Source organism: Ostrea edulis, chromosome 10 (genome assembly GCF_947568905.1).
Source record: "Ostrea edulis chromosome 10, xbOstEdul1.1, whole genome shotgun sequence".
Taxonomy (NCBI): Eukaryota; Metazoa; Mollusca; class Bivalvia; order Ostreida; family Ostreidae; genus Ostrea; species Ostrea edulis.
In genome coordinates, this window is record NC_079173.1 from 5,085,250 (window position 1) to 5,212,391 (window position 127,142).

Here is a 127,142-nt window from a genome sequence, read left to right on the forward strand (position 1 = left end):
ATGTATTCTATTATAGAGTTCAAAGTTTAAAAACAATCGAATATATTTCGTAATTGAGATAGACGGCATCAGCGAACCGAATGTATGTTAGCAAAACCACGAAATCTTTTGATGTCCACCAACATTCAGTGACCCCACAATGGAGCAACCCGTGCAGGATTTTTGGCTTGTAGTATATCACTCCAATGTGTTTCAGTGTAGTCATCCCCCCCTCTCTCTCTTTCTCTCTCTCTCTCTCTCTCTCTCTCTCTCTCTCTCTCTCTCTCTCATTTTTTTTTATAAAGAGTTTGCTAATGCAAATCTTTAATCCTTTTCCTACTTTAATAATATTTGTGTTATACATGTTTTCTTAAATCATTTGTACAAATACATGTATAGAATTAAATTCCTGAAAAATTCGTGACAGACGGACCGCCCATCTATTAGATAATGTGAATATTACTCGGATGCTAGAAAATAACCATTACTTAGCCCATTGTAGTAATAATGACAATACATTAAATATATTATTTTCATTTTCCATAATTTAATAATAATAATAAAGCTGAGTATTCTTCTTTACTGTTCTACAACATGTATGTATTTATATACATACACCTGTGGTCAATTACAGCATAATGTCTTAGTCTGTGAAATCGTGCACGTCGTCAGGATAAGCTGGTTCGGCTGTCGACTTGTATTTGCAAGTTGATTCTCGTCACAATCCTCTCTCTCCAAACATCCTCAAGTTTGAACTCCGGGTAAAAATAGCAAACATAGTTTTTGAGTGCAGTCTTCCTTACTTGGTCCAGTTCCTGCTTGTTATGTTTCCCTCCGCCATACGAGTTGTATGTCCAGCGTAGATCTAAATCTAAATAAATCATTGATTTTGCAAAATCTGATGACATCACAGGAGGTTGGAACTCTTCAGTGACGGAAGTATTTCGGCTATGACCGGAGATCGTCGATTTTACCGTTAGGTGTAGATTATGAATACATTTCAGCGAAATATCCTGGGGATTCCCTCCCTCCTCGCAGATGAAGTTGACAACCTTTCTCTGTTTATACTAGTCGCGAATGGTGTTTTAATTCAATATTTGTTTAATGTTCGGAGTTATGGCATAGAATGGACCAGAAATATATCATAAAGGAGTAATTGACCTAACAAGTCACAAGAGGACCGGGGGTTAGTATTCGGGAGTGGGGGGGGGGGGGGGGGGGCTGTTACATGTCCTTAAGCACCTGTGAGAGAAGTATTATAGTATTTCATAATTCGATTAATAGTCCGGCTGATTGGTGCAAATTTTAAGATAAATTGCTCACTTGATGAGGAAAGCATGAAACTTTCTACAAAAGTTCTTTAATGTATAAGCTTCAATATCAGCTATGGACCCACTTTCAGAAATCCAATATGGCCGCCATTTTCAAGATGTCGGAAAAGTGATAAAATTCTTTAAATTTCCTTTGCTCAATAGTTTGATGTGACAAAAAAATCAAAGTTCTTTTTCAATAATCAATGATGTATGGCTGTAAAGAAGTTAAACTTTTCCTGTAATTGCAGATGTAATAATGTTTTGTAAATAATTAATGCTTTTAGCATATTTTTGCCCACGATAGTATCACCCCCCCCCCCTTTTTTGACCAAATAATGATTTCTTAAAAACATCAATTGAAAAAGAAAACGAGTCGTTTTGAAATAGAAGAGAAGAAAATGCTTTAGACATTTTAATAAAGTTTAAATGTTGGGAACAAGGTTTAATCTGTCACATTCTCCACCTGATTTACAAAGGGAAGCACAGGTTAGATTAGTTTTGACACATTGACATCTCCCTCTACATCCATTCTGAGGCTTGCATCCACATTTGATAAGTTCATTGCAGGATCCTGATGCTTCATGTAGCACTATCCAGAATGGAATCCGCATATTTACTTCATTGCTTTTCCATCCCCATGTTCCTGGATCCACTGTTGGAGAGCTAGGTTTAAAGACAATTCTGTCCCAAACTTGGCTAGCCATGTAATAGGCCCGTGTTGTGTGCTGAAGCAGTGCTGCTTCTGTTGGAGGAATATCATCAATCACCCTGCCTTTTCTAGTAAATAGGTATATTATTGCATCATTGACTATTACAAACTCACTTGCTTTATCGTACATGAGTACAAAAAATCGCTGTACTTCCTCCATGCGACCCACAGCAGTTGTTGGTGACAGATTCTTGTCGCTTAAGTTGTCAAAAGTTTCTGTTATTTGTCTATAGTTTGTCCATGTGTCCCATGCTCTCTTACCCTTGTTTACAAATGATGATACCTGATCACAGCCCGTGAATGCATGTAAAAATAAAAGACGATGTGACTTCTGGGGTCCAAGAGCATTGGCAATATTGTGGGCTAACAGGTACCTAAAGCTCTTTCCATCTCCGAAGGCAATCCACAATTCTTTCATCTGTTCATATTTTTTTTAAAAACAAGATATGTCTTAAACCACAACACCAGTATCAACTCTCCGAATCAAGACACACTCGTGTCCTTCAGCAACTGCATCCTTAACATGAAGCTTCATTCGTGTATCTGCCTCTTCCTGTGTGCATGTTTCTAGTTGACTAGTGTATCTCGGCTTTAAGCACATGACAGAACTGCCTTTAGTACTGATGATCTGTTTCTCAGCACAACATACACCTTCGTCTGATACCAGCTCTTGTGATAGATAGGCAAATAATTCCATCTTGTTCTCATCTACTTGAAAAAAAAGCTTCCCAATTTACTGGAGTTCTAGAATCTGGCAATACCCTCCTTTTCATTCCCTCTCCTCATCTAGATCTTTCCGATGTGTTTAAGCTGTCTGTGAAATACTCGTCCCAACTAGATCAACTTTTCTCACACAGCGAAGCCGAATCTGAATATATTGTACGACAATATCTCTGAAGTAATCTTCAAACGTTTTACTCCCCTTTGGTTTCAGCCTGTTAATAAGGGCAGCACCATCTATAACCAAGGCATCAACTTTCGGAGCCTCACTGCTTGATTCTGTAATTTTCTCTAGTTGTACAAGAAGATCTGATTTTAATCTATGGCGTATTTAAGTTACCAAATTGTGATAGGGATGGTGGATAAGCTTGGTTTTCATGTTTGAAAAATTCTACAAGATCGCCATTTCGAACTTGACATGAAACATATAACTGTGAAAAAAGAGAACAGTTTTGTTTCAATTTGCAATTTGTTGTTTCTCTTTGGATTTTGTTCTAGGTTGCTGACGACTAAACAAAAAGAGCTTGTTTTGTTTTATTGGTTCGTAAATATACTTTGAGTTACTCTCTAATCGTTCTCTTACAAACTGGTGAAATTGTTGTCTTCCAACAACATCTTCTACCTTTCTAACTGTTTCTGCAACCTTTTTGTCAACAATATCTCGTGTGTCCAAGATCAGTAAATCCTCGCTGTGTTCCAAAAAAAGGGATTTCCCATATCTCCTACAACTGAACAGAAAGCTTTGACATGTTTTGCAAATGTGTTTTGTTGACTCTTGGTCTGTTCATGGTGCCTTACATCTGGTCCTTTGCTTTGATCTTATTATACCCCCCGCAACAAGTTGTGGGGGGTATACTGGAATCGGGTTGTCCGTCTGTCTGTCCGTCCGTCTGTAGACGCAATCGTTTCCGGGCTCTAAAGCATTATCCTTTCCACCTACCGTCACTATATCATATATATGGATTACCCATGGGATGAAGATGTTCCCTATCGATTTTGGGGTCAAAAGGTCAAAGGTCAAGCGCACTGGACATCGAAGTAGTAATATGGTTTCCGGGCTCTAAAGCGTTATCCTTTCCACCTACCATCACCATATCATACATATGAACTGCCCATGGGATGAAGATGTTCCCTATCGATTTTGGGGTCAAAAGGTCAACGGTCAAACGCACTGGACATTGAAGTAGCAATATGGTTCGGTTTGTCATGCCATTTGTTTTTTACACTCAGAAAAGAGGTAGTTTATACCTTTTACCAACACCCTTTGGGAGATTGGGGTAAGCGGGGGTATTCTTAGTGAGCATTGCTCACAGTACCTCTTGTTGTTCCTGAGCAGATTCGAATCATTTATTACTCTGGCTATTTCTGGACCTGATACCATCCACTGTTACAGCTGAGCCATATTCTCTGTAAGGCCGATTGCTCCACTATCTCCTTTCACTAACTTATTGTTCTGCTCATGTGCTTAATCTAATGCTATCGATGAAAATCTATCGCGAGATTTCTTCAGAACAAAATTCCCATTCTGAAACTTCTTGTACACTTCTGGCGCATTATCCTTTAGCATAACCATGTCCCGTAAGTGAATAGGTAACTATCTAGCATAGTTTGGATGATCAAGCACAAAGAACCAAGGAATAAGAAGTGAAAATGAGTCTTTATACAGTGGGAAATTGCCGTCTACCAAAGATCTGATGAAAACTAATATTGCAGTTTCAAACTTCAACGTTAAAGACCAATAGTTGAAAAGGGGACTTTCAATTTCTCTTTGTTCACACCATTCTTTGAATATTAGCTGATCATTTTCAGGGTCCTGTTCTGTTATGTATCTATCATAAGACCGTTTCATCAAAATATACAAAGAGCACGCAGTCACCTCATGTGCGTGACTTGTCCGTTTCACGTGGGATTCGTTGAGGAATGAATTGGCGGTACCTGAACTTGCTATATCAGCTTGACATAGTGTACTGGTCCAGCCACTGTTGTCTAACCAATCACAAATTGTTCTAAATGCTGTAATTTTAATGTGAAGACCACCAGATAAGATGACAACATGTTTCTCTGATTTTCATATGCATTTGTATCCTAAAATTCATCACCTCTTCAAGAAATTATCAAAATAAATTATTAAAACACATAAAAACTTACATACACTATGTAAACATCACATCGTCTGCTTCATGTTCATATCAAATATTCCAGGTACGATAGCTCGCGTGTGTCATTGTTACATGTAAAATGCAGAATGGTCTTAATTAATTTCTGAATTAACTGCTCAATTGAATTTTATCAATTTTTGATATATTAAGTAAATTAATTAATTTATATCAAAATGTTTAATCTATCATGATTTCCCATGAACTCATTTGAAAACATGCATAAATGTAATACTAATTAGCAGTTTAGCATCAGTTAGAGAAATGGCAGCCATACTGAACTATTATCAATTATAATCATTAAGGCTTTCACTTTCATCACAATAGATCAATTGTGTAATATTTTGAACTCCTCTCCTCAAACGTAGGGTTGTTTTAAACAAACACGCAAACATATATTCTATATGGCGGCCATTTTGAATATGGCGACCATATTGAAATATTACAAATTTTAAACATTAAGGCTTCTAAAGCAACCACAATAAATCAATTGTGTAAAATTCTGAACTCCTGGTATCAAAAATAGTGATTCTATCAAAGAAAGATGAAAAAGATATACCATATGGCGGCCATTTTGAAAACGGCGGCCATATTGAATTTTGAGAGTGGGTCCATAGCTATTATTGCTTAGTACACCTAAAAATACTACCATTCCAAATTTGGTGCTTTCCTCATCAAGTGAGCAATTTTTTCACTAATCAGCCGGACTATAACCAATACTATGGCTTGTAATGATGCTGTATGGATAAAGGATTACTCCGTTTACCTGATCAGGATATAGGGCTCATGGCGGGTGTGACCGGTCGACAGGGGATGCTTACTACTCCTAGACACCAGATCACACCTCTGGTGTGTCCAGGGGTCCGTGTTTGCCCAACTATCTATTTTGTATTGCTTGTAGGAGTTATGAGATTGATCACTGTTGGTTATCTTCACCTTTCATGGATATATAAGCTATGATAGTACTATTAACATATCAAAACAAAATGTTCAATAATTTGTTGCAATTGCCAAGTACAGGGAAGAATTAATATTGGAAGTTTGGAACACTTTTCTAAACAATTATAAATGCATGTTATATATGCAAGGTGAAGATAACGAACAGTGATCAATCTAATAACTCCTACAAGCAATACAAAATAGATATTTGGGCAAACACGGACCCCTGGACACACCAGAGGTGGGATCAGGTGCCTAGGAGGAGTAAGCATCCCCTGTTGACCGGTCACACCCGCCGTGAGCCCCATATCCTGATCAGGTAAACGGAGTTATCCGCAGTCTAAATCAGTGTGCCAAGAACGGCTTAACAATCGGTATGAAACACGTCAGACAGTATTTGACCCAATGCGAGGTTGTATTGACGAACTAGATCGTTATAACGACCATATAATTTGCGAAATGAAATGCTGACTTCAATCGAGACTGTTGAAATCCCTGTACCATCAACTTGTTTGTCAGTAGCTTACCTCGATTTAAAAACTATATATACTAGTATTCAAGATGGGGATTTACTTATGAAATATTTTTCATGAAGTTGAAAAAATGGAACTGTTTTATAGTAATTCATATTGTTGTTCGACTTAGTTCGATCCTTATTGTCAAAAAGATTTATAATGTAATGGGACTGTTAAATCAATAAAATGACCACATTTTGCAGTGGTATACATACATGTAAATATACATAAACTGTTTGCTGGAATAAATTACAAACTCGTCTTGATATCTGAAAAATGCACCTCTTTATCAAATGACATCTAAGACGAAGAATATTTGGTTTTTCCTTAACATAATGTTACGACACAATACCACTCGGAGAAACTAACCCAAAATAATTTTCATTCCTCTGATAAAATGTTAGAAATATGTCTCATCATTTCATATCGATCAGATGTAATTGTATTTCTCGACAATCTCAAGAATGTTCTCAAATAATTCGAAAACAATTCTAAATCATTTGATAAAGTCTCACATCGAGGGCTCTTAGATATGCAATGTGTATTGTACCACAGCGCGATAATGCTTTGCACGATTTCGTGGATGATGATACTCTTGAATAGCTCTATTCAATACCTTTCCAACGGTATTTACAAGAGTCCTCAGCTACACATAGTTTTAAACTTATAGTTTAACTTATAGTCATTTCAATAGAGTTACTGTTCAATAGACCACTGTTGTAAAATGGTTGGGAAACAGGTTGAGAATATTGAAGAAATTAGAGCTTGTATAAAAGTTCGCACAAAACTCAATCATTCGCTAATGCAGATTTTCACTGAATTGGGGAAAGTTTATGAGTCTTATAAGGTATCTTATGAGACAGTTCGTAGGTGGAGAAAGAAAGTTCTGACTGGCACAGAGGCCGTCAAATATGCAGCAAGTCAGGGAAATAATTGAAAGTGATGGCAGATACACGATTCGTGATATTGCCAAAGCTGTTGGTATATCTCTATCGTGGGTGCATTTCATTTTGAAAGTACGAAAGATTTCTGCCAGATGGATACCACATATATTGACAGGTGACCAAAAAACGGGTACGAGTACAAACCGCTAACCAATTGCTCAAAATGTTTCCCAAATTCAATCAAAGACAATTTGCAAACATTATTACTGGTGACGAAGCATGGGTTCAATATTTCGAACCAGTAAAAAAAAATGGAAACAAAATATAGCTAACTAAACACGCTAGAAGGCCTGTGGTTGCTAAAAGAACCCTATATAAGCACAAAGAAGGTTCTTTATTGCATATTCCTCTCGTGTGATGGTATAGCCGTACGAATTCCGGTGCCGAAGTGTTACAGGTCGATCTCAGGTACAGTTTAGCACAACAACGTTATTAAAACACTGTGAAAATGTTATGAGATTAATCACTGTTCGTTATCTTTACCTTTTATGAAAACATTTTCTAAAACGTTATTACAACGTAATTTGTATGTTTTTTAAAACATTATCATAACATTTGTTAAAAACGTTTTACCGTAACGTTTTAAAAACGTTTTGAAAACATTTTATAAAACGTTATTACAACGTAAATTTTTACGGTTATTTAAAATGTTATCATAACATTAATTAGAAACGTGTTTCTGCTTTAAAACATTTTCAAAACGGTTTTACAACATTTAAAAAAAATTTTTTTACAAGCATTTGAATAATCATTCAATTCTATAACAATGTAATAACTCAACATTCAAAGGTTTTAATGAATGAACTTTTAATGGATGTTACTTGTCAAAATTAACAGTGTCAGAAATCATTCTGAATCCGTTGGCAAATCGCGATCTTCAGCTGCAGGCAACCGGTTTAGTCTCTATCCTTTCTTCTGAAAAAGAAGGTTCATATTACTGTCTTTATTTTATTTGTTATAAAGTATGAAACATCCATCATATACATGCCGATTCTGCAGTGAGATACGGATGACGTCACGATTAGTATTGTATCAGTTTTACTTCTATGTACGAACTCTCTCTGACAACAAAATCCATACATAGCCCTCCAAGGGTGTCAACACTAACAGTCACAGTATACATCAGATGACTTTTGATGGCAGATATGTCTTTCTGCAGAATATCCATCTTCGATATAACTGAAATTAAAAAAAAGTTCTATTTCAATGAATTTACCTATAAAAATGAAATATCAAAATTGGATGTAATTAAATTGCTTTCCTGTAATATTGTGATAATTTCCTCTATCTTATTCAAGCTCCTATTTTAACAACATAGATTTAAAAATATGAAGAGAGAGAGAGAGAGAGAGAGAGAGAGAGAGAGAGAGAGAGATTAATTATAAGTTAATGTGCATACCTTGATGGAGCAGCTCAAGAACGTTTCCTTCCGATCTGTTACATGTAGTTGCAAATGCCCCGGTATCCGTAATGGCTGAAAACAGAAATTCAGTTTCTAGATAAGTAACTAGTCATTATTACAATAGATTACAGTTGCAAAATGTATTCTTTTAAAGATTACCATACCAGGTATTGGGCGAGGATTTGATGAACTTGCGGCTGATGATGATGACGGTGTAGAGGTGACTCTTTCTAGTGATTTCCCGGTGTTGAGTGACCGAGGAGATCTGCGTACTGTTGTAGACAGTAACCGTCTCTTTAATGAGACTGAGACCAGAATTTGGTTCCTGTCAGCTGGTGGGGGTGGTGATGGAGACAGGAGTGACTTTGATCGAGGAGATCTGCGTACTGGTGTAGACAGTAACCGTCTCTTTACTGAGACTGAGACCAGTGGATTTTGTGCATTGAAGTCGTTTTCACGAGAATGTTCAGATTGTATAGAATTTAAATGTATAAGTGTGTCGGAATCTGATAGTTTCTCCTGTGTTTGTAATTGTAATTTTCTACGCTTTTGAGATAACCATTTCCTGTTGTATAGACGTCTTTTCATTTGTTTTTTATCAGGATCCATGACTGCTATCTAAAGTAAAATGAAAATTCTTTTGTTTTTCTAATCCACAATAAACCCAATAAGCTTGAAATTAGACATTCAATTTTGTGTATGTTACTCTCTTTCCCCTACCTCAACTGTTTAGCTACCTTGGCTATCAAGTCAATAAATATTTTACCCGTGTTATATGTTCCTCAATTTGAAAGACATATAATAGTTATTGTATATTCATTTCGGTGTATATTAATTTATTTGGACGAAGGGCGGAGACTCGTGCGATTTATTTGGACGATGGGCGGTGACGAGTACGAAGCACGAGTCTCCGCCCTTCGTCCAAATAAATCAAGATACACCGAAATAAATATTCAATAAATCACTTTATCATGACCAATTAGAAATATAATATCTGTCATGTGACCAGTGGTTATTGCATGATTTTCTTAATTACCCCTATGAAAAGTAAAGTTTTTGTCAGGTGACCGCTTGGGTATTTTCCTCTTCCCGCCATGCATGCTCATCGCGCACTTCTCGCTCGATAGAGGGTGAGAGCGGATGTGCAGTATGTGTCTGATCAGAGCACCTCAACAATGATCATTGGCGATTTTCACGATTTGGGTGTACAGTTTTTATTCACTGATGACCATGAGGATTTTCTCACAAGCATGTGATAATCACAGATTTCGTGAAATTACACTGGGAGATGATAAAATGGATATCGACAAGGCTGCGAGCCTAGATCTAGTGAATTCTAATTTGAACTTCACCATGTGTTGAAAGGCATACTATAAAACCTGGCCTGGCCTCATTGGCCTGGCCTGGCCTCAAAATTGGCCTGGCCACAATTTTGGCCTCTAATTATGCTCCATCTCAGATTTTGGACTGGCCTCAAAAGTTGGCTTGGCCTCAAATTTGGCCTCTAAAAATTTTGTTGGCCTCAACCAAAAAAAAATTTTTAATTGAAAATTTTGATTGATATCTTATTGGTTTTAGTTTTTCAAAGTCAAAGCAGATAGATGATATATTTCTGTTGTTTTGTAAATGTGCAATTTAAAATAATCATGAACTACCACCAATCTGATTGATTTTATTGAAAATCTATTGATCAGTTTATTGAATCAATCATTTTCTTTTTCCTTAATTTATATCTGTATATACTAGTACACACTAAAACAGATTGCACAACTAATAAAACAATTGACATATTGATTTTTTTTTCTTCAGAATTATGATTGATTTCATTGGTTTTAGTTTTTTAGAGTTGTAGAAATAAAATGATTATGTACATTAGAATAAACATGAACTACTACCAATCTGATTGATTTTATTGATTATTTATTGATTAGCTATAGTTTATTGACAAAATTATTTGCTTTCCCCTTCCTAACTTATGTACTAGTACATAAAAACGTATACTGATGAAATGATTGATTTATTAATATTTTTTGTATTCAACAGAATTCAATTTGATATCAATTTACAAATTATAAAAGTTACAACTGTGTTGTCATTATAATGAATTCGATTTTAAGATCAGCGCACATTCAGAACATAGCATGTGGTCTTAATGTTTTCAATGTGCAGATACCACGCATTTAGTGTTACTTGTTTAATTTCCGATGCATGATAAATGACATTTTAAAAAAAAATCAAAATAAACACAGTGAAGTGTTTCCTACCATAATGATAATAGCCGATGAACTAAGGATTTTAGATTTGTATTTTAGTGTTCATTTATCTATACTTTACTTAGAATGAACAATGTAGATTAAAACGGATATGATGTATTATAAATATTTCTTTCTTGATTTCTTAATTACGTTTCAATATTCATAGAAAAAGTGACAAGTTCCCATGCTATGAAGGCCTGCCCTGTCAGGATAAAGGGAATATCTATCACCATATTAAAGGATGGTGATGAAAACTTTTGCTGAAGTTGGAAATTCCATTATACAGAAACAATGGAGCAGTCCAACATTTGCAAATAGGGTGTATTTGATACAACAGAAATATTTTAATTAGTAACTCATCTTATGATTGTGCCTAAACTAAATAAGGTATACAAAACTGTCTTGTCTAAATTTTCAAAATTGTGATGTACCTCTACCTAACCACTGCAGCAGCTATATCTAAACAATTATCAGATACATGTAATACTCATGCCATTGTCTTAATTATAAAGAAGAAAAAAAGGTTTATGCATCTACAAATTCATAAAGTGCAGCTTTAATTTTGTGCTTTACTTCTTAACGTTTTTAGACTAGTCATTAAAATCATCTTTCATTCTGATCATTATTGAAAATAAACGTTCTGTGCAGAGCTGTGTGACATTTCAAACCGTATATCATAGATTAACTTCAACCTTTACTTTCCGTCAAGACCCGTGCTGTAGAATAATAATTTGTAAATAATCTGATATCCCATTACAGTACTAGTGATACATGTTTATTTCAAATAGTTTAAACAGATATGAACATCCTTAATTTATCAAAGTTGTAGTTTCAATCTGGATGATTTATAGTAGTATTTTTATACCTAGATATCAAACTTATTGTTCTTATCAATGAGAGTGATTAAGGCGGTACACTACATTGCAGTGTGTGAGGTGTGATGATTCATCATTAAACTAGTGTGAATTTGTTTTTTAAATTCATTATCAATAAGTGAGGTGGATCATTAGTAAAATGAGTTTTCAATGTGCATATTTACAAAACACAAACATATCATTTATGTTCAACAATTTTGAAAAAAATCAAAAACCAATAATAAAAGAATGAAATCAATCATAATTCTGAAAAAAATCAATAAGCCAATCATTTCATTAGTTCCGTATGCTTTTTTGGTGTGTACTAGTACATATGTTAGGAAGGGGAAAAATTATTTAATCAAGAAACTGATCAATAGATATTCAATAAAATCAATCAGATTGGTGGTAGTTCATGATTGTTTTAATATGCACATTCACAAAATAACACAAACATATCATTCATGTTCAACAATTTTGAAAAAACAAAACCAATAATAAGTCAATGAAATCAATCATAATTCTGAAACAAAATCACTATGCCAATCTTCCATCAGTTGTGTATATGTTTGTTTGTTTGTTTGGTTTTTTTTTTTTTGGTGTATAGTAGTACATACAGATATGAAGGGAAAAGAAAATGATTTGATCAATAAACTAATCAATAGATATTCGATAAAATCAATCAGATTGATGGTAGTTCATGATTATTTTAAAATGCACCTTTACAAAACAACAGAAACATATCATTTATGTGCTATGACTTTGAAAAACTAAAACCAATAATAAATCAATAAATTCAATCGAAATTTTGAATTTTTTTGGTTGAGGCCAAAAATTATTTTAGAGGCCAAATTTGAGGCCAGGCCAACTTTTGAGGCCAGGCCAAAATTTGGGATGGAGCATAATTAGGCGCCAAAATTGGGGACAGGCCAATTTTCAGGCCAGGCCAATGGGGCGAGGCCAGGTTTTATAGTATGCCTGCTAGGTGCCTGTATTATTTGGTTGTTGCTCTGCTGTTTTCAATTGTTTTGTACATTTATAATAAATACTGCTAATACATTTATTATTTTGTACATGTATCTAGCGGTCTTTTCAGTTAACTATTATAAATATACCTTTGTGATTTAAAGCTTGGGAAACTTATATGCATCGGAGGCGATAATGTTCAAAAATGTGTTCGAAGATTACTGCCCTTTTTGATGGCGACAACCTTGGTGCTCAATGGAGTGGGAAAGGAACAAACAGAGGGCTGTCAAATCTAGAATTAAGAGACATAATAAGTAAGTTATAGAGCATTGAACATCTTTCTCTCAGCTTGTCTCCATCTACTGTTTATTGTATACATGATCATGTTTTTTGATAAAGATACTAAGGTTTATAGATCGATATGCACCTGTAATATACGTTATTGTCTTTAAAAGACCTAATCATATGATCCATATGTTGGATTCTATACCAGAATTTGCTTTGTTTTCAATACCAAATTATTTGTGTTTTCAATCAGAGGCTGTCAGGAAAAAAAAAAATCTGTAGTGGTGTAACTAACAATGAAATCGCCAAAGACCGAGATGAGGGAGGCGACAAAGGGAGGAAAAAGAACGAGCGGAAAAGGCAAGAGAGTGACAGTGAGGAAGTGAGCCAGGATTAAAAACTTTTAAATCATTATTTTTCAGAAATGTCTACCATCATCTATTTCAAACCTATGTTGTAACTTTTGACAATTTAATTCATATAAAAAATCATTTTACAGCGAATCATTTGTAATGTTTTCTTTCTAAATGTATGCATTAATAATGAATGCAGGTCAAAATGTGCATTGTACTTTTTAAAAACAATCATGGGAAAAGTCAATATATTAAAGTATAATTTACAAATCTTATTTTCAACAAGTATTCCAATTTGGTTTGATAAATGTAAATTATTAGTATAGCCAACAATATTGACAAACAAAAACGAAGCTTTAGATCAATAACCGCCAATATCCAACCCACCCTTTCAAACAATGAAAGGCCAACATTGGGCCAACCTATAACCAACCAGTCTATTCGTCGGCTGTTAGTTGGCTTACAATATTATCTACGTTGGCCCAACAATAATGCCATCATTTCAACAAGAGGCCAACATTGGGCCAACCAAAACAACCAACTACCAATATTGGCTGTAAGTTGGCTTACAATTATACCTACATTGGCCCAACAGTATGCCAACAATTTAGACCAACGTTGGGCCGATGAGCAAAATCACCGTGGGCCAACATAGGACTACCAACAGTGGCCAAACGTTGTAAAAAACAAAAATTGGGCCAACATTGGCCCGACGTTGTCTTCCTATCTGGGTTGTGTATAGGTTTTAGGTTAAAAATTGCTATTTCAGTGCAGAGGGGTTTTAAGGAGCTATCTGGGCCATATCAGGCAGTACTCTCAGCGTTTCAGAAGGTGCTCGGCGTGGGAATCAGAACACGTGAGGCCGCGCTGTACATGGTGTTCCACGTGGTGGATTCGGCAATTATTTTGTAGGTCTAGTGTTCGCATTAGTTTGAAGTCGGCGTTACCCAGTATCGTTGTCCAGTGAGAGACATGTGAGTCCGGGACTGGAAGCGGAGGGGCTGTTAGCGCGGTGTCGTGTATGGAGGCCTGGTGGTGCCAAGTGTGACGTGGCGTTAAATTGAATTGTGCTGAGTAGGCAAACTTTCATATTGAGTTTCAGTAAATTAACATTTTATCAAAAAGGAATTTGAGAAATTTTGTATTTACAAAACGTAATTTACTACTATTTATTCTTTTCTGTAGTTAGCGGAATTGCTACTATTAGAATTATTTTGTAATACATTTATTACCAGTTACATTTTCAGCCTGGAATGACATAATTGTTGTATTGACTATTGAATTGTCTTGACAGTTATACGTTATATTGATTGTCAATATTGCCAGGTTTATTATACCAATTTATATTTTCTTTCTCGGTAAGAGAGTATGGGTGTGTGTATGTAAAAGTGTGGTTTCTTTGTTTTTTTCAAACATCTTTATATTTCTTATCTTATTGTTAAATAAATTTTCTTTTCATTTATTCTACGATTTATCATTTTCTCTATTGCCTACACAAAATTTAAAAGAACTTCATTACAGTCTCACTCGAGAATTTTTCACTCATATGAAGACGCCTCCAAGACCGGTAAAGGGCTTCAAATTTAGGCCTATGCTCGGCGCTTACGACCATTGAGCAATGAGGGGTTTTTTTAGCGTGCCACACCTACTGTGACACGGGTCATCCGTTTTTAAGGTCATCTCCGAGGACCCGTGACATTCACATCTGATGCCGAGCGTTTGGCGATGGAACTGTCACTACCTGTTTTTAACGACTTTGGTGTTGCGGCCGGAATTCGAACCCCGGGCCTTCCGCATGCGGGTCGAACGCTCTAAACTCTCGGCCTTTGAAATGAATATCTAAATTTTATAACAGCAATTAAATATACATCCGTATTTTCAAGCTAGTAACGAAATACTTAGCTACTAGGCTGTAGAGACCCTCTGGGACTAACAGTCCACCAGCAGAGGCCTCGACCCAGGGGTCATAATGTAAAACTGATACGGTACCAATTTGAATGCACCAGATGCGCATTTCTACAAATAATGTTTCTTCAGTGATGCTCAACCGACATGTTTGAAATCCGAAATAACAATGAAGTTTTAGAGCTATTATAGCCAAAAACAGCGTGCCAAAAAAAGGGGAGTCAAATTCGTCTAAGGATAAGAGCTATGCATGAAGGAGATAATCCTTAATTTTGATTGATTGATTGATTGTATCTTGCTTAACGTCTCACTCGAGAATTTTTCACTCATATGGAGACGTCACCAAGATCGGTGAAGGGCTTCAAATTTAGGCCTATGCTCGGCGCTTACGGCCATTGAGCAGTGAGGGTTTTTTAGCGTGCTACACCTACTGGGAGGTTGACAAAACACGGACAGTCATGGACGCACGGAAACAGATAAAAATAGTACAAATCACGGATTCATTTTGCACGGATGATAAAATTTTCCGTGCATTTTTTAAATATAGAATATGCTATTGATTTGTGACTTCGAACATCCATTGGATTTTTTTTTTTGTTGGTGCAAGTAGGTAGGAGATATGCAGGTAGACTCTACCAGTCACAGACTTTTTCCGTGCATTGTGACGTCACTGTAATTGTTATAAACATTAGAAATTTACACTACATTACAGACAGAAGACTATAATTCTTTCATAATACAAGAATAATATTTTATTTCAATTGTTATTTCTTATAATTCTTCAATAAGAACAATTTACAGAATTTCCGTGACGTTGGTATCTGTGACTAAAAAATCATCCGTGACTTTAAAATCGTCCGTGAATCCGTGAGTAAAAAATTGTCCGTGACTTTTTGTTTTCGTTTCTGCAATTTCCGTGATTTTATGTGTTTACGATAAATAATAATGATAAATGTATTTCTAGTTTTCAATTTTATTGATCCGTAAATTTTGTTAAAAACGGAATGTCAATTTCATATCTTTATCTGTAAAATTTTATGACAGTGCAATGTCGATTTCGTCCGCTGCTCAAATGAGCATTTTTAAATTCACGGAAATTGTTATCATCCGTGCAAAATGAATCCGTGATTTGTATTATTTATCAAATCACGGACAGATTTTTTTTTTCAGTCACGGATACCATACTTTACGGAAATTCTGTAAATTGGAGAATGTATATGAAATATAACGATAAAATACTTGTAATATGAGAGAAATATAGTCTTCCATCTGTAAATTTCACATGTTTGTAATGTGATGAAGGAACCACAGAAATATTGCATACAAATCACGGACAGATTTTTCTTTCCAGTCACGGATACCAAAGTTTACGGAAATTCTGTAAATTGAAGAATTTATATGAAATAATGATAAAATACTTGTATTATGAGAAAATATAGTTTTTATATGTTTATTATAATCTAATGAAGGAATCACGGAAATATTGCATACAACACGGACAAATGTTTGTGACGAAACAATTACGGTGACGTCACAATGCACTGAAAATTTCTGTGACTGATAGATTCTAACTACATAATTATTCCCTGGGGTGTACACAAAACAATTCAAAGTATATTCGAAGTCACAAATCAATTGATTCTATAATTTAAAAAATGCACGGACAATTTCATTACCCGTGCAAAATGAATCCGTGATTTGTACTATTTTTTCTACTTCCGTGCATCCGTGCGTCCGTGACTTGTCCGTGTTTTGTAAATGGCGCACCTACTGTGACACGGGTCATCCGTTGTTAAGGTCATCTCCGAGGACCCGTGACATTCACATCTGATGCCGAGCGTTTGGCGATGGAACTGTCACTACCTGTTTTTAACGACTTAGGTGTGTCGCGGCAGGGATTCGAACCCAGGGCCTTCCGCATGCGGGTCGAACGTTCTAACCTCTCGGCCTTTGAAATGAATTTCTAAATTTTATAACAGCAATTAAATATACATCCGTATTTTCAAGCTAGTAATGAAGTACTTAGCTACTAGGCTGTAGAGACCCTCGGGGACTAACAGTCCACCAGCAGAGGCCTCGACCCAGGGGTCATAATGTAAAACAGATACGGTACCAATTTGGATGCACCAGATACGCATTTCGACAAATAATGTTTCTTCAGTGATGCTCAACCGAAATGTTTGAAATCCGAAATAACAATGAAGTTTTAGAGCTATTATAGCCAAAAACAGCGTGCCATGAAAAGTGGAGTCAAATTCGTTTAAGGATAAGAGCTATGCATGAAGGAGATAATCCTTAATTTTGATTGATTGATTGATTGATTGTATCTTGCCTAACGTCTCTGTGATGAAGTTAATTTTCATTTTAGTTAGTTTTTGTGGTGTTGTCTGTAAATAGTTGTTTATGCTTGTAAGGTGTTTCCGTAGTGTGAGTGTTGGTCGATAAGGCTATTTTTAGTATACCGGTTTCGTCAGTCAGAGTAGCGGCTGTTTGTCAAGCGTGCGGCCACGTTTTCATGCTGTCCAGCAGGGGTCTTTTCTTGGCGAATTCCAGAAGTTAGTCTGGATAATGGGTAGCCAGAGAGACAAACATTTTACTGTGTGGGCATTGGTTTTCCCCAGCCGTTAAGCTATGTTTTGTGTGAATTATTTGCGAGGTTTAAGGTTAATTTTCTCGTGTATTGTATTTTCAATTTTGTTGTTAACCAAGTCCCTTTGTGTATAGGTTTTAGGTTAACAATTGCTATTTCAGTGCAGAGGGGTTTTAAGGAGCTATCTGGGCCATATCAGGCAGTACTTTCAGCGTTTCAGAAGGTGCTCGGCGTGGGAATCGGAACACGCGAGGCCGCGCTGTACATGGTGTTCCACGTGGTGGATTCGGCAATTATTTTGTGGGCCTATTGTTCGCATTAGTTTGAAGTCGGCGTTACCCAGTATCGTTGTCCAGTGAGAGACCTGTGAGTCCGGGACTGGAAGCGGAGGGGCTGTTAGCGTTGTGTTGTGTATAGAGGCCTGGTGGTGCCAAGTGTGACGTGGCGTTAAATTGAATTGTGCTGAGTAGCCAAACTTTTATATTGAGTTTCAGTAAATTAACATTTTATCAAAAAGGAATTTGAGAAATTTTGTATTTACAAAACGTAATTTACTACTGTTTAACTTTTTCTGTAGTTAGCGGAATTTGCTACTATTTGAACCATTTTGTAGTACATTTATTACCAGTTACATTTTCAGCCTGGAATGACATAATTGTTGTATTGACTATTGAATTGTCTTGACAGTTATACGTTATATTGATTGTCAATATTGCCAGGTTTATTATACCAATTTATATTTTCTTTCTCGGTAAGAGAGTATGGGTGTGTGTATGTAAAAGTGTGGTTTCTTTGTTTTTTTTCAAACATCTTTATATTTCTTATCTTATTGTTAAATAAATTTTCTTTTTATTTATCCTACGATTTATCATTTTCTCTATTGCCTACACAAAATTTAAAAGAACTTCATTACAGTCTCACTCGTGAATTTTTCACTCATATGGAGACCCCACCAAGACTGGTGAAGGGCTTCAGATTTAGGCCTATGCTCGGCGTTTACGACCATTGAGCAGTGAGGTGTTTTTTTAGCGTGCCACACCTACTGTAACACGGGTCATCCGTTTTTAAGGTCATCTCCGAGAATCCGTGACATTCACATCTGATGCCAAGCATTTGGCGATGGAACTGTCACTACCAGTTTTTAACGACTTTGGTGTGTCGCGGCCGGAATTCGAACCCCGGGCCTTCCTCATGCGGGTCGAACGCTCTAACCTCTCGGCCTTTGAAATGAATTTCTAAATTCCCTGCACTAATTCAACAAATCCTAAAATATTAAGGAAATAAAACTCAAGCACATAATATAGGATTAGCTCGCACGAGCGAGTACAACAGAGTTTATTCATAAACGTGTACATAGACATCTGGAGGTTCATTATTCCACTCAACTCATTCTACAACAGGAAAAAGTATATAAAAACGCAAATATGTATTTACTATTTAGTACCAAAAACGGAGGTCCGCTGAATGAACCCCCCCCCCCCTCCTCCCCTCCCCCCTCCCATGAATATTGGTAATCGTTTTTTAACTTTAAATATGATTCTAATTATACAAAAGGCCGAATTCAAAATAAAAAAGGATATAATCAAAGAAGTTATAATTATAAATTGTTTGCAGATTCCATTTTTTTAATGAAAGGAAATCTTTACGTCTGACGTATAGAAAGTGTATACAGGCTGACATGCCGCACAGGTATTTAATTCTCAGGACTAGACGGAAGGTCGAAAGAACAGGGAGGCCATGTTGGATTTTAAGGGGAGACTAAATTATTATTATAGTAATGACCGCTGTGTTTTATATCATACTATAATTCTATTTCATTAATTGTTGTAATCTGTCAAAATCTTGAAATGAAATTCCGTTGTTATTTAATTAACAGTAAACTTCTCGTGTGATCCCGGCATCAAAAATGCATCCCCGGCGCAGTGTTCAGGAAGTCCTACTGTGTGACCGCTGTGAAACTGTCCCCCTACAGAGTCACTGTGAACTTTGCAATATAAATCTCTTTGTTAACTGTGCAGGAAAGCATGTCTCAGACTCATCTAAAAGACACAATGTCGTGCCCTTTTTACACAGAAATTCCACTCCTAACTACCCAAAATGTCCAGACCACGACGATAAACACTGTGAAAAATGCAACATTCCTGTCTGTATTACCTACGTCACTTCAGGTAAACACAAAGGTCACGCTATATCAGATATTCTGGAAAAACTTGGCTCTAAAACACAAAGTTTACATTTGCACCACCATTCGCTACATCATTGGCAATCTGCACATTTTCTATATATATACATGCAGCTCTCATACCTTCTATGGCATGGACGGCTGTGCAGTGGTCTTTAAACTGTGTAGTGCTCTTTGAATTTAGACCTTGTCCCGAGTCTCTGTTGAATGGCACAGGTAATCAGCGACGTCTTTCTGTACCCGATTGGGAAGACCCTGAACAAAAGTCTCAAGGGATTTTCTTGCATCGCTTATCGTGATGATGGACGTCATTTGGAGACGATGTTGGGCATCTGCAAGTCCCTGTGCCACTCTGACAAACCCTTCCCCGTCATACTGCAATAAAAAATTGGGGCTTGTTGTGCCGGTACGCTGCACAATTTCGTCCCTGACAACTTTAATGTAATTCTTGACAAAACTTACTATGTCGGCATCAAAAATTATCCTCGCGACGAACTTCATGGAGGTTTTATGTTTGTGAATGGGGATCACAAACCACTTACCCTTTTCCGTGATGATTGTGCATTCTGGTAATTGAAGAACGTTTAAATAGCTCTCAATCTCCCAGTTTTGGATCACGCTTTGCCTTTGTCCATGACGAAGGCAGACCTCGGCTGCTATGTAGCGATTGAAGACTGCTACGATCTCGCGGTTGACTTTAATCTTCTTCGACTTCAGTTCCCTCATCTTCGTCTTTGCATACTTACCAATGGCGTCCACTACCGCATGCAGTCGTTCTGGTGTCGGAGGAGGGGCTGCCATCACAACCTTCTTTCTGTATGATTCATGGGCGTCTTTCTGCAGAACTCCCATGTTCTTAAAAAATCGGAGAAGGTGATCCAATCTTACATATTCCCCGTGGTCCTCCGTAATCATGTCAGTATTGTTAAGAAAATGTTCAAGGAATTCACAAAAAGATTTGTAATAATTGACGGTTGTCTGAGCATCAACTTTGTTCTCCCTTAAATAATCGTAAAATTCGCCTACCCCCGACCTTGTCATCATTTTCCTGTTAAAATCGATACTCTTTCCTCCCATTTGCCACATTATCCTTTGCACATTTTTCAGATGTTTGTCTCTGTTCGCCTTGACCATTTTCTTATACTTACCAAGTGCCTCGTCGAACTCTCTCCATATAGGCAACTCCGCGTATGCTGCCGGAACATCGTAAAATCCAAGTTTTTGGAGAACGCTCTTTATACCTGTGGTGAAGCGGATATCTCTACCAGCTTTTCTGCCATATCCCTCGGAATCAGGAGATCTGGGGATGGCTGCTTTCATTTCAAAATGTCGGAAGTGGCAGAGTGCTCCGCTTCATTGCTGTGATCCTCCTCATCTGACGAAAATAGGCAATGCTGTGTTGCCTCTCTAATGGGCCTGACTGCAGGCCTGAGGATAGCCTTTTGGGCTTGGCAGCCTCTCATTCGTTACCTGGAACGATATCATTCTCACACCTATTTACTGCAGCCTCCTCCTCTTTTTCCTCCGTGTCAGTGTTCGCTGCAGGCCTGTTGTTAATCTCGATGTCCTCTTCTTCCTCCATGCCAGTGTTCTCTGCAGTCCTGCGGTTAGTCTGGTTGTCCTCTTGTTCCTCCATGTCAGTTTTCTGCTGGTCCTCTAAACTGACTCGTCTTAGTAGGTCTATACCAGCTGCAAGAAAGTAGAATGTAACTTATATTTGGCTCTCGCTATAATTTCAATGTACATACAAAATTATCATATTAGCACATTCTTACAACATTTGTTTCAGATTTAGAGCTAATGATACCCTATGAAAGGGTTTTCCTTTTTATCATTTATTACGTCCTAGAACTAAACATACTTTGTTGGCATACATCAATTGTCGTGTAACATACTACAATAAACATACCCTCCATGTCGGTCGTCTCAATTTCCTGTGTGTCCATTTCCTCCTCCGTGTCGCGGTGACATACATTCCCGGTGGGTTGAAATGAGAATTTCTTGACTAACCTCCCTGTCACATTCATTGTGGAAGGCTTCACTTCTGGAGCTCTCATTTACGCTTCTCTTGGTACGGCAGAATGACCGAAGTAGGAGAGAATCCCCATAACCTCTTCTTTGCTATAGATCCTATTCTCGAAGTGCCTTGGGATAAAGAAGAGTCTGGTTCCAAACTCTTCATGTGCCTTAATAATTTTATCCAGTGAATCTTTAACGAAGTTGTTCCTTTCTGTGCTATCCTGGGGTCCAGCCTTACAACTCAACATGTGTCTTTTCACCGCATTCTTTCTACTGTTAACATACCTGGAATAAGAGACGAACGTTAATAGAGCTATATGCATTAACACAAACATGTGTCCTTTTTTATGTATTTAATTATTCCTAAGGGTTGTTTTAAATTGTTTCATATGTTATTAGGATAATCATATCATTACATTAGGCGCTATATATTAATAAATCTTTTAATTACAATTACAAGCACAATACAATATCTATACTTCAAATAGCTCGTCGTCAATACTTACTTAAAACAACAGGTGCATGTAAACCACATGCCTCCTCTCCTATCCTTGGTTTCCAGAAGTCTGCACATTTGTCCTGGACACTGGTTCCGGTTTCTTAATTTTCCTCGGAGTCGGGGCCGTTCTTGATGGTTTGGCTGCCGGTTTGTCCGTTTCCTTGTCCGTCCTAAGATTCCGTTTGAGTGGTGAGGATGCATGAACTTCCACAGCAACCCTTCTGGACATCCCAGTGGTAGACTTTTCCATCTCGGAAACACGACATGAAATGAAATTCGTTACATGTCCTATCCTGTCGGCGCTGAGATCATCTATCCTCTGAAGGATCTTGTACTTACCTACCAAGTAAGCTGCCAGTTCGTCGTTATCTTCATCCGGAATATTAAATCCCTGAAATTCGTCCGGAATGTCAAGATTGACAATGGCGCCAACCCTTGGCAACGTCGGCTTTGTCTGCATATTGTCTTTGAATTCACTTACCTCCGCAGAATTCTCCATGCAATACCTCATCCATTTGTTTGATGATCTTCCGTTTGTAGACGCCATACTAATTGTACTTTCAATATTTACTCAAAATATTTTTTTTTTTTTTTTTTACAAATAAACTTTTAAATTGATGTCGAAAATACCACTAATTACCTTGAATCAGAAATTTCAAAGCAAATACGAATAATTAAAATACCAGCGCTTATGAAAAAATCTTATATCAACTTATTATAAAATACTACACAGTTGTCAATTTAGATTAACTTAATAAACTGAATAACAGATGTATCAGTATTAATGTCCCAAAGAGAGAAGTATAATAACCAATTCAATAAATTCAAAATATCCCAAAGCTGTCAATGTATCTCTGGTAAAGAATTCCGCTTGAAGGTTAATCTCAGTAAAGTTGCAATAGCAGGCTGGGGACGTGGACCCTGCTTCTATCAGCCCACCTAGAATCTAAAAAAACAAACAATTAATGTGTTCTTGTAAAGCTACAAACAAATAAACATTAAACAAACTACACAGCAAAGGGCTATAATAATGACATAAACTAATGACATCAATATATATTGAAAACCTATATACTTACGACTGCAGCCAATCTAGAGTCCCCGTCTTCTGAAAGGCGGACCCCATAATCAAACAATACCTCTGTTACAGGCGGTATGTCTGTCCGGGCTACCAGGAGAAGATGGGGTTTCCCGTTCAGGACACGGATCTGCGTTTACAGGTTCGGTGATCTTGCGGAATGGTTGATTAGCCTGCCAAAGGTAGTTCTCTTCTGTGGGTGGCATGGGCAGGGAAGCTTGGCAGCATCAACGCACATTCGTTTGTCGCTGTGGCGGTAAAAATAAAAATAATTTCCTGCGGGGTCATCTTCCTTGTATGATTTCAACCGCATTTCCCCCTCCTTATGGCTAATGATTTCCCGGTGGTAATCACAATTTGTCCCTTAAATATTTTGCGAGACCCTGTAGACAAACACTTCCCATTAACCTCATCCTGAGTTATCACCACATTAGGCCACTCCTGTGACTTGATTCATGCTGCCAATTCTTCATCCGTAATGCAGGCATTTCGAGCTCCCTCCTCATTGATGAGGGCATCCAAATGACGCCACAAAAGCTCTTTCGGTAGTTTCTTTCCCCTAGAAACTAGAGATGGCACTTGTATGTCCTTATCTGATAGACTAAGAACGCTCTCTGGTGCTTTACCCTTATTGCGCTTAATCTTCCTCATGATGTACTGGGCTGATTGCTTGTGGATTGCTTTATCTCGGTCGTACCTAATGGACCTGGTAACTTTCTCTCTATGTTCCTTTTTTATTCCAAAATTCAGTAATTCCTTTGCAGCAGGAATTTTGGCGTTAGGTAAAGAACCATACTTTTCTACTAAGGCACTCTTAACCCTTGTCTTACCTGTTGATCGCGGTGACTTCGGCGTTGTAGGCATTGTTCTGTATTTTCCTCGTTTCTTTGGTGTACCCACCGTCTCCTCTGGCGCCAACTGTGCAGCTTCATTCCTATCATCATTAACCGCATCATTCTCAGCATCATCCGTGACATCATTCTCAACAGCATTTGCAACACCATTCACTACATCATTGGCAATCTGCACATTTTCCATATATGCAGTTCTCATACCTTCTATGGCATGGACGGCTGTGTAGTGGTCTTTGAATATATAAACCTTGTCCCGAGTCTGTTATTATAGCCAAAAACAGCGTGCCAAAAAAAGTGGAGTCAAACTCGTTTAAGGATAAGAGCTATCCATGAAGGAGATAATCCTTAATTTTGATTGATTTATTGTATCTTGCCTAACGTCACTGTGATGAAGTTAATTTTCATTTTAGTTAGTTTTGTGGTGTTGTCTGTAAATAGTTGTTTATGCTTGTAAGGTGTTTCCGTAGTGTGAGTGTTGATCGATAAGGCTATTTTTAGTATACCGGTTTCGTCAGTCAGAGTAGCGGCTGTTTGTCAAGCGTGCGGCCACGTTTTCATGCTGTCTAACAGGGGTCTTTTCTTGGCGAATTCCAGAAGTTAGTCTGGGTAATGGGTAGCCAGAGAGACAAACCCCCCTTCGTCAAAAGACTTTATTAAATAACGCATTTTGAGGGTGGACCCCTCCTTCCTTTGAAAACCAAAATTAATGGTAGCTAGAACCCCCCCCCCCCCCTATTTCAAAACTTCCTGGGTCCGCCCCTGCACTAATTCAACAAATCCTAAAATATTAAGGAAATAAAACTCAAGCACATAATATAGGATAAGGTCGCACGAGCGAGTACAACAGAGTTTATTCACACACGTGTACATAGACATCTGGAGGTTTATTATTCCACTCAACTCATTCTACAACAGGAAAAAATATATAAAACCGCAAATATGTATTTACTATTTAGTACCAAAAACGGAGGTCCGCTGAATGACCCCCCCCCCCTCCCATGAATATTGGTAATCGTTTTTTAACTTTAAATATGGTTCTATTTATACAAAAGGCCGAATTCAATATAAAAAAGGATATAATCAAAGAAGTTATAATTATACATTGTTTGCAGATTCCATTTTTTTTTAATGAAAGGAAATCTTTACGTCTGACGTAAATGTTAGCAACACTACCCAACATAAACTAGGTCAGACCAAAGTTTAAAACTATATACACTCTGTATTTACTCAAGCGATAACACGTAGAAAGTGTATACAGGCTGACACGCCGCACAGGTATTTAATTCTCAGGACTAGACGGAAGGTCGAAAGAACAGGGAGGCCATGTTGGATTTTAAGGGGAGACTAAATTATTATTATAGTAATGACCGCTGTGTTTTATATCATACTATAATTCTATTTCATTAATTGTTGTAATCTGTCAAAATCTTGAAATGAAATTCCGTTGTTATTTAATTAACAGTAAACTTCTCGTGTGATCCCGGCATCAAAAATGCATCCCCGGCGCAGTGTTCAGGAAGTCCTACTGTGTGACCGCTGTGAAACTGTCCCCCTACAGAGTCACTGTGAACTTTGCAATATAAATCTCTTTGTTAACTGTGCAGGAAAGCATGTCTCAGACTCGTCTAAAAGACACAATGTCGTGCCCTTTTTACACAGAAAGTCCACTCCTAACTACCCAAAATGTCCAGACCACGCCGATGAACACTGTGAAATTTACTGTGAAAAATGCAACATTCCTGTCTGTATTACCTGCGTCACTTCAGGTAAACACAAAGGTCACGATATATCAGATATTCTGGAAAAACTTGGCTCTAAAACACAAAGTTTACATTTGCACCACCAATCGCTACATCATTGGCAATCGGCACATTTTCCATATATGCAGTTCTCATATCTCTCATACCTTCTATGGCATGGACGGCTGTGTAGTGATCTTTGAACTGTGTAGTGGTCTTTGAATTTATAGACCTTGTCCCAAGTCTCTGTTGAATGGCACAGGTAATCAGCGACGTCTTTCTGTACCTGATTGGGAAGACCCTGAAACAAAAGTCTCAAGGGATTTTCTTGCATCGCTTATCGTGATGATGGACGTCATTTGGAGACGATGTTGGGCATCTGCAAGTCCCTGTGCCACTCTGACAAACCCTTCCCCGTCATACTGCAATTAGGGCTTGTTGTGCCGGTACGCTGCACAATTTCGTCCCTGACAATTTTAATGTAATTCTTGACAAAACTTACTATGTCGGCATCAAAAATTATCCTCGCGACGAACTTCATGGAGGTTTTATGTTTGTGAATGGGGATCACAAACCACTTACCCTTTTCCGTGATGATTGTGCATTCTGGTAATTGAAGAACGTTTAAATAGCTCTCAATCTCCCAGTTTTGGATCACGCTTTGCCTTTGTCCATGACGAAGGCAGACTTCGGCTGCTATGTAGCAATTGAAGACTGCTACGATGTCGCGGTTGACTTTAATCTTCTTCGACTTCAGTTCCCTCATCTTCGTCTTTGCATACTTACCAATGGCGTCCACTACCGCATGCAATCGTTCTGGTGTCGGAGGAGGGGCTACAATCACAACCTTCTTTCTGTATGATTCATGGGCGTCTTTCTGCAGAACTCCCATGTTCTTGCAAAACCGGAGAAGGTGATCCAATCTTACATATTCCCTGTGGTCCTCCGCAATCATGTCAGTATTGTTAAGAAAATGTTCAAGGAATTCGCAAAAAGATTTGTAATAATTGACGGTTGTCTGAGCATCAACTTTGTTCTCCCTTAAATAATCGTAAAATTCACCTACCCCCGACCTTGTCATCATTTTCCTGTTAAAATCGATACTCTTTCCTCCCATTTGCCACATTATCCTTTCCACATTTTTCAGATGTTTGTCTCTGTTCGCCTTGACCATTTTCTTATACTTACCAAGTGCCTCGTCGAACTCTCTCCATATAAGCAACTCCGCGTATGCTGCCGGAACATCGTAAAATCCAAGTATTTGGAGAACGCTCTTTATACCTGTGGTGAAGCGGATATCTCTGCCAGCCTTTCTGCCATATCCCTCGGAATCAGGAGATCTGGGGATGGCTGCTTTCCTTGGAGAATATTTCAAAATGTCGGAAGTGGCAGAGTGCTCCGCTTCATTGTTGTGATCCTCCTCATCTGACGAAAATAGGCAACACTGTGTTGCCTCTCTAATGGGCCTGACTGCAGGCCTGAGGATAGCCTTTTGGGCTTGGCAGCCTCTCATTCGTTACCTGGAACGATATCATTCTCACGCCTATTTACTACAGCCTCCTCCTCTTTTTCCTCCGTGTCAGTGTTCGCTGCAGGCCTGTTGTTAGTCTCGATGTCCTCTTCTTCCTCCATGCCAGTGTTCTCTGCAGTCCCGCGGTTAGTCTGGTTGTCCTCTTGTTCCTCCATGTCAGTTTTCTGCTGGTCCTCTAAACTGACTCGTCTTAGTAGGTCTATACCAGCTGTAAGAAAGTAGAATGTAACTTACTTATATTTGGCTCTCGCTATAATTTCAATGTACATACAAAATTATCATATTAGCACATTCTTACAACATTTGTTTCAGATTTAGAGCTAATGATACCCTATGAAAGGGTTTTCCTTTTTATCATTTATTACGTCCTAGAACTAAACATACTTTGTTGGCATACATCAATTGTCGTGTAACATACTACAATAAACATACCCTCCATGTCGGTCGTCTCAATTTCCTGTGTGTCCATTTCCTCCTCCGTGTCGCGGTGACACATTCCCGGTGGGTTGAAATGAGAATTTCTTGACTAACCTTCCTGTCACATTCATTGTGGAAGGCTTCACTTCTGGAGCTCTCATTTACGTTTCTCTTGGTACGGCAGAATGACCGAAGTAGGAGAGAATCCCTATAACCTCTTTTTTGCTATAGATCCTATTCTCGAAGTGCCTTGGGATAAAGAAGAGTCTGGTTCCAAACTCTTCATGCGCCTTAATAATTTTTTCCAGTGAATCTTTAACGAAGTTGTTCCTTTCTGTGCTATCCTGGGGTCCAACCTTACAACTCAACATGTGTCTTTTCACTGCATCCTTTCTACTGTTAACATACCTGGAATAAGAGACGAACGTTAATAGAGCTATATGCATTAACACAAACATGTGTCCTTTTTATGTATTTAATTATTCCTAAGGGTTGTTTTAAATTGTTTCATATGTTATTAGGATAATCATATCATTACATTAGACGCTATATATTAATAAATCTTTTAATTACAATTACAAGCACAATACAATATATATACTTCGAATAGCTCGTCGTCAATACTTACTTAAAACAACAGGTGCATGTAAACCACATGCCTCCTCTCCTATCCTTGGTTTCCAGAAGTCTGCACATTTGTCCTGGACACTGGTTCCGGTTTCTTAATTTTCCTCGGAGTGGGGGCCGTTCTTGATGGTTTGGCTGCCGGTTTGTCCGTTTCCTTGTCCGTCCTAAGATTCCGTTTGAGTGGTGAGGATGTATGAACTTCCACAGCAACCCTTCTGGACATCCCAGTGGTAGACTTCTCCATCTCGGAAACACGACATGAAATGAAATTCGTTACATGTCCTATCCTGTCGGCGCTGAGATCATCTATCCTCTGAAGGATCTTGTACTTACCTACCAAGTAAGCTGCCAGTTCGTCGTTATCTTCATCCGGAATATTAAATCCCTGAAATTCGTCCGGAATGTCAAGATTGACAATGGCGCCAACCCTTGGCAACGTCGGCTTTGTCTGCATATTGTCTTTGAATTCACTTACCTCCGCAGAATTCTCCATGCAATACCTCATCCATTTGTTTGATGATCTTCCGCTTGTAGACGCCATACTAATTGTGCTTTCAATATTTACTCAAAATATTTTTTTTTACAAATAAAGACCGAGTTTTTCGACCGGTCGGTTTACCTCAGGTAAGTTTAGTTGGGGGCGGAGCTAATTTTAAGCAGGTGTTAAGCCCCGAGGGAAGAATGGTAGCTTGTGTATAGCTTCCAGAATACACGGGATGTTACCTGTGTTACCTGTACGTTTTCGTAAGATAAATCATAAGTTCAATTATTTTTCTTGTGCATGTTATTCAAAATATTGTTAAAAAAATTAATGAATCAAACATGTTAAAGCACCTTAAATTTATTTTGTAATTGAGGACGTTAGCCATTGAAAAATTAGGCAGAAAATTCTTAATTATAATGATATAGTTTACTGCCTAATTTTTCAATGTTTCCAGCTCCAGCCACGGGGAGGCCTCCTCAAAGTAGAGCCATATTTTTTTTGGGGGGGGGGGGGTCTTTTTAACATGCTTACACATTTATACAAGATCGTGGATAAATCTTCTCCAGATCCTTTCCCGGTAAGCATATGTCCTTGGACCCAAGGTTCTCTTTGTTCGTCCTGAAGTGGCCTGATACACTGACGTGGATTGTCGGTCCACATTTTCATTCCAGTGACAAATCGCCAGTGATGTCCGCATCTTGTAGGACTCGTCACCGAAATGAATCCTTTTGTCCAAGAAAATGTTGAGCACATTGTTGAAAGATTCAACATAAAATGTGTCCATTGCATACACAAAGTCCTCGGGAGACTTATAGACCACAGTCTTCCTTATAGCCGTCTTCAAAAGATCCTCAGCCCTAGGGTCTCGGATCAACAACTTGCTGGGCTCATAATTGGGATCTTGTCGACACCTGCTTTCATCGGAACAATTCTCATGTATGTTTTTATAATGTTCCACTACATTGTCCAATTTCTCCCTAAGAATACGAGGATCGTTATGACAATTTCTGATGGAGTACTGTACATGCACACGGACGGAATGTACCTTGTCCGATATTTCCTCATGCCACGTCTGCCTGTGTTGCCTTTTTTATCCCTTTCCGACAATATTGATGGCCCTCTCCACAGATTTTGCTGCATGCCAGGTATCATTCTGATTCAGAGTGTCCGGTCTTTCCTCCCTTATATATTTATTTACAGACGCATTCCTGTCGTGTGCATGAACGTGCACTCTGACGGGTCCGCCTATTGAAGGAATGTCACTGTCAAAGTATTCATATAAACGCCTTGTTCCGAGAAGTTCATGTCTCTGGGTGCACAGGTCATCTGTCTTAGTTACATGCTCTTCTCTTATGACTTTGTGCGAGGAACTTCCAATGCACACCACGTTGGTATCCTTGGCATTGCGGCGACATCCATGCCTAGCGTCGGTAAGGATGCTAATGGCGCCATCTTCTTCTTCCGACAATGTTATCTCTTCTCGGAGTGCGTTGTCACAGGAAATATTTGTTTCGGCGCCCACAGCTTCAGCATATTGTGAAAACAAGTTCCTCTCATCCTGCAGCTGCTGTGGATAGATTCTCATGCCATTCTGGAGTCGTTCGATCTGATTAGGCAGGATGCCGGTGCTGATAGTAGCATGCATCCAGCGTGCGTTTACGAGAAATGTTCCATTAGGTAAGTATGGAGAACTGGTCCATGAAATATTATGTCCATATGTACACTGTAAACTATAAAGTGCCACAGTTCCAACCATGAGAGCCCTATCATGGCGACATGCTAGTCTCTCTCTGCACTGTTCGCCATGGCGATACACAGAGTCCAATAGTTTTACCACGGAACTTCCAGTAGCTATGAAATAAGTCGGATCGTTGTCGTCATCGGAACTATCAGGAGCTGATGTCGCACGTGTAGACTCGCATCCTTCACTACGAATAAGCGCATCCAGAGCTCTGTTTATGACATCCGAATTATTCACGCGTTCTTTTCTTTCTCTGTAAATGTCCTTCACAATCTTGATCTTCTCATGGATGCTGGTATTCACTGTATCATCACCAGGTAGTTCCAGTTTGAATGAACTAGCTCGCTTACGGGCACTCCCTGGTGTTCTCGGTGTCTTTGGAGTAGATGATAAATCCATGATTGAAATAAAATTCTCTATAAAATATACTAAATGTAACGCCTTTCCTCTACGAAATCTTTAGAACAAATGGTCAATACAGCAGAGGTATACTGCAAAACCGGGGTTTTGTATATTGTTTTTATAGCAATCAAGAATTGGGATCTACGATTGTGCACTTGCTTTTATATCAATCAAGTGCAGGGGTGTGTGTATGGGTGTCGGGGGTATCTGTATGTGCAAGTCCAATGTGACACACTTTGTGAGACTCTATATGGGTACTTTACAAATTTATAAATCATATCTCATGTAGCAATATATAGTTGTTTTGACTGAATAAACTGAATTGAATTGTTTGTGGAGAGAGAGAGAGAGAGAGAGAGAGAGAGAGAGAGAGAGAGAGAGAGATGTCTATGCAAGGTTTTTTTTACATACGAAAGTATATTCATTTGTTTCCTATGTAAATAGTATATATTAAAAGGGTATAAGTAGTAGTAGACTTTCGAGTAGGGACGTTAGCCATTATCATTTATATAGCATTTGAATAATAGTCGGTCAATGCTATATAAAAGACAATGTATCCAGCTCTAGCCACGTGGAGGCCTCCCTTATGTAGAGCCACTTTTTTGTGGGGTTTTTGTTGTTGTTTTTTGTGGGGTTTTTTGTATTTTCTAATTTTTTTTAATGAAATAAAGTAAACTATCTACAGCTAGTATGTTCTTTACTGCCACAAATGTCCCACGTAAGGCTGTCTTTCAAGGTTTGGATACCATGCTCGGACTTTACGAATAACACAGTCAGGCATGATGTCTCTCTTGTATCCGTGCGTCTGCCAAACATACAGATTCCTACGAGAATCCCTTCGTACTGCTGCGGATTTTCTGGCGATATAACGATCATCGTCCCACACCCCACGATGACTCAACATAGTCCAGAATTTCTTATAAAGTTTTTTTCTGTTAGAGTTATTTTTTCTGGACGGCACACCGGGATTTTCTGGCCACCAAAGTTGTCTGTGCGACTCGTCCATAACGCACGGCCTACACCAACAGTCGGGACATTCAGCTCTTCCGGCATTTCCCTCAATAGCTGGTCCATGCGAAGAGGGTACTTCCTCAGATATAACTTCTTCTTCCTCGGCATCCCAATCCCAACCATTGTATGCAAAAAGGGCCCTTACAGCGGATAATTTCTCTTCTGATAGAATTGCAGTTACTTTTGTTGCCATGTTTCGTCGTAAAATGACGCTGATAAAATTTCAACTGAATATAAACAGAATTTTAATGACGTATTTACTCATAATTAAAATTTTGATAATAATATATAAACACGACATTTCCAATGAGAGTCGGTACAGTCTCTTGAGCATAAAATCCATGTCCATGTAATTATGTTCTAACCATCCATAATTATTTATCGCACCTCTTCCTAAACACAACCCATCATAATTTATTATAATTGTTGTAATTATATGTAAGATTTTCTACTCAATACATTATATTTTGTGACTATAGATGTAATACAAAGCCATAATTTTCTTATCAAAACTTTCTCTATCGAGCTGGCATACTACGCGGTAAACATCAAAACATTTCACGGACGCCTCGATCGAGAGACGAGGTGGACAATGTATACACACGGATTAGTAACTAAATGTCCATCAATTTCTAGCATCCAATCTGAAGCTAAATTTCTCCTGATTGACAGGGGTTTACAGACCAGGTAAAATTGAAGGCGGTGCTTATTTCCTCGGTCTTTAAATTGATGCCGAAAATACCACTAATTACCTTATATCAGACATTTCAAAGCAAATACGAATAATTAAAATACCAGCGCTTATGAAAAAATCTTATATCAACTTATTATAAAATACCACACAGTTGTCAATATAGATTAACTTAATAAACAAAATCACAGATGTATCAGTATTAATGTCCCAAAGAGAGAAGTATAATAACCAATTCAATAAATTCAAAATATCCCAAAGCTGTCAATGTATCTCTGGTAAAGAATTCCGCTTGAAGGTTAATCTCAGTAAAGTTGCAATAGCAGGCTGGGGACGTGGACCCTGTTTCTATCAGCCCACTTAGAATCTAAAAAAAAAAACATATGTGTTCTTGTAAAGCTACAAACAAATAAACATTAAACAAACTACACAGCAAAGGGCTATAATAATGACATAAACTAATGACATCAATATATATTGAAAACCTATATACTTACGACTGCAGCCAATCTAGTTTCTCCCCGTCTTCTGAAAGGCGGACCCAATAATCAAACAATAGCTCTGTTACAGGCGGTATGTCTGTCCGGGCTACCAGGAGAAGATGGGGTTTCCCGTTCAGGACACGGATCTGCGTTTACAGGTTCGGTGATCTTGCGGAATGGTTGATTAGCCTGCCAAAGGTAGTTCTCTTCTGTGAGTGGCATGGGCAGGGAAGCTTGGCAGCATCAACGCACATTCGTTTGTCGCTGTGGCGGTAAAAATAAAAATAATTTCCTGCGGGGTCGTCTTCCCTGTATGATTTCAACCGCATTTCCCCCTCCTTATAGCTAATGATTTCCCCGTGGTAATCACAATTTGTCCCTTAAATATTTTGCGAGACCCTGTAGACAAACACTTCCCATTAACCTCATCCTGAGTTATCACCACATTAGGCCACTCCTGTGACTTGATTCATGCTACCAATTCTTCATCCGTAATGCAAGCATTTCGAGCTCCCTCCTCATTGATGTGGGCATCCAAATGACGCCGCAAAAGCTCTTTCGGTAGTTTCTTTCCCCTAGAAACTAGAGATGGCACTTGTATGTCCTTATCTGATAGACTAAGAACGCTCTCTGGTGCTTTACCCTTATTGCGCTTAATCTTCCTCATGATGTACTGGGCTGATTGCTTGTGGATTGCGTTATCTCGGTCGTACCTAAAGGACCTGGTAACTTTCTGTCTATGTTCGTTTTTTATTCCAAAATTCAGTAATTCCTTTGCAGTAGGAAGTTTGGCGTCAGGTAAAGAACCATACTTTTCAACTAAGGCACTCTTAACCCTTGTCTTACCTGCTGATCGCGGTGACTTCGGCGTTGTAGGCATTGTTCTGTACTTTCCTCGTTTCTTTGGTGTACTCACCGTCTCCTCTGGCGCCAACTGTGCAGCTTCATTCCTATCATCATTAACCGCATCATTCTCAGCATCATCCGTGACATCATTCTCAACAGCATTTGCAACACCATTCGCTACATCATTGGCAATCTGCACATTTTCCATATATGCAGTTCTCATATCTCTCATACCTTCTCTGACATGGATAGCTGTGTAGTGGTCTTTGAATTTATAAACCTTGTCCCGAGTCTCTGTTATTATAGCCAAAAACAGCGTGCCAAAAAAAGTGGAGTCAAATTCGTTTAAGGATAAGAGCTATGCATGAAGGAGATAATCCTTAATTTTGATTGATTGATTGTATCTTGCCTAACGTCTCTGTGATGCAGTTAATTTTCATTTTAGTTAGTTTTTGTGGTGTTGTCTCTAAATAATTGTTTATGCTTGTAAGGTGTTTCCGTAGTGTGAGTGTTGATCGATAAGGCTATTTTTAGTATACCGGTTTCGTCAGTCAGAGTAGCGGCTGTTTGTCAAGCGTGCGACCACGTTTTCATGCTGTCCAACAGGGGTCTTTTCTTTGCGAATTCCAGAAGTTAGTCTGGGTAATGGGTAGCCAGAGAGACAAACCCCCCTTCGTCAAAAGACTTTATTAAATAACGCATTTTGAGGGTGGACCCCTCCTTCCTTTGAAAACCAAAATTAATGGTAGCTAGAATCCCCCCCCCCTCTATTTCAAAACTTCCTGGGTCCGCCCCTGCACTAATTCAACAAATCCTAAAATATTAAGGAAATAAAACTCAAGCACATAATATAGGATAAGCTCGCACGAGCGAGTACAACAGAGTTTATTCATACACGTGTACATAGACATCTGGAGGTTTATTATTCCACTCAACTCATTCTACAACATGAAAAAGTATATAAAAACGCAAATATATATTTACTATTTAGTACCAAAAACGGAGGTCCGCTGAATGAAATTCCCCCCCCCCCCCCCCCCATGAATATTGGTAATCGTTGTTTTTTTTTTTACTTTAAATATGATTCTATTTATACAAAAGGCCGAATTCAATATAAAAAAGGATATAATCAAAGAAGTTATAATTATACATTCTTTGCAGATTCCATTTTTTTTTAATGAAAGGAAATCTTTACGTCTGACGTAAATGTTAGCAAAACTACCCAACATAAACTAGGTCAGACCAAAGTTTAAAACTATATACACTCTGTATTTACTCAAGCGATAACACGTAGAAAGTGTATACAGGCTGACACGCCGCACAGGTATTTAATTCTCAGGACTAGACGGAAGGTCGAAAGAACAGGGAGGCCATGTTGGATTTTAAGGGGAGACTAAATTATTATTATAGTAATGACCGCTGTGTTTTATATCATACTATAATTCTATTTCATTAATTGTTTTAACCTGTCAAAATCTTTAAATGACATCCCGATTTTATTTAATTAACAGTAAACTTCTCGTGTGATCCCGGCATCAAAAATGCATCCCCGGCGCAGTGCTCAGGAAGTCCTACTGTGTGACCGCTGTGAAACTGTCCCCCTACAGAGTCACTGTGAACTTTGCAATATAAATCTCTTTGTTAACTGTGCAGGAAAGCATGTCTCAGACTCGTCTAAAAGACACAATGTCGTGCCCTTTTTACACAGAAAGTCCACTCCTAACTACCCAAAATGTCCAGACCACGCCGATAAACACTGTGAAATTTACTGTGAAAAATGCAACATTCCTGTCTGTATTACCTGCGTCACTTCAGGTAAACACAAAGGTCACGATATATCAGATATTCTGGAAAAAATTGGCTCTAAAACACAAAGTTTACATTTGCACCACCATTCGCTACATCATTGGCAATCTGCGCATTTTCCATACATGCAGTTCTCATATCTCTCATACCTTCTATGGCATGGACGGCTGTGTAGTGGTCTTTGAACTGTGTAGTGGTCTTTGAATTTATAGACCTTGTCCCGAGTCTCTATTGAATGGCACAGGTAATCAGCGACGTCTTTCTGTACCTGATTGGGAAGACCCTGAAACAAAAGTCTCACGGGATTTTCTTGCATCGCTTATCGTGATGATGGACGTCATTTGGAGACAATGTTGGGCATCTGCAAGTCTCTGTGCCACTCTGACAAACCCTTCCCCGTCATACTGCAATAAAAAATTAGGGCTTGTTGTGCCGATAAGCTGCACAATTTCGTCCCTGACAACTTTAATGTAATTCTTGACAAAACTTACTATGTCGGCATCAAAAATTATCCTCGCGACGAACTTCATGGAGGTTTTATGTTTGTGAATGGGGATCACAAACCACTTACCCTTTTCCGTGATGATTGTGCATTCTGGTAATTGAAGAACGTTTAAATAGCTCTCAATCTCCCAGTTTTGGATCACTCTTTGCCTTTGTCCATGACGAAGGCAGACTTCGGCTGCTATATAGCGATTGAAGACTGCTACGATGTCGCGGTTGACTTTAATCTTCTTCGACTTCAGTTCCCTCATCTTCGTCTTTGCATACTTACCAATGGCGTCCACTACCACATGCAGTCGTTCTGGTGTCGGAGGAGGGGCTGCCATCACAACCTTCTTTCTGTATGATTCATGGGCGTCTTTCTGCAGAACTCCCATGTTCTTGCAAAACCGGAGAAGGTGATCCAATCTTACATATTCCCTGTGGTCCTCCGTAATCATGTCAGTATTGTTAAGAAAATGTTCAAGGAATTCGCAAAAAGATTTGTAATAATTGACGGTTGTCTGAGCATCAACTTTGTTCTCCCTTAAATAATCGTAAAATTCGCCTACCCCCGACCTTGTCATCATTTTCCTGTTAAAATCGATACTCTTTCCTCCCATTTGCCACATTATCCTTTCCACATTTTTCAGATGTTTGTCTCTGTTCGCCTTGACCATTTTCTTATACTTACCAAGTGCCTCGTCGAACTCTCTCCATATAGGCAACTCCGCGTATGCTGCCGGAACATCGTAAAATCCAAGTATTTGGAGAACGCTCTTTATACCTGTGGTGAAGCGGATATCTCTGCCAGTCTTTCTGCCATATCCCTCGGAATCAGGAGATCTGGGGATGGCTGCTTTCCTTGGAGAATATTTCAAAATGTCGGAAGTGGCAGAGTGCTCCGCTTCATTGTTGTGATCCTCCTCATCTGACGAAAATAGGCAACGCTGTGTTGCCTCTCTAATGGGCCTGACTGCAGGCCTGAGGATAGCCTTTTGGGCTTGGCAGCCTCTCTTTCGTTACCTGGAACGATATCATTATCATGCCTATTTCCTACAGCCTCCTCCTCTTTTTCCTCCGTGTCAGTGTTCGCTGCAGGCCTGTTGTTAGTCTCGATGTCCTCTTCTTCCTCCATGCCAGTGTTCTCTGCAGTCCTGCGGTTAGTCTGGTTGTCCTTTTGTTCCTCCATGTCAGTTTTCTGCTGGTCCTCTTAACTAACTCTTCTTAGTAGGTCTATACCAGCTGCAAGAAAGTAGAATGTAACTTACTTATATTTGGCTTTCGCTATAATTTCAATGTACATACAAAATTATCATATTAGCACATTCTTACAACATTTGTTTCAGATTTAGAGCTAATGATACCCTATGAAAGGGTTTTCCTTTTTATCATTTATTACGTCCTAGAACTAAACATACTTTGTTGGCATACATCAATTGTCGTGTAACATACTACAATAAACATACCCTCCATGTCGGTCGTCTCAATTTCCTGTGTGTCCATTTCCTCCTCCGTGTCGCGGTGACATACATTCCCGGTGGGTTGAAATGAGAATTTCTTGACTAACCTCCCTGTCACATTCATTGTGGAAGGCTTCACTTCTGGAGCTCTCATTTACGCTTCTCTTGGTACGGCAGAATGACCGAAGTAGGAGAGAATCCCCATAACCTCTTCTTTGCTATAGATCCTATTCTCGAAGTGCCTTGGGATAAAGAAGAGTCTGGTTCCAAACTCTTCATGCGCCTTAATAATTTTATCCAGTGAATCTTTAACGAAGTTGTTCCTTTCTGTGCTATCCTGGGGTCCAGCCTTACAACTCAACATGTGTCTTTTCACCGCATCCTTTCTACTGTTAACATACCTGAAATAAGAGACGAATGTTAATAGAGCTATATGCATTAACACAAACATGTGTCCTTTTTATGTATTTAATTATTCTTAAGGGTTGTTTTAAATTGTTTCATATGTTATTAGGATAATCATATCATTACATTAGGCGCTATATATTAATAAATCTTTTAATTACAATTACAAGCACAATACAATATCTATACTTCAAATAGCTCGTCGTCAATACTTACTTAAAACAACAGGTGCTTGTAAACCACATGCCTCCTCTCCTATCCTTGGTTTCCAGAAGTCTGCACATTTGTCCTGGACACTGGTTCCGGTTTCTTAATTTTCCTCGGAGTGGGGGCCGTTCTTGATGGTTTGGCTGCCGGTTTGTCCGTTTCCTTGTCCGTCCTAAGATTCCGTTTGAGTGGTGAGGATGCATGAACTTCCACAGCAACCCTTCTGGACATCCCAGTGGTAGACTTCTCCATCTCGGAAACACGACCTGAAATGAAATTCGTTACACGTCCTATCCTGTCGGCGCTGAGATCATCTATCCTCTGAAGGATCTTGTACTTACCTACCAAGTAAGCTGCCAGTTCGTCGTTATCTTCATCCGGAATATTAAATCCCTGAAATTCGTCCGGAATGTCAAGATTGACAATGGCGCCAACCCTTGGCAACGTCGGCTTTGTGTGCATATTGTCTTTGAATTCACTTACCTCCGCAGAATTCTCCATGCAATACCTCATCCATTTGTTTGATGATCTTCCGCTTGTAGACGCCATACTAATTGTACTTTCAATATTTACTCAAAATATTTTTTTTACAAATAAACTTTTAAATTGATGCCGAAAATACCACTAATTACCTTAAATCAGAAATTTCAAATCAAATACGAATAATTAAAATACCAGCGCTTATGAAAAAATCTTATATCAACTTATTATAAAATACCACACAGTTGTCAATTTAGATTAACTTAATAAACTGAATAACAGATGTATCAGTATTAATGTCCCAAAGAGAGAAGTATAATAACCAATTCAATAAATTCAAAATATCCCAAAGCTGTCAATGTATCTCTGGTAAAGAATTCCGCTTGAAGGTTAATCTCAGTAAAGTTGCAATAGCAGGCTGGGGACGTGGACCCTGCTTCTATCAGCCCACCTAGAATCTAAAAAAAAAAAAAACAATGTGTTCTTGTAAAGCTACAAACAAATAAACATTAAACAAACTACACAGCAAAGGGCTATAATAATAACATAAACTAATGACATCAATATATATTAAAAACCTATATACTTACGACTGCAGCCAATCTAGTTTCTTCCCGTCTTCTGAAAGACGGACCCCATAATCAAACAATAGCTCTGTTATAGGCGGTATGTCTGTCCGGGCTACCAGGAGAAGATGGGATTTCCCGTTCAGGACACGGATCTGCGTTTACAGGTTCGGTGATCTTGCGGAATGGTTGATTAGCCTGCCAAAGGTAGTTCTCTTCTGTGGGTGGCATGGGCAGGGAAGCTTGGCAGCATCAACGCACATTCGTTTGTCGCTGTGGCGGTAAAAATAAAAATAATTTCCTGAGGGGTCATCTTTCCTGTATGATTTCAACCGCATTTCCCCCTCCTTATGGCTAATGATTTCCCCGTGGTAATCACAAACAATTTGTCCCTTAAATATTTTGCGAGACCCTGTAGACAAACACTTCCCATTCACTTCATCCTGAATTATCACCACATTAGGCCACTCCTGTGACTTGATTCATGCTGCCAATTCTTCATACGTCATGCAAGCATTTCGATCTCCATCCTCATTGAAGAGGGCATCCAAATGACGCCGCAAAAGCTCTTTCAATAGTTTCTTTCCCCTAGAAACTAGAGATGGCACTTGTATGTCCTTATGTGATAGACTAAGAACGCTCTCTGGTGCTTTACCCTTTTTGCGCTTAATCTTCCTCATGATGTACTGGGCTGATTGCTTGTGGATTGCGTTATCTCGGTCGTACCTTAAGGACCTGGCAACTTTCTCTCTATGTTCCTTTTTTATTCCAAAATTCAGTAATTCCTTTGCAGTAGGAATTTTGGCGTCAGGTAAAGAACCATACTTTTCTACTAAGGCACTCTTAACCCTTGTCTTACCTGCTGTTGGCGGTGACTTCGGCGTTGTAGGCATTGTTCTGTATTTTTCTCGTTTCTTTGGTGTACCCACCGTCTCCTCTGGCGCCAACTGTGCAGCTTCATTCCTATCATCATTAACCGCATCATTCTCAGCATCATCCATGACATCATTCTCAACAGCATTTGCACCACCATTCGCTACATCATTGGCAATCTGCACATTTTCCATACATGCAGTTTTCATAACTCTCATACCTTCTATGGCATGGACGACTGTGTAGTGGTCTTTGAACTGTGTAGTGGTCTTTGATTTTATAGACCTTGTCCCGAGTCTCTATTGAATGGCACAGGTAATCAGCGACGTCTTTCTGTACCTGATTGGGAAGACCCTGAAACAAAAGTCTCACGGGATTTTCTTGCATCGCTTATCGTGATGATGGACGTCATTTGGAGACAATGTTGGGCATCTGCAAGTCTCTGTGCCACTCTGACAAACCCTTCCCCGTCATACTGCAATAAAAAATTAGGGCTTGTTGTGCCGATAAGCTGCACAATTTCGTCCCTGACAACTTTAATGTAATTCTTGACAAAACTTACTATGTCGGCATCAAAAATTATCCTCGCGACGAACTTCATGGAGGTTTTATGTTTGTGAATGGGGATCACAAACCACTTACCCTTTTCCGTGATGATTGTGCATTCTGGTAATTGAAGAACGTTTAAATAGCTCTCAATCTCCCAGTTTTGGATCACGCTTTGCCTTTGTCCATGACGAAGGCAGACTTCGGCTGCTATGTAGCGATTGAAGACTGCTACGATGTCGCGGTTGACTTTAATCTTCTTCGACTTCAGTTCCCTCATCTTCGTCTTTGCATACTTACCAATGGCGTCCACTACCACATGCAGTCGTTCTGGTATCGGAGGAGGGGCTGCCATCACAACCTTCTTTCTGTATGATTCATGGGCGTCTTTCTGCAGAACTCCCATGTTCTTGCAAAACCGGAGAAGGTGATCCAATCTTACATATTCCCCGTGGTCCTCCGTAATCATGTCAGTATTGTTAAGAAAATGTTCAAGGAATTCGCAAAAAGATTTGTAATAATTGACGGTTGTCTGAGCATCAACTTTGTTCTCCCTTAAATAATCGTAAAATTCGCCTACCCCCGACCTTGTCATCATTTTCCTGTTAAAATCGATACTCTTTCCTCCCATTTGCCACATTATCCTTTCCACATTTTTCAGATGTTTGTCTCTGTTCGCCTTGACCATTTTCTTATACTTACCAAGTGCCTCGTCGAACTCTCTCCATATAGGCAACTCCGCGTATGCTGCCGGAACATCGTAAAATCCAAGTATTTGGAGAACGCTCTTTATACCTGTGGTGAAGCGGATATCTCTGCCAGTCTTTCTGCCATATCCCTCGGAATCAGGAGATCTGGGGATGGCTGCTTTCCTTGGAGAATATTTCAAAATGTCGGAAGTGGCAGAGTGCTCCGCTTCATTGTTGTGATCCTCCTCATCTGACGAAAATAGGCAACGCTGTGTTGCCTCTCTAATGGGCCTGACTGCAGGCCTGAGGATAGCCTTTTGGGCTTGGCAGCCTCTCTTTCGTTACCTGGAACGATTTCATTATCACGCCTATTTCCTACAGCCTCCTCCTCTTTTTCCTCCGTGTCAGTGTTCGCTGCAGGCCTGTTGTTAGTCTCGATGTCCTCTTCTTCCTCCATGCCAGTGTTCTCTGCAGTCCCGCGGTTAGTCTGGTTGTCCTCTTGTTCCTCCATGTCAGTTTTCTGCTGGTCCTCTAAACTGACTCGTCTTAGTAGGTCTATACCAGCTGTAAGAAAGTAGAATGTAACTTACTTATATTTGGCTCTCGCTATAATTTCAATGTACATACAAAATTATCATATTAGCACATTCTTACAACATTTGTTTCAGATTTAGAGCTAATGATACCCTATGAAAGGGTTTTCCTTTTTATCATTTATTACGTCCTAGAACTAAACATACTTTGTTGGCATACATCAATTGTCGTGTAACATACTACAATAAACATACCCTCCATGTCGGTCGTCTCAATTTCCTGTGTGTCCATTTCCTCCTCCGTGTCGCGGTGACATACATTCCCGGTGGGTTGAAATGAGAATTTCTTGACTAACCTCCCTGTCACATTCATTGTGGAAGGCTTCACTTCTGGAGCTCTCATTTACGCTTCTCTTGGTACGGCAGAATGACCGAAGTAGGAGAGAATCCCCATAACCTCTTCTTTGCTATAGATCCTATTCTCGAAGTGCCTTGGGATAAAGAAGAGCCTGGTTCCAAACTCTTCATACGCCTTAATAATTTTATCCAGTGAATCTTTAACGAAGTTGTTCCTTTCTGTGCTATCCTGGGGTCCAGCCATACAACTCAACATGTGTCTTTTCACCGCATCCTTTCTACTGTTAACATACCTGGAATAAGAGACGAACGTTAATAGAGCTATATGCATTAACACAAACATGTGTCCTTTTTATGTATTTAATTATTCCTAAGAGTTGTTTTAAATTGTTTCATATGTTATTAGGATAATCATATCATTACATTAGGCGCTATATATTAATAAATCTTTTAATTACAATTACAAGCACAATACAATATCTATACTTCAAATAGCTCGTCGTCAATACTTACTTAAAACAACATGTGCATGTAAACCACATGCCTCCTCTCCTATCCTTGGTTTCCAGAAGTCTGCACATTTGTCCTGGACACTGGTTCCGGTTTCTTAATTTTCCTCGGAGTGGGGGCCGTTCTTGATGGTTTGGCTGCCGGTTTGTTCGTTTCCTTGTCCGTCCTAAGATTCCGTTTGAGTGGTGAGGATGCATGAACTTCCACAGCAACCCTTCTGGACATCCCAGTGGTAGACTTCTCCATCTCGGAAACACGACCTGAAATGAAATTCGTAACATGTCCTATCCTGTCGGCGCTGAGATCATCTATCCTCTGAAGGATCTTGTACTTACCTACCAAGTAAGCTGCCAGTTCGTCGTTATCTTCATCCGGAATATTAAATCCTTGAAATTCTTTCGGAATGTCAAGGTTGACAATGGCGCCAACCCTTGGCAACGTTGGCTTTGTCTGCATAATTGTCTATGAATTCACTTACCTCCGCAGAATTCTCCATGCAATACCTCATCCATTTGTTTGATGATCTTCCGCTTGTAGACGCCATACTAATTGTACTATCAATATTTACTCAAAATATTTTTTTTAAAAATAAACTTTTAAATTGATGCCGAAAATACCACTAATTACCTTAAATCAGAACTTTCAAAGCAAATACGAATAATTAAAATACCAGCGCTTATGGAAAAAAATCTTATATTAAGTACTTAGCTACTGGGCTGTAGAGACCCTCGGGGACTAAAAGTCCACTAGCAGAGGCCTCGACCCAGGGGTCATAATGTAAAACTGATACGGTACCAATTTGGATGCACCAGATGCGCATTTCGACAAATGTCTCTTCAGTGATGCTCAACCGATATGTTTGAAATCCAAAATAACAATGAATTTTTCAGTTATATGGTGGCGCCGAGTTTTATTGGTGGAAGAGAGAACCCAGATACAATGTACCTGGGAAGAGACCACCGACCTTCCGAAAGTAAAATGGGAACCTTTCTCACTTACCGGCACGAGTTGGATTCGAACCCGGGCCGACAGAAGTGAGAGGCCGTGTGATTTTGAGCGCGATGCTCTAACCACTCGCCCACGGAGACGAATATTGCTGATATTTATTTAAAAGGATGTCAACCATTATGACGATGTAGTATACCTCTTTAATGTGTCCTGGAACTCTACTGCTGAAATAATCTAAGATTCTTCTTACTCTTACCCCAGCTTATATATTTTGTGACATGTGTATGGGATTAGGTTTGTATTGATACATCACTTGTCTTTTTCCATTTTTGAAGATATTTATGAACTCTAATATTTTAAATTCTTCAATTATTCCTTGGAAATTGTTTACAAGACTTGGAATTTTAAAGACTTGGCTAATTTGATGCTATGCATCCAATCTAGATCTTGTTGTGAACTGTCAACTTGCATGTGAATTTGAACAACTTCATGTGTAACATAATTACTAGTGTAAAGAAAATTGTCAACATATGATACATGTAATTATTTATTATACATGGATTTTTTTGTTGCACACATAAATTAATTTCAATATTCATCTCATGTCTTGATGAAGGTCTCATTTTTAATGCTAAAAAGCAAGTATTTTTCCTCATCTTTACTTTAAATTTACCATGGAATGAAAACAGATCTAAGCAGGTATGCTTTGTTCACAATTTTTGCTTTAGAATTGTTAAGTAAACCTTATATTTTGGCATCTACTTATTTAAATGAGGTAAGCTTTGACCAAATTGAAAGTCACAAAGAGTCCAATCATACCTTATGCACTTAAGTTTTTTTCTCTACCTCGTTTGTATGAAACGTTTTCCCCTATTTCAAGAAAATGTCACTATCATTTCCCAATTGAAAAGGCCTAAGCCCTTGATATCAAGACATAAAAAAACCTGTGTGTGGATGGGAAATGTAAGAAAATACAAATATCTTTCAAGTTTGTTATTGCACAGATGGTAAAAAATCATTGAAATAGAATTCGATCATATTTGTCAAGTTTGACTGCCACAACTCATCTCGAAGAATTCGAATCACTGCCATATCCACTGGTGTCCACACCACGAAATCGCAGCAAGTAGTGCCTGTAAGGTAAAGCTAACCTTGAACTTGATGCCAATAGTCATGGCGCTCCTTCAGGTTCAGGGTTCCCTCAGAATTGCACTCTGAAAAAAATGAAAAACTGACATCTAGCATTCCTTCATGATTATTATTTTAGACCATTATACATCCTAGCAAAATGAGAACTTACACATGATGAAACTTACTACACCAAAGGAATTTGAAATCAATGAAAAGTGGTGGATATGTACAACAATATTTTGAAATTGAAAACTATTAAATTTACATGTACTTCATTTGGTCAAAAACGCAGTTTTAGTAAAAAGTAATATGGAGAAAAATTTAAAACCCCTGGTGGACTCGAAAACCTGTGACCTACAGTTCAACAGTCGACATGCTAACTTGAATTGTTACTCGGGTTGGCAATTTATTCTTTAAAAAATGAACTAATATTTATGTTTAAAGACATCTGCCTGAGAATGTAGTACCTCCTTTTAAGGAAACATTGCCATTCAAATCTAATCCATTACTTACCCAAATAAAAAGCTTTCAAGTTGGCACAGGCATCCTTATTGGTCATCCCTTTAGCAGAAAAGGGGCATTTCACTTCAATGATATCTGGTGATATACATCCAGCTACTTTTCCTTGAAGATGGACCTTCTGGAGTTTAGGATATCCTTGGACAAATCCATCGGGAGAGGCACCAAGAACTCCAGATTCATGAAGCCATATGCCTATAAATACAATTAATGATCATTAAATAAATTTGACCAAATTGTACATACATGTACTAAAGCAGAGTTTCAGCTTGGTATACAATAGCTTTCATATTGATATTGACTTTCATTACAAAATAAGAAAATTTAAGTTAATTAAATTAATTAATTTAATATGAAACTTAAGCAAGAGTATTCTTTTCTTCTAAAAATCGACATCTATAATTGCATGTAAATGGTATCATAACTCGCACAAATATATTAAGATACCTGTTTGCACGACTGTGACGTTCCCTGCTTTGTAATATTCTGCTATTGCAACACTCTCGTGGTTTACACTCCACTGGATGGAGGCTCTCTTCTCCAAGTTGTAGGCACTTAGAAGCCTTTTCTTCAGCGAATTAGTCAACCTGATGGAAAAAAAGGGGATGAGGTTATTAACTGTACTATCAATTGGACAATAAATATATATCTAACACCAAGTGTATTTAATGCAATGTTTATATACGATAATACGATAATACATTTGAGGGATTTCCAGGAAGACAATATAGACTAATAGTTTTTTTACTAAAATAATTTGAAATTTCAAAGTACTTAAGCAAAGTAAATTCTGTATGTAAAGTTTACCTGTTGCGCTTTGTAGCTGCTACGATTTGACGAAAATTAGAGGCAGTAAATCTAAGTTTCCGTACTGCCGCCCATTTTCTGTTTGGCCAGTGGTCGGAAATGTATGAATAACCTTGTCAGGTGATACCGCAAGCTGCTGTCTCAGCCATGGAAGAGGCTCCTTTGCTTCGAGGTACTCCTGACATCGGATAAGGTCCTCAACTGTTGGCACAGGTTGTGCTTCAACCTCAGGTTCCTTGGAGAGAATCCAGTGCATAGCTTTAAAGAAAAAACACCTAAAATTAAATACATCTTTAGATACATGAGATATATTATTAAAGACAGGGCAATACTGAATAGCACAATATTGTGCAACATACTTTACTTCCACAGTGCATATTATATTGTTAACCCTAGTACCAGTATACTAAATGCATTAATCTTACTCTCTTGGTGTAAATCAATTAAACAAGTGGAAACAATAAACTTGCATCTAAAAGTACCTGTACTCGGAAATTGACCGAGCTCTCAAATTAGATCAAAATATTCAATGCCATTAGTTTCAAATGAAACAAAGATGAATATTTAGACCTATAACTTAATAAGTTTCATTAGTACAATCTTCACAAAAATCATTTTTGAGCACTGGCCATTTGGGCCTCTGTATCTGGACTAGACAAAAGAGAAATTCAGACACACAGTTTTGAAAAGAGCTTTAAAGAGAAGAGTTCAAGTGTACATTAATACACTTGTAGCTTTAGTCAATATTAGTTCAAATGTGATAAAAACACTATCTTATTAATTCTGATTACAATCATTACTCCAAATCAATATATATGTGAATTATAATTTGATGAAAAGCACAGGTCTGACAGTCTTTGCATGAGTAATAATTTTACAAGACCAACCTCAATTTCACTTGACTTTGATTTCGGACTAGTGGCTAATTTCGTAGACTGTAATAGGATATATATATATATATATATATATATATATATATATATTATTTTTCACAGGAACTTTTTAATTAACAAGATTAGTATTGTCGAAAATATTTTAGAAAGTATTATTTGGATGAAAATAGTCACGGGTAATCCGGATAATGAGTTATACATGTATCTAGCAATCTGTTACTTGCCCCCAGAAAATAGCGTATTTTATGATAAGACTGATGTTGATATTTTTCAGCTACTAGAAGACTATTTGCAAGTACAAAAATGATGGCACTGTATATATAACTGGGGATTTCAATGCTAGAACTGGAGAAAAGGATGACTTTATTCAGGGTGGTAAAGTAAATCATGTTATTTCTAGAAATGCCACTTTATTGAATTATGACAGTGAACCAGAATTATGTGTTAGAAAGAATATGGATAAAGTAGTAAATACCTTTGGTAGAAAACTCTTAGAACTTTGTAAAACAACTGGATTAAGGATATTAAATGGTAGAATTAATGACGATACTTTGGGAAATGTTACTTTTTATAATTCAAAAGGATGTAGTTTGATAAATTATGTTCTAAATGAATGTAAGAGTTTTCATACTATAAGTGATTTTTCTTCAGGTAACTTTTCTATTTTCTCTGACCATTCACCTGTATCGTTTAAAATAAAGGTGTACTGGGAGTCGCCCGTGCATGAAGATGGAAACCCTACAGGTAGAACACATTGTAAATCCGTTAAAGAGCCAATTTTAAGTTGACACCCCCAAATTGTAAGCTGTCTGTCAATCAAACATTTAACAATAGATCTCAGGAGGAGTGACATATGCAGACACTGTGGTCTGGGGCTACCCCAGAGAGGTAACAGCCAGTATCTACAGGTATTCTTTAGCTCTTGAGGAAGCCAAGTATACCTGAGTTTTGATAGCAATGATCTGTCCACAACTGCTATTTTCTTGTAATTCAATTGTTTTTAAAAAGGTCCCTGAACAATGCAATTTCAATATAAGTTTAATTTTTCCCATCTATATACCTGTACGAAATCAAACAATAATTTGCACAATAATTTATAAAACTTGTAACCTATTGAAATAATTTATGTCATCAATTTATGATACCTCTATATTTATTTCGGATTTCAAACATGTCGGTTGAGCATCACTGAAGAGACATTATTTGTCGAAATGCGCATCTGGTGCATTCAAATTGGTACCGTATCAGTTTTACATTATGGTCCCTGGGTCGAGGCCTCTGCTGGTGAACTGTTAGTCCCCGAGGGTCTCTACAGCCCAGTAGCTAAGTACTTCGTTACTAGCTTGAAAATACGGATGTATATTTAATAGGGTCGGAAAGTCTCGGCACGTGACCTGCGAGAAAGCGCGATAAAATTCACTTCCGGACAATAACCCATTATGGCTTTATCAATAACATACTGAGCAAATTACGTAAACGGTCAAAGTAAACTTACAAAAATGTGAAAAATAACGAGTTCACTGGTGCGCGTATTGCCACTATGTGGCGTGGAACTTGTATCACTAATGGCCGGTTGCGTATCTGTAGTTCACATAAGCATAGTTCTACCTGTCTGTACACTGGGTGCGTCGTCCATTGCGACATTGCTCCTCCCCCTGTAGAGCTGCCCATCAACATATAGCCGATCCCTAACCATCTTAGTCCTGCGTCCTGATTGTTTAAATTGCTTCTGAATGGGGTACAAATCGCGTCGTCTTTCTTTTATCTCAGAAGGATATTGTTCATGCACTCCATACAGTTTTCCTTTCAGTTTGTAAGCACTTTTCTTTACGTTTACCAAATCTCCATGATATAGGAACCGTGTCACTATCGGACGGTCTTTCCCACTTGTAAATCGTCCAAAACGGTGAACATTCCCAAAACTCTATATCATTCTCTATTCCTAATTCGTAATAAATAAAGTCCCGCAATTTTCTCTCTGTGTTCTCATTATTTGACTCCCCACCTAGTCCAGTCAATACCAAGTTATTATTTTTTTTATAGATCTGCATTTTAAATCCAACACTGACTCTTTTAAACTGGTAATGTACTAATGTACTATATAACATTATTTTCTTTAATAATAATTGACATATGAATATGATTTTGTAATTACTGTGCTATAGAAGTGTCCTATCAAGGGGCCCCTGGCACTCTAGACGATGATTAAAATGGGGTACTTGATAATAAAAGAAAGAAAATCAGGCTTAGATCTATATAATTTTGAATGCTTTTCAAATTATTCCAAAACAATATTGTGATTTTCTTTAATTTTCATGTAAAACTTCATTCTTCTCAGTTTTCTAGAACAAAGAAAAAATATCTAAATTATTTAAACTTTTATATTGGTTTTGTAGGATGATTGTATCAAATTTAAATATCACATAACGTTATCTCTAAATGAAAATTTAGGGTCTAAATTATGGAAAGCCAAAGGGTTCAATATTCTATCTTTGTAATTATGTATTTGTTGTTCCTAAATGCGCCATCGGTTCAATGTAAATAAAAAAAATGTTAATTGTTATCTTGACATTTGTAGTGCATAACGGTATATTCGTCATTTGAATTGCGTAAGATGTAAATGGAATATATGTTTGTGTAGATGCGTAACAAGTGAATGCATTATTTATTTAATGTAAATTTGAAATTGAATCTTCGTCATCCGTAGTTGAGCATTTGCACATTGTAGTTTGTTAAGCCTATGCGAGTTGTGGTAAATGTGTTTTGGTAATCCGTCCGATGTTAGTTCGACATTCGCATTTGCTCAATTCAACATTTGTAAATTGTTATACCATTATGACGACAGAGGGCGCGCGCTACATAGTATCTTTTGGGAAACACACTATAATGTCTATAGAATCATATAGGAGGACTAGTTAACACTCGGGTGTCTAGCACACTCAACATTAACCGGTTGGCGCTAAAAGTCGTTGAAAATGTGCTGCTGAAGTAGTTTGATCAGAGACTTGATGTAGAACATTGTTGTAAGTATCAATATAGATGACTGGACTGATTTTTTCCATGAGTTTACTTTAAACAAACAGTGTATGCCATTTAGTAACCATATACCACCAGGGACGTTACATTTATTTGTGCGAGACCAAAAACTCTTGTACATATTTGCTTTGATTGGGATTGATTTTTGTTTTTGCGCCCCCTCCCCATCATTTTTGCATTGTTATCACTGAAATTCGTAATTCACAATATTAAATAGTTAATATGTACATTGGGTACAAATTCTAAAACACGCAAAAACTATTCTGGTTTTATAGGCGTCGGAAAGGGGGGGGGGGCTAAACCAACAAAAAATTTTCTACGTCGTTTGGGGGGTATTATGTCTATCTTTGCAAAAAAAAGTGGAGGGGGGGGCTAAGTCCCTCCCTAGTCCCCCCCCCCCCCGGTTCCGACGCCTATGGGTTTTATATTTGTAAACAAAGTGAATCAGTTATCATTTACCAATTGTTTTCATTAAATGACAGCCAACCTTGAATGTAACATATTTAAAGTTTTTATATAATAGACCAGTCGGGCTATTTTTCCATAATTTTTACTAGGCCAGGCCATAAAACCAGTAGCCTGAGCCATGGCCTAGATTTGAATTTTACATTATTTCCACAAGCACTTGTTTCGTATCTGATCACCCCCTTCTTTTTCTCTCCACAAGATAGCTAACTCAATTTCAGACACTCCAATTTCAAAACTCCTAATTTTGTTAAAAATGTATCATTAATCAACATTACCGGGGGTATTTTGATATAGTTTAATTTGAGATACTTTTCTCTTGTCAAAAAAATTGTTCCAGTTGTCCTCTGTCAAGCCTCTTTATTGTAAACCACTCATTTTATCTGTATTTTGGTATAGTTTAATTTGAGATACTTTTCTCTTGTCAAAAATAACTGTTCCAGTTGTCCTCTGTCAAGCCTCTTTATTGTAAACCACTCATTTTATCTGTTTAAAGCAGAGAAAGAAACATTATCTTTTTATTTGATAGTCTAGCTGTTAGAGGTTATTTATAAACCTTGTTGGCCACATATAGAGTCCTTGTACATATATGTTAATATACGCTTCCTAGACTCTAAATATTTAGAGGATGTAGAAGAATTCTTGTACTTAATTTTTTACTCAAAGCAAACACGAGAATAGAGAGGAAACAACTGAAAATCCCATGATACAGTTAATTACACTAAAAAAGAGTAACAATTCCATTTTTAGTGCAACAATTGCCCTGTTAGGGAATTGTGTCCAACCTTTTAAACAGTCGTATTGATGAACCATCGGGATATTTTTTCATGATTGATTATCAGTATAATCGGACACACTATAATTGATTAATAATCGATTAATTTCAAGTATTAAATTTGTTTATTATTGAATGAAGAATGAATTGGTAAAAAATTTGGGGTGATTTCTGAAATGCATTGTTGATGTATTTTTTATCATTGGATTCATTTATCAAATTAATACTTATGAATTAGTTACATTCACAGAAAATAAATCAAGAAAGCATGAAAATAATTTACTTTAAGTTATATTTTGATTAATCGATTATCAAAAATTTTAATAGATTATCTATACATTGTAATCGGGGGCCATTTCCATTAGATAATCGAATTTTTCTATTAATCGGTACATCGTCGGAAGAAACTCTACTTATGATAAACAGAAGGAATGAAACTCATAGTAAAAATATGGTATGAACTTGCATATCAAAATATCTTCCTTGCACAAAATAAAATAATTTACCTCGGACTTCGAAAGGCCGGGAAAATAATAGCTCCGAGGGAATGTCACATAAACTGGTCCTCTAATATGATTCTATAGTCTGTTTCCCAAAAGATTCGATGTAGCGCGCGCCCTCTGTCGTCATAATGGTTGTAATGGGTGTGTATTTTATTAACGTGCTTTTTGCCGTCACCGGTGTCACTATCTCTGTGTCACGCGCGGTACCGGTGACGTTGCTAAGTAAACAACAGCAACTTTGTAGGTAGGTTTAATTTTAAAGTGAGTTGTTACATCGTAGAGCTAGGGGTAGGACGTGTTATTGATAACTGTATATTTTAATGTTAACTTAGAGAATAAATCGTTTATATTTATACCCAAATCACGGAGACTGCTTGGTTTATCTTTTATTATCCTAAATTGACATTCGGGACAAAAGGAAATATATTTTCCTAATTTACAGGGACTGATGTTCTCATGAGAAGGATTTGAAATCCTCGTGCTACATGTACATCCATTCCCGTTACAATGGTAAAACAACGAACAAATGTTGAAATGCAGTAAACGAATGAACAAATTCGAATGTCGAACTATCATCGGACGGATTACCAAAATAATTTACTGTAACTCGCAACTGCAATGTGCAAATGCTCAAATACGGATGACGAAGATCTAATTTCAAATTTACATTGAATAAATAATGCATTCACTTGTTACGCATCTACACAGACATTACATTCCTTTACATCTTACGCCATTCAAATAACGGATATACCGTTATGTACTACAAATGTCAAGATAACGATTAACATTTTTCTATTTTACATTGAACCAATGGCGCATTTAGGAACAACAAATACATAATTACAAAGATAGAATATTGAACTCTTTAGTTCTCCATACTAAATATCGTTGCTTAGTATTATAGTTTAATACCGGTAAAATTGCTATAGCTGCAGAACACACTTTTAACGAAAGTGTAATACTCCACAACGTCCACAGGCCTCATCACTGTTTTCATTTTCTTATTAATACAATGAATACATGTATGATGTATGATAATGTGACATATCAACAGAGGTAGATTCATTTCATGCACAGTCAACAGTTGATATTGTTAATCTCTTTTCAGTAGTCTATTTTATAGAAATCACAGGATACTCGGAAAACGGAACAGAAATGAAAAAAATAAAAAGCAAAATCAAAACGCGGAACGAAACAGAACCAAAAAAAAACGGATCGGGAAATTCAAAATATATAAATCATATAGTTTTCTTAACGAAATATAACATAGCAGGTAGATTTTGTCTTTATACATGCATTAATGAATATCAATACACATTAATTTATATCAATGGAAATATGATGTTATTCAATTATTTTACACAATGTAAAAAACTTTCCTGTGCCACAACACTAATGATATACATGCATAGTGAATATATTCAGTGCATTCTATATAATTCTAAACTTTTCAAACAAATACATATGGGCAGAGAATGGAAAAAATAAGTTATCAAATAACGATCACATTTTCACGAGAGAGAGAGAGAGCGAGAGAGAGAGAGAGGGCGAGAGAGAGAGAGAGAGAGAGAGAGAGAGAGAGAGAGAGAGAGAGAGAGAGAGAGAGCAAAAACAACAGCTGAAGAACAGAAAAAGAGGTTACAATTGTAACTTTATCTTTTCAATGTTGTTTTCAGGGGGATGAAAACCTCTTATTAATTGGATAGGCTTGTAAGATTATTTCTAAAGGTGAATACCAGAGAAGAAACAATAAGATTTGAAAAGTTATTTCTTTTTCGGTATTTTATTTTTTTATTTTCAATTTTATTTATATTTGTGAAACAACATACTTTCACAATCGATGGGAGAGAATGTGTCAGAAAATGGCAACTCCGGGAAAAGGGGTAGTATATACAAGCACTTGCAAGTTATTACGATTTTAAAATACGTACATGCACACACCATGTAAGTATATATGTATAACTTACAAGTATGAAGTATATGAAACTGTGGAACATAAGGATGACTTCCCGTTTTCAATGAAATTTCGTTTGCCCTTGTTCATAATACAATAAGCTTTTTGATTTTACAAAATGCCAATCACCCTCGTAATATCAACTATGCATACAGCATTTTACGTTCCGTTTCATTTTCCATTCCACATTTAAGCAACACCCGATGATTGATTACAACTTCCAAACCACGCGATCTCTTCCAACCCACGCGGATTTTATATACTACACTACGCGTTTCAAAACGTGTCACAAAACATTTGCTTGCTATTGCAGCACAATAATATTCTAAGTACTTTAAAAATATATATGATACTGCGTCGGTAATTTGACAGAAGCGCAATTGCATGTGAAGGACATTTTCAATCCAGAGTTAATGTTCTTTACACTATTTGTTCTGAATACTTTATAAATTTGCCGATAGGGGACGTTGATTGGAAGACTTTTGAGTACCCGCCTAATAATCGCTGGCGCATGCGCGCCCCAAGCGATTAAAACTTAGTGACTTTGTCATGTGCTTGTGTACACTGGGTCCGAAGTAAGAGGGACAACTCTAATGTGTGTGCAACTGACGACGCTAGTTCGTATATCGACGCGAACAAAGCCGCCATTTAAAGAATATTTTTGACCTAAAACTGTACATTCGAAGCCCCATGGAGTTATGACAGACACTGGGGTTTTCCTTTTCCCAATACAGAAAAGGGGTCCAAAAAGTAGGCGAGCTTGGCTGACTTTACTGTGTCGGAAAGCTCACGATCGTACGACCGGGACAACAGTCAATTGTCAAGGTTACACAATAGATGAGTTTATTTTCTTGCACTTTCTGTTGAAATATTTGTGTTTCAATACAAGGAATAAATAATCATTTTGCAATGTGTAAACAAGATGTGCTCATGTTATATCCCATCTTCCTCGTTCATTGGCTGGTATTAGATCTATATCGAGAAAACGATCCGTTGAACATTTTCTCGTGTTTAACTTTAATATTTTCAGAAGAGCATAATATACTTTTTGAACAACAACCAAAAATATTCTCACAATTTAGTTCGTGTGCACGACCGATTCGTAACCTGTAAAACAGCTGTATAGGTATCCCGAGGTTTACTTCACACCTATGACACTAACAGGTAAACTATTGTGTCTCCATCTGTCTGTCAGTAACACCTTAAGAAGGTACTCAACATTGTCATAATGGCTGATTTCCTTTTAAAACATGGATGAAAATATAAATGTCAGCAATATTTGTCTATTTATTTCAAATATCATTGCTTAGGTGAGTAGCTCAGTTAGTTCAGCACGCCGACTGCAGAACTGCAGATCACTGGTTCAAGTCCAGTAGTTTTGGTTTTTTTTAAATTCAGATTGCTTTGTACTAAATATCCATTTGCTGACTAAATAAAGTTTTAAAAGTTTTTTATTTCAAGATATCGTTGTACATATCTGCCACTTTTCATTTATATCAAATGTCTCCTGGTGTAGCATTCCTCCTTAATCGTCTGACGAAATATCCTTTCTATCGTGTTCTGAATTAGTCGGAAATATACATATACTTTGATTGACTAATCTGGGAACTTTTATTCGTACACTTTATCAATGTATTAAGCTAGCGATGACGTAATAATACGTGTCTCTGATATGAAAAGCTGTAGCTTTATCTCCAATGATAGTTTCTTCTGATGGAAAAAAAATCAGCGGCATTTGATGGATTCTTCCATTTCTGGATTTTGAACAAAGGTTGAAGTCTATTCAGGTAAGATATGACCAGAAGATATAAAATCCAACCATAGATACTCTGAAAGTACTAGATCCGGAATTGCTAGGGGTTGTCGTTTTTTTTCTGTCAAAGATTTCATCTTCTGACACAGGTGGGATACCTTCATCTAGTGTATTGCCTCGGCAGCCGTAGCTGTGTTTCACGACATTGGGATCTTTCACTGGCGGGCAACTGTTCTTTAAGTTCCGAAAGCACTTGTTGTTTCCTGCAGACATCAGTCTAATATCTGTGTCAGTATTGCACGTAATATTATTATTAGTGAATGTCTGAAGAAGTGAATCAAAACCACAGAGTGTTGAATTTATTGTATTCCCACGGATCACGAGGGATGAAATCGACTTCTGATTCACAATGGGCTGTTGTTCCATCAACTGAATGTAAGAGTTTGTCAATAGTAGTTCTTTAACATCTTTAAGCTCAGCAAAGGAAGCATACCTCATAGTCCCCACCCTCATTCCATCCATTATAAACCGTCCGACTCCCTGGACTCCATGAAAAGCTAACTTTGAAATTTCTTTGATATCAACATTGATGAATTCAATATTCTGAATATATTTCAAGTCAGAAAACGCATTGTGAACAATTGTGTCAACGCGGGAATCCTGTATCAATATTTGACTCATGTTAGAAACAGACGACAATGAACAGGTGTGAATATATCTAATAGATGACGTTGTAATTTTAAAGGTTTTCAAGTCAGGAGAATTTTTGACAAGGTCTTGTAGTAGTCTTTTCCGCAAATTCCCAATATCCGATGATGAAACTTGAAGTTCTACCATGGAGGAAGGAAAACTCTTGGGGTCTATATAGGTTTGATTGTAGCAGATGATTACATCACTTCCGGTGCATTTTGTCGGAAGAAACCCATTAGTACTTTGGATGAAATAAATCAATCCGGATAACAATATTATTCGAAAATGTCCGTACTCCTACAAAACAGTACAGATTATACAGGTGAAAAGAAACACCAATTTATCAAAACAATGACACACTGTTGCTTGTAATAGTTTGTAACAGCGGCCGAATTTCATTTCATGTTTTTTAAACTTAAATTATAGAAAATCTAATCTACCTACCATTATTGTCCATAAGATAGGCTTCGTTTGGACATGCCTCTTCAACCTGTTGAGCCTTAAAACTCCATATAGTATGAAACAGACGTGTTATGAATCATGTGATGGGCTGAGTAACACAGTACTTCCGATTCACAAAGGTTTAAGTGCTAGTTTCCGTGTTTTTCTATTTTCAACACAAAAGTCTTGACTTAGGTACGCTTTTCAAGCTTCACCATCCCTTCACCGCTTACAAACTAAACATGTTGGTATTACACTTACATGTACCTAATACACGTATATATATATATATATATATATATATATATATATATATATGAATGATATTTTATTAAAATGACCTTTGATCCTATCCAACATTACTTTGCGTCATTGTTTGTTACAGAGGAGAAGGCGTTCTAAGTTTTAAGAACTTGTGCCCAATTCTTTTCTTGTAAACATCATAACAATGAAACATTTTCAGAGCAACTCTTGATAGCGGTAGCAAATTACAACAAATTGTTATGACATCTATTGGATCGGGGTCGTTATACTAAATAAAATGAACATTTCCACGTATTTGTTCTGTTATTGTGTATATGTGTTTAAATGATGGGCTGGGAAGTGGTTACTTACTAAAATTGTGTACATGTGGTTGGTTGTTTTTCTTTATTTCTTTTTTTAACTTTTAAAATAAAATTACAAAGTTTTCAAAGATGCCGTCGTTTGAAAATATATCAATAGTTACAGTGAACTATCAGGGGCTGGCAACAATGTAAGGATGTTATCACAACAGAAACGCTATTCTGTCATATCTCTCCACGCTATATATTCTATATTTTGAATCTCAGTGGGGTTACAAGGGCGTCTTTAATTCACATTTATATATGTCGAATTAAATGGGGTGTGTGTATTTCGTTCAATAACAACTTCGAGTTTGAAATTCATGGTGGTGCTGTAATTTAAATTGTACTTGCACTAGATATGACAGTTGAATAGAAGTAGATAACATTTATTGTCCGAATACTGATAACCCTCAATTTCATGAAAATGTAAGAAATGCTTCTTTTTTAAGAATTTGACAATTATTTAACATGGCGATTTCAGTCTTACATTAAACCCTCACAGGATACTTATAAAACATACTGTGGTAGTTATAGTGGTAATGAAGGACCAACAAATCCTGGATTATTTTATAGATTTAAATCCATATAAAGAATCTAAACATGGCTTAAAATCCTCTGAAACAAAGTCTCTTTGATTATATTTCTTATTTATGACAGTTTGGCATAAAGCCAGGATGTAGATCTGACCATTATAGTTTTGTACGTTAATTAAAATTTAATCCCGTAAGAGAGGGCGTGGGCTTTGGAAATTTTAAAATAAGTAATAATTACATGATGACAAAAGATGATGTATACAAAATTTCGTAGAGTTATTGCACAAAACGATATTCTGTATACATCAACGAGATGTCAATCATGTAGTTAATGTATCCCTTGACCTTGTCACTGACCCCTCCCCATATGGATGGGGGGGGGGTCATCCACTAATTAAAAAAATTCAATTTGCAACACGTGATTTACTCAACGCTATGGGAATTGTGAATTCATTTTATTTATGAAAGGTGAAGATAACGAACAGTGATCAATCTCATAACTCCCATAAGCAATACAAAATAGAGAGTTGGGCAATCACGGACTCCTGAATATACCAGAAGTGGGATCAGGTGCCTAGGAGTAGTAAGCATCCCCTGTCGACCGGTCCCACCCGCCGTGATCCCTGTATCTTGATCAGGTAAACGGAGTTATCCGTAGTCGAAATCAGTGTGCCAAGAACGGTCTAACAATCTGTATGAAATAAGTCGGACAGCATTTGACTCAATGATAGGATGTATTGGCAAACTAGATTCTTATAACGACCATATAATTTGCGAAATGCTGACTTTAAACGATGTTTAAACGAAACCCCTACATCATCAACTTGTTTGTCAGTAGCCTGGCTTGATTTGAAAACTGATCATACGCAGAACAAGATCTTGCGTATCGAATCAGTTGAGATATATAAACACCATATGCAAGTGATAATGGAATATTGCTACATAAACATGGGAAGTTGATAATGGAGAAGCTGAAATTATCCCGTTTATCATAAAATTGAGTATTTAGTTTGCCGTTAATATCTATTTTCAATAAAATACCTAAGTATGAAGCAGAAGTGGACGACTCTGTGGTGTCTTTTATTTCGTATGAATATTTGCGTTTTCCAATTTTGTTAAAGAAGTAACTGTCTATGATGTAAAAAAAAAATCGTCTTTAATTTATCACGAGGAATGGTCGTGTAGTGTTGAAGTCATACGTTTTGATGTTGATTTGAGAAAAGGTTTGCGATTTCAAGTTTACTAAAAGTTCGTTCGAATTTTCTTAGAATCCATATTTGATTTAGAATCCATATTTGATTTACACCACTTCTGGCATATGTAGTCTCACAGTACGTTTGAAGTTTCTCCTTCACATCTGTTTATATTTTCGTGAGGAGCAAAAATAAATGTGTTGCAGTTTTGAAAGTATATGAGATTATGAGATGATATAAATACCTTAAGCCTCTTCTCATTGCATTGACAGCCGCGGTGGTCTAAATGTAGAGCGTTCGCCCCGAATGCGGAAGATCTGGGTTCGAATCCCGGCCGCGACAGAATCTTTTAAAACAAGTAGTGACAGTTTCATCGCCAAACCCTCGGCATCATGTGTGAATGTCACAGGTTCTCGGAGATGATCTTAAAAACGGATGCCCCGTATCACAGTAGGCGTGGCACGTTAAAGAACCCTCATTACTAAATGGCCATAAGCGCCTAGCATAGGCCTAAATTTGACGCCCTTTAATGGTCTTAGGGACGTCTCTATATGAGTGAAAAATTCTCAACCATATTGCATTGACATATTGAATGAAAATTAAAGTTAGTTCTTATATACTAGTATTTCACAAGTGGGGTAGCTTATATGTAAATGAAGTGCATCCATACGCAATGATTAGCCTATTTGAAAGTTTACATGTTTGATATATTAACCATAAACCTTCAGTTTCAGTTAGTAAGAATGTTAAGGAGGTGCACCATAAACCTTCAGTTAGTAAGAATGTTAAGGTGCACCATAAACCTTCAGTTAGTAAGAATGTTAAGGAGGTGCACCATAAACCTTCAGCTTCAGTTAGTAAGAATGTTAAGGAGGTACATACCTTCAGTTTCAGTTAGTAAGAATGTTAAGGAGGTGCACCATAAACCTTCAGCTTCAGTTAGTAAGAATGTTAAGGAGGTACACTACATCATCATAATGGCAGACTTCCTTTTAAAACGTGGATGAAAATATTGATATCAGTAGCTCAGTAGGTTAGCACGTCAACTCCTGAACTGTAGATCGTGGGTTCGAGTCCAGCAGGGGTTTCTAAGTATTTTCAGATTCATTTTGACTAAATCATATTTTTCTGGTGTAACATTTCTCCTTAATGGAGAATCGAAGTGAATGTAAATATTGTGTAATGTCTTTAATTTTGGATTTATAAATAACTCTGGATTAGATTTCTGGCATTTAATAATATATATATAATATGTTAAATTAAATTCAAATAAAGTCATTACAATAAGATTAATCCAACGGATGATGAAAACTCACAAGACAAATTTCACAATCGATTTTGATAGGTGACAGTACTGATTTGAACAGCGTTGGTTCGATTTATCCATGATACAATGATTACATTGGTTCAATTTATCCATGATACAATGATTACATTGGTTCGATTTATCCATGATACAATGATGACATTGGTTCGATTTATCCATGAGACAATGATGAACACGTTGAAAAGAGCAGTGACAGGGTCTAAAATCTAGTGGGAAAGTTTGAAATCGATTTAAGAGTCTTTAACATTGCAGAGAAACGTATACATTAAATATCCATTGTTTCACATTTAGACATCCATCATCTGGCACTTAAAAACCTTTACAATATGTGTTCACTGATTAGAGAATAACTTCTCCAATGACTGTTGTAAAACATGTCATATAATATCACCGGGTTGTTTCACTCTTTCACACGCTGTACTGTAGATTTAGTAAGAATACAAGCACTTTGTGATGGAAAGTATCCATTCGTCGTCCTAAAGTCATCTCGATACGGGCGGACTGAGACATTTCAAAAACGGTTTCTATAAATTAAAATTTCCATTGCTTCATGTATTGTCCTGCAAAGTATGGTGATGAATATTGCCATTTGTTGAGGTTTCTTTTAGTTCCATTTCCTCCGTTCCATCTGTAGGCACAATCAACGACTTGTAACACTGGTCTCCATTTTTGGTACCGTCATACTCGGACCTTATAGAGAGAGTTTGGTTTGTGGTCTGGTTGAGTCGTTTAGAGGTTGAAAACCTGTTTTGACTATGTCTTATGCTTCTCCTTATGTTAGAAATAACCTGCAAATCAAATTTTAAATTCTTGAACGAGTCAAGTGGACCACGTCATTCACCTAAATCACATTTAGAGGGGTGGTTTAAAAGCTAAAGTATGCATGCAACTACAGTAAAGAAAGTCCAATCATTCTGGAACATTATCACGTGTAGGTAATAACTCTTCGTCAACGTCATGAGATGAAATAGTAATTAGGGACCTAGAATACCCCCCCCCCCCCCCCGAAAGCAATTTGCTTACCAACAAATCGGATGACCAAAACTACAATGTTGAAGTTTCGAAAAAAGTAACGAAAAAAGTCACTCTTCTTTTGGGACCTTCAGTAAAATATTTGGTTACTCTTATTACATATAAGTACTAATATGTATTCGGTAAGGGCAGCCAAAGATATATTATTGGTATACAAGGAAATATGCATTAAATTTTAGTTTCATACAATTTTAGTCTTTTAAATCACTACGATGATTTTCGCCCCACCCTGGAACCAAAACCCCTACCCTTGGAATCATGACAATTCTGGTAAAGGACTATCTGAATTTGAAATTATTTGGAAGGGTAGTTATCAAGAAGTTGTAAATATTCAATTGTTAACACTGACAAGTTTGGCTACACCGGACCCCTAATTGGATCACGAAATCTACTAATTTGGTAAAAGACTACCTGTTCCTTCTCCCTATCCATTTAGTTTCAATTTAATATCACTAGTATTAAAGAAGATACAATTGAAGTGGTTTACACAGTCAAAAACACTATATACCAAGTTTGATCCTGAATTTTACAATTTTAATAGAATTTCACTCTCTTTTATCATGGACTACCTGTATTTACACCGGATCATTGACCTAGTACCTACCTCTCCATTTAGGAAGCAAAACACCATCGCAACGAAGAAACCCTGAAAATTAAATCAAAATTTAGGTGACCGACTAGTCTTACTATTTGAGAACCGACACTATGAGACTCGTACACAATGTATGTAACGATCAACTTATATTCAACAGCTGTAAATAAAACAACAGGCCCATGGGCCACATCGCTCACCTGGGCCCATATCTGAAGACTTTCCATATATATTTGCATGTAAAACCTTAGTCCCTATTATGGCCCAAACTACCCTTTGCAAACTTGAATCTACACTATGTCAGAAAGCTTTCATGTAAATGTCAACTTCTTTGGCCCAATGGTTCTTGAGAAGAAGATTTTTAAAGCTTTTTCCTATATTTGTATGTAAAACTTTGAACCCCCCCCCACTTGTGGCCCCATCCTACCCCCCGGGGGCTATGATTTGAACAAACTTGAATCTGCACTATGTCAGAAAGTTTTCTTGTAAATATCAGCTTTTCTGACTCAGTGGTAATTAAGAAAAAGATTTTAACTATATATTTGTATGTAAAACTTTGATCCCCCTTGTGGCCCCATCCTACCCCCGGGGCCCATGATTTGAACAAACTTGAATCTGCATTATGTCAGAAAGTTTTCATGTAAAAATCAGCTTTTCTGGCTCAGTGGTTCTTGAGAAGATTTTTCCTATATATTTGTATGTAAAACTTTGACCCCCTATTGTGGCCCCATCCAACCCCCGGAGCCCATGATTTGAACAAACTTGAATCTGCATTATGTCAGGAAGCTTTCATGTAAATCTCAGCTTTTCTGGCTTAGTGGTTCTTGAGAAGAAGATTTTTAAAGTTTTTCCCTATATATTTGTATGTAAAACTTTGACCCCCTATTGTGGCCCCATCCAACCCCCGGAGCCCATGATTTGAACAAACTTGAATCTGCATTATGTCAGGAAGCTTTCATGTAAATCTCAGCTTTTCTGGCTTAGTGGTTCTTGAGAAGAAGATTTTTAAAGATTTTTCATATATATTTGTATGTAAAACTTTGATCCCCTATTGTGGCCCTATCCAACCCCCAGGGCCCATGATTTGAACAAACTTGAATCTGCATTATGTCAGAAAGTTTTCATGTAAAAATTAGCTTTTCTGGCTCAGTGGTTCTTGAGAAGATTTTTCCTATATATTTGTATGTAAAACTTTGATCCCCTATTGTGGCTCCATCCAACCCCCGGAGCCCATGATTTGAACAAACTTGAATCTGCATTATGTCAGGATGCTTTCATGTAAATCTCAGCTTTTCTGGCTCAGTGGTTCTTGAGAAGAAGATTTTTAAAGTTTTTCCCTATATATTTGTATGTAAAACTTTGATCCCCCCTTGTGGCCCCATCCTAACCCCGGGGGTCATGATTTGAACAAACTTGAATCTGCACTATGTCAGAAAGTTTTCATGTAAAAATCAGCTTTTCTGGCTCAGTGGTTCTTGAGAAAAAGGTTTTTAAAGATTTTTCCTATATATTTGTATGTGAAACTTTGATCCCCCCCTTGTGGCCCTATCCTACCCCTGGGGGTCATGATTTGAACAAACTTGAATCTGCACTATGTCAGAAAGTTTTCATGTAAAAATCAGCTTTTCTGGCTCAGTGGTTCTTGAGAAGAAGATTTTTAAAGATTTTTCATATATATTTGTATGTAAAACTTTGATCCCCTATTGTGGCCCTATCCAACCCCCAGGGCCCATGATTTGAACAAACTTGAATCTGCATTATGTCAGAAAGTTTTCATGTAAAAATTAGCTTTTCTGGCTCAGTGGTTCTTGAGAAGAAGATTTTTCCTATATATTTGTATGTAAAACTTTGATCCCCTATTGTGGCTCCATCCAACCCCCGGAGCCCATGATTTGAACAAACTTGAATCTGCATTATGTCAGGATGCTTTCATGTAAATCTCAGCTTTTCTGGCTCAGTGGTTCTTGAGAAGAAGATTTTTAAAGTTTTTCCCTATATATTTGTATGTAAAACTTTGATCCCCCCTTGTGGCCCCATCCTAACCCCGGGGGTCATGATTTGAACAAACTTGAATCTGCACTATGTCAGAAAGTTTTCATGTAAAAATCAGCTTTTCTGGCTCAGTGGTTCTTGAGAAAAAGGTTTTTAAAGATTTTTCCAATATATTTGTATGTGAAACTTTGATCCCCCCTTGTGGCCCTATCCTACCCCTGGGGGTCATGATTTGAACAAACTTGAATCTGCACTATGTCAGAAAGTTTTCATGTAAAAATCAGCTTTTCTGGCTCAGTGGTTCTTGAGAAGAAGATTTTTAAAGATTTTTCATATATATTTGTATGTAAAACTTTGATCCCCCCTTGTGGCCCCATCCAACCCCAGGGGCCCGTGATTTGAACAAACTTGAATCTGCATTATGTCAGGAAGCTTTCATGTAAATCTCAGCTTTTCTGGTTTAGTGGTTCTTGAGAAGAAGATTTTTAAAGTTTTTCCCTATATATTTGTATGTAAAACTTTGATCCCCCCTTGTGGTCCCATCCTACCACCAGAGGCCATGATTTGAACAAACGTGAATCTGCAATATGTCAGGAAGCTTTCAGGTAAAGTTCAGCTCTTCTGGCCCAGTGGTTATTGAGAAGAAAATTTTTAAATGACCCCACCCTATTTTTGCATTTTTGTGATTATCTCCCCTGTGAAAGGGACATGGCCCTTCATTTCAACAAACTTGAAAGCCCTTCACCCAAGGATGCTTTTGGCCAAGTTTGGTTGAAATTGGCCCAGTGGTTCTGGAGAAGAAGTCGAAAATGTGAAAAGTTTACAGACAGACAGACAGACGGACGCCGGACAAAATGTGATCAGAATAGCTCACCTGAACCGAAGATTCAAGTGAGCTAAAAAGTAAAGATAACGAACATTGATAATCTAATACAAAATGAAGAATAGGTCAAACACGGACCCCTGGATATATCAGAGGTGGGATCAGACAAACACGGACCCCTGGATATATCAGAGGTGGGATCAGACAAACACGGACCCCTGGATATATCAGAGATGAGATCAGACAAACACGGACCCCTGGATATATCAGAGATGGGAGTAGGTGTCTAGAGTGGTAAACATCCCATGTTCACCGGTCACACATAATCCACAGGAGCGAAATTGCGGAGTGTGTTAGTTAAGAAATGAAAGGCGAAGATAACGAACAGTGATCAATCTCATAACTCCTACAAGGTGAAGGTAACGAACAGTGATCAATCTCATAACTCCTATAAAGGTGAAGATAACGAACATTGACCAATCTCATAACTCCTATAAAGGTGAAGGTAACGAACAGTGATCAATCTCATAACTCCTACAAGCAATACAAAGTAGATAGTTGGGCAAACACGGACCCCTGGACACACCAGAGGTGGGATCAGGTGCTTAAGAGGAGTAAGCATCCCCTGTCGACAGGTCACACCCGCCGCGAGCCCTATATCCTGATTAGGTAAACGGAGTTATCCGCAGTCAAAATAAGTGTGCCAAGAACGGCTTAACAATCGGTATGAAACACGCCAGACAGCATTTGACCCAATGATTGAATACTCACCTGAGTATGACTGATTATAACGGATTCTCACCTGAGTATGACTGATTATAACGGATTCTCACCTGAGTATGACTGATTATAACAGACACTCTCTCGTACTCCAGACCGCCCTCCTTACTGATGGGTATCCGGTATATTGTAAAAAAGAGATGTATCCCAAACAACGGAATCAGGATGAACATCGCCTTAACGGCTCTCCTACAAAAGTCAACAAATCAGGATGAACATCGCCTTAACGGCTCTCCTAAAAAAGTCAACAAATCAAAAACATTTAATATCTAATCATAGAAACGATTTCTACTGTCCGAAGTAATATCAGAAGTGCACGATCGCCATAGAAATGTCTGATTGCAAATGGTTGAGCTTCCTCTGGTTTTTCTGCTCGCCCAGTGTTTACGTTTTTCTAATGGTCTTGTGAAAATATTCTAAATTCAATTGCTTCAATTTCTGACTGCTGGCTGAATCGTTTCACTCTTTTTCTCCGAAGTAACTGGTTACCTGATATATCCCGATAATTAACACTGGGACAGTGTTAATTATCGAGATATATCAGGTAACCATCAGGGGCGGATCAAGAAATATTTGAAGGGAGTTTCTACATTAAGTTTGGTTTCCAAAGGTAGATCTACTCTCAAAATGCGTTATCTTTTTATTTTACCTTTTTATAGCAAACTTTTCTGACGAAAGGGGGGGGTCCAAACCCTCTGAACCCCTCCTCTGGATCCGCCACTGACTTGTATGGCATATGAACCACATATATTAATGCCAATACGTTATTAGTTTCCTTTTACCTGAAATTCCCAGGTTCGTTTGGATGAGTTTGTACTTGGGTCAATAGAATCCGTAAAATGTTGCACAGAAAGACGAGATTTAACTGAAAGAGAAGATAACATAGTGAAAGACAGGCTTTTCTCTCCTATCAGAGTTATCTTTCTTTGTATGTTTTAAATCTGTCTATGGAATACATTTGTCTCGAGATGAAGATTAGTTTTTTTTAACTTATTATTCATGTTTTATCAAAACTCAACTGGTGTTTATCCTGTTGATAAAAGATGATCAATTATTTCACGTATTATATATACTGACTGACTGCTTAAATACGCAACACGCTTTTTTTGTTGATATTTTTATAATATTTATCGGGAACACTCACATAGCACCGCTTTTTAAACCCCATTATCTATCACATCTGCGTTCATTATTCAAACGATGTGAGCAGTATTGCACGAAATTTTCTGGGTAATATTCGAAACTAATGAAAAAGTAAAAAAGAGTTTTGTCGCGATAACACAATTCTGATGGTGATTGCAAATGTAAATGTCAAGATAAAAAAAATCTACGCCGCGTTTTTAAAAACAAGATGCCCAATCAAGCCGTCGCTTTGCTGTAAGCAGACGTTCGTCAGTGTGAGCAGACGTTAGTCAGTGTGAGCAGACGTTCGTCAGTGTGAGCAGACGTTAGTCAGTGTGAGCAGACGTTCGTCAGTGGGAAGTAACACGACGTGGTACAATAAGCCAGTTATTTCAATGATATCGTTAGAAAGGAGTAATGAATGATCGCTCAAGATCTGGTCCACCATTTGTGACAACGCCACGTCAACAAGCAACGTCACTTGGGGAATGGGTTTACACACAGTTGGTTTCATGGAAATGTGTCACTGATCTAACGAAAATTATCCAAATCTGAGGAATTTTGAAGATTGTTTATAGGAATTTGATATATATTTGTACATATTAAAATATCCTAATCTTTTTTAATAATCGGGATTGGATAATCCAGATTAACAAAACTCTGCGTGTACTTACGAACAAGAACAGTATGTTAGGTGCGTCAAATATCCATTCCAAATTCTCATAGCTGTTAGCCCAGCAGCTGCAAAACAGTAATGTTTCATTTTGTCACTAGGAGTAAAGACAAAACTACATATATACAAGTACCACAGATCTTTCCAAGCCAAGGTGCGGGTTCACCTCTTGACTAGAAAGAACAGTAAGCACCAGATCTAGAACATCGTCATCTGTTAATGGACGGACTCACCTTTCGTCGCTTAGGACTCCTCTGAGAATCCCGTACACGGATGAGGAGACGAGAGGGACAGCCCAGCCAAACGCGTACATGACCTTGAGTGATCGTGGTGGGGAGAAAGCATTGGACATCAGGCGGTGGAGATAAAACCCCTCACAGAACATCCAAGTGTACGTACAGCACTTAAAATAGATCTTCAGGAACGACAAAAGCTTACACCCCACCTAAAACAGTTTGGTACAAGTTAGGTCAACCCCACTGAAAGATTTACAGATCAGCATTATACACAAAAGTTGAAGACAAAGAGTAGAAGTCGTATTCTGTACTCACGCCATTTTTCAGCAATGTCGTTTCGAACACCGTCGTACTTTTGACTTTGTCGTACGTCACTAACATATCCCATAAGATGTCCATCACCTCTTTAAACACGAAGGACAGAAACAAGTTTACATGAAGCCGTATTCGATGTTGTTTTCTGAGTGACCTGCAATAAGTTTGAAATGAGAATGACATTGGTTTCAGAAAATGAATTATCATTAATTCGTTATATGGGACTTAGTCAATAGCAAACGACAGACTGACGGATAATAGTCTAACTTTGTAAGCCACTCTGTCCTTCGACATTAACAATCCGTAAGGTGAAATTACTAGGTACACATTTGCGGGGGGGGGGGGGGTGTCAAGGGATTTTTAAAGGCGGTTCTACCATTAAGTTTGGGTTTCAAAGGGGGTTCCATCCTCAAAATGCATTTTTACCTTTTTAAAGGAAAATATTCTGACGAAAGTGAAGCTTGTGTTCCAACCCTCGGACCCCCCCCCCCCCCCCCCCCTTCTGGATCCTCTACTACATATACTTCATTGTACTGCCTACATCTTACCTTTGGTGCTGAGTATTATTCAATGTAGACCCACACCGCTTAAATCAATACTGCAGTAAACCTTAACTAGGACTGTCCTAATGGGACTAATACCCCCGCGGGGCATATAAGATGACGGGAAATATTTAATGCAAGCACGTTGAACTTCATTGTTGAACTTCTTTCCACTTCTTCAATTCCTGATTGACTTATGGACGTAAAACGGTATTAGAAATAAACTCTGGACAAATTGTGTCTATTACTACAAGTACAACCAAACCAGAAAATGTCCGTAACTTCCATAACTGTTAAAATATTTCAATGAAAATAGAAGATGCACAACTACATTATATATATAAGATGAGAATAAAGTTTGAATCAAATCTGTTCAACGGTATTAGAATTAAACTCTGGACAAAGTGTGCAACCCCCAAAATGAAAAGAAAATGTGCGTAACTTCTATAACTGTTAAAATATTTCAATGAAAATAGGAGATGCACAACTACATAATATATAGAAAATGTGCATAAAGTTTGAATGAAATATGTCCAGCGGTATTAGAAATAAACTTCGGACAAATTGCGTCTACGGACAAACGGACGGACAGACGGACAAAGTGATTCCAGTATACCCCCCCAAACTTCGTTTGCGGGGGGTATAAAAATTGTGAATTTGATATATACTGTATGTAATCAAATTTAGACATTAAACAGTGAAAGTAACCAGGAGCGGATCTAACTGTGAACATGACCAATAACAATTATAAACGTTAAGCATGAAAATAAGCAAGAACAAATCTAGGGCTGTTTATAGAGTTTGGGAGGTAGTAAAATTATTCTTTTTAAATAACAACATCTACAACTCACCTGAATTTAAGGAAGATAAACACCGCTGGGAGAAGCACCACCAGACTAGCTATACTGCACCCAAGGCCAATGAAAATGGTGGTCTCTAGTTCCTAGTAATGATTGAAAAAATGCATAATTTGTATTTTCTGAGATTTTGCTGTATTGTTTCAAAATATTGACATGAATTTCTTTGTGTCTTCCGCTATATGTCAATTTACAAACTGAATTTTGATTTATACAGCAGTAACGTTACAGATGTCACTGTGTTTTAAAAATATCAAATCTGATTATTCACAAGTTTGATACCATTTTGAATTGTTGCTTGCACGGAATTCTAAAACATTGTAAACCTGTGATCTGCCGATGACTGTTGTTGTTTAATGAAAGTAAAGCAAGAACAACGAGAACAGCATACAAAGTATACCAGGCATGCGCAAACCAAACGGAGACCATCTTGTATACACATGTACACTGTCAAACTTGTATATTCGTTCTTGAGTATGGGAAATACTTCATTCTCAAAATTAAAAAAGGTGCTTGAAAAGAATAAATTAAGTATGAGTTCTATCATAGACTTCATCCAGGGATATAAGGTCTTCGTGGCAGTTACTGTACAGCAACACACCGGGCGCCGACTCGTTTATCACGATGATGGTTTGGTAATTGGGATATAAAATTTTGAAAGCAGATAAGTAAAACAAAATAATGCTTAACAAGGCAGAAGTATACATTTAGTCATTAAAATCAAATAATGACGTGAATACTCGAAGAAAAAACATCCTAGCGAATTTTGAACAGGAAGTTTAACCAAAAACTCGTCGGTACTTCTATAAGTTTTATGTTGTATTATACTATTTATAGCTAATATTACACTATATATAGCTTGTATTTCAAACAAATCTCATTTGCTTTTCCTGATATTTTCATACACAGTTGTTCATTGAAGAGATCCCCAATCCATTACGATGTATGAATAAAGAAAATATCGAAAAAACACAAACATGCGATAAGATATTTCCTATAGTCAATGTAGATATTCTTGTTAGGGAAGGGACAGGGGGTTCTTCAAGTTGTATTGTAATCCTCTTCTCCAAATTCAATTCTATTAAATGCAGGGTTAGAACCTAACTATTGTACACACTGAGATTATAAAGGATCCACGCTGTCAGACTTACAAACGCCAGTTTTTAGGGTTTTTTTGTTTTTTAGATGCGTCCGAGTTATTTCCTTTAGAGAAAAGGCGCGAAACCATTTGTTTACATGCAAGAGTGGGGCAATATTCATCACTGCATAAGTGAATGGGCTTAGTAAGTTTCCCATACGTAGTTTCATCAACCGAATTCGATTGATACACAAACTAAGTAAGTGATGATAAGTATTCAGAGAGTAATTAAATACATGGAATTCTTATTCAATCACTTCATTCCATTGCTCGTACGTGCCATATCTAGGATATTACTTGCAAATATGACACTGGTTTTATGCTTTCACTTCAGTAAAACATTTCTTTCGATAGTAATTTAAGCTTCTTACATACACATAATCAAACAGAAGCTGCTTTTAATACATTTTATCTTCTTCCTCACAGATTATAGGTCCGCTGTCGCACTTAGACAATCAAAGTGTCACTAAATGCACCTCCTACACAGAAGAATTCTTATCTTGAAACTGGTGCACAACATATTGTGTGATTTTGATGTTGGCATTGTTTGACGGATTCTTTAAATTTTGGCGGAGTGATATTCTATTCACTCATGATTTCTACGACCAGAAATCTTAAAGCGTCTATTTTTTGAAATTTTCGCCATCTTCAAAAATACCCACATTTCCAACGCATCAAAACTGCCTGATACTCGGTAATCAAAACTAGAGTTGTGGTCTATTTTACTCTCGGGGAAGTTCACGTTTTTACCCCTTTTACTCCGCTCGTCGATAGTCGGCACTTACTTCTTTCTTCAGACACGGATTGTAGTCTGTGCGTGGTACCCACCGCCCATCCACCTTACAGGTTCGAACTGCCTGCCCTAGAGCATACAAATAAAACGAAAAATATTCACTTCAAACCTTGACAATGTAAACAACCTCCAAATATTTACCCATTCATCAAACATGAACACACATCTAAAACGTGAGTTACAAGTTTGTAATGTAATCATAAATGAGCAAATTATGCATAGAAAAGAGGAATCGTGATGCATGCTTATCCCTCCACATGTCTACATTGTATTCTTCTGTTGCATATAAATGTATGTGTCTAGTTTTATTTTTATTCTATTCATTTGATTTTATGAATATCATTAAGCTTAATAAAAAAAAACATTCTTTGACGATCAGAAAAATTTCAAAAAAAAGATGAATCCCTTTCAAAATTCAGTCCGAATTATTCAGACGAATCTGTATGTTCTTTCGCTTTAAAATATTGAATCATGCAGTCATATTTTTCGACTTTAGCATTTAATATTAACAGAGACATATATACCATATTGGTTCACGTATCTATTATGAAACACAACCAGAAGCTTTAACCGGGTAGGCATTAATTCAGTACTTATTGTATTTTTATTGGCCCAAATAAATTATTCATATATTAATCAATTCTGGCCTATCCAGTTGAAATGTTTTTGATCCCAATTCGAAAAGGATTTAGGATGTACTCGTACTATATTATGTGGCGCAAGGATTCTGATAAATTGTCAATATTCATACCCTTATACACGCTTTTGAATTTTGTAACTCGTGCTTCAAATAATACAGACAAGGGTCTGATTCAAATTTAGTAAATTCGTAAATTTGTTCGATGTATGATTTCAGAATACCAATTATTGAATTGGATTAATTGGATTAATTACCCCGGATTTGCATCCAACGTTTGTTTGAAAAAGTGGATAATCAACTCCCACGTTTCTACGTTTCATCTGAAATGTCAATAAACCTTTTGCTACCCTTTAGCAAACAATGCTCTGCATCTGAACAATGATATTATTTGCTAGAGTTCATAATGTGTTTGTTGTGTGCAGCCAGTGGTTTTATACTGGTTTTCTCGTTTATCTTTTGTCTGTTCTTTTTGCCGGGGCTTTGCTGAAAGTAAAGTCGTGACTGTAGGCACGCAAATCATCAGCCTTACTATCACAAGGAAACAACAGAAAATAAACAAAACAAAAACAAAAAAAAACAGACTCTAAGTAGAAGCTTACGATGTACAAAATAGTCACACAGAGACACAATACTTTATCAAATATACATGTACATATGAAATTAGGGTTTTTGATTGGGAATAGAATGAGGGTGGAGATACGGATAAATTTCTGGATTTTTATTCATATTATAAGGACAAGAGTAATCATCTTGCGCACATACACTACTGTATGCGTATGAATATATAATCAAGCTACCGAATTCGAATGGTTTGCAGCTATTGAATTGAAAATTTAAAAATGAACCTATATGAATGGGTTACAGATCACGTTTGAGTCTCCTTTAAGTAATGCCACAACGCGGCGCCCTTTTGTGATACTTGATGTCATAATGATGCATTGTACAGGTACCTAGTTAATTTTGTATTTTAAGCCCACTTTCCAAAATTCTTCACAATTCAACATAATGATTTTAGTGAAATATTTGGATTTTTCAGTCCACAGTAGTTTCAAATGACTCAAAATGTTGAAGCCCTCAAGAAAGGGGTACAATGATGGCCATGCAAGTCCTATTAAATGGTCGGAATGTTCACGTTTTCAAGCAAACCAATCTCTGCAAGACTTGCCGTACTCAACAAGATCATAATACGTGTGTCATGCAAAAGCTACTTCTGAATACATCTTGATATTTGCAGTAGCATGTATGTAATCAACTTTTTAATTTTCTTATGTGTACCAAATTTGTATGTACATAAATGGACCAGCATTAACATTTTGTCATATACTCCACATGTAATGAACTTTTTTACAGTTATGAATTCCAATTGATGTCACATGTACTTATATGAAACACTAAATTATGTGAGACCGAGCGACAGGGGATGCTTACTCCTCCTAGGCACCTGATCTTACACCTGGTGTGTCCAGGGGGCCGTGTTTAACCAACTATCTATTTTGTATTTCCTATAGAAGTTATGAGACTTGTTCGCTATCTTCACCTTTCATTTAGAATACATCTTTATTATTACTTGTAATTGCAGTTTTACTTTTTATTGAATATTTGAAAAAAAGTAAATAATAGTTACATGTATCCATCTTTCCCGGAATGTTGTAAAAATTGAAAATACAAACATTATGTTTAATACTGCGATATATCAAATGTTTGTTATCTTTTACCAAATAATATTGGGATATAGTTAAATTAGTAACGCTACAAATAGCTCGGATTTGGTAAGACTAATGGTCAAAATGGCGTGTATTATATTTTCATCATACTGTTATTATCCACTCCCCCCCCCCCCCCCCCCCCCCCCCCCCCCCAACAAATTCCAATTAATGGAGAAAACACTATATGGAAACCTATTAGGAAACACTAAAAAAATTCTAAACTGTGTATCAGATGTCATAGGTGAAAGAATTAGCAAAGCATTTCTATTTTTTGAACATTCTGATGTTATAAGAGTTATCTCCCTTTGCCCCTTTTTACGATAGATATTTTCTTTCGTAGATTTGTAATAAAGTGAAATAAATCCACCTAGAAATTTTAAATTTTCTTTATCTAGAGTACTCCAAGATGGCGTTGCCAATGACAACCAAATAAGGCATTGCACAAGTACACCATGTCGATTACCAGATTTTGACAAAACTCTCAGAGAAGTCTTAGAATACATTGAAGTGAATAATTATGTCAAAAGAAAGTGGAACTAAAAACCTAACATGGCTAACTATGTTTTCTCATAGACATGCACTTTAATAACTTACCGCTCAATGTCTATTTTTACGTACTTGAAAGTAATTATATATTTTTTGAAAATACAGAAAAATATAAATAATAAAATGTCTTTCTTTGCTTTGTTAATGGGAGATGAGGGTCGCAAATACTGAAGAAAAAATGTGCATCACCCGCGTTTCATTTTTTTTTTTTTTTTGCAAAGCCTGAGACCTTCATGTCTCTTTTCTCTAAATTTTGCAGCCTTTCACCGGCAATGTTGACGTCTCCATATGAGTGAAATATTCTCGAGAGGGACGTTTAACAATATACAATCAATCAATCATATCTCTTTTAAGAAACCAAAGAAAGCATTTTATCATTTAAATGAAACAGTTTAAAAATACAATTCTCCTCAAAGTCTTTACTTACGTGATGGGGTAAAAAATGGCATAAACAGCGGACAGGACCCGTAACTCTGTGTTCCTTGTGCTGCGTCATTCCAGCACAACCATCCATCCCAAATCCTTCCACAAGAAGAATTAGTTCCCTTGTTTTCTGAAAGTTGTCTGTGGCAGCACTGTTCTGCCGCTTCACAACACGAAGTCCATCGATGACATTCATCCTGGGTCAACAGGGAACACACGGACGCCTTGATGGACGCATTTCTAAAGTCCATGGACTCAAAACGTGTCCTTCTACCATCATGGAATACATCCACCACAGGGTGGCGACCAGTGGAATTAACGAATGGACGGAATTTTAGATAGAAGACAAAATTAAAACACCATGCACACGAGTGTTGTTTGTAATGGTCCGTGCTTTCATGGTATCCAATGTGAGATCTGCATAGCTTTCCTCTCCAAATGTCTGAATCAGCCAAGGTGTCAGAGATAATCTGTAATTAAACGGCGTGTTTATCAAACTCATTAATCTAAATAACTAAGGCATCTGTAAATAGCTTTACAGGTATTGTATTGTTTATTGGCTTGAAGCCTTACGGCTCATCAGCATACTACATATTCGATTACAGAGTATAAACAAAAAGGCTTTATACAATATGAATAGTGGAGTGAATATTAGAGGATAGACATATATGAAGAATTATCACGTCGACTGGCACAGAAATAAATACCTATATGTACTAACAAGTTTGAGACACAAATGTCACATGATATACTATATATATAAACATGCGCGAGGAATTTATTATGTGCAATATCGCGGGAAGCATCATACGCGAATTAAAAATTACCCGCAAAAATACATGCAAAGAGAGCACCCGCGAATTTCTGTTCTCGCGATTTGACGTTTACGAGTCATTTAGCGATAACAAGTACTCGCGTAAAATCTAGAGCATTCTATGGCGTATAGAGTACTATCACATGCACTTAAGGTATCACACCGGTAATTATTTTCACTATGTATTACTATAGAGGAAAAAATTCATTAAAAATCAGTTTACAGAATTGATGCCGAATAACGCAGTCAGAAACGTTCTATGTTACCTATCTCGTCTGCCAACACCAGAAAAACACCACCCTACGCGGCATTTTCGAAAATAAATTACCCGCAAACAAGACTACCCTCAAACCCACGTGTTTTTCACATCTGTGTAAACAGCCGGAGTACACCTCAGGAAGTAGCCTCAGCTACCAACAGCAAATAGTTCCTTTGTATACACTTGGTTATTTCTACAAATTACACAAAATTTCCTAATCAGGGGTGCAAAAATTAAGAGAAAAGAAGAAGAGGAAATGAGAAAAATCGCGCAAGGAAAAAAATATTTCTTTAAATATATGGAACTACAATTGACCAACTTCATTTTGATTGGACAATTACCGGTGTGATACCTTAAAAGTCACTGACCATAACACGTGACCTTGACACACTTTTTTCTCCAGGCATATAACGCCTCCTAAAGCAAGCATGAAAGATCAAATGGTACACTTCACTGTCGATTGCAATCACGTCAACAAACACTCATGTGACATATTCTCTTCAACTCTGGTGTTAGACGATTGAAGAAATTAACGTTGTATGTCATGAATGACCTACGATGTTCACGAAATGATCTACCAGTCTCATCTCGCTACAGAACAAGTATTTCCAGTGTAAACCGGAATTGAGCATCTATTTCTGTAACATTTCAATGAACGACCTGATAATAACGTCGATTCAATCAAACAAACGGTTTACCGCGGTTTGTGATGGGACGATTTCATTTACAGAAACTGCTCTGTCAGATAACGTGTTCCCGTGGCTATATTGGATGAAAAGTACACCACTCTACGTATACCAGAGAAATAATTCTATCGGCTTTCATCTGAGCCACATACAAGCATTAGTCATGGTACCATTGATTAAGAGAAATAAAAAGTTTTTGAGAGCACATATAAAGGCTAATCGGAACAGACTGTTTGGTCACGGTAATCCCATGTATCAACAGTTACGACGGACGTCCAATAACTAACTGTCTATTTCAATAACTAACTGTCTATTCCAATAACTAACTATCTATTTCAATAACTAACTGTCTATTTCAATAACTAACTGTCTATTTCAAAAACCTTACCCTAAACCTGTTCCATATGGACAGGACAAAACAATAGCATGTTCCGTGTTTTCTTCTCCATCATACAGTTCTCGTTTTCAAGTCTTTATACATATAGGTTTTTTGGGGGTTTTTTTTGTTACAGACAAAAGTTTCTACATGAGAAGAAACAACAATATCTTGCTGTGGCTTTTAATTCAACTCAAATTTAGATGTATCAATGACAATTTATCTATCAACAATAATAATTCTCATTCATATGTCGAATCGGTATATCCCTCTGAACTCGAAATAAAAGATACCGCAGTCTTCCACATCTGCATCATATTTAGATATTTTATTGAACATAGATGTCACTCAATTGATACGATCCGCGAGAGCTTATTCGGCGTATGGTCGCTTTTTAAATCGGAGCAGGCTACTGATAAACAAGTTGATATTACAGTGGTTTCAACAGACTCGTTTAAAGTCAGCATGTTGGGAATTATGTGGTTATAATGATCTAGTTTGCCACGACACTGAGAACAACGACAACAGACGCCGACGAAATCTTGATCAGACAAGCCCACTAGAGCATTTGGCTCAGGTGAGCTAAAACCGATCGTGTAGACGTACAGAGAGACGGACGAACAATGTGACTACAACAGAGCTCCTACATTTTCAATGAGGGGCCCTAATAATAGATGTAAGAGTAATCAATGCAAAAAAAGTTGAGTTTCATAGATTATTAAAACTGCACTGTGTACTTTATACAATCCTCTTGAATTAATAGTGCTCCATCTGGAAAACACGCAAACAACTTTCATAAAATCGAAATCCCATTGCAATGTGCCACCTGGGTGAATTAATGAAAACGTTTGAGTATGACAGCACTGATTGGAGTCATGTGTAAACTGCCTATGAATAACTCTAGTTCACGCTCTTCTTTAATTATAGAGTTTCAGAACTGCAACGAACAGATGTGCACGAGGCAACTATTTTAATACTGCAATAAATGTACAATCGAATCCGTCAGAAATGCTTGCAATCAGGCTCCATGTTCTTGCAATAAATGTCTTTTCTGCAAACTACCACGGCGATCGCATGTGTTGAAAACATGTCAAAGCTGTCTGGAAACAATTTCTTCATCAAAATTGTTTCGTCCTGAACGATGTATGTGGTGTGTAGGTTCGAGTACCAGAAACCCGGCAGACACCGGTGAAGAAATTGTTCTGTGTGGTTTTTCGTAGTCCCGCATTGTACATCACATCGAACACCATATGTAAAGAATATATAATACCAGTTGCATATTCTAAACTGTTAATTTTGTATACGGAATTAATATTCATCATTTGGAAAGGAAGCATTTTTGAAATATCTTTTAAAAAATTTCACATACAGGTAATAATTAAAGATTTGAAACGTTTGAGGTAAAGTGCAGTTGAGAACGTTATATACATAATGTGAATGAAAATTCAAAATTGATACATATATATCACATATTAGATTCATTTCAATGTAAAAGTAAATACAATTGTATTTTACTTATAGAGAAATCTATAGTAGCACTATATAATATTTATGGACTTGATTTTTTTTGCCCTTTACATTTAAATAAATTTAATAAAAAAAGACTCGCTCCCGATTGGCCATCATTAAAGGACTTTTAACATGATAAATATCGTACATCATCTATTATCTTAGTTTTCATATTTGAGCCTATTTTTATCTATTACGGTTTATTAATTAATAAATCGGCGAAAATGACAAAAATATTCAGAATTTTAAACCAAGATAACTTGGAATTTTAAAAATCAGCGCGTGCGCATTACGAAGAAAGAAAAGCGGATCTCGAATGTATGCAAGGTGAAGATAACGAATAGTGATCAATCTCATAACTCCTACAAGCAATACAAAATAGATAGTTGGGCAAACACGGACCCCTGGACACACCAGAGGTGGGATCAGGTGCCTAGGAGGAGTAAGCATCCCCTGTTGACCGGTCACACCCGCCGTGAGCCCCATATCCTGATCGGGTAAACAGAGTTATCCGCAGTCAAAATCAGTGTGCCAAGAACGACTTAACAATCGGTATGAAACACGTCAGACAGCATTTGACCCAATGCGAGGTTGTATTGACGAACTAGATCGTATGTGATCTTTAAATTAATTATCAGGCCTATTTTATTTCACATGGGTGGGGGTAAGTCTGTTTTTAATTTACGTGGACAGACATAGGTCTATTTTTAATTCACATTGGGAGGGGGACCTCAGATCTATAAATGCGATCCATACTGTATCTTCACGGTAAATCCATAAGAGTTCGAAATTTTATTAATAAGGTCAATAAAAGTCACTCAATTAACCAAACCATGCGTTACGTGTAGCAATTACAACTCTCCATGTAATTAAAAACAGTACACGTAATTTCTGATGTTTACTTCCATACTCACTGCAGTTATCTTATATCGACGTGTGCAAACACGGATTAATGTCTAGTATGAAAGGCGAAGATAAGGAACAGTGATCAATGAAAGGTGAAGATAAGGAACAGTGATCAATCTCATAACTCCTATAAGCAATACAAAATAGATAATTGGGCAAACACGGACCCCTGGACACACCAGAGGTGGGATCAGGTGCCTAGGAGGAGTAAGCATCCCCTGTCGACCGGTCACTCCCGCCATGAGCCCTATGTTTCGATCAGGTAAACGGAGTAATCCGTAGTCAAATTCAGTGTGCTAGAAACGACTTAACAACCGGTATGAAACAGTTCAGACAGATTTTAATCCAATGATAGGTTTTATTGGCAAACTACATCATTATAACGACCATAGAATTTGCGAAGTGCTGACTTTAAACGAGACAGTTGAAACCCCTGTAACATCGACTTGTTTGTCAGTAGCCTGCGTCGATTTTAAAAGTGATCATACGCAGAACAAACTCTTGTGTATCGAATCAGTTGAGAGATATAAACACCATAATTATGCAGGTGATAATGGAATATTGCTACGTAAGTATGGGAAGTCAACTATAGAGAAGCTGAAATCATCCCGCTTGTCATAAAGTTAGCCGTTAATACCTCATAAATATCAAGTGTGCATGTTGTCAGATATTATCATGAATACAGGGATGCTTACTCCTCCTAGGCACCTGATCCCACCTCTGGTGTGTCCAGGGGTCCGTGTTTGCCCAACTATCTATTTTGTATTGCTTGTAGGAGTTATGAGATTGATCACTGTTCGTTATCTTCACCTTGCATGTACATGTTACTTTCAATTGGATCATTATCAGGTGTGTATTTCATGATAGATAATCGCAAAATTATAAAGCAAGAGAAAGGGATAGAATTATTAAAACGTACTCACAACAAAGAGAAAAGAATTCAATTAAATCCCCTTTTTAACATAGAGAAGTTCTTAGACTTCCTTAAATATTAAGACACCTGTGATTTATAATGATATAACGTGTATACATTGTAAGGATTTAAATAGAACATGCATATTCGATCATTCTAGTCTCAAAATATATATCTATAAAGCATTAGAGAATTTCATCACGAAGTAAACTGCAACTTCAAATTTCAATTGTTCTCCAAATACATGTAGTATCATTTACTAATTCTGTACATGGATAGCGTCTCTTGCATCAAATATAAATTGATTGGTGTATTTGGACATGCCAATGGGGAATAAACATCCTGCTGTAGTATATCTCTGGCATAAAAACCATATTTCATCTCTTCGGAATCCCTCTGGCATACCCTCTCTGATTTTTCATAGTTGATAAGCATATTGTGTCGCCACAATTGAATGTCAACATACTACATTTACATGCACTGAATTTTTTTCTCTTATATTTCTTTTGAAGATGACATTGTTTTCATCACAGTCCCGTGGGGATCCGGGTTAGAATAGGTCTTCAGTACCTCATACTTGTCGTAAGAGGCGACTAAATGGGACTGTCCTTCGGACGAGACCGCAAACACCGAGGCCCCGTGTCACAGCAGGTGTGGCACGATAAAGATCCCTCCCTACTCAAAGGCCGTAAGCGCCAAGCATAGGCTTAAATTTTGCAGTCCTTCACCGGCAATGGTGACGTCTCCATATGAGTGAAATATTCTCGAGAGGGACGTTAAACAATATTCAATCATTCAATCATCATAGATAATAGTTCGATCCGGGTTTTTTTAGTTACCACTGTCCGCGTAATCATTACCAAATATGGAGCGTCGTCAAGGTTAAAGGTCACATTGGCTGGAAACGGAATGGTCAACGATATGATATTTCAGTACTTAAATCTAGTTTATATATATATTTTTAAAATACATACAAATGTAAATATAAGAAATAAAACGTGTTTCTTAGTTGTTTCATTGGGTGATGGAGGTAGCAAGCATTGCAGAAAATAATTTCACAACCCGCGTTTGTTGTTTTACCGGGTGATGAAGGTACACTGTAGCTAGCTAAGCTGGTTACGAAATTTTTTCTCCAATGCTAGCTACATGTGCCTTCATCACCCGATAAAACAACAAAGAAAATATTATATTGCTTAAATGTCCATAATCAATGTCCGGAATTCAGTTTCAAACGGAAACATTTTTAGAATAAAGATGCATTCGGTTTATCAAACAACATCTATTATAAGATCGAATAATGCCGTGCTTTCTGATTGGCTACCCACAACCAACAACAACATTGGAAATATAAAACCTTATATTCACCTGTACGTGCCTTCGAGGTTAATATTCCAACATCGCGGGCTAAAAATAATTGGGAATTTCAAATTTTGAGACGATGAATCTTCAAGTTTTGATCAGTCAAATAAAACTCGCTTCTCTACCTACGTTCAATCGACAATCTTGCATCATAATGTGTAAAAAGAAAGGAAAAAGAAAAGAAAAAGTACACCACGAACTGGATCCGGAGTGACAAGTATTGACCTGTAGTGACATCAATATAGTATCATTCGGTATAAGTCCTACGGGTTTTAGAAGCCGGTTTCAATGTTTGGGTTTATTCAGACATTGTCTCGACCAATACGATGCTTTACAGTAGCTGAAGCTCTAAAATGTCAATGATTGAATATTATTGCATGGACTAGGGGGTATTTGGACATTTATTCGCAAATTAAAAAATCATGTCTTCCTTGAGCGTTGCCCGATACTCTTGGGTGTTTGCATCAACATCGTGCAATAAATGTATTGCATTCGATGGATATTCATTTACACTAATACAAGATGAAATTATCACGAGGTCTTGTTTTCAGTTGGGGGTTGGAGGGTTGGGTTGGGTTATTTTCTAGAAGTAAAATGCCCTTTCCGTTGTACAGTGTTGTGCTTAATCTGTGTCATCTTCATTATCAATAGCTACTGAGATACAGAAAAGGTTTCTCTTGTTTCAAGGCTGTAATCTCATCGTTAAAGACTTTTGATTTTTACGTTAGTCCCAGGCACACATACATTTTATAACTGTCTGAAGAGGCATTAAAGCCGAAAGCGCTAACAGTGAAATGTTATTCGAGTTTTGTGTTTCTAGACTTTTATTATTGGATGTATTTACTGTATCAAATACTGAATTCTTTTTTACAAACTACATATTTATACAAATCTTTCATCGAAGCTATTTGTCTAAGTCAGCATCGTGGATACAAATCCTGACACCAGCTAGATATAAATTACAGAAGCGATAACAAGAGTCCCATTACACGAAACGTTCAGATAACCTTTCTAAAACCACACTCCAACCTTAGACACGCATGCGTGTACATGTGTACACGCATTCTCTCACCAGAGGGCGCGCTACGCAAGCTTCACTTTCACGTGTTGTGGAGTGTAGCGTAACGCCCTCTGGTGAGAGATTGGTGTACACGTGCTAAGATGGGTATTTTCTACGTTTTCGACGTATAGTTACAGGTATTCGTAACCAGAGATCAAAGTTCATTAAAAACAACCACTCCAAGAAATGCTAATAAAAGAAATCACTGCTCTCTTTAGCAAAACTCTATCAAATCGCATTACAAATGCAGTAGACCTTTGGGAGATTTGAGGGATCAGTTAATAGCTTAATGACAGATTTACCACAAGAAACAGAAGGGGACAGGAAAATCCCAAAGGATCTTGATATTAATTAAAAGAAAACGCTGTCGCTTCGATGTCCATAACTACTGGAAATGCGTCTCGCATTCATTAGTCAGCTGTACACATTCGTGTATGGATTGCTCTTTAACCATTGTTTAGCTTTTAGTCCGCTCGACCATTTAGATGAGTTAAACACAAGCTGATTTTTATGTCCGACGACGCTTCCACACCTTGTTCGACAGTGTCTAGCAAAGTCCAAAAGCTCTGACAGGCCTAGGTAGCGGATCAACTGATGCAACTAGTGATATATGCAATGGAATTTACCCGGATGTTGGTTTCATTTTACTTGTAGTCGTACGCGCACGTGCAGAATTGTATCTTGTAATGCCCCCTCCCCCCACCCCCACAGATATTTATGAATACTGTTTCATTTTTTGCTTCAGTAGATTGCAGAAACCAAACATGCTTCAGAAATGTGCTTAATTTATCTTAATAAAATGCAATGGCAACACCGTATCTACGTCACATGATGGTGGCAATATTACTTGCTGGACTGGCTATATCCTGTGCACGTCTGCAATTCTGATTTGCACGTAGCGGATTTCAAGCAAAGCAATAATCAAAATAGACAGATATATAAATATTCGCAGCTGTAGCATATCCAAACCAAAATAACTTATTTTTATCAATTCATTTATTTAATTGATGTCTAGAAACTCATGATGAGTTGCTTCTATATTTCATACACTGCCATTCGGGGGAGTACTTATTGTAAAATCGTAAATTCAAAATATTTATTTGATAACGACTAAAAAGAAACGTATTGATTACAGTAATGAAGACTTATATTAATATATTTTCAAAACGCTTTTATGAATATTATCGATAAGAAATTATTCTAATGAAACAATTAAAACTGATTTCTCATTTCCCCATGGATGCGCACTTTCTAACACGACCATGAATAGATCGCCCTGTGACCGATAATAATAATTAAGACGAGTCAACAATAAAAGCGAATCAAGCAATATAAATGATTGCTTACATTTCTCACTCATACGGAGACGTCGCCGTTGCCGGTGAAGGGCTGCAATATTTGGGCCTATGCTCGACATTTACGGTTTTTGAGAGCAGGGATGGATTTTTATCGTGCCACACCTGCTGTGACACGGGGCCTCGGTTTTTGCCACGTTGTGATCTCATCTAAAGGACTGTACCATTTAGTCGCCTTTTACAACAGGCAAGAGGTTCTGAGAACCCAACCTAACCCGGATCCCCACGGATTCAATAAAATGCAGACATACTAAAATTTCACATACAATAGAGCATAAAGGATGAAGAAATAAGAGGGGGGGTGATCTAGTGCTGTCTATATCATTATTATCCACTGCATCATATACAGATTTGCCTGGGGGTGTCCTTTCGCCCGTTATTTTTCTTCCTCTCCTATTTCTTTATTATTGATGACATCCATAGTTATGGCGCTTGACTTCCGTTCTACCTAGCGGCTGTTTTACCACACTGCACGATGACTTGACATTGTCCGAAACTTCCTATAAAATAGTTTCCTACATTTGCTGTTCCGTGATGATGCAGGTTTACGGTTCTGGGGTAACCACAATTGCCGTTAATCTTATGACCTATGACCTTTGCAGGACTGGCAGATTCTGAAGCATTCCGGGCATCCGACTGGCCGGGAACTGCTGGAAAACGGTCCGCGACTTACTGATATAACTGTCGGATCGGGAATATCAGGGGCTTCTTTCTCTCTTTGTTCTTCGCAGTTTGTATTCCATTCCAGTGGCGGATCCAGGATTTCCGGGAAAAGGGGCACAAGTGAAGTCAAGTATCTTAAGATCAGGGTTTTAATCATTCATATATGCCAGTAATGTATTGTGAGCCGAAATAGTGGGACCTGGGCCCCCTCTAAATCCACCACTGCAATTCCATCCGTTATAAGCAAAGCACGGATAGCCATTCATTTTCCCCTCAGAAACACTACCTGTTTCAGGCCGTCGTTGTTCGTGGAGGATAACGGCAGTGATCATCTTAATTTCCCCTCACTAATCATGTTCTAATTATAAACTAATTATTTCAATGATAACTAGAAATGTTTGAAAAATAACACCGTATTTTATCGTTATTCAATCCAGCTAATCGTACTAATAGTTCGTTATCGTTACATGAGAGAAGCAGATCGCAAGTAAACACTGTCAACACTCAAACCGTATTGTCGTTATCCCGTGTGGATCCGGGTTAGAATAGGTCCTCAGTACCCCTTGCTTGGCGTAAGAGGCGACTAAATGGCGCTGTCTTTCGGAAGAGACCGCAAAAACCAAGGCCCAGTTTCATAGTATATGTGGCACGATAAAGATCTCTCCTTGCTCAAAGGCGATAAGCGCAGAGCATATGCCTACATGTAACTTTTGCAGCCTCCACCGGCAATGGTGACGTCTCCATATGAATGAAATATTCTCGAGCTGGACTTTAAACAATATACAACCAACTAAACGTACTGTTACCAAAACACCCATTCCACAGACTGACGATATAATCTCGCCTTTAGTTGTCGATCAAATCGAGCTCTATTGTATTAATGTTGATTTGACAGGTGGCACGGCATTGGTCCCGGCACAGGTGGAGATTGTTTTGAGGGTGTTAACTTGAAATTGGGTCTTGAACTGATCAAGGAATTCTGGTCGTTGTCTGATAATGGCTTAAGTAAACTAATGGATTATTCTGTCATGAAGTGTGCGTGCAAAGTGAAGGAAAACTGGACCAGCACGCAGACTAGTATACTAGTTTGTAATCTAGTAAATTAACATGTAAAACTGGTAAACGAGGTTTTATGTTAGAAATAACATGTTAGACACGGCTATAATGGTGTGGATGGAACTCAGAATCTAGTGAAGGTTTAGTCTATCGTCAGAAGGTTTGTTGATACCTTGAGGGTCAAATGACTTCAGTTTGAGCAGCCAATATTTCTTTTGCTTTCTCTCGGTATCTGACCATTGGAGGTCATGATCAATCACTATTGACAAGTCCCCCATTGGTGATTACCGTCATTAAAATATGTAGCCACTGGCAAATCTTTCTTGGTTTTAATGGAGAACCGGGGGGGGGGGGGGTGTCTTTCGGATATGACCTTAAAACGGAGGTCCCGTGTTGCGGCAGGCGTTGACAGAATAAAGACCCCTCACTGCTACAGCCCTCAAACAGCCCTGAGGGCTTCAGCATAGGTCTGACATTGTGGTACTTCACCTACAGCTGGTAACGTCTCAATATAAGTGAAAAATTATCGACTGGACGCAAAATAATTAATTAATCAACCAATCAGGTTTTTGAAGGATGTCTTATGCACATACAGAATGCGCAGCTGTTTTCTCAGAAAACTCCTCAACACTTCTGAGAACGCATCACCCCAAGTGTCAGTTATGTTGGGATGAAAATGCGAGTGATATATACGGTAAAAAAAAAGTGGGACCGAAGTGTCTCAAAAAATTTTGCCGAAGTGTCCAACTTTTTGGGCCGAAACGTCTGTGTCGAAAGTACATGTCTCTCAGAGCCAAGAGACAACAGAAGTCATTTGACCCTCAAGGTATGAACAAACCTACCGATTTTACCAGGTTGACTATGAGTTGATTCTGAGTTCTATCTACCCGTTTGATCATGTCCATAGCACTACAGTCATGTTTTCCATTTTATTTCTAACTTTAAACATGTTTACTAGTTTTACATGCCAAATTCCTAACTGTAAAACACATGGGGTTTTTTTTTACTCCTAAGATAATATCCAAAAATACGGCATATATAGCATCAAAAGTTTCGTACATCATTCCTTTGAAATTCCTTTTTAAGCAATCTGTGATCATTTTTTCTTACATCAGCAGAACTTTGCAAAACGTTAAAACACACAACCTTGCCTCATTAATGCTTAGCAAATTCTTTTCAAATACTGTGGACCCTTCTCGGTCCTTTATTTAAAGGGCTGTCACCTAACACTTGGCATCGTTGAATAGGGTTTGTCATTATCTACAAATTTTGTTCGATATGTCTTATTATATTATCTATGTATAAAAAGATATTGAAGAAAATATTTTAAAATGCGGTAATTTTCAGGCTCTATACCTATGTCTGACGATTTTGCATGAAAAAAAATTGAATGCACTTCCACACATCTATGAACACATCTACAATCGCAGAAAATTTCAACTTGATATCTTGGATAGTTTGCGAGGGTACCCGGGGTCAGACTGACCTTGTTGATATCGGGAAAATATTAATATGATAAACAAGATAATAAAAATTGGGAAAATATCTATTGAGTTCAAGTTCACGAAAACGGTCAACACATATCCAAGAATCCCGTGGGGATCCGGGTTAGAATAGTTCCTCAGCACCCCTTGCTTGTCGTAAGAGGCGACTAAATGGGGTGGTTCTTCGGATGAGACAGCAAAAACTGAGGTCCCGTGTCACAGCAACAGCAAGTGTGGCACGATAAAGATCCCTCCCTGCTCAAAGGCCATAAGCGCCGAGCATAGGTCTAAATTTTGCCCTTCATCTGCAATGGTGATATCTCCATATGAGTGAAATATTCTCGAGAGCGACGTTAAACAATATTCAATCAATCAATCAAATATTCCTTGCTTCAAAAAATGAACCCCATGAGATAAAAAGAATATTCTATAAAATCAGCTCTCGGACTCTATCAAATTAAAAAATACACACACATGAAAACACTAATGTGTTGGTATACAATATCCCAGCATGAAAATATGCAGTATATGATAAATAGAATATCACATGCCAAAATCCATAGCATACGGAACCACTTGGACTGATATGACATACATGTATTTTAGCATGTATACTCTCTCTCTCTCTCTCTCTCTCTCTCTCTCTCTCTCTCTCTCTCTCTCTCTCTTACAAAAGTGTGGGATGGCAGGGTTGATCTAGCAAAAATCAAATTCTACTGCCCCCAGAAGTCCTTGTTTTTCCTAATATTCTACAGGATAAGAAGACTCTCGTTATTCCTACCATACTAAAAGATTGATAGACTCCAATTCATTTAAGTTCACTAATGGCAAACAGCTATTTAATAGTCTTCATAATTATTTTTACTTGAACTCGAAGGATAGAAATTTCAGACAACTAAAGGTAACTAGGAGGATCAAATGAAGACTTTATGACAAACCGTGTCCTTATCACAATGATTTCGTTTGCCGTTAAAATCCTATAAACACAACGGTCTCTCTGCTGCAAAACACAGCATTAACGACCCTAGCCCTATAATAGTTTTATCATTACGGACCTCGTCCATCTCATCACTTTTGTAGCAGTATCTCAGATGAAGGGATTTGAGGAAATATTTACAGTTTGATCACATCATAAAGGAAATTCCGGACCATCTAGATTTGCATTTACTATCTGAAGTCACAAACGTATCATCGTCTGCTTCATCGTCTGCTTAATCTGAAGTGACTCACTCGCTTCAGGTCGGCCTTTCTGGGATCACACTTATACCACGCTGTGATAAGGGTGGTTTATCACCGTGTGTGTTCTTGGAAAGTATGCTTGATATATATAAAAGATATATTTATATACCACACGAATTTCATCGAAAGGACATCCCTCTCTAACACAGAGTCCTTGAAATCTACTTCATTTCAAGATTTTTGTCCGTCCGAATAATGAAATGTACTGAGGACTTTATCAGCCCGAGTTCATTTTAACCAGTGAATTCCTTCGGACTGACCTCTGCTGACAGTGAAGGTGCAACTCTACACACTACACATGCTCAATTCCATGCATATAAAATGGCTGCTTATCAACCGAAAAACAATATATTTTTCTTGATTCTGGTGTTATCTATTCATATGAATTTATGTTACCGGGAAGAAGTAAAAAAAAAATATCTCTTCTATGATTTTTTTGCAATTTAAATATTTTGGTATACGCCTGGTTAGACTGTTCTGAGTTTCATTCAAACAGGAGCAAGAAATGATTTAAAATCAGCCATGCTGTTTACCAGGCGTATTTCACAATAAGTGTTAGTACTTTAGTTCAAAGAGCAAATTCCGAGCGAACGTGTAAATGTTCAAATAACAAGTGGAACAGTTTCTGTCTTCTACTGCGATAATTTACTGTGTCTCTCCTGTAAAACGTAACATAGTAGCCGAAGGAACTCCTAACTTTTAACTGTTGGAAACGATTTAAAGAAAACCCCTATAGGATAGACGGACACTCTAAACGCGTATCCCAGCATGCAATGTTTATTTCATCTGTTTACTTGATAGTAAAAGACAATGATTAAATTTTAGTGAAAAGGTTTTATGGTTTTCATAGTGATTTGTTTCCTTGTCTTCTTTGTATATTATACAGCAAAGATTTAAGTGCTTATCTACGAGAGCAACTGTTGTAATCCTCATATTGTTCACCGAATAACTACAGTGTACTCAAAATATAAACCTAGGCGTAACGATCCAGAATTATATATATATATATATATATATATATATATCATATTGTTCACCGAATAACTACTCAAAATATAAACCTAGGTTTAACGATCCAGAATATATATATATATGTATATTCTTGTACATTGTATATTTAAATAAAACTACGATATATGAAATTAAACTCTGAACTTTCATAGAAAATATTGTAAAGTAAAATCTTCATCAAAATGATACTAGTACTCCTGCACTGTTGTTTACAGATTTATTTTTCATCAGAATTTTATGATTAGTTTGAATTTTAGATTTGAAAAATAACAGTATGCCCTTTTTCTTAAGCAAAAGTTCCATTAGATATTTGATGTTTTGAATGATTTTAATTATTCATACGTAGCGCTATCGCATGGGAGTATTAAATAAAACATTGCTTCCCAAAATCAAAGTCTGTTTAAATCATTTAAAACCGGTTGCTGTTTTGTTATCGGTTTGATGATCATGGTGTTTAAACAATAGGAGGTGGATGATTTTTTTGGCCTGTGGTGCTTTACAAATAACACATTCTAGCAGCAAATTGATTCTTACTTCAAAACTTTTAGACTCAAACTTAATATACTTTGTATTTGTATCCTGGATGTAAATTCAGAAGAAAATCATTTAATTCCACATAAGTTGGAGGACGGAAGTATGTATAAACTTGACAGTATAAAACGGGATGGATGTTTTTAAAACTGATTGCGAAAGAAATTTGTAAATCTTGATGGATGGTTGGTTTTTGTTTGTTTTTTACGTCTCATCGAGAATTTTTCACTCATTGAGAAATCACCAGCAGTAGGTGGACTACCACAGATTTAGATTTATGCTTAGTGCTTACGGCGGTAGCAGTGACGGTTCTTTAAATTGTCAACGTCTGCCGCAACACGGGACCTCCGTTTTTTTAAGGTCATATTCCAAAGACAATCTAGGCCGACCTTTTTCAGTACGTCGTAAGTTTGACGCTACCTTGACACGAGTGGGAGTATCTCGGTGGCAGAGCCTGAGAATTCATCGGATACCGAACTGACAAAATATTTTATTATTCTTTAACAGATTGTCTTTGGAAATTTGTTAAAGCGACATATATATTTTTCACTCATGTGACACATTTCTATCTATCTGGGTTCGTCGTCATACGACGTCTGTCGTGTGTTAACAATTAAACATTTTGAACTTCATGATTTGGTATGAAGCATCTTAAAGACAAGGGAACACCCAGGGGCGCGTTTTACAAAAGAACTTACGACTTACGACCAACATTACATACTGGAATTTTCCAGTGTATTGTAAGGTCATTCACTCCAAATGCAAAATATATTATTTTTTTAAAAATTTAAAATAAGCCTGAGAAAAGTTTTACTTTGCCGTAAGTTGTATTGTAAAACGGGCCCCAAGACTCCTGCACTTCTGGGGCTTTAGGGGCATTGTCAAATATTTACCAGTTTTCAAACATCTCTACAACTATACACATGTAAGAAAAATTAATTTCATAGTCATGTAGAACTGGAAGGCTTCTACTAAAATTGTAAATTTCAAAATCTCTGAGGTAGGAGATCTGACTCTAGGGCTGGATCAAATTTGGCATATATTGTTTATATGTAAAACATTTACAAAAGATCTTCTTTTAATACTGTTGATACTAAATTGAATTTACATGAATGTTTAGAGGGAGAATGTAGCCCTTTACTCAAAATTGTAAATTTCATGTTCCCAAGGATAGGGGTTTTGGTACCATGGTGATCATAGTGCTTTATCATTTAAAATACTTCTTTTTTTAATTTTCCTGATACTATAAATACATAAAAATTCAAATGTATGTAAGGGAAAGCAGAAAGGGATGTACCAAAATTGTGAATTTTGCGACACCAGGGTTCTAACTCTAGGGTCCAAATTAATCATGTAGTCTTTTCGTGGTGACATCTGTGTTTTAATAACGCACCTTGTTTTATACTGCCGCTGGAGAATAAGACAGTTATCATTTCGTAGTCCTTGGGATTAGTGAGATATCTAACTAAAACTCTGGTAACCGACAAGGTCTGTAGGCCGCTTATGACAAAGTGAAGAGAGCGAAAAGTGGGCAAATCTCATAATTTCTTTAGAGAATACAAAATTAAGAGTATGGCGAACACGGACCCCCGGACACACTAGAGGTGGGATCAGATGCCTAAGAGGAGTGAGTATCCCATGTCGACCGGTCACACCCGCCATGATCCATATATCTTGATGAGCAAGCAAACGGAGTTATCCGTAGCCAAAATTAGTAAACAGAGAACAGTGTAAAAATTGATATGAAACATGTCAGACAGCATTCGGCCTAACGACAGGTTGTATTTTGTAAACTAGATCGTTATAGCGACCATAGAATTTGCGAAATGTTGACTGAAACGAGACTTGAAACCCCTGTAACATCTTACACTGTATTTGTAGCCTGCCTCGATTTAAATAATGATCACCCTCATTCATGTGCGAAAAGTTTAAAATATATATTTTAAAATATATATATAAAATATGATATATTTCTGCAAGCATATCACAAACTTTTTCAACAATGAAAATTAAATTGAACGTTTTATATATATAATCGCAGAAAAGTTTTAAAATATATATATATATAACCTCAGTTCATTGGAATATTTTCATCGTGAAGCAATTACATGTATCATTTGATATACTAACAATAACATGAAGCACCAAGGATAAGTTTGAGCTGAAATACCAGTGTGACGTTTGTGAACAATATTATTGTTATCAGGGTCATCAGTCATAAATATAAGAAACTTTACCTACCAGTGGTGTCAGTACTAGGACAACAATCCAATCCATGGTGAGGAATGCTATTGCGGAGAGAGCAGCCGTCCGCCAGAGCTCTAGGATCGATGTCTACGCCTTTAAGGAAATAGAAACACATATAAACAAACTAGATACGAATCCAATCTAGTGATGAAAGGCAGAGGAAATATTCTGTGATTTTCATCCGCGTCAGTTGTCATCGGTTTCATTTTGGGGTTACGACGTTGAACGAAGATGGCGACACAAATATAAGTGCTTAGCGTTTATCACCGAGATAAAATTTTGATGATGAATTTCCTCAACATGAAAATAGAACACATTTCATTTAGAGAAAGTGCATTACAAGTCCTGGGAAATCCTGCTGTTTTACACGAGATTTGCCAGCAAGATTAAACTATGCCTAGTGACCTATAAACAAGACCTGCTTGTAATCTTTGATAAAAATTCAAAAGATTTAATAGAAAAATATTCGCTAAATTCTACCAATTTCTCAACACAAAAATATAGACTGCTATCAGTCATAACGCAATCAGTAAAAAAAAAAAAAACTAAGTGTGCTTAATATTTGATAAGACTTTTACAACTGAGGGAAATTTATCAATCAGAGAAAGTGCGCTTCATATGCGGTCGGGAACATTTTTGTCAGTTTTAACACATAACAAATTAATATTGGAGGAGATAGCTTACCTCGTTATCAGTCTGTCTGTCTGTCTGTATAGCTAAGGATGATCCGACATTGACTCTTTGTTTTATCGTGTCATTCTGCACAAATGTCAAGTCACGAGAAACACAACGATTTTATTTACCAAACAGTTTGCAAGTCGCCAAATCTGACACAAAATTCATATTCGTCTTATCAGGTCCTGAACTGTCATTTCTAGGAGATTGATTGACGCCACAAAGTTGCCAATCATAACCAAATTTCTTATTAAAAATCAAGTGTGGGTATATAGCCATGATATTTAATTTAACAGCACAGTTTTATCACAAGCACGTAGACAAGTAAAAACACACTACTGTACTATTGCCAGTCAATGTGTATATTGAAAATTACAATTTCCCTCCACAACACAATCTGGCAATATACAGCAATAGTTTTATACTATGATTTGCCATCGCTGCACCATTCAGTTATGAAATATAAAAAATAACTTGAAAGTATGAATTTGTAAAATAGCATTGTTTATTTTTCACAGAAATACACCAAAAATGACATTTCAATGGCTGGTAATATATCCGAGTTAATACTGAAAACCCCCCGTGGGAGCAGTGTAGGTTACTAAAGGCGTTACCCGTTACCTCAACACCATTGACCGCTGCACAGAAATTTTCTTTGCAAATCAGTAGAATTCTAACTGATTCAAACTCTGAGAAATCTTTGAGGGGACCAGATCAAGTCTTTACATATCACTCTGTCCTCTCACTGTTTGCTTCCATGCAATCCCCATAAAATACAGTAGTATGATCGAAATATCGCCCAATCGTCACAGTTTTGAAAACAATCACCAATCGTCTTGTTTCACTTTGAACTCCATTAAATTCATTAGATAACTAGTCCAAGCACTTTGTAATCCCAGTGCGTGTAATTACGGTCACGCCTCTTTAGGAAATAATTACACGACAATGTAAGGTTCTCACTAGACCACTATATCTACCGTCCATTAACTTACGCAGCCTTACAAGTGGCCTGTGAGTGTGATCGTTTACACAGGGGATGTGCACCAAGTTCAACGCAGGCTACTTAGATATAGGTCATTGTAGTGGAGAAAATGAAGCTAAATATCCAAATTCCCATCAATGACTGGTAAGGGAATGAGAAATTTGAAGAGAAGCTTGTTGTCGTGTCAAACTAGTAACAAAAACCTGACTTTTAGCGTGTTAGTACTAATCAGGTTTTTTTTTAAATAGTTTCATTCGGGTTGAACGGATTTACGTACGGAGGGAACTATGTTTGACCATGTCTGTAAACAAAATTTTCTCATTGTATTTCCAAAGAAGAAAACCCCATCAATCGAATGTCGATCCAAACATATTTTATTATCACTTTCAAGGACCCTGCATAAAATCCAAATGTGAAAGAGAATGTAAACGGTGACAGTTTGAATGTTTTTGGAAGGACTTGACCACGAAATAGTTTATAAGAACACACAAGACGCCATATCTATGTTTAAAAGAGAAAAATCTCGTGGACTTATTGGTTACTGAATGGTTTATTGAATTTTAACGATGTCACCTCCCTATTGTAAACAATATTTTTAATAGAATTCAGACATCCAGTACATTTTCTCATATGTGGGTCAAATCCGTAATAATTCCTGTATTAAAGAAAGTCGATAGGTTAGATCCAAATGGTTATAGGGGCATCAGCCGAATGAGTTATTTTTGCAACAACAAAAAATAAAAAAAAATAAAAAAATTCAATTTCGAATAATAAACATAGAATGGGCTAATGTAAATGACATCATTATAGTTATAGAGTGGGCTAATGTAAATGACATCATTATAGAATGGGCTAATGTAAATGACATCATTATAGAATGGGCTAATGTAAATGACATCATTATAGAATGGGCTAATGTAAATGCCATCATTATAGAATGGGCTAATGTAAATGACATCATTATAGTTATAGAATGGGCTAATGTAAATGACATTATAGAATGGGCTAATGTAAATGACATCATTATAGAATGGGCTAATGTAAATGACATCATTATAGAATGGGCTAATGTAAATGACATCATTATAGAATGGGCTAATGTAAATGACATTATTATAGTTATAGAATGGGTTAATGTAAATGACATCATTATAGTTGGGTTTCAATCAAAGGTAGACACTGCCAAAGGATTTGGGGGGGGGGGGGTTATCGACAATTGTGAGAATATTCTTACGAAAGAAAATAGATTATATTGCTGCATTATAGATTTAAAAAAAAAAACATTAAAAAATTTTCCACGGTAGAACGTTTTAAGCTGATAGGAAAAAATTAGTATATGTGATGTTAAAGGAAAAATACAATGTACAAATGTACGAGAATATGAAATCCTGTGTCAACTCATCAAGAACGTGATCAGGTTTTTTTTTTTGAAAATTATCTTGGTCTCGTACAAGGCGAAGTTGTGTCCCCTATCATTTTTCTTTGTATGTGAATGGTTTTGAAATGAAGTTCATTAAAAATGGTGGTGTTCGTCTACAACTTCAGGAATTGAATCTATTTTCTCTTTATATTGGTGTATGTAATTACATGGTCTGTTCTTTCTAAATCTGTTCAAGAACATCGACAAATGTTAAATACGCTATATGACCATGCCTCAAATCAATGCTGAGAAAAACAAGCCTCAAATGAACACTTGTTTTTAGAAACAGAGGGAAAGTGCATGATAATGACATAACGAGCAAACAGAAGGCGAAGATTCATTTATATACCTCGATGTTTTATTGAATTACAACGGAAATTCTAATGCAACACAAAAACAATTAGCCAGTCAAGGTAGAAAAGCAATGTTTTGTCTTCAGATCTAAGGCTAGTCGATTGAAACTATGTTCTCACTTTTTGACACTTGTGCCAGTCGCATACTGATTTACGTTTGTGAAGTTCGTGGAAATCACAATGCATGTGATATCAAAAAGATACATTTAGAAATTAAGAAAAATATTTTGTATGTCAGGAAAATACACTAAAACGTCCATGGGTTTTTTTTAAACAGGCAGACTGCCTCTGAGGATTGCGCGACAATTCCGGATTTTGGAATTCTAGTTTAGATTAATAAAAAGTAGGAATTGTATTTTGATATCATGTTACGAAAAACAAAAATGTTTCAGAAACATGTATGCCCTCTGTAGTGCAAACTTGAAACGGATTTTACACGTTCATCATTTAATTGATAGTAGTGCCAAAACGATTCAAGATATTGAGCGGACAATATCTTCCTATGTCCATAGTGGATTGACCCTTCGCCATTTGACCTCAAAATCAATAGGGGTCAATTACTCCTTAGGATGTATCAGTGTACCATGTTTAGTGTCAAGCAAATGATTCCCAAACTATAGAGACAATATATTACTATGTCCAGTTTGACTCTTGGCCTTTGAACATGTTAATCTAAAATCAAATGGGTTCATTTAATCTTCACTATGTTCCAATGCACCAAGTTTTATCTCTGTCAACGAAAGGGTTCTCAAGATATTGAGTGGACAATATCTTCCTATGTCGCGAATGGATTGACCCTTGACCATGTGACCTCAAAATCAATAAGGGTCATCTACTATCTACTCCTTAAGATGTACCAGTGTATCAAGTTTGATGTCTATTAAGTAAAGGGTTCTGGTTCTTAAAATATAGAGGTGACAATATATTACTATGTCCAGTTTGACCCTTGACAGTGTAAACCCAAAATCAATAGGGTTCGTCTACTTCTGACAATGTACCAGTGTACCAAATTTGATATCCGTCAAGGAAAGGGTTTTAAAGATATTGAGTGGACAATATCTTTCCATGTCTAGTGTGGATTGAGCCATGACCTTTGATCGTGTGACCTCAAAATCAATAGGGTCCATGTACCTTACGATGTTCATGTATAGTGTTCCAGGTTCTGGTACTTTTGTACAGAATCTCCTTGCAGATATCAATGATTCATCTAGATGTACATGTATATGAAACTAATAACATTATTGACCACTTTACATTGCAATAATCTTGGTTAAAACCTATTCCTTACAAATTAGCAAGATAAGACCGTCATCACATAATGCAGCTATAGAAAGTGATCGCCATAACAATATTAAACGCGAAAACCGAATATGCGAACTGCGTAGATCCGGAATTGAAGGCGAATGTTTTACAAACAGATTTTTAAGATTATTTTGTACATTCTTCATTATGAAATATTGATTGTAATTCTGCTCATTGTACCAAAAACGTCTGCCCAATGCATTACTGTTAACGTGTTTATAAATATTATTCTATGCAATAAGATGCAAGTCTTACGCAATAATGTAAACTGAATTATGTTGCTATTAGTCAGAACTTTTATATTGTTTCATGCCGGATGAACTGATAAACATAGACTTTTAATAAGAATGATGTAATTTGTTTCAAGATTCAGAAGAAAAATAAAATATTTTTACTCGGTTCCGGAAATGCATTTCCTCCACGCGGAAACAATGTGGAATTCTACAGACAATAGGGGGATGTACATAGAGTTCATGTCTTAAAATCGTGCGAGGATATACATGCACATTCCTGGAGTTTTTTATAGCAAAAATACTGTTCCATTAATCTATCACATTACAATATTCAATGTAATAAGCGATGAGTTTAATGTATTTTTTGTTTCATTTGAGATCGAACGACGGACAAATTCCACGCACAGAGAACTATGGGAAGGGGGAAAGCATACTGCAACCTGCATCAACATGTGCGTAAAACCCAAGTTAGACGATTATCTTATTTCTCCAAGTTATCACGCAAAATCTGAAGCATTTTCACCATCACGTTTGGCATTTCCGCCATTAGACCTCAAATAAATCTCAAAGCATGTCTTCTGAATACATAAGAAACAAATTAAGTTATATCCAAAAAATATATATGTTTGTTTGCATTATCTTGTAACTGTCGTGTTGGCTTTTTCTTCTATTCTGAAAAAAAAATCTTGTAAAATAAAATACCACATTTCTGGTGCTTACATTTCCGTTCACATTCCAGTTTTGAAGAGTACCATTTGGTCACATGATCACTTGTACGACCTGAAGGTAAACAAGTGGTAGTGTAAGCAACGCCAAACAAGATCCACGTGTTCTCCGACTCCCAGCGCACGAGGCATTTAATCACTTAAACAGTATACATTGATTACACAAAAAACCAGAATAAACGAAATTATGTCACTTGCAAGGCAACTTCAAGGATAATTAATTTATATAATTAATTAAAAAAAAAAAGATGCAAGTTGAAATTCGTAATAATTTGCTTCACGTTGTTTAGAACGTTTTTTGTACAAACAGAAATTATTTAACCTGTATGCCTTTTGGTGGTTATTAAGAAACATAATAAAGAATAATCTCTAAGGCTGATGCCTGAAGACAACTTTGAACTTAATGAAGAAACGAAGCCAGTGTTCACGTTTTGTATCGAGAAAGATGAACCGAAATAAAAGCTTGTAATATTAATGGGCACTTCCGGTGCTTTATCCTGTATTTGAATTGTTTTTATGTATACTTTTTTTATCCACAAAAAAGCAATTTAGACACATACACACATTACATAAAGCTCAGAGAAATTCACAATTACATGGATATCCACTTCCGCCCCTGCCCAGGGTTCTCCCAGCAGCGTGCGACCAGCGCTCTGGACCGTGCGACCATCTAGGCAAGTCAATATGACACTGGTGGTTACACCTCAAATTTTCAACGCAACCCACGTCTTTATCAAGAGACATATATTACATAAACATATATCACAAACTACGGGGAAAAACCCCACCACAAATATTAATAATCTACATGTTAACAAAGATGATACGCTTATAGGCTAAATATCTCCAGCCATAAAAGTGTAATGGAATGCGTAACATTGGAATATTTACCCTACTAACTAAGGTATATAATATTACATGAATACCCACTTCCGCCTTTACCCAGGGTTGAACTCACGACCTGCGAAACCAAATCTGCTAGAGCTCCCAAATCTGCTAGAGCGCAGCGTGTGACCTGCGCGTTAAATAGACCGCTCGAACAACTAGGCAAGTCTAAAGACGTGTAATTCTCGCCACGCTGTCACACTCATTGAGAATGGACATTTAACGTAAACATGCGAGGGTGATACAGAATACCTACTGCAGTTGAAATATTTTATAAAGCACAGGAGAGAGAGAGAGAGAGAGAGAGAGAGAGAGAGAGAGAGAGAGAGAGAGATGCTCCTTATTATAGAATGGAAGCTTTCCTACGTTTTTCGTGGATTTATTTTTTGTTTTTAAGTTCTCATTACCAATCACTGAGGTTTTTCTTTTGAATATATATAAAAGACTGTGGGTGCGATTTCCATGTTTAATCGACATTCCACAGCTCAATTACTCATCGGGATATGTTTATTGAGCGGAATAATAAACATTAGTATTCATTAAGGAGGAATAACGCACCAGAGAAATTTGGAGTGGATGAAAAGGGGAGGTTACATACATGTACAACAATATTTTGAAATTGAAAACTTTCAAATTTTTTTCATATAATCTAAACAAAAAATGCAGTTTTGGTAGGTAATCAGAGAGCAGGAGACGCGTTAACGGACTGAGTTACCCAGCTGAATTGATTGATTGATTGTATATTGTTTAAATGTCCCCCTCTAGAATATTTCACTCATATGGAGACATCGCCATTGCCGGTGAAGGGCTGCAAAATTTAAGCCTATGCTCGGCGCTTGCAGTCTCTAAGCAGGGAGGGATCTTTTTTGTGGCACACGTGCTGTGATACGGGACCTCGGTTTTTGCGGTCTCATCCGAAGGACCGCCCCATTTAGTCGCCTCTTACCGACAAGCAAGGGGTACTGAGGACCTATTCTAACCCGGATCCCAAAGGAATACCCAGCTGAAAAGGAATATACAAATGTTACCGTAGCTGCAGAACTGTAGCTCTCTGAATATTGTATAACTTTTATACCTTCATTCCTGTTTTAAAAAGTAGTCAGCCATTATGACGATGTACTATACCTCCTTAAAATGAATACTATACACACATAAATGTCAGATTACATGTTCGGGTTTTAGACTGGGGTGTAAAATGTAACAGTTGATCCGAGTATGACGGGCGTGATCCCAGCACAAAGATTATTTATGTAAGAGCACTTAAGAATGAAATGTATGAACTATCATGACTATTGTTGTTTAGGTTTGAATATCAGATGTCTCCGGTTAAAATTGCAGGTTCACCTCAAAAGATCTTAAACTTACAAGTGCTATATCGAGGAAGTTTCAGAAAAAACATTTGTTTAAAAAAAGTACGTATTTCACCCAAGTTTGTCCGTGAAAAAGATGCGCCAAAGGGAGATAACACCGTTATTAAACATGTATGGATGAAGTTTAAAAACTAAAACATTATTTATTCCCTAATTAGATTGTTGCATGTGACCTTGAAAATTCTATTAATTTTACACTACATTTTATTATTGAAACACAGTTAAGCATGGGAGTTCCGGTTGCACCTGGGCGAACTAGGGACCTAAAAGAGACCAAGAACCCCTTTTCCCACGCCCCTCTAAATTGAAATCCTAAATCCGCTCATGCTTATAAGGCAATATGTATTGAAGAAGCTAAATTCATTTATGAAATGTTGGAGTACCATCATGATATGCAAATGAAGCAAACATGAATATTATTAGATTTTGAGTTCCATTAAATTGCAGAAAACAAAACGCTTCAAAAAGTGCTTGATGTGCCATATAGTGTATATACGGTTCATGTGCCATCATAAACAGAAAGCAATTACACGGCGTACCCGGATCTAAGTCACGTGATGCTGACGATATTATTTTCTGGACTGGCTACACTGTGTAAAACTTTGCACATGGCGGATTTTAAACAAAGTAATAATTTGGAAACCGGCAATGAGTAGCCTCAATATTTTACACATGCCATTCCGGGATTTGTAAATTCATATCATTTGTTTAACAATGCATAAAAATGAAACGTATTGAAGACAGTAATCAAAATGTAATAGGGTTATATCTCTCTGTCAATTAATTTTTCGTGAAATAGAGAGATCGTGTGTGTGTTTGAAGTAACAGGTGCAAGGCGCTTGTCGCCTAGCCTTTCCTCAGGAGTGTCGTGTGAGTTAGTTAGAGAGGAGAGTGAATTTCAGGGGGGGGGGGGGGGTTGAGTTAATTATTTTGAATGTTTTTTTGTTTCTGATGAATGATTTGAGAGATGAAAGTACATGTAAGAGTTGACAAATTTATGTATTTTGCTTGAGAAAAGGTCTTGTGTGAGTGGATTAAATTAGGAGGTACCTCGTGAGAAAGGAAAGAAGGTGAAAGCATGTGATTTTTGGATTGTGAATTTCATATACTTGTGAACTTATATATATACTTGTATATAATTGATTTGTAAATAGTACTACAGGCTTATTGACGTTATGAAACCAGTGCCGTCACAGTGAGGATCATTGTGACAAAAACTTATATTTTTATACTTTTTTTTACAATATTTGATTCAGAACTTTTAAACATGTTATTGGTTAGAAATTATTTAACCAAAACAATCGATGATAATTCCCATTTCCCCAAGCGCATTTTCTAACGCAACTGTTCCTACGGCCAATCCTAATACAGATTTGAAAAATCATTCCGAAAAACACCAAATTTCAGGATGTGACAAACAAACCAGATGAAGAGGGACTTCCGCTAGAATCACAGATCGTCAGCCAGTCCTGATACAATGTACCCGTGCCCAAAGGTTTGGGTAAAGTCAGTCCATCGCAGTTTCGTCAGTTGGAATCATCCCTGGTCGTGGGGGTAAGGCATGGATTGGGAGCGAGTCTTTCCACAATATGTGTGCACTGAAAGTGGGCGTTGTCAAAAACACTTTGGCATATAGCATCCCAATTATTTTACAAAAGTACCCCTTGCTTGTCGTAAGAGGCGACTAAATGAGCGGTCCTTCGGATGAGATCGCAAAAACCGAGGCCCTGTGTTACAACATAAAGAACTCTCCCTGCTCAAAGGCGGTAAGCGTCGAACATAGGCCTAAATTTAGCAGCCCTTCACGTGCAATGGTGACGTTTCCATATGAGTGAAATATTCTCAAGTGGGACTTTAAACAGTCAATAAATCTAACATGACTACGTCAACAAACGAAAACATTTGAAGCTGTGAGTCTTCGAGTAGCATAGGGCTGTACTGAATCTTTGATGGTAAGTTTGCACACGAGTAGTAAAATATGTAATGAACTTCATTAATGCAAGAAAACCTCGACCGTGCGTAGATTTTTCTGCGCCGTAAATCGCAAGTTTATATAAGGGGTGGGTCTGTAGCTCTCTGGTCTGTCCGAATATTTCCCAGAGAGCTACAGATTTTCAGCTACTACCGTAAATAATAGTTTACGGCTTTTAATTTGATTTGATAACAACAGAGAACCTGCCTAAATCCCTGGTATTATGGGAATATATAGGTAATGGGAAACATGGGGTTTATACAAATTTTCCCATGATTCCATTCTTTTACCATTATAGTTCACATATTACCGAAACCTTATATATGTACTTTGTAATATTGAAAAAAAAAAAATAGATTTTGATAATTCAAAGTTTTCAAACAACTTTCCATACCAGTGAACGATTAGCAAAAACTTGAATTTTTCGCTGATAATAAACTTGGCATTTACACACTATAAATTATGTAGTTCATACAATTTCACAGATGAAAACTGTAATTTATGTTTCGTAATCTATAATTTGTTTACAACTGATAAACTTATATAAACATGTATACTCTCATGTTTCACTATTTCTGTGAAATTGGCGTGACATATTGGTGTCTGAAATATGAGTTCTATGATCTGAACCTCTTTTATCATAATACAAGAATTCCTGCAACATTTTGTCTGACATATCGACATATGCACGCAATCGCTACTTAAAGATTTATTTGGAATTTCTGTATTTTTAGAAGTACATCTACATAAATCAGGCTCGAAAAAAAAGGGTGCGTGAACTCATTCTACTGGGCTTAATACTTATAATTGTTATTCATCCCGTGTTGCCGAAATTGGCCGAAAGTATAGATTGTATTAAGGATGAATCATGAATTAATCCACTGCTGAGACGGCACACAGGGAATGCAGTGCTCAAAATGACGACCTAAATGATAATGTAGTCAGCTTTCATAAGTAGATCAATCAGTACACGAAAGAAGACGCTAAACTCGTGGTGATATGATTGTGAAACTAGATATATAAAAATATCCAAACTGCATGGTTTGTATTCAAATGCATTTAGTAAATTCAATATCTGTATACCATTTAAAATGAAGTAGATATTCAGTCGATCTGGTACATTTTTCTGCATCTTTTAATTAATATTTGAAATTGTTTTCGGTTCAAACTTTTTGAATCACATGATGCTACTTTTAAATTTTTAAACCTCGATAATCACATTTGTAAGATATATGTTGCCCTGTGTAATATTGTGATGTGGCTGCAGAACTGTAGCTCTCTGGAAAAAAAATTATGATGGACCACCTCTGATCCGTCACAATATCGGACCTCTGATCCGTCACAATATCGGACCTCTGCTCCGTCATAATATCGGACCTCTGATCCGCCACGGAGCTCTGATCCGTCACATTATCGGACCTCTGTTCCGTCACAATATCGGACCTCTGATCCGTCACAATATCGGACCTCTGCTCCGTCACAATATCGGACCTCTGCTCCGTCACAATATCGGACCTCTGATCCGTCACAATATCGGACCTCTGATCCGTCACAATATCGGACCTCTGCTCCGCCACAATATCGGACCTCTGATCCGCTACAATATCGGACCTCTGATCCGCCACAATATCGGACCTCTGATCCGCCACAATATTGGACCTCTGATCCGTCACAATATCGGACCTCTGATCCGCCACGGAGCTCTGATCCGTCACAATATCGGACCTCTGATCCGTCACAATATCGGACCTCTGATCCGCCACCATATCGGACCTCTGATCCGTCACAATATCGGACCTCTGATCCGCTACAATATCGGACCTCTGATCCGCCACAATATTGGACCTCTGATCCGCCACAATATCGGACCTCTGATCCGTCACAATATCGGACCTCTGTTCCGTCACAATATCGGACCACTGATCCGCCACAATATCGGACCTCTGATCCGTCACAATATCGGACCTCTGCTCCGTCACAATATTGGACTTCTGATCCTTCACAATATTGGACCTCTGATCCGTCACAATATCGGACCTCTGTTCCGTCACAATATCGGACCTCTGATCCGTCACAATGTCGGACCTCTGATCCGCCACAATATCGGATCTCTGTTTCGTTACAGTATGTTTTCAGAGAGCTACACTTTTGCAGCTAATCGTGATGCAGCCTAATGTCCCACAGTGACATCGCTTTGAAGCATACTGCGCGATTAGTCCGAAATATCTGAAGTTTTCCTGGCTTTTTTATGATTTTGATATTTACCGTGCCAGGAAAACTTAAGATATTTCGGACTAACTGTGCGATATATTTCTGTCAGGATGTTACATGGAGACATGATTTTTATTCTAGGGAAATATCTACATGTATCTAAACAGTCACGTGATCGAATAATCCAATCTGATTAGTTCTTTCATCAATCATAATAAATGCTTGAGTCGTGTTGTAAAATAGTCCTGCTTGGATGATATTTTATAGCATTACATTCGTCCTATGGTGGTATAGTGATAGATCAACATGTGTACGTCTCTTCGTTAAAGACAACACCCGATGTTAACGTTCCCTGAATCCCTATCATTCACTCTAAATCGGATATTAGCTCACTAGGATTCTGATAATAATAACCTAATACAGTCCCACAGAAGTCTTAATCCTAATCACCATCTAATACAGTCCCACATAAGTCTTAATCCTAATTATCATCTAATACAGTCCCACAGAAGTCTTAATCCTAATCACCATCTAATACAGTCCCACAGAAGTCTTAATCCTAATCACCATCTAATACAGTCCCACAGAAGTCTTAATGCTAATCATTATCTAATACAGTCCCACAGAAGTCTTAATCCTAAACATCATCTAATACAGTCCCACAGAAGTCTTAATCCTAATCACCATCTAATACAGTCCCACAGAAGTCTTAATCCTAATCACCATCTAATACAGTCCCACATAAGTCTTAATCCTAATCATCATTTAATACAGTCCCAGATAAGTCTTAATCCTAAACATCATCTAATACAGTCCCACGGAAGTCTTAATCCTAATCACCATCTAATACAGTCCCACAGAAGTCTTAATGCTAATCACTATCTAATACAGTCCCACAGAAGTCTTATTCATGAACATCTAAACGTCTAGAAGATAATTCTTAATCAAAATCATTTTGACAACTTCCGTCACTGTTAATGAATTGTCATATCGTTTGGCGAGTGATCTTTCATCAATCGTTACTTGTAATCACAAAATATATACATGAATAAGAATTAACAAACGAACTATACATACAGGCTGGATAACCATAAACAGTGATTAATCACAGTTATATAGAAGTTAATGTCAAGTATATACCCATAGACGGGACTCCCTAAAGACCGAGAAAAGGGATCGGACACGCAGTAGAGACTAATGATAAATCTTATATCTCCCTCATACATAGCTCTTATCCTTAGACGAATCGGTACTGTATAAGTTTTACATCCATGAAACAGCGGAAGCAAGTTACACGGAAGTAAATGAACTTGCCGTTAAATCTTAAATTTAAATATAGCCTTAATTATAAGTTAACTGTCACTTGAACTTAAATAACGTATGTGCAATCTGATTTGAATAAGATCTTTGATCCGCCCCGTCATTGTTATGTCACTACAAGCTTTGTGTAGCGACATAACAATAACGGAGCGGATCAAAGATCTTATTTATAACAATAACGGAACGGATCAAAGATCTTATTTATAACAATAACGGAACGGATCAAAGATCTTATTTTAATCAGATTAAACTTATGGGTAACTAGGCCCAGATCGCCAAAGTCTTTGAATGATTTCGAAAAGCTCAATGATACAAGATGTTTTTCCAAGGATATTTTCCAGATTATTATTTTTTTAATGACTTCTTCCTATCAATTTCTGCATTGATGTCAGTAGGCATCACTGGTTATTCTTAAATAAAACTATTTAAAAAAAACCAAAAACATAGCTATAGCTCAAGGTTGAAAGATACATTAAGTTACTGCGAATATTTCATATCGTAAAATGCAGCAAGGTGTATAGTTGTGTAAGTAATGTTTTTAATTCCTCATTTTCAAAGAAGGGGAGATAACTCACATATTAAGAAAGTTCAAGGCCACTGAGATGGATGTACGGTTTCCATACACAATAACCCACATCATATATGTACAAAACATTTGGGCTAAATAGATTGATTTTGTAGTTTGGCTTAATTGCTTTGTTTTTTACATTATGGGGGTTTTGGTGGGATCTCACCAGTCTATACATTCTGGGGATTTCGGTGGTACCTCGCAAAATCTATATATACTAGAGATTTTGGTGGGATATGACCAGTGTTTACATTCTAGGGTTTCAGTGGTACCTCGCCAGTGTTTACATTCTAGGGTTTCAGTGGTACCTCGCCAGTGTTTAAATTCTAGGGTTTCAGTGGTACCTCGCCAGTGTTTACATTCTAGGGTTTCAGTGGTACCTCGCCAGTGTTTACATTATAGGGTTTCAGTGGTACCTTGCCAGTGTTTACATTCTAGGGTTTCAGTGGTACCTTGCCAGTGTTTACAGTCTAGGGTTTTCAGTGGTACCTCGCCAGTGTTTACAGTCTAGGCTAGGTTTCAGTGGTACCTCGCCAGTGTTTACATTCTAGAGTTTCAGTGGGATATCGCCAGTGTTTACATTATAGGGTTTCAGTGGTACCTCGCCAGTGTTTACATTCTAGGGTTTCAGTGGTACCTCGCCAGTGTTTACATTCTAGGGTTTCAGTGGTACCTCGCCAGTGCTTACATTCTAGGGTTTCAATGGTACCTCGCCAGTGTTTACATTCTGGGGTTTCAGTGGGATATCGCCAGTGTTTACATTCTAGGGTTTCAGTGGTACCTCGCCAGTGTTTATATTCTGGGGTTTTCAGTGGTACCTCGCCAGTGTTTACATTCTGGGGGTTTCAGTGGTACCTCGCCAGTCAAGAATCGCTTGTTGCAGCATTATTAATGTGCAACACTTTAGACGTGACCCTTCTATTAATTGATTTCAATGCTTATTCAGGATTGACACTGCTAAATATGTCATTTTCTCATGGTGTGGTTATTCGCATCCTGTCTATAGAATAATGTGTACAGAATGTGTGCTTTGTCAAGAACACCTAGCAGTACGTGAGAGGATGTTCAATGTATTTACGCTTGTCAGGAAAACTCTGTTGGATTTTAATATCACCTGTATGCATATTTATCTAAATTATTGTATATTTTATTGTTCCTTACATTCAAACACCTTGAAATCCAGGGGCTTCTAACGAGGTGTATCAACATAGGAACACTGCACTATCATTTATAAACCCTTCGCTTGAGATTTAATCGACCTCGCGACTTTTGAGACGCTTGTCGTAAACTAAAAATTATTTACATAACTGCTATTGTGTACCAATGTCATAAAACGCTTGAAATTTTCCACGAATCTGTGTAATTATTTACTTACCTGAATTCAAATGAATTAAATCCCAAGTTTTATTTTCTTTCACAAAAGGAAAGGTTGAATAAACATCCCGCGGTCTGTGAATCTACCAGACGCGTAGAACCCAGAGTTCACAGAAGCACCGGCTGTATCTGTACCAGCTAATTAGATTTTCTGTCATTAAACCTCGTTAAAACTTATCCCGGCGTCAACATACCGAACACACCAATGTCCCGTCCCTCCCCCTGTTATCTAATCAACCCCGACTTTGATTTCTCTGCCCGGGTCATTCTGATGTCAAATGCAGCATATAAGATACGTGCTGTAAGGTGATACACGCGCATTGTACTAGTATCAAATCGCGCGATTACACGGTGTGTCATCTAATACAATGAATGGTTTGGTTTAGAAACACGCTCGTGTATCCCATCTTGAATTAAATTGTTTTGCATAATTCAAACAGATGCGTTTTATCGCGTGTCCCCTGAGACCACGGTTGTCGAATTCTATTGAATAAAACCAAAAGGTACAATCACTAATTATGAATGATCTCAATCTTTTTTCCCATGACAAATTAACTTTCAATATCAATTCCTCATTCGCAATATGCATAATACGTTGACGCATATAGAAAGTTTATACCACATTTTTTTTTTTTTTTTTTTTTTGGATTTTTTTTTTTGTTTTGGTATGCCTGTTGTTGCGTTTTGTGACGCGATATTATATGCCGATTTGACAGGTACGGTAAGTTGATACAGAAAACCTCATTTTTTTATCAAGATATATAAGTGGCTGAAATTCGTAAATAAGTATAGTAGAAGAAAGTGTATTCTTCGTTCACAATAAGTAAGAATGTTTTACGAGACCACTGCTGTAAGAAATAATCTACAAGACTACAGCTGTATAAAATAAGAAATAACCTGTAAAGCTGTGTCCCTTTTCACACAAAAAAAATTCACTCGTATATTTCTAAATAAACAAATACACACAGGAGAGAAAGTGACACTCTCATTCAGATTAAAGCTGCACTCCTTCGAGTATAAGACATACAATTTTTTTTATCTTAGGCGTAAGATTTTTTTGTGAAAATGGCTACTGATGCTGTTCGAAATACGAATGTGTTTACTGAGGAAAATATTTCTCCCAAATAAAGGAGCTTTTATACGAATCAATGGACATTACTGCATGTACCCACAATGTGAACTGTTAATACAACTGCATGTACCCACAATGTAAACTGTTAATACAAATACATGTACCCACAATGTAAACTATTAATACAACTACATGTACCCACAATGTAAACTATTAATACAACTGCATGTACCCACACTGTAAACTGTTAAAACAGCTGCATGTACCCACAATGTAAATATTAAAATAACATGTACCCACATTGTAAACTGTCATTCTAAACTGTATTCTTGCAATGATTCATTTAAAAGTTTATGGAGGTCTAAGACTGCCTTTGAAAAAAAAAAAGGATTATCTGATGATAAAACAGAACAATTCTCACTGAACCAAATATCTCTGTTGTAATGAGAAATATTAATTAGATTTTTAATCATCTTTCGAAACAGATTAATTCAGAAGTCACCTGATGAAACGCTAAATCAAATTAACGTCTTAAACTTACCTCAAGGTATTATAGCCCGTGAGGGTTTTCAGTCGATGGAAAGACGTTGTAAATTAATTCGCGGTGTTTCCCAACTGATAAGCAGTGTACAATTGATCGGGTTGGGGACTATGATATGTTTGAATAGAGTCGTGTTTATGAGACCTCGGTATTAGCATGTAAGACATATCTAAATCCTCCATAATAAAGACCTTACTTCCACTCCGATCATCATGCCAATCACATTTTTGACGCCTTCATATAAAATGAATCTTTTGTGGGTGTCAGGGTTTGTTTTTTTTTAAATAATATAACTTAGCGTAAGTATATTTAGTGTGTCTAATACTATAACACTAATGATATATAATTTATATATATACACTATGTATTCATATCGAACACGTTTTAACCTTAGTACCCTGTTGTACTGTACAACTTTCAAACATTTACAAGGCTAGTACACCACAGGTGTTTTCAAATTAAAAACAATGAGATTACAGCTTCATAGAAAATCTATAGAGAGTCTTAAGACACAATTTGATCTTCAGGAGCCCCCAGGAGAAGTCTAGGCGTATAATGACATTAAACCTGCAGCCTATCATACTGACGTCAGTACAGGGGGGGATTAAAGGGGGCCCCTTCTGACTTCAGTACAGGGGGAGGAATTAAAGGGGGCCCCTTCTTGGTGACCAAAATCAATTACTTCTTACTTGATTTCATTATGTATAAAGTTTACCTAGAATAACCCATAAAAATAACATAAAAGCCCCAACACCCTGGAGCTTTCGGGGGCTCCAACTAAGACTTGGATCCACTGGCACCTGAAGGCGATCCACTGGCACCTGAAGGCGACCCCCGGACTATTGAGCCCTGTGTGTCTGTCAGTACACGTACAAACATAATCACGATGCGCTGAATTCTTTCTGCTTTTCAGTCGACTCGGGAGAAAAATGCTAAACTCCATCAAAGTTATTGATATTTCTTTCAAATGATATTTTTAATTCCAACGTGATAATTTATTCCAGCATTGATTTCCTGAGCTAAAGCTAATTTGTGCACATCTATGTACCGAAATAAAAAAACTTGATGATTTTTTTTAAATCAAATTATTTTATTTATTTTTTGTGCTTTTGAGTTTCCCTCCCAATATAAAATAAAATGTTTTTCCTACCTACTTACCAATCATTACATCAAAATCAAAAATGGCAAATGACAAAGGAAAACGTATAACGCATGTATCCTAATTTAGGCCTTATACAAAACCCCCTGTATCTTCTACTGTATTAGAGGGAGTATTGATTAGCGAGACAGAGTTGAATACGGTTAAATGCAGGCTGACCATTTAGTCCACGTCAGACTGGCAGAATGAGAGGGAAATTGAAATTACACGGCTGATAGTTTGACTGGTAATGATTATAGTTTGTTCTAAGATGTGTTTCTTTGAACTTATTTTAATGGTTAGGAGGGACAACATGGCTAATGCTTCTTGTTAGGTCGCTGGCTTTTTCTAGACAAGATGTTGGACTACCGTAATTCACAAATTGCACGTGCAAATCAAATTACAATTATATTGTCTTTGAAACATGATATATTGGCACAGAGTTATCATGAGGAACTATTATTAGAAGCAAATTGAATCTACAGACACAAACCTAGAATATTTTTTAAAAGATGAAGATAACGAATACATGTAGTTATGAATTTCATTCAGCCCATAAAGAATACCAAATCGAGAACAGGACAAATATGGACCCTATGTAAACACCTGAAGTGAGAGCCGGTGTCTAGGAGGAGTAAACATTCCCTGCTGACCGGTCACATCCACCACAAGCCCTCTATCTTGATTAGGTAAACGGAGTAACCCGTAGTCAAATTCAGTATGTAAAGAACATCCTATCAATTAGTAAGAAACACATCAGACAACCATGAACCTAATGACAGGTTGGGTTTGTTTTTTGTTTGTTTTTTTAGCAATTTAGACCAATATAATGCCCATAGAATTTGCGAAGTACTGACTTTATACGAGACTGTTGAAGCTCCTGTAACACCAACTTATTTGTCAGTAGACTGCTTTGGGTTAAAAATTGATAATATGCAGAACATGCTCTTGAGTAGGGAGGTACATAATCACCATATGCAGATGATTATGGAATATTGCTTCATAAATATGAAAAGTTGACGATGCATGACGTCGTCCCGTTTGCCATAAAGCTGAGTTGTTCTTTTGTCGTTAACATTTGTGTTCAGTAAAACATCCAAATATGAAGCAAATGTGGAAGACTGATTTTTTTTTTTCAATTTCAAGTCCATTTGGATATATAGAATCGACAAATGAATGATAGTGAATATATAAAATGTTTTCGATGTATCTAAATGCCGAACTGAATGCCACAGCAAGAAAGTTGTTCTTCTTTTGAATAAAATCTGCCTCATAAGAATACAGAAACAGATAAGCTAATAAAGAAGCACAATTTGTGCTCATGAGAATCCCAACACGCTGATGGAAGACCTGATCTCCGAAGACTACATAGATATTGTCAAAGAGGAAACTCAATAGTTTTAATATCAATTTCTAGAGTGTGGGTAGAATCAGAATGGTGTTAAACAAAGTTATCATCATAAGATGTGAATATTCCCGAGTTCTATTTTCACTGAAGAAGCAGCTGTCTATGATATGAAATGCATAGTCTTTAATTTATCGTGAGGAATGGTGGTATAACTTGAAAGTGTTGAAAAGTCGAACGTTTTGATACTGTTGATTTTTTCAAATTTAGTTTTTTGGAAAATTTTGAGAATCCAATTTTGACTTCACCACTTTTCGCATATGTTGAGGACAATACGTCTGAAGTTTTTCCTTCGCAACAATTATAATTTCATGAAGGAGTAGAGAAATGGGCTTGGTAGAACATTAACTGGATCCTGCAGTGTATCTTTGCTTGTAAGGGTTTTTGTGACGTTTTGGAACAAAAAATCTGATTAAAAAATGAAACTTGATGTTTAAAGCAATACAAGCTGTAACTGACGGTATTTTTCAACTATCCAACTATGCACCGAATAACACCTATCGGTATAACTAATATCCCCAAGATCTGGAGAAATAAATCAGCAAAATAAACAAGGGAATATTGTTTGAGAGCATAGGATTACCAACAATTAGCGTTTCGTATTGAACCGCCATTGAGTCGTATACACGGACATGGGAACGATGACTGCCGAACACAATCGGGTTACTGTCAAATACATTAGACGGAAACTGACGTAGATAACTACACGTGTCGTTTGTTTTGAATTATTACATCGTTTCATGAATGACAAAAAGTACTATAAGTGTAAGAAGGTAATAATTACGCAAATTTGCCACTCAAATGAAATTTTGGTAGTGATTTTCTATACAATTGGCATGTTAAATTGTTTACAAATCTGACATGTGCCTCTCTTTCGCTTTTTTCCGAACCGGTGACCTCCGAGGTTAATGCACATCGAGGATTACGAGCAGGAATGAATCGATATTTTCTTCTGATTTGACGGGTTTATTGCTTTAGATTCACTCTGATTCTATGAAGTTATATATATTCAATCACAAATACGTTGAATATTTCTTCCTTTTATTTTTCAATCTATTTGCCGTCAGTTACAGCTTGTATTGCTTTGAAGAATTTTGTCGTATGATGGGGAACTTCACGCTCTCGTTAACGATATCATGAATACTTGAATCGCGCGTATTATGGATCTTATGACTGATGCGCGCGAAAAAGTCCGAGCTGAGGCTGCGTCTAAGACAATTGTTACAATCCCATAGCAATCGTAACTACTCGGTTATTTCCGTAATTGGTTACAGTAAAGGACGAACGCCTGATCCGATTGATCCTAAAAGTCCCTCATAAAAAATGGTAGACTTCTCGCTAAGTCAATCTGATCTCAAATTACGGTCGAATTTAGCGTAGATTATCTCAATTTAGTGGTCCCATACACAATGCAGTGCACCGCTTTGAGCCTAATGTGTAACGCAATGTAATCCCGTGGCAAGACAATAGACGCATAACGTCACGGTCTACGTTACACGACGCCATGATACACCTGAAGCAGTGGCGGATCTAAATCAGGAGTTAAAGGGTGAATTTAGCATGCATGCGCATGGCGATGAAAATCAATGAAATTCGTAGTTGTAATTGATACGTCTATAAAAACAGTTGACATCAAATGATCGTGATCAACTTGATTAATTTTAGATCTAGATTTGTGAATGGATATCAATGTGTCATTATAACAACGAGAAAAGGAGGGGGTTAAATATGTAAAAAAAAAAAAAAATAAATAATAATAATAATAAAAAAAAAAATAAATAGATAAGATAATTTTAAAAAAAATAATCATTATGCGGATGCTGAGATATTTTTAAATCATTGTGTTAAATTATAATACGTCATTGTTACACCCTGGATGTGGAGAAATCAAGATACACTCTCAGGATAACCACCGCAGTGCCATTATATAGAGATTTTTGATGATTTTTATTATCCTGTTATGTACATGTATATTGCCAGTTCACTACAGACTGTGTACGGTTTTCTTCTTAAAATGATGTATCTGGTAGAGGCACATGTATGGGCGGCGGGAGGATCCGAACCCACCACTTATGGATAAGGTAGAGAATAAATATATCTGCCTATTTGGATGTATTCACAGTTACAATATACCCCTAAAAATGCATAGGGAAAACTCTGGATCCGCTCATATACACATACATGTACTTGTGGCCGCGCGTGCTCTAACGATACAATAATTGGTCGTTGAATTTATTTTCCCCGTGTTTTTATCTAGGAAGCTTAAAGTTATCAGGGTGTACCAGTTTTCATCTCTCGTGATTTTTTTCATATCCATACTGATATAGTGAAATTGAGACTTGCGATTTCAGTCTAGCCAAAATCTCTAATCAAATCACCCGAATCCACACACCAGAACAATTCAGAGAGGAGACGTTTTTGTTTCGTTTTATATTTGATGATCAAACAGGCAAAAAGATGTAATATATGATCATGAATATAAACAGATGGAGGTCTTTCTTGTCATTTCCACCATCGTTTCTCTTTCAGACACCGATGTTTAGCCATTTTGATAGCTTAGTTATCAACAGAACACGAACTCGAGCAGCAGTCTGCTCCTAGAATAAACACCGCCGGCTTACAAAGATACTTTATCTACCATCATTATAAACAGTATAAGGGTGATCTGCTCTATAAATATTTAAGGACTCGTTCAGAATAATAAAAACGGATTTCTTCAGATTGCTGGAACGATTGTTAGCCCAGTTATTATACATTAATCCAATGAAAAAAGCAAGAAAGATGATACTTTTTCTGGTGTCAAATGAATTAAATTATATATATCCAAAAAAGTCGAGAGTTTTGGAAATCTTTTAAGGATGAGCTTGTGAAAGGCACACTTTTGAAAATGCTGCTACACCATATATGTTGTCAGAAATCCCGGAAATCGATAATGATAAAGCCTTTATAAGAATTCTTATTACGTTTAATATAGGTAAAACAAAATAGCGTATAGAACAAAGAGGGAAATTGAAATCTTAAAATCCGGAAATATTAGTTGAATGGGCAGGGACGTGGTTTTTGTTCGATTGAAGTTGACAGGTTTTTTGTTACAGAAATAAGGATCATTTATGAAAACGTGGATTCAAAATAGTTTCATATACACAGGATACACTTTGGATTTACATAAAATCCAGTTCCCAAAATCGTTTGTTAACACGCTTGTCATAGCAAGGAAACCACGGGCGGAGGTTTACACGAAGATTTCTAAAACGTATGTCAAAAGCAACTCAACATTTCGACAAGCGAACACAAATAAGAAAGAACAGAAAATTTTTGTTGCACTGAAACCATCAACTGATAGTTGAGTCACGTGACATTTAAACATAAACAGAGCTCGTGCCTTGTTTTGAAAATGAAAGGTTTAGATGTCTTAAATATATCTTTGCGCTATGTCTTACACGAATTAAATACTACACTGTGCTAAATAGTTCACAAGGAGTGCGTTCGAGATTGCCGTTCTTCGTACGAGTATAAATTCCTGTCGATCCCGAACGCCAAGTACGCAACCCGAGAACGCGTTCGAGGTGCGAGAACTCACACCACCTTAGTAGGCAGTGTGGTTGAAGAGCAAGAGCATGTTCGTGCGCACATGTTCTCATCGTTTGCACGAGAACAACGGGAACGTCAATCTCGAACGCACTCTATGAGTCTTATAGAGCTGTAAGATATATAAGCCTAATGGATATGATATATTTGTAACTTTGACCTTTAACCCCAGATCCCTGTCGGTATCCAGGTTAGAATAGGTCCTCAGTACCCCTTGCTTGTCATAAGAGGCGACTAAATCCTTCGGATGAGACCGCAAAAAACCGAGGTCCCGTGTCACAGCAGGTATGGCACGATAAAGATCCCTCCCTACTCAATGGCCATAAGCGCAGAGCATAGGCCTAAATTTTGCAGCCTTTCACCGGCAGTGGTGACGTCTCCATATGAGTGAAATATTCTCGAGAGGGACGTTAAACAATATTCAGTTAATTAACCCCAGAATGAAGTGACATCCTTGTATTGATCTAGACTTTATGAAGTTCAAATTCAACAGGGGACACGATATAGTCTAGATAATAACGTTCTAGTTTCTTACCTTAACCCAATGATGTAAACTTGGCAACAAAATACCTTTAAAAGGTATGCTACACCAGAGAGCGGGTGTGACCGGGCGACAGGGGGTGCTTAATCCTCCTAGGCACCTGATCCCACCTCTGGTATGTCCAGGGGTCCGTGTTTGCCCAATTGTCTATTTTGTATTGCTTACAGGAGTTGATGAGATTGATCACTGTTCGTTATCTTCACCTTTCACCAGACATTTGATGTGGATGAAAAATGGAGGATACATGTATGTACAATATTTTAAAATTCAAAACTTTCAAATTTACCTTATTTAGTCAAAAAATGCAGTTATAGTAGAAATTAATATGGGGAAAACGTCAGCTGGACCCGAGCCCGCGCAGTTAACATGTTAACCTACTGAACTATGTGTAGTTAAATCTAAAAGGAATAGACAAATATTTCTGATATTCATTTCTAAAAGGAAGTAAGCCATTATGACGATGTGATATACCTCCTTAAAATCCAATTCTATAAACCTGGCAACAAGATACCTTCATTCAATGATGCGTATAAACCTGGCAACAAAATACTATAAACCTGGCAACAACGTATTTATGCTCACAAGCCTGAACATCGTTTCTCAGTGCAATTTCACAAATAATGTCCATTTAAAGATATGAACAACAACAATAGTACATTTTGGGATTTCAATCTGTGTCATGGTATTTAAGATTCATTTGAAGATAATAATTTTTGGCCGAAATGTTAATTTTGACATCCCATACAGTAATAACAGAACTATGTATTCATACGCCCATGACTTCGTCAACACTCTATATAGTATTCATGTATGAGGCCCATGACTTCATCTTCACTCTATACAGTACTATGTATGAGGCCCATGAATTCATCTACACTCTAAACAGTACTAAGTATGAGGCCCGTGACTTCATCTACACTCTATACAGTACTAAGTATGAGGCCCGTGACTTCATCTACACTCTATACAGTACTATGTATGAGGCCCGTGACTTCATCTACACTCTAAACAGTATTATGGATGAGACCCGTGACTTCATCTACACTTTAAACAGTATTAAGTATGAAGCCCGTGACTTCATCTACACTCTATATAATACTATGTAGGAGGCCCGTGATTTCATCTACACTCTATACAGTACTACATTGTATGTATGAGGCCCGTGACTTCATCTACACTCTATACAGTACTATGTATGAGGCCCGTGACTTCATCTACACTCTATACAGTACTAAGTATGAGGCCCGTGACTTCATCTACACTCTATACAGTATTATGTATGAGGCCCGTGATTTCATCTACACACTATACAGTACTATGTATGAGGCCCATGACTTCATCTACACACTATACAGTACTATGTATGAGGCCCATGACTTCATCTACACTCTATACAGACTATGTATTAGGCCCGTGACTTCATCTACATTCTATACATTGTTATGTATGAGGCCCATGACTTCATCTACACACTATACAGTACTATGTATGAGGCCCATGACTTCATCTACACTCTATACAGTACTATGTATGAGGCCCATGACTTCATCTACACTCTATACAGTACTAAGTATGAGGCCCGTGACCTGTGACTTCATCTACATTTGTCCCGTGGTGATCCGGATTAGAATAGGTCCTCAATACCCCTTGCTTGTCATAAAAGGCGACTAAATTGGGTGGTCATTCTGATGAGACCGCAAAAACCGAGGACCCGTGTCGTTACAGCAGGTGTGGAACGATAAAGATCCCTCCCTGCTCGAAGGCCATAAGCGCCGAGCATAAGGCTAAATTTTGCAGCCCTTCATCGGCAATGGTGACGTCTCCATATGAGTGAAAAACTCTCGAGAGGGACGTTAAACATTGTACAATCAAGCAATCAATGATCTACATTCTATACAGTACTGTGTATGACGACCACGACTTCATTTACCCTCTATATCACGGGCTTCAAATTGATGTTACGATTGAGTAGGCAAGGGTAGAAGTAGTTTAGATAGCAGTGGGGTACAATGCGATACTGGGAGCAGTTGTCCTGAATACGGATGAGGCACAAAGCAACAGGAAGTTAATTCAGGAACACATATAGCCTGACCAGAGCACTACCCCATCAGAATCCCGTGATAAGTGAACCGGTACCAGTCATTCTATGGAGCAAAGACGGAGAAAAAGTAATTCTACCACGGTTATTGAAAAGATCAAAGGAATGCCGCGGTCATTATTCTACGATATACCTTCATACGTATTAACTGATTATGAGAAAATTGATACACATCTTGCTTTCACTTAAAGTTTTGCTAATGCAACAATAATGACTGGTCATTCAATTTTATAATAATAAAAATCAATCAATATATGTTGTAAATTAAATGCATTTATAAATTATTGAAGAACATTTGTCATTCAGTATAAATCAATCGTCTGCATTCCGAGAGCGATGCACATGTAAACATGACGATGCACAGACAAGTTTTTCTTGTACTGCATTGAAAGCAATTGAAATAATCTGTTAACATTGATTGAATACTTGATTTTTTTTTCAAAATAGATTTAGAATACCCTTTCAAAATAGATTTAGAATACCCCCATAGCGCTACCATCTCACCTTTTTCGTCAGCAAAAAACAATGTAGACCGTTTCGGAAACTGCCATGACGTTACAATGACCTTCATGTAATTCGTAGCTATATAGGCAAACGAGCGGCTGTATATTTCTGAGCCGTAGTAGAATATAAAGTTTTTGTTTTCGTGTATCTTGCAGGATAACCTCCTTGGTTTCGAAATGTTGTTTGATCAAAGGAATGACGCGGTTATTCCCATTAGTATTCTCCCCTTAGTACTTGCGTTTTCGTGTATGTTGCAGGATAACATCCTCGGTCTTGAAATGTTGTTTTGATATATAAAAGCCTCGGCTTTTATGTTTCAAAACATTTCTTAACCTCGGAAGTTATCCTGCAACATACACGAAAACGCAAGTACTAAGGGGAGAATTATATATGATCCTATTTCTTGCAAAGAACCCAATAACACGTTACATTAGCTATTTCTTTGTGCAGCCTTGTATATTGCAGGATAAGAATTAATTGAATAATTCAGTTCCCTATAGCTGTGCCAAACCTCTGAAAAGTCGAGAATCATCGTATTATTGTCTTTGCAGAATAATTCGTGATTAGAAGGATCAAAGAAAGAAAGCAAATGAAATATAGAAAGAAAGAAAAGATCGGGGTTTAACCTATTTATTACCGACTAGCGTTTGTATGTATTCTACATTGCCTGATTACCATACAAAGTGTTCGGCGTTCCATATAAAAAGCGTGCCCAGATTGTTTCTGTGTAAGATTCATAGTTCACGTAGCATACTTCATGGTCCAATGAACACCGTCTCCTACGTCACAATCGAGGGGTCGTCACTGTGGATCACGAGGGCTTGGCTCCGAAGCGGAGCAATCGCAGTATCAGTGAGTCTGAAATCGCTTTTCTCATAAAATACACGATATTTTTGCAAAAATCATATCGCATATAGTGTCGTAGTAATTTCTTGATCAATCAAATTTATCACCGCGTTTCAGAAACCCGTATTTACCTCAAACACTTCTTTCGCGTCATTTTATTGTGAAACATGAAAACTGACAAATATGTGAGACATTAAAAGAATCATGAAAAAAAGCATGGTTAGAAGCCCAAAGGCCTGACGATACAGTCAAAAACAAGGAGCATAGTCCTCGCGGGATGCCAAATTCTAGCCCTCGTGCGACTCCTTACAAATTGGTGCGATTTTTGTTCGAATTACATATCAAATGTGAGAAAATTGATGTTATAATCATAAAAAAATAATGTTATCGGGACAGAAATACTGACTATCAAACAAGTCAAGTTGGCAAAGAGATGAAATGGCCGAGAAAGATTGATTTAAATTATCAATTTCAGCTGCGGAGACCTACTTGTGATACGCTAACGAAGTGATTGAGGTAAGTGCGGGTTGTTGAAATTCGGTGATAGATTAAGATATAACCACACCGCTTTATGCAATATGGTTTTTGCAGAAATATTGTATTTTATGAGAAAATCGATTTTATGCTAACCGATACTGCAGTTGCCCCGCTGCGGAGCTGAGCCTTTGTGTTCCAGTAACGACCCGTCGATTGTGACGTACGGTGACTGATGTAGTGTCTTTCGTCTAATTTGTGAGTTGCCAATTTAAAATATGCATGTAAAACTACAGTCATTCGCAACGAATGCACATATCTGTGGGCGGCGGAAAGGTAAAAAAAAATTATTGATTGTTTTACGTCCCGTCGAGAATTTTCACTCACATTGAGAGGTCCCCAGCTGTAGCAGGTGAAGTACCACAAATTTAGACCTATGTTTAGCTCTCACACAAATTTAGACCTATGTTCAGCTCTCACACAAATTTAGACCTATGTTTAGCTCTCAGGGCCGTAGCAGTGAGAGTTCTTTATCGTGTCAACGCCTGTCGCGACACGGGACATCCGTTTTTAAGGTTATAACTGAAAGACCCGTGACTCTCACTTCTAAACCGAGCGTTTGTCGAAGGAGCAACCACTACTTATGTTAACGTCTTATATACGACGCGGCCATGGCGCGAGCGGGGCTCAAACTGACAACCTACGGTTACGAAACGAACGTTCTACCACTGAACTACTACGACCGGTAAAAAAGACGGTAATCAAAACGAAGAAATAAATTTCAAAAAGGTACTGAAATACATAACATACTAGCTTACAAAATTAACAGGTTCAGTTGCTAAGCAACAGATTTCGTTGGATTTGATATAATGATTAGACCCCTACCGTGTATGAACAACTCTGTCCAGGTCTCATCTCACGTATCGTCATGGTGAACTGGAAATAACGTCCATTTATCAACAATAATCAACCGTCAAACGACATTTCTCCCTTTTATAGTCGCTATAGTGTAGGTGTAACTGTATGCTGATTATATCTATTATATAAATATAAGGACCCATTGGAAATAAGCTAATGTAAGCTTTTATGGGTTATCCTTAGGTTATTATATCATCATGTGTCATGTTATTCATAGTTATATATTTTTTAACTGTTATACATGTAACTGCCGTACATATTGCTGTAAATTACGCCAGGTCTCAATTTGTAATTTTGAATTTATAATCATGACATTCTGTGATATTTCATACCTGAATAAAATGAAAGAAAATGATTTGGTAATCAGCCTATCAAAATTCACCCATCTACTCATCAGCAGTCACCACACTCAGGTCAATAATTCCACCACTCTCAGGTCAATAATTCCACCACTCTCAGGTCAATAATTCCACCACTCTCAGATCAATGGTTTCACAATTCTCAGGTCAATTATTTCTCCACTCTCATGTCATAAATTCACCACTCTTATGTCAATAATTTCACCACTCTCAGGTCAATAATTTCACCACTCTTAGGTCAATAAATGCACCACTCTCAGGTCAATAATTTCAACACTCTCAGGTCAATAATTTCACCACTCTCAGGTCAATAATTTCACCACTCTCATGTCAATGATTTTCCCACTCTCATGTCAATGATTTCCCCAATCTCAGGTAAATAATTTCACCACTCTCCGGTCAATAATTTCACCACTCTCAGGTCAATAAATTCACCACTCTCATGTCAATAATTTCACCACTCTCAGGTCAGTGATTTCTCCACTCACACGTCATTGATTTCACCACTCTCAGGTCAATAATTTCACAACTCTCTCATGTCAATGATTTCCCCAATCTCAGGTCAATGATTTCTCCATTCTCAGATCAATAATTTCTCCACTCTCAGGTCAATAATTTCACCACTCTCAGGTCAATAGTTTCACCACTCTCAGGTCAATAATTTCACCACTCTCAGGTCAGTGATTTCTCCACTCTCACGTCATTGATTTCACCACTCTCAGGTCAATAATTTCTCCACTCTCAGGTCAATAATTTCACCACTCTCAGGTCAATAGTTTCACCACTCTCAGGTCAATAATTTCACCACTCTCAGGTCAGTGATTTCTCCACTCTCACGTCATTGATTTCACCACTCTCAGGTCAATAATTTCACAACTCTCACGTCCTTGATTTCCCCACTCTAATGTCAATGATTTCCCCACCCTCATGTCAATGATTTTCCCACTCTCAGGTCAATAATTTCACCACTCTCATGTCAATGATTTCATCACTCTCATGTCAATGATTTCACCATTCTCAGGTCAGTGATATCACAACTCTCAGATCAATGATTTCTCCACTCTCATGTCAATGATTTCTCCACTCTCGTGTCAATAAATTCACCACTCTCAGGTCAATGATTTCACCACTCTCACGTCAATGATTTCTCCACTCTCATGTCAATAATTTCTCCACTCTCATGTCAATGATTTCTCCACTCTCGTGTTAATGAATTCACCACTCTCAGGTCAATGATTTCACCACTCTCATGTCAATGATTTCTCCACTCTCGTGTCAATAAATTCACCACTCTCAAGTCAATAATTTCACCATTCTTAGGTCAATGATTTCCCAACTCTCAGAACATTGATTTCCCAACTCCCGGGTCAATTATTTCACCACTGTCGGGTCAATGATTTCTCCACTCTCAGGTCATTGATTTCCCCACTCTGAACTAAATAATTTCACCACTTCGGGGTAAATAATTTCACCACTCTCAGGTCAATAATTTCACCACTTTCAGGTCAATAAGTTCCCAACTCCGCAGGTCAATAATTTCACCACTTTCAGGTCAATGATTTCATCACGCTCTGGCCTGGATTTCTAGAAATAAACTCAGAATTTCAGCCTGAGATTTTACTGAAAATTTGATATAAAATTAAAGAAAGCTCAAATTATGTTTGAGATTTTTTTTCGAGAAATCCAAGTCCGGTCATTTCACTACTCCCAGGTCTCATGACTTTCCCAATGTACATATTTTACTATTCATCTAGTACATACATGTACACTGTATATCATACATTAAGGAGAGAGAGTAAATGTACTTCAATTTGATTTTTTAATGTTCATGGCTATGTTTTTACTTTGTTTCACGTCCCTTCCAGAATATTTGACTCGTATCGAGAGGCCACAAATTCAGATCAGCGAGGGTTCTTAATCAGGTTAACGCCTGTCGTAAATCTGAGGCGCGTTTTACAAAAGAACTTACGACTTACGACCAACTTTACATACCCGGTACTGGAATTTTCCAGTTTATTGTAAGGTCATTCGCTCCAAATGCAATTTTTTTTTTAATGTTGAAAATTAAACTTCAGAAAAATGTTACTTCATTCATTTAAAGTAATAACTGTGTAATACAATTTAAGACTTGCGACTTTATCGTAAGTTGCTTGGTTTTTAAGGCATCGTCCAACTTTCATTTCTAAATGCCAAGTGTTTGTCGAAGAAACAGTCATTATCTATTTTTAAGTCTTAGGTCAGACGTGGCCAAAGCAATAATAGGACACGAACCCAGGACCCCCTGTTCACGAAGCAAAGACTCTAACCACCGGGCCACCATGACCGGTATATCTACCCATGAATTATCTTAATTTCAATTTAACAGCAAGTAAACTTAAATTATTTCTAAATACTTTCACTTAAGTAAATGTGCAGGGCACATTTTTATAATGCTTTCATGTTTATAAAATTCTTGTATTTACTGGTCTAATTATTATCTTAAAAATCCATTGATTCCAGACTCCTTAATGGGAATGTTATGAGAGAGCGAAAGTTCAATGAAATACCCTTCTACAATTCACTTCGTTTCATAAGGTTTCAAATTAAATCTAGAAAATAAAGTCTGAAGCTTATTGTTCAGTGTTGTCATGTTTGATTTTCGAAAAGCTTTTTGACTGAAAAATCCTTTGACATTTTCAAGGCGAACTTTGCTAACCAGTGGTAATGTTTCCTCCAGTGTCTGATTCTGTGTGATTAGTTAGGCCTGTAGTAATTCAAAGCTACTGCGCCCCCTAGTGTCTAATTCTACGTGATTAGTAATTCAAAACTACTGCGCCCCCTAGTGTCTAATTCTGCGTGATTAGTAATTCAAAGCTACTGCGCCCTCTAGTGTCTAATTCTGCGTGATTAGTTAGGCCTGTAGTAATGCAGAGCTAACGTGCGCTCCGGTGTTTTTTCTTTTCTTCCCCATTTATTTTTACTATTAAAGTGTCTCGCTGGAGGCTGAATCTGATAAATCTAAGTTAACAGAATGATGGAGACTTCATGATGACCAATCTTACAATCTTTGCGAAAAATAAGTTTCATTTAGTTTTCATATCTTTTGGGAAAACTGTTTTGGGGGTTCAGCTAAGGTCCTGTAAGGAGTTGCGTGACCCATTGATGAGAGTAGATAAGCCCGATGAGAATACGCACGGTCTGGTTTAGAGCTCAGCATGAGCTTATCATGCGATTCGATTTCCAAATAGATTTTAGATAAAGTTTAATACCTTGAAATTTTCATACTCCCATATATATTGGTTAAAATAATTAATTGATGATTAAGCTTAATTTTGAATTTGAAGAACGAAGTCATACAAACATGTGGGTCATGTTCTCCTGAATGTTCCCATGGAGTTCAATCCGCATCAGATTACCGAGGTTAGAAATGCAATATCCGAGAAAAATAGTACCCAAGTTTGTTTTCTTAATTCAGCAAACAGTCAAAGCTGCGTGACTTGGTTTATGAAATGAGTCGTTTATTGTTTAAATTTGTTTAACAAACGAGACCTAGTTAGCTCAGCTGTGTTCGATCAAATGTCAAATTTATCAACAGCAGGCATTGATACATGTTGTTGTATGTTTGTTTCCTTCTGAATGGAATAAGCTGTATAGTAGGGAAGCCTGTTGGGTTCATCTTCGTGGGAGAGAAAAAACAACAACAAAATTCTTCTCGCGTAACAACGTGAGACTTTAGACGTGTTTAGGTCAACTGAGTCATTTAGGTGAACTATTGCAATTGTCTACGTCCGTCGTCATCCATCGTGCGTTAAAGATTGAACATTTTTAACTTTTTCTTGATAGGTACCTAAATTTCCAATTCTTTTCAAATTTGGTATGAAGCATCATTTGGGACAAGGGGAACATTAATTGTATATTTCAGGACTTCTCCACCTCTGGGGCCCTAGGGGCAGAGCAAAACTGTCAAACGTTGACCAATTTTCAAAAATCTTTTTCTCTACAATCTCACATCTGTAAGAAAATCTAAATGCATTGTCATGTAGAACAGGAAAGCCTTTACCAAAATTGTGAAGTACCTTAACCCCGGAGTTCTGATCCCAGGATGGAATTAAACTTGGTATATAGTGTTTGTGTATAAAAAAAAAAAAAAAAAAAAAAACCACACACACACACACACATATCGTTTTCAATGTTATTGATACTAAATTGAAATTAAATGCATATTTAGAAGGAGCAGGTAGCCCTTTACCAAAATTGTTAATTTGTAGTGATAGGGGTTTTAACTGTAAAACATTGACCAATTTTCAATTATCTTCTTCTCAACATCTGTAATTAAAACTAAAACTTCCATTATCCAGGGGATAGAGATTCTGACTCCAGGGTGGGGCCAAACTTGGCATATAGGGTTTATTTTCAAAACATTTGAATAACATATTTTTAATGTCATGTATACTAAATTGAAACTAAATAGATATTTAGAAAGAGGGGGTCGTCCTTTACCAAAATTGTAAATTTCATGACTCCAGGGGCAGGGGGTGGTTTCAGAGTGGAACCAATTTTTCTTATATGTATCATACTCTCTTTATCATTTGAAAAACTGTAATTTTGCTGATACTGTATAAAAACTAAATGCATATTGGAAAAGCAGGGAGAGATGCATTATAATTGTGAATTTTACAACCCCTGAGATTTAATTATAGGGCGGGTCCAAATAGTCATATAGTGTTAATATAACATATATTATATCAATACTTTCGGATGCCTTTAATTGTGTTTTTGGCGGTCTAAAAAATTTTGAGTGTAAACAAAAAACTGTGTCAGTCACAGTGTTCTCTGTTCTATCGCACGTAGAACTACCATTTTAGTATTGATTTGTGTCTGAAAAAATTCTTCAAATGTTGATACAAGTTATGAGACAATTCGTTATTGATAAAAGTGTTACTTTCTCGTTTGAATTTTCCCTTGTGTTGACATTCGTCGCCATTTTTGGTGTAATTGATCATGTCAAAGTCACGTGATTCACCACCGTGTAGAAAGCGTCCAATCGGAATATCACTCGGTGTTTTCCGGGGAATAAACCCGTCGAGAAGCGTCGAGACAATGATGATTTCGCTATATGATTCACACAGTGTGTGAGATACCTGTAATAGTAATGCGAGATGCCCCGAGTAACAGAGCTGTGAATCTAAAGGCAGCCATCTTAACTTATGACCTAGTTCTAAAATGTACACGTAATCTAGATCTTTGAAGGCCCACCTATAGAATATACGGGGAATTGTTAAGTTTTTTGACATCACACCAAAAAAATCTTCGAATATCAAAAAATGTATTTTAATTTTATGAAAGCGATGCGCTGTAAAATTACGACTGTTGGTTGTCCCCATACCAAACCATATCATACAAAATAAACTGCACATCCCAGTTTGTATTTGACCAGAGACTAGCATACAAAAATAATTGAATTGTTAAAAATGAATAAATCGTCCGAACCATGCATTTATGCATGCATCAAGAAGGAACCAGGAATTATGATGGCCGTCTTCCACTGTTAATGAAATATCCATTACATGAGCAGAATTTGTACTAAATATTTACTGTGTCTGTAACAGTGTGTAGCAATTAAACAATA

The 127,142-nt window shown here is 37.3% G+C and overlaps 4 protein-coding genes and 1 pseudogene across 8 annotated transcripts; all 5 read right to left on the minus strand.

The window, feature by feature from the left end:
• Positions 1-20,247: 20,247 nt before the first annotated feature.
• LOC125666338 (uncharacterized) lies at positions 20,248-21,387 on the minus strand. The gene has a single exon (XM_048899512.2). It carries the CDS (start codon positions 21,385-21,387, stop codon positions 20,248-20,250), a length of 1,140 nt encoding a protein of 379 aa, XP_048755469.2.
• A 5,224-nt stretch (positions 21,388-26,611) lies between these two features.
• On the minus strand, positions 26,612-27,769 carry LOC130051099 (uncharacterized). Its single transcript, XM_056152448.1, has one exon. It carries the CDS (start codon positions 27,767-27,769, stop codon positions 26,612-26,614), a length of 1,158 nt encoding a protein of 385 aa, XP_056008423.1.
• Positions 27,770-45,326: 17,557 nt separating this feature from the next.
• On the minus strand, positions 45,327-47,067 carry LOC125665718 (uncharacterized; annotated as a pseudogene).
• An 8,808-nt stretch (positions 47,068-55,875) lies between these two features.
• On the minus strand, positions 55,876-57,479 carry LOC125666607 (uncharacterized). Its single transcript, XM_048899794.2, has 2 exons — positions 57,328-57,479; positions 55,876-57,180 (listed from the first exon to the last, which is right to left on the minus strand). Exons 1-2 carry the CDS (start codon positions 57,328-57,330, stop codon positions 56,224-56,226), a joined length of 960 nt encoding a protein of 319 aa, XP_048755751.2. The 5' UTR covers positions 57,331-57,479; the 3' UTR covers positions 55,876-56,223.
• Positions 57,480-60,872: 3,393 nt separating this feature from the next.
• LOC125666625 (calcitonin gene-related peptide type 1 receptor-like) lies at positions 60,873-109,192 on the minus strand. Of its 5 annotated transcripts, none has more exons than XM_056151744.1 (13): positions 108,052-109,192; positions 98,346-98,405; positions 92,655-92,753; positions 75,197-75,662; positions 71,870-71,946; positions 69,941-70,032; positions 68,548-68,701; positions 68,230-68,441; positions 67,998-68,064; positions 66,984-67,066; positions 66,255-66,390; positions 62,619-62,660; positions 60,873-61,770 (listed from the first exon to the last, which is right to left on the minus strand). In XM_056151744.1, the coding sequence occupies exons 3-13, from the start codon at positions 92,688-92,690 to the stop codon at positions 61,531-61,533; spliced, it is 1,605 nt and encodes a 534-aa protein (XP_056007719.1). In that variant the 5' UTR covers positions 92,691-92,753; positions 98,346-98,405; positions 108,052-109,192; the 3' UTR covers positions 60,873-61,530. The 5 variants fall into 5 exon arrangements, with proteins under 5 accessions (XP_056007719.1, XP_056007718.1, XP_056007721.1 ...); XM_056151743.1 differs by lacking the exon at positions 108,052-109,192 and adding an exon at positions 98,947-99,098; XM_056151746.1 differs by lacking the exon at positions 98,346-98,405.
• Positions 109,193-127,142: the final 17,950 nt, after the last annotated feature.

What these genes read in the sequence shown, in the direction of transcription:
- LOC130051099 (XM_056152448.1), bottom strand. Translation starts at nt 27,769, where the DNA reads ATGAGAGGCTGCCAAGCCCAAAAGGCTATCCTCAGGCCTGCAGTCAGG.
- LOC125666625 (XM_056151746.1), bottom strand. Translation starts at nt 92,690, where the DNA reads ATGGATTGGATTGTTGTCCTAGTACTGACACCACTG. An exon ending in ATCCGTGTCTGAAGAAAGAA is followed by an intron (nt 70,033 to 71,869) that starts GTAAGTGCCGAC and finishes AATCATTACTAG; the next exon opens with GAACTAGAGACCACCATTTT. An exon ending in GGAGTCCTAAGCGACGAAAG is followed by an intron (nt 68,065 to 68,229) that starts GTGAGTCCGTCC and finishes ACTGTTTTGCAG; the next exon opens with CTGCTGGGCTAACAGCTATG.
- LOC125666338 (XM_048899512.2), bottom strand. Translation starts at nt 21,387, where the DNA reads ATGAAAGCAGCCATCCCCAGATCTCCTGATTCCGAGGGATATGGCAGA.